Genomic DNA, 123344 nt, shown 5'->3' with positions numbered 1-123344 from the left:
CTCACGCCTTGCCCGTGAGTCTCTCTCACGCCTTGCCCGTGAGACTCTCACGCCTTGCCCGTGAGTCTCTCACGCCTTGCCCGTGAGGGTCTCACGCGCGGGCCACGTGGGAGGAGCTTCCCGCACTGCTCCCCGGCATGCGCCTCTGATCGCAGCAGTTCCCCCCTCCCCAGTCCGGAAGATCCGGGGGGGGGGGGGCAGTGGCGGCGATGGTGGCGATGGAGGCGGCGCGAGTCCGAAGGGCGGCGTGAGGCGCAGTCCTCAGGGCTCCTCGCCTCCTCCTCCTCCTCAGCAGCAGCAGCCGCGGCGGGAGAAGCAGCGGCGGCGGTGGAGCAGCAGTGAAGGCGACATCGGCAGCAGTGAAGGCGACATCGGCAGCGGGAAGCAGGGAGGGGGAGTCGAGGAGACTGCCTGCCCCGTCGAGGTGATGGCGCTCGTCCACAGAGAGCCGAGGGTGTGGACACGGCTGGCTGGGAGAGACGGGGAGAGAGAAGTGGAGATGTTGAGGGAGATGGGGGAGAGGAGATGGCGATGTGGAGGGTTGGTGGGAGACGAGGAGGAGGGAGATGGAGAGAGAGAGAGGGTATATCGTGGGGGTGCAGACAGAGAGGGATAGAGGTGTTTGTTTGGTGAGAGAGGTGTGGACAGGTGTTGTGGCCGCTGTCGTTGCCGCTGTTGTGGCCGATCGAGTGCTGCTGGGCCGGGTTATGTAACTGAGGCGCGGCGAGGCCGGGCCCATGGAGACAGCCTCAGCTCGGTGGGCGGTTGCTTGAGGCGAGGACGAGTCACCATCACCACCATCGTCATCACCACCACCATCACCACCATCGTCATTACCATCATCACCACCACCATCACCACCATCGTCACTACCACCCTCATCACCACCATCATCACCATTGTCATCACCACCACCATCGTAATCACCACCACCATCGTCATCATCACCACCATCACCATCGTCATCACCACCACCATCGTCATCACCACCACCATCATCACCACCATCATCACCATCGTCATTACCACCATCATCACCATCGTCATCATCACCACATCCACCATCGTCACTACCACCCTCATCACCACCATCGTCACCATCATCACCATCATCATCACCACCACCATCGTCATCACCACCGTCATCACCATCGTCATCACCACCATCATCACCATCGTCATTACCACCATCATCACCATCGTCATTACCACCATCATCATCACCATCGTCATCACCACCACCATCATCACCACCACCATCATCACCATCGTCACCACCATCATCACCATCGTCACCACCATCGTCACCATCGTCATTACCACCATCATCACCACCATCGTCATCATAACCACATCCACCATCGTCACTACCACCCTCATCACACCCTACCGCCATCTTCACCATCATCACCATCGTCATTATCACCATCATCACCACCATCGTCATCATTACCACCCTCATTACACCCCACCGCCATCTTCACCATCGTCATTACCATCACCACCACCACATCCACCATCGTCATTACTACCACCATCATCCTCACCACCATCATCATCACCATCATCACCACCACATCCACCATCGTCATTACCACCACCGTCATTACCACCACCACCATCATCATTACCATCATCGTCATTACCGCCATCATCATTACCATCGTCATTACCACATCCACCAGCATCACCACATCCACCAGCATCACCACATCCTTCACCGTCATTACCACCACCGTCATTACCACCACGATCATCCTCACCACAACCACCATCATCATCACCATCGGCACCACCATCATAATCACTGTCATCATCATCACCACGACCAGCAACCACTACCAGCACCACTTTCACCACCACCACCATCATCGCCACCACTGCCGCAGCTTCCCTTAATCAGGCTGTTGTCTTTTCCGAGCCTCTGTGTCTCTCTACGGCCTCGTGTGCACGGCGACTGAGAGCTGGTCCAGATTTCTAACCCCCGCACAATGTTTGTTAATTGTTTAAACAAGTGCAAGGTCGTCAATAGGTGATTCTATTTTAGACCAAGTAACACTACAGACGGACGGACGGCTCCATACATCTGTCTGTGAAAAAGAGCATTATAGCTCATCGGGTTCCTCCAGTATAAATACATATTCTGATGTCTCCGCAGAGACAAAACAAGGGTGTTTTACACGTCCCATCAGCCCCGTGGTGTTTTTGGGAGCGCACGTCCTGCTGCTGAGATTACCCACTCCCAGAGACCGCTTGGTCAGTGGGCTTTGTCAACAAACTGCCTTTGTTTTCATGTGAAATGAAGGAGACATTGCGAAATTACTTTGTTACCTATATCCTCCAGAACGCCGCGAATGATGTGTTCTGTGCTCTTTCCAGCGAGAATCTTATTCGTGGTGTGTCACATGTTGACGCCGAGTGACGTCACTCCACGTGCCGGCCGCTGTCTCGTGACGTCACAAGCGGGTAAATGTAGCCGCGATGGGTTTCCACGGCAACGCGGTCCTCGTCAATATCCAACCCCCCTCGTGCCACGCGAGCCAAGAGACGGCAACAGCGCCCGCCGCTGGCACAAGCCCGCCGATCTCTCGCCGCCGAAGTTGCCTCTCTCGCGTCGAGCGACGACGGTGACACTTTACCCAGCAGGCGTGGCGTCGATTTTACACGCAGACGCAGAGGGAGACCGGACGGGCACTTCCAACAAAGTGGGGCGCACTCCCAGTTATTTTGACGCTGGAAGGACGTTAACGTGACCCCCGGGGAGGGATGTCCGACGTTACAATTGTGAGTCGAGCACTTTCACCATCGCGCCACGCGGCCAGACACAACGAGATGACAACGCGGCAACGCATTCGTCAATAACGCTGCCCCGACTAAGGAAATGACGTGCAGCGGTGATAGAGACGGAGTTTCGGGCAATAGCCCTCCTTCACAGCAGCGAGAGAGCGAGGGAGAGATTGAATGAATGGTAGTTAGAGACTGCACTATACACCATAGGGCCCTGATAGAAATGTGACAGACGTCTGCGACTACACAATCGCGACGACAGAAACGCATGTGAAGGGGACATCCGCAATTTGAGTTGCACGGCTCATGGTTTACTAACTGGTTTATATGAAGACGTGCGCACCTTTTGGTCTTTCTATCGACACCGTGTTTAGGAGAGAGCAGTGTACCACGTGGTGTCAGAGAATGGCCTTGGAAGATGACACCACTGCACTACTTGTTGAAGTCCCTTCAGCTTCCTTTTTCCACACTCGGTCCATGCGCCGCTTTTCTCCTCCGCAAAGTGTTCTTGCGACGCGTTCTTGGCATCCCAATGCAATCAAAATGTGTAATCCTCAGCGTTGGATTATGCTGAGTCAAGTGAAAAACCACTTCATATTAGTAACTGGAAAGCAGGCAGCTTTAGTGTCACACTCCATAAAAGACTACTGACTTTGGTTCGCTGGTGATGGGGAAAATTTATTGTGAGTGTTTAGCCTGAGACGTTGAGAAATTTAGAATTCACGATAAACAAATATGGGCTCCAAATTTGATAATTTTAAATGTTTGTGTTTTTTATAATTGTAAGCTTTAGTGCAACTATGTGCCACATTTGCTCTTCATAGCTGTTCCATGATGCCATTAGAATTTACATCTGTCAGTGGCCATCAGCTATATTTTTTAGTTTTTAGGCTGTTGTGAGTGAGTGGGTTGAGACGTCAACTCGCCACCCTTGGGAACCCGATTCAATCACTGGGGGCGGCCTGGAGCCTAACCCAGCTTTTAAGTGCTCGCTGACAACACAGGGAAAGGTCCCTGAGCCACCCAGCCACGTCCTTTATAAATACATTCTGTGCAGGAGCCAAATTCGGCGCAGCCCAGAATTCCTGAGTGTGTTCATCCCTCAGTTTCGTGTCTCTCCGGTGGGAGCCGTTTGTGTTCCAACTCTAAGAATATGTAAATGAAAAACTTGATGTGGTCTCCGACGTCCGCAAACCGCAGAGCGTTTGAGTATAGCATTGCCTCACGTGTGCGATTTTCTGAGTAAACTTGTGTCCAAACAACTCCACCCAACTATTCTTGATGTCACCCTGACCCGCCGCTAACATTTCGGCATATGTCATGTCACGCGTGTCCCGCGCACGCACTGTGACGTGCCAAACGAAAATACCATCTTGCGTGTAACATCACAGGCACGGTGACTTTTATATTCTGGTGAGTCTGCAGCCATCTTCCTCTTAGATGTCCTTTTTAGTATGTGGATAACTGGAAGATTATCATGATGAGCAACCCTTATAGAGTAGCGAAAGTTGTAGATAAGAATCATCTTGTATATAAAGTAAAAAATAGTTTTTTTTATCCCTTTGTCAATCTCTTCTGTTGGATGAAGTCCTACCCACACCATGTTGGTCGTGGGATTGTTTAACCATACTTCACCACACTGGTCAGTGTAGGTTGGTAAAGAGGGAGGCCCAGAATTAGTTTCGATATCACTCGCAAGTGAAACCAGCTGTGGCCCGGAATCAAAAGTTGGACCGCCAAGTTCATTGCAAAGTACACTGAGCACTGCACCATTTATATACGCTGGCTATAAAGTGTTAGAGTTTAATAGACATGTAAATCATCAACTTGGCATGTGTTGTTCACCAGAATAAGGTACCCATCAACCCATGGTCCTCGGAAAACCTCTACTTTCCCCACAAATCTTGTTCAAATAAAGTAAACTCGGACTGGTTTTAACGTATTACCAGCAGTGCATACACTGTTAAACAGAACCTGCAGCATTCGGTGGTCGTATAGACTACAGCCATCCATATCTATGCTCATCGTTCAGCAGTGTTTTATGAATTCATGAATCTCTTAAAGATGTAGTTTTCCATGAAACAGCATGGCTCTTTTAAGCTCAATCATTCTATTGTGGAAGCAGGGCCCGTGACCAAATCATTCGGAATGTGCCTGATCTCCTTTACTCTTAGAAGCTAAGCAGGTGTGAGCCTGGCTAGTGCTCAGATGAGACCCACCGTGCTTAAAACAGGCGTTGTATTACATTGTCAGTAGAGGGCAGTGCAGAAAAAATCCATTGTACTGTGTTCGAACATATGTGTGCCCCAACTTCACCGACTAGCTCTGACTAGCCTGGTGAAGTATGGTAAAATAATCCTCATGACCCGCATGGTGGCCTTCATCGAGCAGCAGGTTCAGAATAAGAATCCGAATATTTATTTACACTGGAGGAATCCGATGAGCTATAAAGCTCTTTTTCACACATGTCCAGTCGGGGCACGGGGTAAGAATGTTATAACGACAAAGAACATTACCACAACGAATTTGGTTCACGAAAGAGCTGCACGGCACGAGACGGAGCAGCGGCAACGGCTGGTTGCTCACAAGCAACTTAGCGCTGGGCACGGCACGAGGGGGCAGGAGGAGACACCGGGCAAGCGAGGTTTGGTGCGGGAAAGTGTCTCACACGCACGTCAAGTCGTGCTCAAAAGGGCAGTGCGTCTGCAGACGTTTCAGAACGTGGGTAAGGCAAGTGGAGCAAGTGGGGCGGCACCAGCCGATGGGGCGGCATGAATGAGCTCACACGTTGGGCTTGCGGGCTGCATCCTTCGCGAGCGAGCTGTCCGATTTCTGACAGCCCTGAAATCGCTCTGACCTTGAAAAAAAGTATTTAAAAATATATTTTTGAAACGGTGAGATGACCTTGACAAAAATATACCCGCTCCTTCGATTGCTGCGTGGGGGTGTGTGGGGCAGATACAACAACAGTGGTAATACAGATTGTGGAGGTGGTCTTGATTAATGATGTAGTGGTCGGTGTCTGATTGCATAGAAATTCGCTGCTGGCCATGCATGTGTGTGCTTGTCAGGTTCACATTTTTATGAAAAAATGTTTTGCTTTTCTACAAAAATTTTTTATGGGCAGCGGTAACACTCACGCCTCACAGCAATACGTTCCTGACTCAATTGGCATTACACACAGTGGCAACATCGCCCCCATACTGTGAAAACTTGGCAGGACCGTTCTGAAAAAGAGTCTTGAGACTCAGTGAGGCTTTCCTGGGTGAACGAGCGTAATCAGAAATAACAATAAAATATAATAATCCTGACGATGCTCTGCATGTCATCATAAGATGAGGTATCCTTCGGATCTCTCACAGAGCAGTGGAGTCCATGGAAGTGGATATGACAGAGCCACCACTGAGATCGCTGCAAGTGACTTATGATGAACGCAGTAGGGGGCAGCACTTTCTCACTCACCACAAACACGTTTAACAAATTACATTCAAACCGTTATTTTCCATTCTTAGAGCTGGAATTCAGCCAAATTAAGCGCAGAACCAAGTTTACTGTGGTGGCTTTTTGTGTGCAGTCATTGGTGGCCAGGCTGAGACAATCAACTCTCTAGACATGCGAACCTAATTTAATGACAGGCAGCTGCCTGGATTCTAACTCTGGGTATCTGTGGTTGCCAGTTCAGCGCCCTGACCTCTGAGTCACCCAGCCTCGTGTGAGGTTCATATTTCAGACTGACCCTTCACATTGTTGCATGGATGCCCCTGTGCGGCAGCGATGATTTCTAGAGCAGGGCAGGGAGGGGGCTCGGGATGTGAGAGTGCGTGCAGTTTTGATGCAAATGGCACAGGTGTCGGTATGGACTCGTGTTTTGTCCATGAGGGCTGGACGTCGGTGTTGCAGGGGACGGGAAGGGGACGAAGTATGGCTCCTGATCGGGGTGTCAAACTTCATTGGAAAGCAGGCCGGTTTGGATTCAAATGCACCTCCTGTGGGTCACACAGTTTGGTCGATGAAAATGAAAAGCATAATAATATGGTATTCATTTTCCCATTCAAAACCCGAAAGCGAGGGAAAAGAAAGTTGTTGTTTTTTTGCGACAGGGCACACCAAGTCCCCCGTTTCAATGGCCGGTTTAAGTTCAGGTTGTATTTGAGTAGAAGGTTTGAAATTTGTTTTTATTAAAACACATGGCAGGCCAGAGGAAGGCTCTTGGTGAGCCGGGTGCGGCCTGCGGGCCGTGTGTTTGACACCCCTACTCGAGATGGAGCACTGGGGAAGCCAGCTACAGCAGTACAGGAAGAGGGGCCACTGGGGCAGTGTGGTGTGACGGGGCCTGGTGCCTTAATTACTCGTAAACGTTTGAGGTGCTCTTGTCTTTAAATGTCTGTTTACGTTCCGCTCTGTATCCACCGGCTCCACAGGCCAGAGAGATTGCCCTTCCCTAAAACGCCTATAAAAGAAGCTTTGACCCTTTGAACTTAGGTGCATGCCGAGAATGCTATGAAATTCCTGGGAGGACGGGGTAAACTACTTGAAAGTAAAAACTAGAATACGATAGAGAAAAATTGTGAACGTAATGCGGAAGAGGAGATCGCTGCCGATAGGGAAAAATGTGCAGGAAGGGAAATGGAAGGCTACCGAGATCGGAAACGCAGTGGGGAAAACCCAAAGGGTGGACCTAAAGCCAGATGGTGGGGTGTGGTAAGAGCAGACTTATGGGGTTGGGTGTTAACTCTGTCATAGGCTCTGCCAGATGAGAGCGATGATGAGGTACGGTGGCTCCGGTGGCTTTGGTGGCTCTAGTGGCGTTGGCCATGATGACCTCTTGACCTTTTTAAAATCTCGAGTCCCTAGTAGCATTTTACCAGAATTTGTCCCTTGAACGTCATTTTTATAATAGTAATATTACTTACTATTATACCTGGCACACTGCATCCGTCATTCTTCTCGCTATGGCTGTGGCTCTAAGTCATGAGCCATCTCCAGTCTACCAGCAAACCAGGAAATATGCGGTGAGAATTAAAGCCCTGTGTATAACCCTGTTGATGTCGTATATGGCTGGCATCTCAACACATTTATTTTAATAATTCAATATACAATGTCGAGACTCCTGGTATGCCTTAAAATAAATCCAAATGCGGATGACGAATAGCAGCTTGTCGAAATCCATCATCTGACCACCAACCCTCCCCAACCAAAACTATTCAACTCTCTCTGTAAATGACTAACATCAGTCATGCACAATGGCAAGCTCTCTCGGCAACTGTAAGAAAAATCGGCTGTTATTTTTAATCTACCTGTAATTTCATTTATATTGCCTGTTCACGGAGCAATTGGTGCTGCTGCATGAGTTTGGCAAACATTCGGACAATCAGACTTCTGAGGTGCGGCCCATCAGCCTCGAAGGGGCACAGACTCGGCCTTCTCCGGATTGTAAGATGCGCCCTCTTCTCCGTTGTTCACTCGGGGAGGTGCGTCTTGAAGACTGCGTTTCAATCGAGCTGTTTAGAGTGTATACCGTTGGGTTTAAAGCAACCATATAAAAATGTCTGCACGCAACTGTGACTCAACTACTGTATTTGTAACGCAGTTAATCATGGGCGCAACTATGGGGAATATCAGTAACAAAATAAATAAGGTGACTATTCGCCTCCTTTCCACTTCTGTCCCTTCGTGTAAAAAAAAAACTTAAGTATTGTTGAGGACCCATATGTAACAGAGAGGGTCTTTGCCTAAACATCTGGCAGTTCACCAGCATTGGTTCAAACGAGCATCACTGCTAATGAGACACTGAATGTTGGAGCCGGTTCACAGTTTACTGGTGTTGAGCTGATGCTGCTGAACAAAAACAACTCTCAGAAGGCCATGTGGCTGAGAGGGTGTTTAAAAAAATACTTAAATATTTTTTTTTCATGGAGGAATATAAGCCAACGTTGTTGGAATATAAGCCAACGTTGTTGGCTTATATTCTGCACAAGGACGTTAACGGTCATCTTGTGTTATTGTTACCGTTGTCGTTGTGGTGTTTGATTGCGTTTGTTCGCACGCGCTTCCAGGTGCCGGTGGCCATGTCTGAGGAGGACGAGGCCGCGGCTATCACGTCGTACATCACGGCGCAGGAGGTGAAGTGCGTGCTGCACTGGTACGAGAGCTGGAGCGGCCCGCAGCGCGAGCGCTTCCTGCGCGACCTCGTGCTCAAGGCGACGCCGGGGAAGCTGTGCGCGCTGCTGGACGGGCTGCAGGCGCTCGGCGTGTCGGACCGCGCGCCCAGCATCTTCGAGTGCCAGCTGCGCCTGTGGACGCAGTGGTTCGAGAGCTGGAGCGAGGACGAGCGCAACGGCTTCCTCAACCGCCTGGAGCAGGCCGACGCCGGCTTCGTGGCGCGCTTCTACCAGGAAGTCGCCGCCACCAGCTGCCAGCCGTAGCGCGGTGCCTCGCGGGGGAGAGAGGGCGGGGGGCGGGCACACCATCCCAACGCGCGTTCGCGGAGCGGGACAAATGCGGTCGGTGCAGTTAGGGAGAGAATCGGTGATTCCGCAGATCCGGTTCGTTTCTCTTGAAATGGGTGTCCCGCGTGGGGGGTTGTTTGCAAGGTGTCTGTGGGCGAGGGCCTTGCCCCAGCTGGGAAGTTCCAGGCTGACGACGGCAACAACAAGAACAGGATGTTTGTGCCATGTGTTGGTTATATTGCTGCAGGAGTGTATGCTTAGCAAACTGCGTGCACTTTACAGACCCTTACTGGCTCTCAATGTAAAATAATAGGCCTTGGCAGCATAAAATAGATTTCTTTCTGTGTCAACCAGTCCCTGGCAAATGATCTCCCCCCACGGCGATTCAAGGAATTGTTGATTGGCAATCGATATTTTTTTCACATTACGGTGAGTGGTAGCGCCTCTAGTGGCTGCAGGGGCGATGTGATCCCCTTACATTCAAAATCGATATGAACACGCGTGCTTCAATGCATGTATTGCTAGGTCAGTTGATATCAATCGATAAAGCAATCTACCGCTGCCTGTCGGTATAACATAAAAGTGGTCTATACAGGGTGCTCACCGAAGGCGTTGATCAGACTCCCTTGTACCGATGAACATGTGCGCGGAGCTGCGCCGCTTGTCTGCAGCACGTCACTCAATCGGTTGTGGCACAGAAACCCCGCACAGTGTCACCCACAGCTGCCCAGGTGCCGCAGCAGTCGTCCCTAGGGTGGCCGAAGAGAACCTGTCCATTTGAGCATGAAGCCAGGATCGCGATCGAAGGGAAAGAAGACATAGGCCACTGAGATTTTAGGCGGCTTGCTCACCATGTTATGGGGAGGGGGGGGGACGGGCGTAAACGCAAGGCTAGAACGCGGGCCAAACAAATCCAGCATGAAGGAACGGATATTGGAACGGCAACAACCCCGACAACAGCAATCCCAACAACAGCAATCCCAACTTAACGCACAGACATTGGAGGAATTGAGCCAGGCTGAGCGACGGCGAGTTGGAGTTCGGGACGTCACGGGCGTTTTGCACATTGACCCGCGTGCTGGCTGCGGAACGTCACCAGAGCGTGCCACGGAAGGTGCACGTGGCTCGGTAGACGGCGAGGTCCGGCTTGTGGCACGACTACGTATTGCTGCGTGCCCAACCGGCGTTCCTCCGTGACAGGGCCTTCACGTCGGCGTCACGGTGACAGACGTGCGTCGGTCGTGCTGGTGGTTAAAGTGGGGGAATCGGCAATACCGCGGCAAAGCTTTGCCGTCGGATCCGCGCCGGCTCGTCGTGTTGTGAATTTTTTAAAAGTTCCTGACTCTTACGAAATATCAACCCTCGTTTAACGTGAGAGTGCATTTGTTCAAGTCGGTTTACATGACTGTGACACCTTAAACTGAAGCGGCGAAAGACAACAGCCCTTACCGACTCGTGGTGTGCCCTCCCCATTATACGAAGGATTATGCACTTCACGTTTGCCATATCCACGCGCAGATTGTAGTTCACGCGGATTTCATTGAACAGTTCAGCCTTATACAGGTGCTACAAACTTTTTTTTACGTCGTGAAATTCAAAATGAATAATAATCCCGATGATATAGTTCGTGGAATTTCAGCGATGAAATCGCAAGAGCTTCGTGTGACTTAATCGCACAAACCCACTTTGCCACCGGTGCGCTGTTTCAATCACCCACAAGGGTCAGACAAGAGGCGTGACTTTGGGGGACACTGGACTTGAGAAATGTAAAGCGGGTTTGCGCAACGTTTGAGTTTTCTACGTCACCAGCAGTGCGTGCGTGCGTGTTATTGGGCAATGAGTGCGGCTCCGGTAGTGATCGTGGTATGTACGTATGTTGAACTTCTTTCGCACCATACGTAGCCAACCGTGCTAATGGGAGGTGCACCGTGTGGCTCGAGTGGACTGCGTCGTCGCTTCCCCCCCACCCCGTCGGGGCCTCTACTCGCGGGAAAAACGGTCACCTTGCTCAGCTATCGTCAATTTTGTTTTGTGACGTTAAGTTGGTAAACAGCTCCTCTTTGCGCGAACGTTCCGTTGTTAACGTGCTTGCTTGTGCGTGTGTGAGTGAAACAAAAATCACATTTCTTTTCTCAGAGTATTGTGTTATCCTACGTTTTAACGCGATAAGTTTTGTTGCGTGACTGATGTTTAAGCAAACGTAGAGTGTTTGAACTTTCCATCATAGTGCGCAATGCACAGCGCAGGATTTGTGTTCCTGAATGATGAGATACAATTTTAGGGTGCTTCCAACATAGATTTTTGATCCAAACACAAGTGTATACATTAGGGATGAGTTTAGGAAAATTTTTGTTGGGATATTTAAACACAATTTGAGAATTTTTTTGGACTTTCGGATCATTTGCACTCTGTAGTAACGTGAAATGTATTTGCACTACAATGGTGATATCACTCAATGCCGTGCGATACCTCTTATGGTGGGAAAATCGTACGAATGACACCATACCAGCGATGTAATTTTCGGTTGTCAGATCGATTTAAAATTACAAAAAAAATATACATTTAGGCCTGATTTTCTAGTTTTTTTTATTCATTGAGAGCACATCCCTGGTGGACATTCATTTGTGCGTGGAATGTGCAGGACGCTCGCACCAATGCACACAAACCAAATTATTTCCGTGAAAACACTGAGACGATGCCATGAGAGTGCACAGATGCATTTCTGTGAGCGTGTGCACCCCCCCCCCCACACATTTGTGTTGCAAATAACCCAGAATGCACCACTTACATACAATTTAAACACGCAGGATAAAAGCATCCATCCTTAAATTGCATCTGGCGCACGGCGAGGTTCGTGAAAATCCTGTGTAGTGGCACTGATGGGAAGATTAGACCCTCTGTGTTTACATATTTTTTGTTGTTATACGCTTTCCATGGTACATGTGGCAAACGTTACTTATTGGTGGGAAGTGGTTTTGTTTCAGAAATGTGGCCGTGAACCACTTTCACTGGCGGTTTTTTAGATTCATATTTCAGAGATTGCTGGATTTAAAAAAAATAAGGAATGCAAATCTCAAACCGTGACACAACAGTGGAATGGCTAAAGTGTCGACACGTAGAAAACTGAAAATTAATCTCATCAGAGTTCTGTTTAATCTGTTTCGAAAGTAATTACTGTATTAGCAGTGCACATAATGCGTTGCAGTTCACTCATACGCGCACGATTAATAAAGTAAACTTTTGACTGAATTTCCTGATGTGATACAAATGATCAGATAATACGTCCATTGCAGAGATGGAGTAATGAAATGAGTTCGTGTGTAGATGCTGGGTCAATTGTTATACCGCAGGATCTTGACAGGTGCCGGCAGCTTGGGAGGCTTTCATCCAGCAGTGACTTGACGATGGATAAAATTATGATGATACAAAAGAATGGTTGGATGTATGTTTATCATGAACATATTCTCCAAGCATGAAAAATCTATTAAATTAATTCGGTTCATCTGTTGAGAAATGAGGAGTGTAACGATTCACCCTGCAGTGGATTCGATGCATTGTCGCAATAAATGTTTTAAAGAATCGGTCCCCGGGGCCGCAGGCGTCATGTCAACCGATTCATCGAGCAGCAGTACTGTTCATAATTATCCTTTACAGCCCTTCGTCAATCTACTGGATCAATGCTTCTCTGTGCCATATCACTTATTGGGGTTGTTTTGACCATCAGAACACCGGTGAGAGAGTTGGTGAAAGGGGAGCGGCGGGCGGCAGGACCGGTTCAGATCTCACTCGCCACTCATCATCGCCGTGGCCTGAAATCGAACTGGGTCTTGCCAGGTTCATTGGGCAGTGCGCTAACCGCAGCACCACTGTTCCACCCCAACAACAGCACGTGTTCATCGAAGTACATCGATTCTGTCACATGCAACCGGACGCATGCATCATCTTAAAATGCAATGTTTGATTATTTTATCCATTATTGCTCATTTCTTAGAAAGCGTGAGCATTTTTGGGGCGGTTTAACGTGTTTTTCAAATGTTACAAAGAAAAAGTATTTGTATTTTATTTACTCTTTCCTGAAATGTGTTTCAGACGACATCTGCCTTCGTGTTATTGAGCTGGCCGATTGATGTCTACCAGTTCAGTTTGAGTTCAGTTTATTTTGGTATAGCCCTGTGAGCCATTCGGCTCTTGAATCGGGTGCAACCACAACAAACAAACAAAAAACACGAACAAGGAAATCATCTTAAAGTGGCTATGTGACTGTGCAAACAGAAAATCCATGGAAAAAAACAGCAAAAATATTCATGAAAAAAGCACCGTACACCAATGCTGTGTGTAAAAAATATCCCAGTGGGATGCAAGTCAAACAACAACCATAAAAACTTAGATTAAGGCCATCAGTCTAACTCCGTACTACAACAAAACAAACATGTCCAAACCAAAAAACGTTTTCCAAATCACCAAAAAATAAAGCCATAATTGCAACGTAACAGTGATCACAAGGATTGTGACCGAATTTTTACAATAAACTACATAAATAACATGTAACAACAAATCCTAGAGCCATAGCTGGCTGCATGAGTTACTCCACAACAACAGAAGCATCGGTCGGAGTATCAAATTTTTCAATGCACCTTTAAGACCAACACGCTAAATCAAAATACAGATAATACTTTGCAGCGTCATCCGGAGCGAAACATCTTATTTTATTTTACGCCAATGAATAGCAGTGGCAGCTAGGGGTGTACAACTCCTCTAGAGCAGTTTTGAGAGAAGATCTCATTGGTAGCGATTCAAGTTGCAGTTTATTGGCAATAGCATTCCAGACTCTGGGGGCATCAATAGCAAAGGCCCTTCCTCCAGTTTTTGTACGGCAATAGGGAATGTGAAGCTGGTAATTGAGCGAAGACCTGAGGTCGAATTTGTTCTTTGAAACAGAGAGGAGATCCAGCAGGTAGTCTGCGGATTTTTTTGTAAGTACATCGTGAATAAATAAGATCTGGTGCACAAGCCGTCGAACATTAAGAGATGTTAAGTTTGACCCAATGTAGAAATCACAGTGGTGAGTCCTACATGGGCAGTTCAATGTAAATCTTAAGGCCGAGTGATAGATGGAATCAAGCTTCTTCAGTACAGTACTTGGGGCTGATTTATACACGATGTCACAGTAGTCAAGTAGAGGCAGTATGGTAGCTTTTATCAATTCCAAACAGAACATTGGGGGGAAGCAGTGCTTGTGTCGATACAGAAAACCAATTTTTATTTTTGTGTTTTTACCAATATAATCAATGTGATCTTCCAGACTAGAGCCATGGTTCTGACTGCACGAGCAGTCGCAGAATTCCTGTTCACGGTTTGGTGTACAACTGTTTGCACAAACCAAATACTTTTTAACAACGATGCAGTATCAGTAGGTACCTTTATGAACCAAGTGGCTGCTCATGGCAAGTGTCCGAGTCCTTTTGGAGTTTTCGGTACTGGCTGATGCACATTCTCCTCATTGAGGGCCAAATATGACTTTCATATCTTTGGTGGGCAACCACACATTAACACAAACCCTCGCGTCGTTATCCAATGATAACGAAAGGAAATAACGTTACGCCAGCGACACAAGTTACTGAGCGTTATGAATTAAGAAACGCGATGTTGCTGGGTCAAAATTCGTCCCCTCTAGTACTCGATTTGTGTGGCTGAGATGCTTGCGGTGACGGATGGATATCATTTGCGCGACACGTCAAAGTAGTAGGCCTCGTGTGGCCCACAGGCCGTGGCAGTCGTGGTCATGGGCCACATGAGGCTCACGGGGGGCCTCACGGAGGGCCGTGGGTCCCGCACCCCGAGTTCAGGGTTTTGTTCCAGATGAATTACGGTGCTCGCTCTGAAACAATCTGCAATTGTTGTTTTGATAAAATGAAATGAAAGTAGACATCTAATGTATGACCACTTGTGCGAAAACGTTACGTTCACTGCCGTCCATTTGTGATGCATTAAGATTTAACATTTAAAAAATGTTGCATTAAAAATGCCGAGATGTATTCCAACGTGTTTGCTTCTAACACTCCAATTTGTAGCCTTTATCACGCTAGCCTCATGCGCATCAGTGCATTTGTCTTCACGTGACCATGACATTGAATTCAATTAAGTTAAGACTGATTCATGTATGGGCTACAAGTGTTTCCACATATAGGAAGGCGTGCATTATTGATGCCCCAGAGCCGGACATTGTAGAACATGGCTGTTGTGTGGATTCATGGTACAGACTCTCCATTGTCATCGCCTGTTACCTGTATTATACTTGCATAGATTGAGCGGTTCTGTTGAGCTAAATAAAATGTTCGGTTATATACAGATCTGCCATTGACCTCTGTGATATATTTACACACACCACCCCATGTATTAAAGTACAGACATTTTTTTCAGTTGTACGAGTAATTGTCATAATTTCTTGAATGCCTTTCCAATTTACTGGTATCTGCTTTTAAAATAACCTGCAATAATTTCCTGTAATAATTTTCTATTGGTTGCTATAATGACAATGCCCCTACCAAATCTGAGATGGTTATTACTTTCTACATTTATGTTCATGTTTCTCCATTTATCGGCAAACATCCTCTTTATTTTGCTGTGAATAACCTTGGTGGGAACATGCCACCATGCTCCACTCCTGTTTGAATACATATCTTAGTACATATACCGTACTTTCTGCATCCAATCTAAATTTGCCCGTTCCGTTTTTGTAAATGGTATTATTATATTTAAATATATATTTCACCTTGACTTGTGAGAGCTTGGATGGCTACACCAATTTTCACCGAGTTAGAATGCGTTTTCATAGTCCACAAAGGCCAGGCCCAGAGGTCATTGACATTATTTTTTTTTATCCACAATCCAATTAACAGGTGGTGCCCTGACATCCTCTCGGGCACGATCCCTCCTGAGGCTGCCACTCCGCTCCTTCTCGCGACGGGTCCTGCGCGAGCCCAACATGGAACACCTGTCGAGTCACTGCGGTCACGTGACGCACACCTGGTCGGACAGCCGTCTCGTAGAATCGCTCAACGTCGTAGCCTTTGACGTCACAAAGCACGTGAGGTTGCATTTGTGTCCCATCGTACAATGGTGGCTTTGTCATGAATACACTGGCCAACGTTGTTTCTACCGTGGCTTCCAACCTTAAATAATAATCATACAACGTGTATTTAAGGTTGGCAGCCGTGGAAGAAATATCTTAGCCCAGTGTAACATTACAGAGCCGGCTTTGTATACTGCAAAGGAGTTGGAGAGCGTTAGAGCAGCGTGGAAGAGGAGGGATGAGCAGGGGGTACGTGGTGCAGTGTCACTTGCCTTGCTCAAGTCAAGAAATGTGTTCACGTGTATCTGTTACAACGTCGAGTGCGGTTTGTTGCTGGCTACTTGATATTTCGGGCCTTTGGACCCATAAATCCTAGGCTCTCCGATTACGGTATTTAAGTACCGTAGTCAATTCCGTGAACGATAATATAATCGGTTCTGATGCGAACCGGCTCGATAGCGTCTCTACTACGACGCGGTATCGTCTGTCGGTTTGTTTATCACTTGTGCTGTGCGGCTTTCCAAGGCCGCACACGTGGAATTCCCATGTGGTTCAGATAATGTTATGGAAGGCTGATTGATAACGAGGCAAGGTCAAGGGTCGGCCCTGCTGCTCAGATAATACACGCATACCGAGCTACACGGAAGACGGAAAAAAGGAGTTTTTGCAGTTTTGACCGATGGATGGAGCTACAGTATTGACAAGGTTACAACCCTCTAATCAATCCACTGCTGGATGAAGGCCTCCTCACGCCGTGTCGGTCTTGCGGGTTGCTCGATCATGTTTGGGCGTTGGTGAAGGCAGGAAGGCGGTGGAGGGGCAATGGCTGATGGGAAAAAACTTTTGTTGAGAAGGCCTCACAGTCGATGGACTTAAATGTTGGTGAATGAACACGACTTCGTGTTTATAGCATGAAAACAGTCACACCTGCAACGGGTGCACACACACGTGACAATACATGTGCACTACTTTAGTGGACTTGCATCTCCACAGCTAATGTACTTAAACGTATGTGTGTGGGTGTGCGTGGTGTTGTTTAACTTTGAACATGTGGAACGCTCGTGAAAATGAGTCAACATTAGTCTTAGTATCCCAGGCTCAACCAAGGATTAGGCTGTGCTGGCCTTGATTCTCAGCCCAGAGCCAATGGTGGACATTACACATTCCTATGGTCTCTCCATAGAGTAACCGTTCTTGACATCTGACCTCAGAGGGCAGATGGGCCGTCACACTCCCATCTGGGATGTTAACTTTGGAAACCTCTGAGCTCTCTGCCACAACACCGTGTGGCCGTAATGTCAGACCGATGACGATTATAGATGAGAGGTGACCCTACACGAAACATACAACATCCTGCACTTTGTACGTCCGTGATTTAACTGCAGTCATAATGTTCAGATTTGATTTGTTTTTGCTTATTTGCTTCTTAATCTTTCATTGCTCATTAATGTTGTTGTATGTTAAACGTTAGAGATATGCGCTGTATCTAGTTTCGGGTTAAAATATTTAAATTAATGAATACCCAGTTCTGCTCCTATGACTTCTTACAATATCTATCGATCCCTTTTAGCTCCAGTGCTCCCCACGGCTCCGTCCTCAGCTCTCTTTTCCATCTCTCTTTTCCATCTCTCTTCTCTAAAACCCTTCTCACTGCAAAATTATCTCCAGTGGGTACTCCCCTCCCATTTCTTGCAAGACATCTGACCGACATTAAATAGGTCAAATACCCTGTAGAGGAGATCTCTAAAACTCCCTCGAGTGGAGGTAATTTGCCAGTAGTGGCATTCGCAAACAACTGCAGGGCTGCACTTTCATCTTTTTCTAAATTAAAGGATGCTTTAAACAAATTGTTCCCCATCCCGAGTCCCATTGCGATCTATAGCAAACTATTTGGTGATGCTGTTGCAAAGGCAGTGGTGCAGAAAGCACAATGAACACGAACACTCAACACGTTCATCGACAACATCGTGGCCTTAAAAGCAAAGATAAAATAGGCGACGTTTCGGGCAATGGTCCTTCTTCATACTTCAATGCAGTTTGGCTCTCTTACTACCCCATCTTCGGCGACCTTTCCCCCACAAGCGATAAAAGAATCCCCGCCCGACTCACCATCTCCCCGCTCGCGCTCTGAGATTCAGCTGTTCCGTCTGTGTGCGCGGCGACTGGGGGTCGGCTATCGTGTTGCTACTTCCCTGAAATGTGCAACGGAGACTCTCCCTCTCCCAAGCGGAGCAATAACATTTCACGGCCGGTGCACAACGTAGTGGCGTAGTCCCGCAAGCGACGACAGCGGGGAGTGCGTGGTTGGGATTGTTTCGTGTCGAGCGAGATTGGGTTTCGTACGCCGGCTGCCTTAGCCATTGCCCTAAGTCCAGCTCGTTTAAAACCATGTGCTGAATTACAACGATTTCGTTACCGGGGGGAACAACTTCAGTGGCGACGATTCTATTGGTCAATGTGGCATTACCAGGCCCATACAAATGTACGGAGATGCAGAAATGGGGCATTGTGTCATTTTCTGCAAATGTCAACTGGTGTACATCGTACGAGGTAGTTTGTGGTAGTGATTGTAAGAGGAGGCATCTGTGGAAGAGTCCCACCCCCTACTAATCAAGTGCAGTGCCGCCCCCCATCTCAATTCAGAGCCCCCACCCCCGGGTGGTAGGAGAGGTTCAAGTTTACAATGTAAATCATCGGTAATGCCATTAATGCCACCAATCATTACCACCACCTTCCCTTGACCAGATCACACAAAATATGTACAGTGTACACGGGACCTCCAAGGTGTGTTCTCAAATGGAATATCCTTTGAGAATGTGAATATTGGTGCCCCCCGTATTAATCAGAGCACCCCTTGAATTGCCGCTGCTGGGACATTTACTCTGCAGCTGGGGCAGTGCCCTCCACTTTTGGTCCCACTCTGGATACGAGGGGGTGCTGCCTGTGTGGCACATGATTTGTGTTGGTCTTTCTTCCAAATTCATTTAATTTTTGCCGTTGGCGTCACGTAATGCGGTGCATATTCCATCCGGAGAGCCCAGAGCACCGCACCCCGCGTGTTATAGAACGACTCGGACAAGGGATTTTTCAAAGGGTTTCCGAAAATCCACAAGTGGCCTTTTAACCATTTCCACAGTGGGGAGCACTTTTCCCACAGCGCCTTGCTATCAGATTGTTTGTCCCATGACAGTCAACCCAATATATAAATTCATATTAAAAATGTTTTTTTATTCTCAGAACTGGAAGTTTATATTTTTTTTATTCTCAGAGCTGGAATTGAGCCAAATAAATAAGCACAAACCCACATTTAACGATGTTATTTTGTCCAGTCATTGATCACTGTTCCGAGACCACCAATTCGCCCCACTCGAGAAGTCTGGTTTAACCATTGGCAGCTGCTGCCCGGATTTGAACCCAGGCCCTCTGCGGTGCCTGCAGCTCATGACGTGGCGATCGTGGAAGAGAGGGCATTCCCAGTCCATGATCATGGGAAAGACTGAACAGGTGAACAGTCATGTTCACCTGTTTTTGAGGCAGGAGAGCGCTCTGGTTTTTTTTTTGTTAAATCTGCATCTGCACTCATCCAGCAGTAGATTGATGGCAAGCCTGGTCACAACTCCCGATAAACAAGTCTCTGTCTTACATCCACTCGACTCACTGTCCCGTCTCCTCCCTTTGCCTTCATCCTCACCCGTCACCGCCCCCTCCCATCCCCACGAGTCTCTCCCCTCCACCCCCTATCCCACCCCTCCCTCGCTCGCAGTCTGATCCCCTTCTCGGCTTAGGGGGTAGCGATTAACCCCCCAGCGACACGGGGAGGAGTTGCCTCTCTATTCAGGAGTCGACTGTGCCGTGCGTGCCGGCGTCTGTCCGCTCTGCGGTGTTTGTCTCGCACGTCGCGATCGTCTGTGCTGTCTCTCCGTCTCTCTTGTCTCGTGTGCACTCTCTGTACTCTCCCCTGTATTGTACAACACACCTAATGTGTAACCTTGTCTCTACTGTTCCCCCTGTGTCGTCTGGCGTGGAACGTATCTCTGTTCTGTCTCTGCTGCTTGGCTTTTCCTAGCTGCCTGCCCTCTGCACCGTCCCGTCTAACGCGTCTCGCTGCTTCCCACCTCTCCACTGCTGAAGTCTCTCTCTCATTCGCGCCGTGATGCCGAACGGAGGTGGCTTGCTACTGTGTTGTGGCCTCTAATCCAGCACCGTGAGCGTCGAGATGGCAGTACAGCAAGTCGACTATTCGCCACCTGTTTCCATCTGTACGGGGATGGAGTTGCTGTTGCCACCTTCCGCGTGTGGTTTTCTCCGGGCGATCTGGGATTTCTCTCACTCGTAAAGCCATTCAAATAAATACCCAATGTAGCAGGACCCTCCTGTAAAGACTCTTACGACTCAGTGTGGGCCCTCCTGGATAAATAAGTTAATTAGTATTATAGCCTAAAGTCTCCTTCTGATTAGCACGGTTGATTACGTAGGGTGCGAAAGAAGTTCAACATAGAGGGAGCCTCAAGTCACAGCCGAGGTTCACGTGGGGCTCGCGATCCGGGGACTCGATCCGAGTCGTCGATTCTTCCTCTCCATTCATTCCCCCCTCCTCCACCTCACCCACACGGGCAGGCACGTCACGCAGCCCCGCCTTCTCAGCGCACAGGCCCCACCCCCTTCACACTGACTCCGCCTTCTCTTGCGGCAGACTCCTCCTACCCCTCTCACACAGCCCCCCCCTCTCACACCCACCCCCCTCTCACACAGCCCCCCCTCTCACACAGCCCCCCCTCTCACACCCACCCCCCCTCTCACACAGCCCCCCCCTCTCACACCCACCCCCCCCTCTCACACAGCCCCCCGCACTCACACAGCCCCCCCTCTCACACCCACCTCCTCTCTCACAAAGCCCCCTCTCTCACACAGCCCCCCCCCTCTCACACAGCCCCCCCTCTCACACAGCCCCCCCCCTCTCACACAGCCCCCCCTCTCACACAGCCCCCCCTCTCACACCCACCTCTCTCACAAAGCCCCCTCTCTCACACAGCCCCCCCCCCTCTCACACAGCCCCCCCTCTCTCACAGCCCCCCCCTCTCACACAGCCCCCTCTCTCACACAGCCCCCCCCTCTCTCACAGCCCCCCCTCTCACACAGCCCCCTCTCTCACACAGCCCCCCCTCTCACACAGCCCCCCCTCTCACACAGCCCCCCCGCACTCACACAGCCCCCCCTCTCACACAGCCCCCCCCCTCTCACACAGCCCCCCCCTCTCACACAGCCCCCCCCTCTCACACAGCCCCCACCTCCTCTCTCACACAAGCCCCACCCCTGCTCACGCTGACCCCGCCCCCTACACATACAGGCTCCGCCTACTCTTCTCACAAAGCCCCGCCCACCAACGCCCACTCCCCACCCCCCTCACCCCAGGCCGAGCCTCCAGCGACAGCGGCGATCGCGGGAGACCCCGGGGCGACCCCCGGCAGCACAGCGAGCGCGGTGGTGGCTGCGGTGTCGGGCCAGGTGAGCTCCCTGCACTCACGCTCCGGGCCCACGCGCCCACGACGCCACCCGTAGCCCGCGCTCCCCGTCCACTTGGCGGGAGACGAGGAGGAGGAGGAGAGGGACACGAAGTGCGACGCAGCGCTAGGGCTGTAGTGGGGCAGCAGTAGCAGCAGCAACAAAGATGGCAACAGCACAAGTGTCCGTGGGTAGCCCGCACGCACGCCCGCCGCGCTTTGTTCGCAGCACGCGTGGGAGCTGCTGCTCGTGACGACGATGATGGTGGTGGTGGTGGTCGTGGTGGTGGTGGTGGTCGTGGTTGCTGCGCGGTGTTCTGCTGCTTCGGATGGCGAGAGCGGTTCCCGCGCCACGAGAGGTCAACGGCGACCAGCGCCGTGGTCACCCTCCGTGTGTGCGGTGACGACTACGAGGTGTCGCGGAGTGTCTGTGTGTGTGTCGCGGTGTGTGTGTCTGTGTGTGTCGCGGTGTGTCTGTGTGTGTCTGTCGCGGTGTGTCTGTGTGTGTCTGTGTGTGTCGCGGTGTGTGTCTGTCGCGGTGTGTCTGTGTGTGTCTGTGTGTGTGTGTCACGGTGTGTCTGTCTGTGTCTGTCGCGGTGTGTCTGTGTGTGTCGCGGTGTGTATGTGTGTCTGTGTGTGTCGCGGTGTGTGTGTGTGTGTGTCTGTCGCGGTGTGTGTGTGTCTGTGTGTGTGTCACGGTGTCTGTGTGTGTCTGTGTGTGTCACGGTGTGTGTGTGTCTGTGTGTGTGTCGCGGTGTATGTGTCGCGGTGTTTGTGTGTGTGCGTGTCTCTACGCTTGCGAAACGTGGACCCCCCTAATGGAACATCTTCGCCGGTTAGAAACATTTCGGCTAGCCTGCCTACGATCCATCCTGGGTTTAACCAGGCTGGATTGTGTGATAAGCTCACAAATCCTTGAAAGATCTGGGCAAGGTCCCATCGGTGAGCTCCTCCGGCAGACAAGGCTGCGTTGGCTGGATCATGTAGCCCGCATGCCCAGCCACCGCATGCCGAAACAGCTTTTGTTCGGCCGGATCGAGGGGGCTAAACGGGCGCGGCACGGGCTAGAGAAGAGATGGAGTGATGTGGTACAGGAGGACGTGGAGCTGAGTGGACTTGCCGATGACTGGTACCAACGGTGTCAAGATCGGCCTCTGTGGAGGAGGCTCGTGAAGGACGCTACTGGGCAGTTGGAGGTAGTCGCCCTCCAACAACAACGGAGGGCGGAGGAGCGACACTCACAACAACGAGCGGAGCGCCGGGTAGCTAAAGCACAGCAGGTTGGCACAGTAGGGGGCACAGGTGGTGCACCAGCCAGTCATCTTAGTCACCTCAGTCAGTAGACCCGTGGTACCTGGGTCTGCCCCGTGACCTCCTGCCTGCGGGCGTTCGACACTTCACGTGGCCTCAAGGTGCACATGGCCTGGCACAAGCGTCGTGGTGACGTCACCGCCACTTAGTGGCGAATGACGGTTGTTGTTGTCTGTATGTGTGTCGTGGTGTTTGTCTGTGTGTGTGTCGCGGTGTTTGTCTGTGTGTGTGTCGCGGTGTTTGTCTGTGTGTGTGCGTGTGTCTGTGTGTCGCGGTGTGTGCATCCCATGGGATTGTAATTACCAACATGCTGTTCCGGCATCGGCGCATCCACACAACATCATGGATGCATGTCGGGTCCAAGCAAGAACATCTGTTGGACTACATAGTGACGGACCAGCGGATGCGAGCCCATGTCCTTGACACCAGGACCTACCGTGGAGCTGGTCTGCCCTCTAACCATCGAATAGTCATCTGTAAGATGCGCCTGCCATTCTTCCACTCCGGTGGTGGGTGTACACCCAGGATCCCATTCCAACCTAAAGTGGCCTGGTCTCAGATAGCTGATGAAAGTTTAAAAGTGTTAATTTCATCATCGTTTGCAGCTGGGGTTGGCATCGTCCCCCACTCCTCCTGATGTCGAGGGTAAATGGGCGAGGTTTAGGACTGTGACTCATGCAGCTGAAATGGCTGCTTTGGGTACGCGGTCCAGACCTCCTCAGAGACCCTGGCTGACAGAGGAGGTGTTCAGGATGGTTGAGAAAACGTGACAGGCCCACTGTCATCGGCTACAGAATTCCACGTCAGAGAATGAGGAGGCTTACCGCAGCCTTCGCTCGGAGGTTCGGAGAGCCGTGAGGCGCTGCAAGGATGGGTGGTGGTCGCGGGTTGCTGAGGAGATGGAGTCTGCCTCAGTGGCCAGCGATCACAAATCTCTATTTAACTCCATCAAAAAAGTAACCTGCAGCGCCACACCTATTACCATCATTAGGGGGAAAAACGGTGATCCAATCTCCAACCCCCAGGAACAGGTTTTCAGATTTGCTGAGCATTTCTGTGAGGTCCTGGGGGAGGGGAAATCCCTCAGCCAGGAAAACATCGTGGCACAAAGTGGGGATGACCCTGCTGAGGCTGTAGTGCCTCAAATATTGGAAGAAGTCACCCCCTGTGAGTGGCTGGCTCAGGTGCCATCTGTTGAGGAAGTACTGAGGGCGATCCAGAGTCTGAGACCAGGAAAGGCACTGGGTAGAGATGATCTCCCAAGCAAAATGCTGAGGGAGGGTGGCGTTTGTGCACAGACTGCCCTATATGACATCATAACAACAGTCTGGACCACTGGACAGGTTCCGCAGGATTGGAAGGATGCCCTGGTGGTCTCCCTCTTTAAGAAGGGGGACCGCACAGACTGTAACAACTACAGAGGCATCTCGCTCCTCAGTGTGCCGGGAAAGGTCCTGACAAGGATTATTCAACATCGCCTTGCCAGGCATGCTGAGGAGAGGCTTGCGGAGCCCCAATGCGGTTTCAGGCAAGGGCGGTCCTGCACAGATGCCATATTTTCTGTCCGTCTGCTACAGCAGAGGTGTAGGGAATTCCAACAAGACCAACATCTCTGCTTTATTGACCTGGTCAAGGTATATGATACCATCAGTAGGCCTGGGCTCTGCGTTGTTCTTAGTGCTTTTGGAGTCCCTGACCCTCTGCTCACGATCATTAAGGACCTTCATGATGGTGAGCGGGCCTGGGTAAAACTACGTGACCGGGAGTCAGAGCCATTCCCTGTACACCTTGGGGTGCGACAGGGATGTCCTCTGGCTCCCACATTATTTAACATCTATTTTGACCACGTAGTTCGTGAAGCCTTCAATAGCTGTACCGGGGGAATCTTCATTTGGTACAGATATAATGGGATGCCCAGGTGCGGTCAAGGGATGGCTCCCTATTGCTCAACCACGTTATGTATGCCGATGATTTGGTAATAGCTGCTCATTCAGAGGAGCAGTTGGAGACGCTTCTGCTGAGACTGGAGCGTGCCACTAAGAGATGGGGCCTTACCATCAGCCCCACCAAAACTAAGCACCTGCCTGGGTATTTTGTACCATCGGACACTCCACCCCCACAACTCCCAATCGGTGATGGGGCAGTTGTGGAGAGAGTGGAGAGTTTCCCATACCTGGGCAGTGTGCTTATGACCGGCTCCAGTTTAACAGCATAGGTCTCACTCCGAATCAGTCGAGCGGCAATATCTTTTCATCGGTTGCATAACGCTGTGTGGAAGCTACCTGGTCTGTCGCTCCGCACTAAGCTTCAGGTCTACTCGGCCATGGTCATTCCCTCCCTTCTCTACGCTTGCGAAACGTGGACCTCCCTAATGGAACATCTTCGCCGGTTAGAAACATTTAGGCTAGCCTGCCTACGATCCATCCTGGGTTTAACCAGGCTGGATTGTGTGAGGAGCTCACAAATCTTTGAAAGATCTGGGCAAGGTCCCATCGGTGAGCTGGGTCATGTAGCCCGCATGCCCAGCCACCGCATGCCGAAACAGCTTTTGTTCAGCCGGATCGAGTGGGCTAAACGGGCGCGGCACGGGCTAGAGAAGAGATGGAGTGATGTGGTACAGGAGGACGTGGAGCTGAGTGGACTTGCCGATGACTGGTACCAGCGGTGTCAAGATCGGCCTCTGTGGAGGAGGCTCGTGAAGGACGCTACTGGGCAGTTGGAGGCAGTCGCCCTCCAACAACAACGGAGGGCGGAGCAGCGACGCTCAACAATGAGCGGAGCGCCAGGTGGCTTTAGCACAGCAGGTTGGCACATTAGGGGGCACAGGTGGTGTATCAGCCAGTCATCTCAGTCAGTCGACCCGTGGCACCTGGGTCTGCCCCGTGACCTCCTGTCAGCGGGCGTTCGACACTTCACGTGGCCTCAAGGTGCACATGGCCTGGCACAAGCGTCGTGGTGGCGTCACCGCCACTTAGTGGCGAATGGCGGTTGTTGTCGCGGTGTCTGTCTGTGTGTGTGTCTGTGTGTGCGTGTGTCTCTGTGTGTGTCGCGGTGTGTGTCTGTTTGTGTGCGTGTGTGTGTGCGTGTGTCTGTGTGTGTCTGTGTGTGTCGCGGTGTGTGTGTGTCTGTGTGTGTCTGTGTGTGCTTGTGTCTCTGTGTGTGTCGCGGTGTGTGTGTGTCGCGGTGTGTGTGTCGCGGTGTGTGTGTCATGGTGTGTGTGTCACGGTGTGTGTGTGTCTGTGTGTCGTGGTGTTTATGTTGTTACCGTTCGCCGTGTTGCGTGGCCAGGAGAAAGTGCGAGGAGAGAGGAGCAGGAGGAGGGAGCGAGCGAGCTTGGAAATCCATCGGCCGAGGCGACCATGATGCCGGTGAGCGGTGCAGAGAGGCCAACAACCACGGAAACCTCCCCCCCCCGCCACCTCGCCCCGCGGGGCCAGCATCGCCCTCGCCCTGCGGGGTCAGCATCGCCCTCGCCCTGCGGGGTCAGCATCGCCCTCGCCCCGCGGGGTCAGCATCGCCAGCCACCGCCGTTCCTGGACCCCAACCTGAGCAGGCTAGGAGGGTAGCAGGCAACCTGAGTAGAGGTGTGCGAGGCTGTGGTGCCCTGGGCACGTCGTGATTTTTAAGCGAGCGAGCGGGCGGCCGGCCAATCAGGAAGGCAGCATGCCAGGTGAGGGGAGTGCAGGTGAGGGGAGTGCAGGTGAGGGTAGTGCAGGTGAGGGGAGTGCAGGTGAGGGGAGTGCAGGTGAGGGGAGTGCAGGTGAGGGGAGTGCAGGTGAGGGGAGTGCAGGTGAGGGGAGTGCAGGTGAGGGGAGTTCAGGTGAGGGGAGTGCAGGTGAGGGTAGTGCAGGTGAGTGGAGTGCAGGTGAGGGGAGTGCAGGTGAGTGGAGTGCAGGTGAGGGGAGTGCAGGTGAGGGGAGTGCAGGTGAGGGGAGTGCAGGTGAGGGGAGTGCAGGTGAGGGGAGTGCAGGTGAGTGCAGGTGAGTGCAGGTGAGGGGAGTGCAGGTGAGGGGAGTGCAGGTGAGGGGAGTGCAGGTGAGTGCAGGTGAGGGGAGTGCAGGTGAGTGCAGGTGAGGGGAGTGCAGGTGAGGGGAGTGCAGGTGAGTGCAGGTGAGGGGAGTGCAGGTGAGTGCAGGTGAGGGGAGTGCAGGTGAGGGGAGTGCAGGGGAGGGGAGTGCAGGTGAGGGGAGTGCAGGTGAGGGGAGTGCAGGTGAGGGGAGTGCAGGTGAGGGGAGTGCAGGTGAGGGCTGTTGGACGGTGGTGGTGATGAGATTAGGCATGGACAGACCGCGCCGGGCACGACGTGTCTGTGTGTGTCTGTCTGTGTGTCTGTCTGTCTGTGTGTGTGTGTCTGTCTGTGTGTCTGTCTGTGTGTCTATGTGTATGTGTCTGTCTGTGTGTCTGTCTGTGTGTGTGTGTCTGTCTGTCTGTGTGTGTGTGTCTGTCTGTCTGTGTGTCTATGTGTATGTGTCTGTCTGTGTGTCTGTGCAGTGGGATGGAGAGAGCCGGGTTACTGAGGCAGCCGGGGGGGTGGGAAGGGCTAACAGAGCCGACGGTGGGAGATGGTCAGGGCACGTCTTGGACGCTGCTGCTGTGTGATCTACTGCCGGCTACGGCTGGGAGGAGAAAGCGCGTTGGTGATGTGCCGTGGGTGGTGGTGGTGGTGGTTGTCGTGGCGTTCACGGATTTGGGTCACGCCATCTCGAGCCCTGAGCCCTTGCTGTGTGGGTGCGTCACTGTATCCATGCGGTGATGGTTTAAGACCCTGTCCCGTCCACTCACCTCCTGCCCTTGCTTTGGGGCTGAGACCCACAGTTGGGGGAGGGGAAATTCCCCCCAACATTAACGTTTGGCGAGTTACTAACTGAGTTATGTTGCTACCATTTTTTCTTGTAGCTTACCCACTACAGTATAGGAATGGCATAGGTTTTGAGTGGAAATCTCTGCCAACAGGCATCTCATGGTAAAACTCGCCCCTGCGATATGAATGTGGAGTTTCCAGCACTGGCTCAGGGATGATGAGTGCCACCACGCTCGTTTGATCTGTAAACACTCATTCTGCGTGGTGTCATCGCGGTATGCATTAGCCAAGATACCAAGTGACCCAGTAGTTTTTTTTTAAACCGCAACGTAAAACTTTAAATCACCTTTTTTAATAAAACATAATTATTGTAAAGCCAAGGAAAACGATAATTATAAATCGCGTCCATAATAGAGTTTTTTTTGGGTCGTTTGTAGACTGCATTGTGTTCGTGTTTTTTCATTGCGCTAGTCCTGATACAAGCGGTGTGTTGATGAACTGAGGACTGCTGCAGATTCCTCGAGTCACACCAGACCATAATTAGGGTTCTTAAGGTTCAGTGTAAATGCCAAAGGCTCCCACAGCCAAACTGAAGCAACTTCTCAAACATGCTAAGAGCAGCACGAGAAATGTCCCATGCCATGCCTCCTTGTATTATTTTGCACGCCATTATATATAAAAAAATGTTCACTGTAAGTAGAGCAACTCGACCTACGATGAACCATAACCATTGTGAGAAACGCAGATGTCGAGTGTCGGGGAGGTGACGTGAGACCTTAACACCCGCACGGTGTCATCGGGCGGAAAGACGGCAAGGGGAAATGAGTCGCAGAGTTTACAAGTTCGGAGCATGAAGGATTAAGTCATGCGCTTCGTTGCCGATGTGCGAGACGGAGAGGCGCGTGTTACAAGTGGATCAACGGGTGGAATAATGTGGCAGTGTGACAGACCTGGCAGAGGACAAGGAGGGAGGCAGTGGAGTGATGATGGGGGATGAGAGATAGGCAGGGTGGATTCATCAATACGGCTTTTGATTTAATTCTATCAGGAAATGTTTTTTTGTTGACTTTGATAAACCACTTCATGTGTGGGAGTAGTTCTTGAATGGACTCGTCATCTGTACAAAGTTGAGAAATGCCGCCGCTGAACACAGAGTTTGCGAAAAACTCACCAAAGTTTATTGTGCGCGCCCATAAGCAACGGATGATGAAGAGCCAAAGGGAGGCAATGGTCTCATTAATGAGATAAGAGACAGCCAGGATAGACTCTGCATTAAGGCAAACGGATTTAGATAGGGTTCTATCAGAGAATGAGGTGTCAATGATAATGCAGTTAAGGTCTATAGGAAGAGGAACATGAAGGCCATTGAGGATGTTGTTTGTGGCGGCATAGTGAAGATGTAGAGGGTTTTGTGTCGTGTGAATATTGTAGGTGACGAGGCTATTGTCGTCCCACTGGGGAAGAGGGAAAGGTCAGAAGTCATCGGATGTTTTGAGCACCCAACTTGTTTCCTGAATGCAGAACTGTAATAGTGTAGCGACAACTGTAGCTTTGAGCAGATTGCAAATCCACGTTGTATTTTTTTCCATGACTGATTAGATTTGCTGCCTAATGACAATTTATGCTTAACCACGCTATATTGAAAGAGCAGCAGTCCTTTTATCCTTGATCCTGTGTGGCGGAGCCCCGTGGTTTATGCTGATGTAAGCCAGGCATGCTGGCTGTAGGGATAAATGCATGCGTGCTCATGGGAGAGATTCGGAGCCGTGGGTGGTTGAAAGGGGTCTGCAGAAAGATGAGCGGCATTCTTTGTGGCCATCCAAAAGCAGCTTCGTGTTTTATTAGTCTCCTCGGGGGGTGGTTAGCCTGGCGCATTGTTAGTCAAACTCTTTGCGAGTATTGCCGTGGAGATATTCAATATCCTTTCTGAATGGCCGCGTTAAGTGAGAAGTTACTCGACATTTGCATGAGTTAATCATCAATTGGAATATTCACAGCTCTCATAGTCAAACAAAATGCGTGCACTGTCAGCCTGGTTTGAAAATTTGAATAAAAAACCGTCGTATGTTTAGACGGTCGAATCATTATCATTCTATTTTTGAGAATGTGATATAATAAGAAAGGGTGACCAAAGTGATTGTAGTTTCCTACGATCAAATAACAATGAATGCACCCAATCATTGTTAAAATCTCAAGAGCTAGGCAGGCATTTCTCTCCGTCACTGTGTGTCTGCTTCACTGCATTTCCTTGCCACGTTCCATTCTCGTCGTTCCACTTCTGTGCGTCTTTGTCTCTCTGTTGTCCTTCACTCAGCGTCTCATTCCCCGAGACCCGTCTCACATCTGCTAAATCACTTGGGCAATTCCTCGCCCAGGACTCCATCCCCCACACTCCCAGGCAGGCCTCATTGTCCTGCTGTGGATTTAGTTTTTTAACAGTTGTTAACCGATTACTTAATACGGCTTTTGTTATGAAATTAACTTCGCAAAAACTTTTCAACCTGCTCTTTTTTTCATGAATGTCAACTTTTTAAATCCAGATCCACCTTCAATAATCCATATTGATTTGCCCTAAGTATCCCTATTCGCCTGTGTTTTTCACTTTCCTCCGTCCAGCTGCTGTTTTACTTTGTTCAGCGGCTTAATGGATATTCTTGTTGAAAAGCATCTCGTTTATGGCAGTGGGCAGTAATAGAGGTTGATAGTGCGGTAGAGGGGGAGGTGATGGAGCAATGACTGCCTTGGCGCTATTTTGTGATGTCGAACGAACTCTCAAACCATCTCACCGACACGCGCGTTCTTTCTGCGCACGTAAAGTGCTATCCGCCGACTCTTCGACTAAAATCGGTTCCTGTGGTCACAGTACATGCATGAAATGGTATGTGTAGGAATTGATAATTATCAATTATAATTGTCTGTTTATATACATTGTATGCGATTGGTTCGCATGACCTCTGCAGGCATTAGATGATGATGATGATGTGCATTCTTGACGGTGGTGGAACACTCCACCCCCCTGACCACCCCGGCAATTCGGTAAATCGTCAAGATTCAGGGTGACCAGGGCTCCAGGTACTCTGCGTGGTGGGCATTTTATCCGTGCAAAAGATATGAATTATGTATGATATAAAAATGTGATGCACACTAATATGCGTAGGGATTTAGCTGTACGGTGCGAGTTCACAGGAGTGGCAATGTGACCCTTGGGTCCTTGAAGGGGCGTTGGGTGCCGTGTAACCGCCAAACCGCGCTGTGGCGTTTTGATTTCTTTTGGAATAACAAAAAATATGCGTTTATGAAAGATTACACAATTTTGAAATGTTGTCGTTGAGAAACTTTCCCAGGTCTGCCCAGATGTATTTTTCATCACATTTAAGTGCAGCGTTTGTGTAGAGGGTTACTGTAACTATATTACAGATGTTCACATATTCTACCTTTTACATATCCAACGATGCAACATTGTATTGTACTCTAAGGTTTTGTACGGTAGTTCAAAGTAACATTGCTGCATGTGCCATAAGTTACCATCAAAGATTGTACAGTATTTATCAAACTCACTTAAACCTCAAAGCAATGTTGCATTTTACCCCCTAGAAATATATTTAACTTGCATCGTGCCAAAATTGGAATCCAAATGATATATCTAAAGGGCAGAGGGCAACGATTCTAATCAAGAATCAATAAATGTTTTACATTGAATCGTAGCGCCTCTAATGGCTGCAGGGCTGACTTCGAACCATCACATCGTGCCAATCGGAAAACATCGACTGTCACGCGCGTGATTTCATGGGCTTGTCGAGAGCCTCGGGATGTATTTTGCTTGACGAATCGATGCAACATTCCGCCGCTTTTATAAAATACACCTTAATTAGATTTGTAGAAAATCTGTAAAGTCAAAGTCACTGACCATGCTGCTGCAGCAGCATCAAAACGGATTTTGGAATAACCGCATCAGCAGAAGCCCTTAAAACAGCCCTATAGACCTTGAGCAGTAGTGCCCTTGGTCATGCTAACACTGGCATAATGTTACTTTCATTGATTCTGGGACATTACACTCAACCTAGTATAGCTTTCAAATAGTGCACGTAATCTGAGCCAATCCCGATTCTAATTTATTTTATTATGCAGTTCACATTTGACAAAGTAAGAAGACATTTTTTGGGACGTGTAGTAAAATAAGCACTGTAGAACAAGGTTATTGTAGCAGTGCGTTTGAGTTGAAGGCGGGCTTGTCCGAATGGTATGCATTGTTTGTGGTCAGGCGAGTGAATTGTGTGTAGGATTTGGCTATGTTTGGACGGCAAGGACGTGCTGCATTGGTTACACTCGCGCCTCACAGTAGCAGAAGCTCCCGAGTTCGATTCCTGACTCTGACACCACCTCTCGGCGTGGGTTTTGAACGCTCTCCCCCTGTGTCTGCATGGGTTCCCTCCGGGTTCTCTGGTTTCTTCCCATAGCTGATAATACAAACCCTGATATCACGGAACTGCCATTGGTCAAACATCCCAATGCTGAACATTTACCTGCAAATTACACGTTTGGGATTACACACAGCAGTAGTAGCATTAACCATGACTGAAAAATAACGGCAGGACTCTCCTGAAATTGTGTCTTAAGACGCCGTGAGACTTTTCTGGGTAAAAGCACCAGCGGAGTAACTACAATAATAACAAGTAGTTGTTTGCCGTGTACAGTTTTGAATCCTACATCGAGCGCTGCCTGGCGGGTTGAACACGTTTTCTGTACATGTGCTCCTGGTTGTTGGTGGAGGAGCAACTGGGATACATTTTGTTATCGTGCCTTTTACTCATCCAGAAAGGCCACGCCGAGTCTCGGGAGCATTTTTCACGAGGGCCTTGCCTTGATATGTTTGACAAATTCCATTTGGTGCTTGAATGAGATTCATGTCCACTACTGATTTGAAGCGCGTGTGGGCACATTGTTCTGGGTTGTGACGTGTGGGGGTCGCCGTTCTTGTCAGTCATTCTTGAGGGAGGCGATGCCGCTGTCAAGTGCATTGGGGTTTTGTGTAACATCTACAAATTCCTTCATTTTTCCAGTATGTGCTCCTCCTTACCGCACATTTAAAGTGCCTTTGTCCACTCTCACTAAGAAAGTCAAAGTGAGTTCCTGCTTAAATGAGCGTTGAGGCGGTGCCCATCTCTTGTTTACATCCCTGAGCCAGTGGTGGAAACTCCATGTTCTTATGACGGGGTTGAGTTAATCCATAGGACAACTGTTTTCTTCCCTACAAAGTGGTACTGAATTTATTGACTCCGAACGGATGATGGGCCGAGTCAACCCTCAACCAGAATCTTTACATCGAAACCTTCCGATTGCGAGCCGCTCACTCTACCTTGCGGCCAGATAACAGCTGACTGATGAGCAGTTTATCTTCACCATGGCCATGAAGGTAGTGTACAGCACCTGGATATAAGCACACCTCTTGGAAGCAAAGCCATGTGTGCTTGTATCCAAATGGTGATTGTGTCAGTAGTTGCCCTTTGTCTTCCCCCCCCTCCCCACCAATGTAATGGAAGCACGTGTTGCTTATATCAGAACTGTGCTCAGATCCTGCTTCTGTCGTGCTATTTCACGGATGGGCATTTTAAAAGTAAGAGCCTGCAGGAGGGTGGCGCTCTACCAGTGTCCGTCGGTAACGCTCACTCGCCGTCCACGGTGTCCACTGTCTGGGCGTGTGCTGTGCACAGTATTCTATTGCATCTAAACTGTTGTGCAGCCCTATCAACACTGACAATTTTGTCTATAATGGGAATCAAGATAGCTGTGAATTGGTGTGTGGCAGTAGCCAGTGGCTGTAGTTAGTGGTTGCTTGCACCAATCATTCTTTCCGCTAGGGCCGGGTCCAGTTCCTCTTGGATGGGGTGGGGGGGGGCAGTCGAGCTGCTTGGGGGGCCACTGTAGCAGTGATTCACGGTTACAGAGGAGAGAGAATTAGGGAGGGGTGGGCAAAAGGTGGTGCAGGGCCCGTGGCAGCAGCCCCCCTAGCTCCGGCCCCATTTCTCAACCTGCAGTGCCCCACCGCTCGGTGGTCTGCTCTGTGCTGCCCAACGCGCATTGTCACGGTGTGGGGAATCCCACAATGCACCACTGCACAAAGCTCTGCAGTCCTGGTGGCGTTTTGCCAAACAGTAATTTTGGGAAAGGGGCCGTCCATAAATGACGTCATGCACCTAGTGGGGGGAGGGGGGGTCAGACATTTGTGACGATGTGTGACGAGGGGGGGAGGGGGGGTTTGAGAAATGTGACGTCACATCAAAATGCGCAACTTTAAATAAATATAAATTTAATATAATTGGTATAACCACACTTATTTTGATTATTTTTCATTATTAACTATTTGATTATTTAAATTTACTCGGTCACCTTTTATTTATTCCATGAAGGAGTATTTTGCTTCTCCATGGGAGAATGGAGAAGCATACATTTTGTTAATTTTTTGAATGATTGTTATTAAACATTTCGATTCTAATGATTCTATCAGGGCTTTTCATTCTGTGGAATGAATGTGATTGTTATAATTGTACTCTCCATTTTGCTTCGTTCTACTACAAAGTTTAAAGTATTTTTTTAATAGTTATAACTAGCTGTACTACCCGGCTTCGCCCGGGACTTGGATCCACCACGCCCGGCCGCCTTTGTCTCCCCAGTGGCGATGTTCACACACCACAGCAGTTACTCGTTTGAGGCTGAGTCGACCTAGGGGTGGCCCAGAAGCGGTTGAAATAATCGTCACCGGTGGTGGCCGTGAGCAGGAATCGAACTCGGGTCGCCGGGTTCGTAGCGCGGCGCGCTAACCGCTACACTACAATGTGTTACGCTTCCACATGCGCGGGTCACGTGACAGATTTGACGTCACAGCTCACTTGCCGTGTAAAAAATAAATGCATTATTGAGCTACCCCCCACCCCAAAAAAAAAGTGTATTTTTATAATTTTTGTATGGTGTACAGTCTGGAAAGTACCCACATGGCATATTTCCAGTTTGTGCATGTCAGGAAGTACGCTAAACATTTTGAACAGACACATTCACAACTTTGCCTTTTATATATATGGAGATTACTTTAAATATTTTATAATTATAAGAGACTTTCAATATAATATTCTGAACATCTGCAGTTTTAGTTGAATATTTTCAAGTGAATTTTATGCTAAATTTCAGCTTTCCAATGCTTTCCAATAATACATGTTTTCTCCTACAACATCAGAGTGCAGCGCCACATTAAATACGCACTTCAATGACAGTAGTTTAAAGTGATTTGAAGCATGTTTTATTTTCAAAATGGAAATATGGTTTGGGGGGGGGGGGCAGAGCTTTGTGACGTCATATTTGAGGGGGGTCTGACTTTTTGTGACGCCGTGTGACGAGGGGGGGGGTCAAAAATCGGCCAAAATCGCGTGACGTCATTTATGGACGGCCCCAAACTCGTTCCACACAGATAACAATTTCAAACTCCGCGTGCAAATGATCACTCGTGCTTTCTCTCGTAAGGATGTCATCCATGTGCTTTGCAGGAGGACCATTGCCCGAAATGTCACCTATTATATGTCTCTCCTTTTAAGGTCACGGTGTTATTGTCGAGTGCTACGTCGTGTTACTGGCGGGCACTTGTCTGACACCTAGTGGCAACAAGACACACAAGTAGAGAGTTCCTGTACCGTGTAACCTGATTACTTTGCCAACATTTCAACCGTGAAATTCAAACTGCTCTATAACCATAATTATTTAATAGGAGATGCGACCTTTATGGACACCCCACATTAACTTGTTTTTTTTTATCAACGGTAATTATTACATGGGTGCACGAAACAGCGCCTTTTGCTATTTGACTCAACACCTGAGTTGGTATCTGGCAGGAGTCTGGACCGAAGTCATTTTAATGCCGTTTGTCTTCATACGAGAGGTCGCAGTTGTTGACATGTGGGAAGAGAATCCGAGCACGGTGGGACATGGGCGTAGATTATACACTGTAGGTTAGAGATGTGGATAACAGGCGCACGTGTTGAATCAGAATCTTTAATTAGACTGCAGCAGGAGGAGATGTCCAGGAGGGCGCGGGTCAGCACGTTACATTGAGATGAGAGAATGGAGATGTAGGCGAGAGAGTTGCAAAGAGAAATATGAATGCAGTGAGATGAGAGAAACGCAGATGTAGACAAAGAGAGACGTATCTGCAGTGAGATGTGTAGAGGTACACGTTGGGGTAGATGAAGAGATGCACGCGACGCGAGATAGAATGTCCACGACCGGCGGGGAGATAGGGGTGACGCTGAATGTGCTTGCCACGAGGTGTCTGGGTGAGGTGAGTGTTACTGAGACGAGGATGTGGAGAGTCGCACAATGGGTAATGGATACACGGGAAAGTGCTGAGAGCAGAGGTGCGACGCACCCCGTGGAGAGTTGGCCACGCGTGGCGACACCCACAGCAACGCCCATCCCCGCGGGTCGTGGGGGAGGGGGGTCGTTGGGGGGGGGGGGGCACGTGACAACCTCAGCCGGCAAGAGGCTTAGTTAAGTGCCAATTTAATTAATTCACCCACTGACTTGTGAAGCAATTAAAATAATAGACCTAATTTGTCGACAAAGTATCCATTTTTGTCGTGTTTTTGTGTTTGCCTTCTAGCTGGAGGAACATTTAAAAACAAAACTGGCCACTAATCACAAATCCAGCTTTTCCGTGTGAGTGGTAATTGGGTTAATAATTAATGTGAACAGTCTGTTGGGGCTTGTGGTCTCGCGAGGGCTGTACCTCCAGACTTGACTTCTACTGCAACTCACTCCTCAGTGGCCTCCTCACAAATCCCTCGCCTGAAGATAGCCACTTGCTTGAATCTCGCGATTTCTCGTAGAAAAGTTCCCGCATCCCGTTAACGATTCGCATGTCGCGCATTGCAGGGTATGCGGCCAAGCCATACCTGGACGTACCTGGACGTACCTGGGTGAAATTCAGCCCGTTTGGGTTGCACCTTCCGTCAATGACGCTTGTCCGTGTTTGTCGTCTTTCGTTGGCAGACGATGGTGAGCGTGTTCCTGAGTGCAAGTGACCAGCAGGCGAGCGAGGTGCCCATCACGGGTGACATGACCTGCAAGGACGTGGTGGAAGCATGCCGTCCCCTAGGGGACACCGCGTGCCATCTTGTGGAAGCGTGGCACGGCCACGGTGCGCTTTTCGCCACGCCACACTCGCCGACACTCCCGCGTGCTGTGTCTGCGTGCCTGTACGTGCGTCCGTATTGTATGCTGCCAACGTGCGTGTGTACGTTGTCCGTTTGGTGCCGGTGTAAGTATACAACTCTCATGTCAATGCACGGGCTCGTGTTCGTGGGTCCACCTGCATCCAAATGTATGTTTAAAATTGTTTTGGGTGGCAGGGTGGCGCACGGGTAACGCCTCGTGCCTTGCGGCAAAAAGGGATCGGTCTGTGAGATTCTGCGCATGTGCGGCTAACCTATTTCGACCCAAAATTTGCTCTGTGTGGTTTTGAATTCACTGATATGCGGCTCCGCGATCGGACGTGGCACAACATCGATGTGTGCGTACTGTGCGCGCTACTCGGCAGGCAGCTGTCCCGTGCGGTTCCGCTTTGTGGGCCCCTTTTTCTGAGTAGCGCCTCGCCTGCGACCGTGCAGAGCAAAGGAACGCCGTATCGCTGACCGCTCATCGATGCCTTTTGTCGCCGCGCGCCACAGAGAGCGTGGTCCCCGACAACGAGCGCATGCTGGAGGTGCTGCAGCGCTGGGGGAGCAAGCAGCACGAGGTCCGCTTCTTCCTGCAGCGCGCCGCCGACACCACCACCACCGGCCCAGGTCTGTGCTCACATGGCCAGGTGTCGAATTGTCGTCATCAGCCTTGATCGGTCCATCGCGAACTCCCGCGATCCTGCAACACGATGGGTTTTCTCCGCCTACTCTGGTTTCCTTCCCACATGTATAAACGCTCATTAATGGAGTTTGCCAAACATCCCATTATAGGACAACTAGCTCGTGAAAGTGTTAGTGCCGATTCCGGCTGTTTTCTTGCTTGTCTGCGGTCTCCTGTGTCTACGTACAAAAACGGTGCTGTTACAAATTCTACAGCGTTGTGAAGTGCACATTACTTGAACGTGTCTCAGTGTAATTCCAAGCACATATCTCTTCTCATTTGCGCAATTTCAGTTTTTGTTCCATTTTCTTTGTTATTGTCCATGTTTCTGATCCGTATATCATAGCAGGTTGTAGGTGTTGATGCTTTTTCATAACAAAAAATGTTTCTTGAGGCCACTTTGGAAAGCTTTCCAGGATCCATGCATGGTTTTTTATTCCTTGTTGTGTTGCAGGTGGCTCACGATCCCAAAATGGTACGGCAAGGCGCAATGGCATGAGCAATGTCGCAAACGATCGGCGGCAAGAGAATGGGGTAAGCGCGTATTATTCTTTGCCACTTTTTAATTGACCGCGACTTTGTAAGTAGTGCTTATTGGCATTAGCGTCGGCTTTTGTGTGCATACGAACAGCTCGCGCTTGCAGCTGCACACTCATGCCCTTGCTTTTAAATGTCTTAATCTCCAAAAATGGAACTGAAATTAGCTTTTAAGAATAGTAAAATTAATTTGATATTTTTTGGCCGCCTCATAACTCTTCCTTCTGCATTGCTGCATTCCACGCCGAACCTTCTCACTGCATTATAACTATTGCTACAACTAATCTTGATTTGTTTCTTGGGAAATGAATGATAAATTACATTGGTATATATATTTTTTTACAAATGCTTCATGATAAAATGAAAAAAAGATATCACTTGTTCGATGTAAAATATCAGCAAACCCCTGTGATTTAAGTCACGTGCCTACTACAGGAAACCCATAATTTGTGCAAAACATTTAAATCCAATGCCTCTCTTATGTAGAGTCATGGTTCTGTTCTTCATTTACCACCTTTACCACCGCAAATTTCATTTTAAATTAAATCACCAATTTTAAAAGCGGAAGGCAGTGATTTAACAGCTGACCTGCAGAAACTTTCAGAGTTTCTCTAGTAAAGTTTAGGTTTTGCTTGACCTCATGGGAACTCGGTGAGTGGGAGGTCACTTATTCTCCACACGCTGGAACTGCCATGCCCCAAGGTCCGTGCTGTCGACTCCCTGCACCCTAATCAAGTCTAGACTCAAGGCCTTCCTCTTTTCCTCCATTGTGTACACACGTGTGTTTTGGCATTCCCGATTCAGGCACGTAATTTGTTATGTTGTTTGTGTAAAATAATGAAGGCTTGTGACAAATGCGTTACTCATGTTAGCCTGTGTTCAGCACTTGGCGTTGGGTCAGGACTGTTTGTTTCCTATTGGGCCAGTATTAAACAAAGCCTGCATTTAAAGCCCCCGGGAATACTTTCTGCCAGCATTTTCCATGTTAAAGGACCACTGGGTTAAATGTTTCAACTTGACGTAGCCAGAGTAATGGCGTGCTGTGATGTTGCGGAGCCTCAATGGCAGGCCCTGTTCTAAGCGGGTCAGACGCCACGGTTGTGAATGATTCTTTTGTGTGCGCTGCATCTTAATTACGTAACCGTTTCCTAAAATATTTCCGGCCGTTATTTATTCGTCACGTCTCTGACAATGCAATGCGCAGCACTTTAATCTCTTGAAAGTCACGTCAGATCGCTAACGCCACGCACACTGTGCAGCACGTGCCCCCGGGAGGGTGGTACTTTTAAAGTGGCCGCGATATCCTTCGCGCATTATTTCTGCATGTGTGCACAATAACATAACACAGTAGACGTGTTCAGGGGAGAAGTAGTTTGCAGTACAATGAAATAACTCAAGAAGTAACCGTGAAGAAGTCAAAACTTCTAGACACCTAACAATTAATCTATTCTAATGCTCACCATACGTGCATCGGATCGATTATTTACAATGTATGCGATCACACTTTTGTTCATCACGAATTGGGATGCAACATTGCACTCTCCTAAACCTTACTTTACATGAAAATTACATGCTAATGTTACATTTACGTTATATTGAGTGGACACAATTACACAAAGAAGACAGGAAACATTGAGGAACAATGCAAAATAGGTGCTAAAAACGAGACCAAAAGGAATGGATAAGCTTGGGAGTGGAGTGGTTCCCTGCCGAGTGAAACAGCGGTGGGAAGGTAGCGCCTGGGAAGTGGCACTTGGGAAGGTAGCGCCTGGGAAGGTAGCGCCTGGGAAGGTAGTGCTTGGGAAGGTAGTGCCTGGGAAGGTGGCGCCTGGGAAGGTAGCGCCTGGGAAGGTAGCGCCTGGGAAGTGGCACTTGGGAAGGTGGCGCCTGGGAAGGTAGCGCCTGGGAAGTGGCACTTGGGAAGGTAGCGCCTGGGAAGGTAGCGCCTGGGAAGTGGCACTTGGGAAGGTAGCGCCTGGGAAGGTAGCGCCTGGGAAGGGGGCGCCTGGGAAGTGGCACTTGGGAAGGTAGCGCCTGGGAAGGTGGCGCCTGAGAAGGTAGTGCCTGGGAAGGTAGTGCCTGGGAAGGTGGCGCCTGGGAAGGTAGTGCCTGGGAAGGTAGTGCCTGGGAAGGTAGTGCCTGGGAAGGTAGCGCCTGGGAAGGTAGCGCCTGGGAAGGTGGCGCCTGAGAAGGTAGTGCCTGGGAAGGTAGTGCCTGGGAAGGTGGCGCCTGGGAAGGTAGTGCCTGGGAAGGTAGCGCCTGGGAAGGTAGCGCCTGGGAAGGTGGCGCCTGGGAAGGTAGCGCCTGGGAAGGTAGCGCCTGGGAAGGTAGTGCCTGGGAAGGTAGCGCCTGGGAAGGTAGCGCCTGGGAAGGTGGCGCCTGAGAAGGTGGCGCCTGAGAAGGTGGCGCCTGGGAAGGTGGCGCCTGGGAAGGTAGCGCCTGGGAAGGTAGCGCCTGGGAAGTGGCACCTGAGAAGGTAGCGCCTGGGAAGGTAGCGCCTGGGAGGTGGCACCTGAGAAGGTAGTGCCTGGGAAGGTAGCGCCTGGGAAGGTAGCGCCTGGGAAGGTGGCGCCTGGGAAGGTAGCGCCTTGGAAGGTAGCGCCTGAGAAGGTAGCGCCTGGGAAGTGGCACCTGAGAAGGTAGCGCCTGGGAAGGTAGCGCCTGAGAAGGTAGCGCCTGGGAAGGTAGCGCCTGGGAGGTGGCACTTGGGAAGGGGGCGGCGGAGGGCGGCGCGACCTCGGAGACGTTGAGAGGTGGCGCTGAAGAAACGGCACGGAGTAGGGGGTAGGCGTTGACAAAGGAATAGAGGAGCGTGTGGTGTTTCTACAGGGATAGGTTTAGTGAGCATTCTGCTAAAGAACAAATATACAGTACAACCTCTTTTTCACTGCACAGAGTAGAGCTCCCGTCTGGTTGGCTTGTTTGGTGAGGGGTGGGGGTTGGGCCCTGTCCCGGCCCGTGACCGTGAGGCCTTCACGTCCGTTGCCAGCGTGGCCTTTCCACGTCCTGTTTCGCTTTTCGCTTTCGCTGTTCACAGCGCTGCGACAGAGCGACGCCCCGACTTGCAACCAGGAATTTGCGAGTTCACATCCCGGTCAGGGGTCGACCGGGCCCACGGTCGCCCAGGGACTATCTCTCTGCGGTGGTCGGGATGCCGTGCTGCGCCACTCTTTGTGCTGTATCAAATCCGTTGGGCTCATCACTGAGGCGTCTGTGGCATCATTTTGGATTTTGTTTCCCTTTGGTCCTGAGAAGTTTAGTGGAATTGTACGTGTGTGTTTCCAGGGCGTATTTTCGAACTTGTTCGTTCAATTATCCTGTGGCTCAATTCAGAGGCAAATCGTTCGCAATTTAGTGCCTGACAAAGTAAAATTAAATGTTTAGTCAGTGCCACATACCATTTGGTGTGTGTTTAGCGATGGATTATTTTTTTCAACTGATTGGCAAGCGAATTGGCCAGGTTCGAACTGCCTCACAATGGAAGGTTTTGAGTTAATATCCCTGGTGGTGGTCGACTCAGCCCATCATCCCTCTGGGGTCAATAAAACGAGTACCACATTATGGGAGAGTTGCTAGTGGCTGTCCTATTGAAAGACTCACCTCCGCCATAGGAATGAGGAATTTATTCCACTGGCTCAGGGCTGTAAACGGGAGATGAACGCCGATGAGCAGCAAATCCCCGCGACTTGCGTTTATATTATCACGTTGGCGTTTAACACTCAGACTCGTTGATGTAGACCTCCGGCGTTATGAACCATTGTTTGGAATTCCTGACATCCTGCAGCTCGCCACGCGTTGTTTGCAGCCAGGGCGGCGGTATCGTAAATCCCCATCACTTCCATTTTTAACTTGCTCTGGCTTTTACGTCTTGCTCGCTGACATTCAGCAACTTCAAATCCCCTTTCATTCAGCCCAAAGCCCACGGCTATTGTCCACACACAGGCTCATAGAAAAAGGGCTTTGTTGTTTATTAATAGTTGGACGCATGTTTAGCCCGTGACAGGGTTTTTGGCTGCATTAGTGAAGGGCATTGGATTTTTCTTTTAGCGCATTGTTGTGTCCCGATACATTTATCTGTCGTGCAGTGGTGGAAGCAATTACATTAACAGGATGCCACGAGTTTGGCCTTTTGTAGTCGACCTCTCTGCTCACAATATAAAAAATAATAATTTTACAATTTCTAAAGTGGGGCTATTCCCACAGGAATTTATTCGATTCCTACGATTCCACCGTCAATGATCCCTGCATGAATCACGATTCTTCTATGGTGATTCCCATGTTAAAATCTCCATACACGTGTATGAGCGAGCATCTGTGTGTGCATACACATACACATGTGGATGAGTGGTAGTTCTGGTGGTCCCCGTAGCCCGAGTAGAAACCCTCGCCGTATTGACAGTTTATGGACGCGGGAAATATTGGGAGTAGCCGCAGACTAAAACCACTTGTAACGCGCGCAACTCATTTGCGAACAACACTTCTCGCTGTGCTTCTCCCTCGCACTGCTCGACTTTGGAATTCCCCTCCCATCGTATTTTTTTCCCACTGGCTCTTATAATAACCTTGCTCAATTCAAGAAAGTGTCACACCATTATCTATGACAGCTTTGAAAGTGGCCAGCTGTTCCGTTGCTGGCCGCTTGATATTTTGTGGCTCTGCTTTGCGACGCAGTTATCACCAAATCACGTGCCCATTGTAGGAACCATTTAATGCCGCGGGACCCCCAACAGGGGGCAGTAGAGAGAGACGCGGGTCGAGCGAAAATGTCACGGTTACGACTCTTGAGTGCTTGGCCTGAGAGAGTTGATTTCCTCTTGCAGCCATCACTTTGCTGCATGCGGTAATGATCCCCAGCTGTATTGTGCACGCGTTCACGTGATGAGGTAGCTGGCTCACACGGCGAGCCAGGCTGCAGTTCCGATTAGCACGGTTGGCCACGTGCGGCGCGAAATAATTTAAACGTTCATAAATTGCATGGACGTTTTGCCTCGTGTGTGCAGTGTTGATTGACTGCTTCTCTTGCAGCCTTCCACAATATGAACGTCTCATGACAGCAACGCCCCTGTTGTCAGACTTGGATGCGGGGGGGTGCGATGAACACACCTGCTTCGCCGCGTTTAGGCGTGCATTTTTGCTCTCTCTATCCGACCAAAAAAGTGTGCATGGCCACGGATAATGAAACAGCTTTCCCGCCACAACCCCTGGGTCACTCCTGTTATCCGTGTTGAGGTGCGGCTTGCTCGGAAGAACGGCGTGCTTCTGGGAGACTACTTCCCGGTGACTCGCTTAGCAAAGGCTTCCATAATACGATAACCGGATACATTTTCTGGAATTTCCGGGTCGCTTTCTCTCTTCCGTGCAACGGCTCGGACGGTTGTAAGAAGTTGCCGTTACTTCTGGGTCACTCCGGTGGGATGAGTGCGGCACTTCTGGGAGACCACGTTTGGGTGACGAATCCGTCCGTACAGATGCTCGGATAAGAGGAGCGATGCAGCGCACAGATAATGGGAAGGTGTGCACAGTTTGAGGTGTGTAGATAATAGGAAGCTTGTAACAGGGATTTTCTGTGGTTGATCGCTGATGTGATTTACAGTGGAAGTTGTGCATGTGTACATGGTGACGTTTCCACCGAGTGAAAATCGAAACTGAATTTTTCGCGTTATTTCTCGTTCCTCAATCAATTTAGAGTCGTGGAACTAAAGTGCTTGGCACTAACGAAACACAGCCGTCACACGCGCAAACACACGTGGCAGCATTTGACAGTGCCACGCAATGTTTTTATAGGGCGTGGGAACAGCTTTGTATTACACCGAGACTCGTGTGTGTGTGTGTGAGACCTAGGACCATCGAATCAGCTGTCAGGACAGTCTTAACTTCTTTAATTATGCGTGAACATTACCAAAAATCTAATTAAATTCCACTTCGTTAACCGTGTTGTGACCCCAAGTACGGAGAACATCGGTGGCAGGTGATACGAGCGATGACAACCTCAGACATCCAAGCAACACCCTCAAGGAAAACTCGCCGGCTGACTTGAGTGCCGCGTGTGCTGCGCGTTAGGCCGGGAGTCCCGGCGTGGAGCTCACGCTGGAGGAGCTGCAGGAGATGGCAACGAGGCAGCAGCAGCAGATCGAGGCTCAGCAGCAGCTGTTGGTCGCCAAGGTAGGAGCACGGCCCGTCGTGAACCGGTTGTTGTTCTTAGTGTAAAGGAGTTCCAGCCGGGAGGGCTTTGAACCTCTGTCGTTGTTACATCGTCTTCTGCTCTGCACGTGACGCACCAGGAAATCGCTCGGTTCAGGTGCCGCCCGGAACCTCCTTCTACCCCTCCTTTTATTCTACTCGTCGTCCTTTCTGGAACTTTCCATGACTCTCCACCAATCCCATTTCCGTTTTTATTCTTAAGTGTGTGGTGTCCGTGCTGAGCCGCGTTGTATGATTGGCGCAAGAGGGTTACCACCCCTGCCCCCTCCTGCCATGGCGTTGGCGTAACATCGCCTACGGCTAGATCTCACCTGCTCTTCTTCAGTGCACGGGGAGCGGTGACACGGGGGTCGGTGCACCGCATTTAGAACCCCGAGCTAGATTCTCGGTCACGGCTAACAACGGTGGCGAGTGATATCTGTACCGGTCCTGCGTGCCCTCCCTTCACCAGCCCACACTGACCAGAGAGGTGAAGTATGGTCGGACCACCCGCGTGAGCGGAATACCGCCGGCCCGACCTTCAGCCAGCTTATGGGTTCACAAAGGCGCGTGAATGATTTCTTTAGCATGTCGCCCTCTGTGCTAAGTCATGTTGGTGTGGTTATTGGCACCGGGGTGTGGAGTGTTACCATCCCTGGCTCCTCTTGTTCACGCTGCTACAATAACATTGCTCAGAAACTGCACGTCGCGGCGCGTTTCTTCAGCACGCCGTGTCGGCTCTAATCCGCGTTTTCGTTTTCTTTGCCGCAGGAGCAGAGGCTGCTCTACCTGAAGCAACAAGAAGCGAGACAGAAGCAGCAGCAGCAGCAGCACTCGGCGGGGGGCACGGGCATTGACGGCGAGAAGCTGCGAGCCCTGCGGGAGAAGATCGAGAGCCAGGAAGCCAAACTCCGCAAGATCCGAGCGGCAAAGGGCCAGGCGGACAACGCGCGTCACACCAACAAGAACCTCGGTAATTTGCTAATAATTTGGTACTCTTTCGACTATAGCTTTGGTTCATTTGTATTACAAACTTGAAATATAATTTTCATACCATTGTGTAAATGGGTAGTTCAAGCCGGTTGGGATTGATGACGCGCTGGCCGTGAGTTTACCATGTTTGGGGGGATGGATGCCCCCGATGTACCATTTTAAAATCGTGATTATATATAAAAAAAATCTACCGCTCTTTTCATCGTCAGCATTATAGAAATACCTCAACTTCTCGAACCGTATTCATAAACTGTGCATATTAAGTTCTAAAGCCAGCTGAATCGGTTACCTGGTTTCAACCACTTGTGAACGCCCACCACTGGCAATCGGGATGTGACCGTGGCTGGGTTCAATCGGAAGACAAAGGCGGCTCGTTGTGCTCAACGCCACCGCCGCCCTCCCTTTTCTCGGCGTCGGCACTTCCTCCAACCGTCTCTTGAGGCCACGCGGGGGGGAATTCTTGTCTCCGTGTCGGCGTTGCGCAGCGGCGGAGATGGAGCAAGTGAACGCGCTGTTCTTAGAGAAGCAGCAGGAGCTGGCCGTGGCGAGCCACAAGGTGGAGAAGCTGACGCGTCAGCTCGACGAACTGCGCGCTTCCTCCGGCACGGCGGCGGGGAACCCCCAGGCCGGCTGCACGGCTGGAGGGTTCCAGGGAGCGGTCGCGGTGGCCCAGGCCGGCCACGTGCCCTCGCCGGCCGCCGTGGAGCTGGAGAGGCTGTCCAGAGAGCTGCAGGTGAGGAGACTCCCACGGGTAGGCCCCTTCGCCGGGTACTACTTCTAGGACTCGTTAAATTAACAAACGCAACCTCGTGAGCCGGTGTCAAGAAACTGTTTGTGCCTTTATCGGAGCTTGAACATGAGTCGCAGATTAAAGTAATTGATCGAGTGCACAAACGCATCGCTGAAAGTTGCCGTTTTGAGCCAGAAAAACAACACCGTCATGTACGTGAGATCGTTAATTGGAGCCACGCATGTTGATGTTTCGGTTTAAACACATCGGTTTGTACTTGGTACTTGTAAGAGTACACTGCTGGGGTTGGCACTGCGTTGTGGGTGAGCTGTTGCCAACCCCAGTGATTAAAAGAGCATTTTTTTTACGTTTTTGTCAGATGCTGCCTCTCTTTGTGTTTGTGCTCATCGGAGATGGAGATCAATGCCAATTACACTCGTACAGTTAGCGGACTAAGAGTTTGCAGTGTAAACCTTTGTTCAGATGTTGACTCGCGTAGCGTCGTTTCTCTTGGAAGCTATGGGGAGTGTCACATTTGTGTGTGTGGGGAGCAGAGGTGCAGTGCTTGACACATTGAGATACAAACTTAGTTCTATTCCCAGTCACAGATAATACCATTGGCACGTTACATCAGAACCAGTCTTGGGCCATCCTGAGGGCGACTCGGCCTTAAACAAGTACCTTGTGCAGTGTATAAGGTCAGCACTGGGAAGACAAAGGCGGCCAACGTGGTGTTGGTAACACCATGCTCTTGTGTGTCGTGCAGGTCCTCACTAACGGCACTTGCCCCAACATTGTTAACAGGCTATCGGGGGCTCCTTGTTTCTTGTCGACGATTGAACGTAACCGTTGGCCGTGCAGATGAGAAACAAACTGAACCAGGAGCAGAACTCGCGCCTGCAGCAGCAGAAGGACCTGCTCAACAAGCGCAACCAGGAGGTGGTCATGATGGACAGGCGCATCAGCGAGCTGCGCGAGCGTCTGCGGTCGAAGAAAGCTGCGGCGCAGCAAAAGGAAAACATTCCCGTAAGACGCCCGCAGGCACCACGCGGCCTCCAGCGGGGACGGCGTTCCCCACCATCGACCCGCCGCGTTGCGCTCGTGGACTCCGCCGTGGGGTCGCGGTGTCCACGCAGGACTTGCCGCGTACGCATCGAGAGCGCTCCGACGGACGTGGATTTCTTAAACATTAATTTTACAGGCGATTTTTACGGAGAAACTCCGGCGCTCCGTTCGCTTGCCAGACAACTGACGTGCGCGTCGCTCTGACGTTTCCTCTGCACAGGTGAACGTCGGAGACACGATTCAGCCGAGACACGCGAGCGCCGCCGGTGGCAGGGTGGCGGCCGTGGGCCCCATCGTGCAGTCGCAGGCGGCCGCGGCCGCAGCGCAGCACCGGGGCCCCGCCGTGCCCGCAAAACCCAACGGCGCCGTGAAGAGCACGGCCCCGCACGGTGGTGGCGGCACCCTCGCGGACGGGCCGGTCAAGCCGAGCTCCTTGCTCGTTGAGACGAGCTCCCCTCTGAGACACGCTGCTGCTGCTGCTCCAGAGGTCAGCTCGCCCCTGGGTATAGCCATGGCCCAGGCAATCAATGGTAAGTGCGCGCGAGCCTCTTGGGTTTGCTGCAATAATTCTGGTCTGGGTTGGTGTTGCTTTTTCCCGGGAATGGTCGTTAGCAGGCACGTAACGGTTTTAGCACGGTTGGCTACCTACGGTGCGAAAGAAGTTCAGCACGCGTACATACAACGGTTATTATATCAAGGCCGATTTTTACATTATTAATACGTGCATCGAGTTGTGCGTGGAGGAATTGGTTGCTTGAGTTTTGCGCAACTTATTTGGACGTTTTTTTGCATTGAGAAATGTAGAGAACCATGATGGAACAAATGAGAAATAATAGAAATGAGTAAACAGGAGACAAACTCGAAGTGACTTTTTCAATCAAGTTGCAACAAACCTGACTTGTGATCGATCAGTCATTGAATTGTGGGGGAGGGAACGAGTGTTGCATGCCTAGCATGCTTATTTCATTGTTTTATGCAAGTACAGCAGTTTCTAGTTTTTGAGAGATGTGCGTGTGTAAATCTGGAGTGGTGGTACAATAGTTAGCAGACTGAGCTATGAATTCGGTGACCTGAGTTCGATTCCCAGCAACTCTCATTGACGAGTGCGGTGAAGTATGGTCAGACGTCAGGGGATTGACTGACAGCAGTGGATTTTTAAGACTGAACTATGAATATTCTGCATGAGATCAAGTGGTTATGCACGTTTTGCTGTTTGGATTTTTTTAGTTTTGTGGCAAATAAGAAGCACATACATTTTCCCCAAAATATTATTGAGAACCAAGCATAAACGCCAAGTATTGTCTGATTTCCTTCAGCAGCATTGCACGAGAAGTAAAATATTGTTACCTTATTTTGGTGAAATTCTATGCCTGCTAATGAAGTGTTATATTTTGCTGTAGGTAATACAGCAGCCTCTGAAAAGAAAGATGTTACTGAGCAGGTAAATACCGATCACACACTGATCATTGACACACCATTAACACACCGTGCATGCACCAATCACACACCGTGTACATACCGATCACTCTCGGTACTTACACCGCAACGCGTGAGTTTCTGCTCAAACAGCCATGGGGCAGTGCTCATCTCCTCTCCACAGCGCTGAGGCAGCGCTGGAAATTCCACATTCCTCTAGCAGGAGCACGTCTATCCACAGGACAATACCACTTATCCCTTTCCGAAAAGCGGTCGCTATTTTATCTTTTGGGGGGGGGTCGCGTGCCTGCCGGGGTGAGAAGAGGTGCAGAACACGGAATGAGGTGGCATGGATAAATTGTTAAAGTGATGATTGGCAGCGAGAGGTGTTGTGGGTGTGTAACAGAGGTGGATATAGTGGAGACCAGTGAAACATCGTTTTGTCTGATGTCTGCGCTTGGGGTTCTCCTTCTAACCAAGGTTAAAGAGAAGGGAGTTTTTTTTTCATTAAGCGTTTTGTCTCTGCAGCCGACCGTCAACGGAAGAACAAATCCCATCTCGCCCGATTCCGACAATCCCAAGATGCCTTCCTGTCAGTACTCCGGCAAACAGACGCTGGACAGCCCTTGCGCGACCGCGGGCCCTGGCAGCGACGGGATGGACGCAGACAGGAGGGGGGGGGACGGAGCTCGCCCCGGCCTGCGGGAGAGCACCGGGGCCGCCGGCGCTGCCGTGGGCAGGCAGCGGTCAACGGTGGGGACTCAGGCCAAGGGTGGTGCGCCCCCGCCCCCACCGCAGCGCACCTCGCACCACATCCAGCAGCGGATCTCAGTGCCGCCCACGGTCGACGAGCTGCCCATGTCGCCCCTGTCGCCCCTGTCGCCGCTGTCCGTGCACTCGAACCCGTCGTCCCCCGTCGGGACGGACTCGCTGCTCTTCCACCACCACTGCCCGCAGTCCGCGGCCGTCAGGCCCTTCGTGTCGATGTCTGGCCAAGGGCAGTCCCACAAGCCCCAGTCCCCTCGCAAGGCTCCCACCTCGCAGACGGTCAGCTCCATCTACTCCATGTACACCCAGCAGGCGGCGCCGCCACCTCGCAACTTCCAGCAGGCGGTGCTCGACGCGCTCAGCCTGCGGCGTGGGCCCGGCCCTCGGCCCTCCGGCACTACCGGGAACGGTGAGCCGACGCGTGTGATGGGCAGCCTCTTTTTTCCACTGCACGAGCGAGCCGCGTCAGGGCCGTGCGGGACCAGCTTGGCATTTTTATTTTTTCCATTGCAGAAGCCAAAACCGTGCCGCCGACGTCACGCGCGGCGAATGGGTTGAGACGCGCGTGGACGACGCGGCGACACCGTGACCTCTCTCTGCTGACCGATGTCGCTCGCTACGAACGCGTCATTAGGCCCGCTCCTGGTCCTGCATGGCCCCAAGCCATATTTTTTTAAACTACTTTTTTTGATGTCGCATCTGCGAAATTCCCACAAAGAGTGGTGTCTTGTGATGTTGGGTGACTACAGACAGTAGTGAGATGCTGTCTAGGCCTTCTTGCGTACCACAGCCCGGAAATTTTAAAATGTTGTGAAAAGTCTAATCTGTGAGGCAGATTCTGTCGAATCCTGCTTATTGACAGCGCATAATGTACGCTAACCTATCCCTGTGATGTCGGTGCACTTCTCATTAGCACGTTTGTCTACGTATGGTGCGAAAGAAGTTCAACATACATAAATTGTGAGGCCAGCTTATCGTGGTTTTTGTTTCTGGCTCGGTATGGCAAATAGCCAGTGGAAAACCACGCTCGTTTTGTTTTATTGTTAACGATGTTATCGTGAATTTCAGGTTACAGCAGGCTTCCCCCGTCGAACTCCGGCAGCTCCTACGGTTGCCCTCAAGGCACGGAGAGGTCAGACGGAGAGGCGACGGCCGCCTTGGCAGGGGTCTCCCCGGCAGCGCGGCCGCTCAGCCCCACCAAGCTGCTGCCCTTCAACGCCCTGCCCACGTCGGCGCGCTACCAGAGCGAGGCCGACCTGGAAGCGCTGCGGCGGAAGCTGGCCAACGCGCCGCGGCCGCTTAAGAAGCGCAGCTCCATCACCGACTGCGACGACGGTCCCGCCGGCAGCGGCGGCCCCGGCGCCGTCCAGAAAATCCTCTACCAGCGCTACAACCCGCTGGCGACCACCGATGTGACGGCGTCCGCGCCGCCTGCCCACGGCTCGGCGGCCGGCGCCGGTGCCGGCGTCGCCGCCGCGCCCTTCTACAAGCCCAAGTGGCCCCCGGCGTATGCGCCCAATGGCTCGCACGGGCCGGCCCACGCCGCGGGGACGGGCCACGGGGGAGATGCGCGCTCGCCGGGCCACTTTGGGGACGAGGCTGCGAACGGAAACGTCGAGAGGGCTGGTGCCAAGGCGGACTCGAACTCGGCGCTGGCCAGAGAAGAGGCCGCCCTGCCTTCGCCAAATTCCGTCGCCGAAGACGACCAGAACAACAACGTGATGGTGTCGGCGATGCACCAAGTGGGGGGACTGTTCGTAGGGAACGTGGCGGACGACGATTTTCCCATGTCGCCGCCACCACCGTACCCTTCCTTGGCGGAGCACGAGAGGGTGCCCACCATCATTAGCTCCACAGCTCCTCTGCCACCGGTGAGTCTTTGAGCAAGGAGGCGTTGCTGTTTCGTTATCCTCCGCCCTGTCCTCTCGAGCGGTCTTAGCTAAAGGGTGCTGACGGCCGCCCAATCCCCCGGTGTGCCACATTCATGCCACATTAATCCAAAACTGATGCGCACGCTTAATAAAGACAACTTTATTGTACCATCGGTCATCATCGTAAGTGGTGTTTTTATAACGCATTCATGACATCATTAGCATGGTATGGCTTTAACGTGAGCTCGCATTTATGGCTTACGTATGACATGGCTTTATGGGTTGCTGGGAGGAGTTAATTGGAGGCGTGGTGCAGTTGTGTGTGGTGGTGTTGTTGGCCGTGTACTCCGAGTGCCCGGGGGTGGCGACGGTGACCTTCTCCGTCCCTGCCACAGGGCAAGCGCACGAACCTGAAGAAGAACGGCTCGGAGCGGATAGGCCATGGCATGCGCGTCAAGTTTGACCCGCTGGCCATCCTGCTGGACGCGGCGCTGGAGGGAGACTACGAGCTGGTGCAGCGCGTCCTGTGCGAGGTAGGGATGTCGTTCCGACTCTCATCGGTCTGAAAAATAAATCAAATATTAAATCAAACGATCGAGCTTCATACGAAATTGCAGATGATCCGGGGGAAAATTTGATTTCGGATCGATCGGAAGATGTGAAGTCACATCTGCGCTTTTCCCGTAAAGAGTGGTGTTTTAAATTTTGATTTAAAGCTTTCGTGACTGCAGTAATTCATATTCTTAGTTTTTTCGGTAAAGTCACGTTGAAGAGAAACAACAAATATATATATTTTGTTATTTTGTTGTTTCTCTTCAACGTGACTTTACCGAAAAAACTAAGAATATGAGTGGTGTTTTGTGACGTTGGGTGACTACGGGGAGTAGTGAGATGCTGTGCAAGCCTTGTTGCGTACCACAGCCCAGCAGTTGAAAAATGTTGTGGAAAGTCTGTGAGGCAGATTCTGTCGAATCGTGCCCATTGACAGTGCATCAAGATGTACGCTAACTTATCCCTGCGATGTCGGTGCACTTCTGATTAGCACTCTTGGCTACTTACGGGACGAAAGAAGTTGAACATACATACAGCCTGCGTGTTCCGGTTAAACCCCTCGGGCATGGGAGGTGCATTTGTGTTGTTCGTTTTAGAGCGTTTTCTCGTGTTGTGATTCACTTATGACCATGGATTTGGCAGGGCGGAGGGGGCTTTTAGATCTTCTCTCCCACGGTGAACAAATTCCTATTTGGGGACAGGAGTTGCGTTTCTCCTGGACCCCGGTTAGCCTTTGGGAGCCATCCCGTGCGGTAACGAAGTCCGCTGCTCCAACTGAAAGCGCCCCCCCCTGCGATTGTTCCCGTGTGCGAGCGAAGGTGCGCGACGCAAGCCAGCCCAACGACGAGGGCATCACGGCGCTGCACAACGCCGTGTGCGCCGGCCACATGGAGATCGTGCGCCTGCTCGTGCACACCGGGGTGAACGTGAACGCCGCCGACAGCGACGGGTGGTGAGCCGCGTGGTCTGCGCGCTGCCGCTGCCGCCGCTGCTGCCGCTGCCGCCGCTGCTGCTGCTGCCACCGCTGCTGCTGCCGCTGCTGCCACTGCTGCTGCTGCCACCGCTGCTGCCACCGCTGCTGCCACCGCTGCTGCTGCCACCGCTGCTGCCACCGCTGCTGCTACCACCGCATGTGCTCACCAGACTTGGGACGTGGCGAGAAACATGTCGCGGCAGTGGCGTAGTTTACCGATTTTTCGTTCGTAGTATCAGTGTCTACTGGAGGAGTAGTACCCTTTTAGAAATAAGATTCGCAAGCCGCACGATGTTATTACACTCCAGCGCTACAACACCACTCCTGATAGTGACTTTAAAGTATTTTTTTTCTCATTCACCAAGTCTCCAGCTCACATCAACACAACGACGTGAGGGCTTTCCTTTTAGGATATGAGAATTAGAAAAAAAAAATGTGATTGCCATGCAACGAACATTCTCTGCAGGCCATGTAAGCGGTGCGTCTCCTCCTGTCATGTGGATTAGGAGGCTTGCTGAAGTGCCCCTTCATCAAGTAGTTCTGCGTTGTCATCTTTTTCCCGGCCATTCTCTCACTTGTCTTCCTTCCCTTGGCGTGATGCCAGCAGCATAATCGGACGGTTATTTGGGAAAGGATAATAGATTAGAAGCGAGCGTGTAAAGGAGGCAGCCTGCCAAATCTGGACACCTCATTTCAGACCTCACTCATTCAACAAGATTTTTCCAAGTATTCAATCCTCGGCCCCGTGTTCTTTTCATTATAGAAAAATGACGGTGGTTCGCCATCCTTGTAGTTTCATTATTAAATTGACATTTGTCCAAATGTGCCGTGGAATTCAACGAACGTTTCCTTGCAGGCAGTAAAAAAGTGCCAATAGGAGTATCGATACCCTGGCTCTGTCAGCACGTGCAGTGCATTGTGGGAGCTGCTTTGTGTCCTTGTCATGAACCGAGCGAGTGGGAGAAGCTGTCATGGTGGTGGTCTGCCTCGTGGGTCACAGTTAGCTCCTCCTGATATACAGGAGGTCGTGGGTTCGATCCTGATGCTTGTATATAAGGAATATGTATGTTCTCCGCATGGATTTTTCTTCGTGTCCTCAAGTTTTTCCCTTCATATTTAGGAACATGTGTTTAGAGTATTTGGCTGATATACATTTCCACGTGATAATCTTCGTTGAGCTATCATTTGTGGCCAAGTTGCTTCTGAAAAGAGAGATGTCTCGCTCAGTGGACCTTGCCTGGTAATATAAAAAAATGATTCGTTTATAGTTTAAAAGGCAGATTTCAAAACGTTTCTGCTACAGATTTTACATTTACTCAATTTATAAGATACCCTTCAATGTTTGAGTCTACTCTTTCATGCCACAAAAGTACATAACACCCAGAGACAAAGATCCCTTGTAAATCAGACTGCTGGGGCAAGTGCCTTTAGCGAGCACATATGAAGGCCCGGACGGCGTACGAGGGCTTGATGTGGCCAACGCCACGCCACAGCTGCCTTTGTCTCCCCAGCGGTGATGTTCACACCACCGGTGATTGACAAGTTCCGGTATGTGACCTAATCGTCCTGCCTCCCACCCCGTCGCGAGCGCCGCACGCCAGTTTAACACTTAGTGGGCTGTCGCGACCAGTATCATCCATAATAGTGTTTTTTGGTTAGATCGCGTTAATATAAACGTGTCGTTAAACCCGCCACCATCGAGCCACGCACCACGTGGGTGACGCGCTGGCGCACGATAACTCGGTAACGAGCGGCGGAACGTCGGTCCCTTGCCCCCCCCTCCTGTCCACAGGACGCCGCTGCACTGCGCGGCGTCGTGCAACAACGTGCACCTGTGCAAGTTCCTGGTGGAGTCCGGGGCGGCCGTGTTCGCCGTCACCATCAGCGACAGCGAGACGGCGGCGGACAAGTGCGAGGAGATGGAGGAGGGATACCAGCAGTGCTCGCAGTTCCTCTACGGTAGGGCGGGCCGCGGCTGCATATATATATACGTGTGAATGTGTGTGCGTATACGTGTGAATGTGTGTGTGTATACGTTTAGTTTAACAGCAGAGGTCTCACTCCAAATCAGTCGAGCGGCAATATCTTTTCATCGCTTGCGTAACGCTGTGTGGAAGCTACCTGGACTGTCGCTCCGCACTAAGCTTCAGGTCTTCTCGGCCACGGTCATTCCCTCCCTTCTCTACGCTTGCGAAACGTGGACCCCCCTAATGGAACATCTTCGCCGGTTAGAAACATTTAGGCTAGCCTGCCTACGATCCATCCTGGGTTTAACCAGGCTGGATTTTGTGAGGAGCTCATAAATCTTTGAAAGATCTGGGCAAGGTCCCATCGGTGAGCTCCTCCGGCAGGCAAGGCAGCGTTGGCATGCCCAGCCACCGCATGCCGAAACAGCTTTTGTTCGGCCGGATCGAGGGGGCTAAACGGGCGCGGCACGGGCTAGAGAAGAGATGGAGTGTTGTGGTACAGGAGGACGCGGAGCTGAGTGGACTTGCCGATGACTGGTACCAGCGGTGTCAAGATCGGCCTCTGTGGAGGAGGCTCGTGAAGGACGCTATTGGGCAGTTGGAGGCAGTCGCCCTCCAACAACAACGGAGGGCGGAGGAGCGACGCTCACAACAACGAGCGGAGCGCCGGGTGACTAGAGCACAGCAGGTTGGCACAGTAGGGGGCACAGGTGGTGCATCAGCCAGTCATCTCAGTCATCTCAGTCAGTCGACCCGTGGCACTTGGGTCTGCCCCGTGACCTCCTGCCCACGGGCGTTCGACACTTCACGTGGCCTCAAGGTGCACATGGCCTGGCACAAGCGTCGTGGTGACGTCACCGCCACTTAGTGGCAAATGGCGGTTGTTGTTGTATACGTATGTGTCTATGTCTACTATGTACGTGTGTATGTTGAACTTCTTTTGCACCGTACGTAGCCAACTGTGCTAATCGGAGGTGCGGGGGAAGAACAACTAATTAATCAAAAAAATCTGGGAATGTGGGAAGGCCGTGAAACCACTCCACACCTCTGCAGCGCCGCGTCTTCACCTCTCACGGCATGCATCGCCCACCTCCACATGCATCCTCCACCTCTCCTCTCATCACCCATCTCTCACCCGATGCGTCACCCTCCTCTCGATGCGTCCCACGCCTCGCTCCACGCATCTCTGCTCTGCGCCCATCTCCACTTCACTCCGAGTTGCCCGGTGCTCGGTTGAGACCCGGTTGCCATGACGCACCGCTAATGAGTGTGGGCCCACGTGCAGTGGGAGCTGTGCGCAGTGAGGATTACATCGCTTCACTTAATGCAGGGCCACCGGCTCTTCCTGTCAAAACGAGCAGATATCCAGCTGTGAAAACACGTCATAACTACATTTCTCGTGTGCTATATATTCCAACTAAAATTTGCCCTTATTGGAAATCTATTATTCATTAATTGACGGAGAATATAACATAGCAAACGCTGCCCTTGTGGGAGTATTCTGAAGAGATGTGAATGCAAAGTGTTGACTCATCCCGTGAATAATTTGCAATCTAAATTAGAAGGAAGCCATTCTCCCACCGGTTTGCTTTGAGATTTTTGAGGTCATGGAGGTCGGCTTATAATGATGTGGATATTTTTCCTCGAATGTGAATGTATTTTGAATGTTGTGGCCATGGACTTGGTGATCCTACGCACGTTGAACAGGATTCATTTGGACCCAAATCACTTGCCTCTTTATTTAACGTTCTTTCAAAGGTGAAACTTAAATCAAACTAAGGCTGCAACTTTTAAAGATGAAATAACTAAAATGTTCCATTGTTGTGTTCAACAACCACATGGCATATCATTTCCACGTAATTAGAAAGCATCATAAATATTTAATTCTCACCAGCGTGATACGATGCACGTATTGTGGGGTTATAAGAATCAATTTCAAATGAGGGAGCATTTTTTCTTACTTTCTTAAATATTTAGCTCCTTCTAAATAAAACAAGGCCTCAGAGGAGGGGCAGCTGCAGCACGACGCACGATTTCAACACCATGAGCTCACCAAAACCCGCAGCATCTACTGCCTATTTATTCCCCCCTCACCTCCGATGAGCACGGTTGGCTACGTACGGTACGAAAGAAGTTCTACGTACATACATACACTCGCTCAACCACACACACACACACACATATATCTTTGGCGATGATGGACATTCGATGCCCCCACTTGCCGCTGCAGGCGTGCAGGAGAAGCTGGGCCTCATGAACAAGTGCGTGGTGTTTGCGCTGTGGGACTACGAGGCGACGCGGGACGACGAGCTGGCGGTGCGCGAAGGCGACTCGCTGAGCGTGCTGCGCCGGAGCTGCGGCGGCGGCGGCGCTAACGACGACGCCGACAACGACAACGGCGGCCGTGGCGGCGGCGAGGCGGAGGACGGTGGCGGCGCGGAGACGGAGTGGTGGTGGGCGCGCCTCGGGGAGCGCGAGGGCTTCGTCCCGCGCAACCTGCTCGGGGTGAGTTTGCGCTCCGCGTTCGCCTTCCCCGCCCCTCGTGCAACCCAGGGGGGGGGGCGCCGCTTCGAGTCGTTGGCCCGGCGGGTTCACACGGTGGCGCACGGTTCTTAAATCTCTCCCGCCGCCTCCGTGCGGTCGCGTGAGGCGGGGGTAATGTGTGGGTACTCGCGCATCTCCTGAGATGCCTGGCCGGCGTGGAAGAGAAGGGTGCACTCTCTAGAGGGCCTCTCCAGAGCTGCCTCTCGTAGCGTGAGCAGGCAATTGCAGGGCTGCACCTTTACCTGTTATCAATGGGGCATCCGGGTTGACCAGTCGCGTGCCGTTCTTGTGGTCCCTGACTTTGCCGGTCTCCACCCATCCTCCGTTATCTTGCAGTAATGGCAAGGCATTTCCTAACAAGCCTACCTGTTTATGCTATTGGAAAAATGCTAAGATAATAATGAAAACTAATAGTGACTGTCTTTATTGTGTAGAAGCTCTAGACGCTATATTGTATCCTCAAGAAACATTTAACTTGTGCATTTGTAAATGATAACGGTGTTACAACTATAATCATACACACATCTTGGCCTTATAATGCTAAAAACAAGATCACACTCTCATTGCTTCCACTAACACTACGTATTTAGGTATGTTAAAATAACGGTCTTAGTTTTATTGAAAGTTGTTAACCGTGAAATACACATTCCTTGCTGTTACTCAAATTAAAGTTCCGTGTGTCTCTTCTGAAACGCATTTTTGTTTGTTTGTCTGTCTCAGTTGTATCCTCGGATCAAACCGAAGAGCAGGAGTTTGGCGTGACGGCTCCGGGCCCGGCTGCGCGCTGTTGTGACGCCTGCCCCTGCGGTTTGGTTATTTTGCTGCGTCACTCTGCATAGCCAGCCTCATTCTCCTGCAACAGCAGCAGCAGCAGCAAGTGAAATATTCTCGAGTGTGCTTTGTGTCTTTCTAGCAGTGCGCACCTCATCAAAGTGGAGCGTATGCTTGTTTAACAACAGTTGCTTGGGCGTTTTTTCACAAACATTGTGGACGTCGTTGGCCTGAGTATGCGTCCCTAAAGCATGGGTTCACAGCTGCATCCCAAACACATTTTGTGTAAGTGATAGCCTACTGTGGAAAACCCCGTGGGTGTTTGCTCGCAGGACTCTGCTCTGAGTGCAGGTGACGCCAGCGCACAGGCCGAGCTGCTCAGTCACAACCGTGGTGGGGTACTCCTCTCCAGTGGCAGCAGCCAGGGGCTTGTGGGGGAAATTCCACATCCCTGTGATGGAGGGGCCAGCTTTCCATAGGACAAGCTCTGTTACAAAGTGGTACTATCTTATCGACCGCGGAGGGGATGATAGGCTGATGACCTTAAACAAGAATTTGTTGAATTAACACCTTTCAAATGATAAGGATGGGAGGCACGGCTGGTGGTACTGATCGCGCCAGTGCGGGAACTACCTAGACCTTGTCACTTTGAACGTGCATGCACGTTTTGTTGAAGGAGACAATACAGTCACCGAAAGCGTGAAGAAACAACAGTTTATGTTCAGTCCTTTGGATATAGGTCTTCCCACGCCAAGTCAGGTGTAGGGATTATTTAACCATACTTCACCACAGTGGTCAGTGTAGGTTGCTAACGATGTATTCTGATGTTTGGAGGGGTTGCCTTGGGCACGTGACGTTTGTTGTTACTCAAGAGCATGCTCCTCTTTATTGCGGTTCGTCTGCCTGTAGATATGTCTGGGTGAATCCTTTCCTCGTTACTTTTATACTGTAGCTGTCAAATAGTTTACCTTGCTTTCTGTGGCGATACACATTGTCGTGTAGATGTAAATTATAGTCAAAAGGTGATGTGTTGAGTTTTTGGTTTTGTAGAATTTTTCCGTTGACAAAATATGAATGTTTGATGAAAAAACACGACCATAGATATCCTGCAAGTCACATGTGCTGTAATGTACGCTGCGGGTTACAAGAGGGGCACGTGGGGAAGGAGTGGAGCTTGACGTGAGGGCTCAGCAAGGGTCACGCTGCCGCACCACGCACGCCGGGAGATGCCATCGAGGAGAAACGGCGCGGAAGGTTGACGCGTGTCGTGGCGTTCATTTGCGACGATGCTGCGGTTCACGCGTCCTGCTCGGCCAGGCCGCCATCGCTGAGTGCGGGGCTTGGTAGAGTTCAACAGCCTACCGCGCAGCCAAAACCCAGCCCCCAGTGACTACGTTCTCTACTGCTTTACTGTTCAGAATCACGGAGAGACGCATGATTGGTCATAGATGTTTAAATGATCGAGAAGGCTAAGTGTCTGTCCGACTGGATTCCTCATTATCATCCGCCATCAAGCCAACACCGCCACCCCTCGGGGTCCTGCGTTGCCATGGTTCCCGTAGCACCGGCACGCGGACCGAGTTCGAAGAAGGGGACTGGTCTCTTGCTGGGACTTCCTCATCCGTTTCAGAGTGGAGAGGTTGAGTAGAGTTGAGTTGGGGATTCTATTGCAACACGGTGAAGAGGTCTTGTCTCCAGCTCATCTCCTCCTCACTCGGGTGGAGCGCTGTCCCAAGTGCTCCTTGTGCCTCTAATCACGTACCACTGCAGCTCGGCGCATTGCGTCGCCGCTACGTAGAATATACTTGTGCCTAGAGGGTTGGATAGAAGACACTGTATTCCTAGATCTGCGTGCTTTCACTTGTACATATAGTAAACCAAACCTTGCAACGAGCATTGTCCTCGGTGACCCCTGCGTAGCGTGAGAGATGGGTGAAGCATCAGAGGTGTGGCAGTCGGCAAGGGTTGTGGTTGGTTTGTTTCATAAATGTAACGCGTTGTGATGGCTTGCAGTAACAAATATAATCAAGTTATGGTACTGCAGATGTTACAGGCCAGTTTCAATAGAAATGGGCGGATGAGACAAAGTGCACACTGTGCGTGTATGGAATATTAAAGTGTGCATGCCCCAGAGTCATTTAGTCTTCATGGTGTAGCAGCAGCAGTGCTGAGCCTTGCCTCTTCGGGCCACCTTTTCAATATCCACCCCTCGTGCACATCACTGCGACTTGCCCCTGGCTGTCGAGTTTCATGTTTCAGTTTATTGAAAGTCTCTGGCCGGCTTTAAGACAAACTGTTCATGGCTCGGAGGCCTCCCTTGCACTCCAAACCTTGATATTACATTTAACTACAAATAGAACTGTATTTGTAGAGTTTTATTAACTTGTGCAGCAGCAGCTCTTGCTGTGTACTTTGACCCAACGTGATTTTTCAATATTTGAGACTTAGCAGGTTCGACAGCATGATTTGAAGTGACGAATAACTATCCTCTTTGTTGAAGATTTAGCGAAGCAAGTCTTCTGTGGATTGTTTCCAATTTTATAAAATCGGACATTCGCGTCTCCGTTCTCTGTCAGGAGCAAGCAGAGCTCTCGCCATGACAAGTCTGGCGTGAGGCACTGGGATTGGCAGGTCAGTTTGTCCCAACTCGGGCGCAGACTCTAGAAGCTCTCCAGCCCAACGTAAAGTTTCTCTGTCAGGCAATTACTGCGGAAATCGCCGAAATAATCTAATTTCTTCACCTACATTACACAGTTGAACAAGCATCGTAAGAATCTCTCTGAAAAGCCAACGTCTTTTTGCACACGCAAACAATTGGGCGGCAGACCGGCAAAGGTTACTTCCTTGGTCTCATCGCCACTGTTGACTCCACAGAGCGGTATTTATTTTACCCATCGTCCGCAACGGATAAACCGCGCACGCAGGGCTCCGTTGCACCCGAGGGTTTTTCTCACGGCCGCACGACAAGCTGGCGCTTCGGCGTTGTGCGAGGCATCCCCTCGCTGGCGAGCGAGGCGTACCCACGCTGTTATTGACAATTACTTTTACGGCGTGCAGGATGCTGCCATGGGTGCAATGGGCTTGTAATTCAACCTTGAGGGCAGACCATCATCGAGGGCCTTCGGAGCACTAACCTGGTCTCCGAGATAGACTTGGGACCGGTGATTTCGCAAACAAAAGAGTTGAGCAGCCGCGTCGTGCCCCGACACCAGATCGCTCTCGGTCTTTTCATTCCCGGTCTGTGGCTGTCTTTGGGGAGTATAATGCGGAAGTTAATTGTTAGCCGCTTTAACCCTGTGAACACCACGAGAAGAAACTGCAATAATCAAAAACGGTACTCTTTAACAGTTTATTTATACACTTAGGCTTTCGCGACCAATATAATCCATTTTAGAGGTTTTTTCGGTTAGATTGTGTAAAGATATCTAAATGTGTCGTAAAAAATCTGGCTGTCGCCTGATGAAGCTAGTTGTAATTACTGGCGAAACGTCGTACTCTGATTGTAAAAGTTGTGGCTTGGCTCTCCAACACACCGGTGTGCTGGACTAGTGACGAATTGGCCACGTTCTGTTTAAGTGACAACCCTTACCAGTTGGCTGTGTCGGGTGGTGGCGAGTTTACCGACACATTTATATATTTACGCGATCTAACCCAAATAACCTCTTATGGAGTGTATTTATACGCTGCAGTACATTTCCGTATTACCCAGGTCATCTGAATAATTCAAAATATACAACGAATGACATTACTTCTGCACCATGTTTACTTTTGTCCCGATGTGTTGAGGGATTGTCGAGCATGGCAGTCTCATCCTGCGCAGTAGGCCACTGGAGCCCCCCCTCTCTCATTCTCCCCCCCCCTCTCTCATTCTCCCCCCCCTCTCTCATTCTCCCCCCCCTCTCTCATTCTCCCCCCCCTCTCTCATTCTCCCCCCCCCTCTCATTCTCCCCCCCCCTCTCTCTCTCATTCTCCCCCTCCCTCGCTCTCTCATTCTCCCCCCCCCCTCTCTCTCATTCCCCCCCCCCTTCCCTCTCTCTTTCAAATTAATGTCACGGCATTTCCCCCTTCGCATCGGCTCCGGGGCGAGATGGAAGTAACGCTCCGTGTCTCTTCAGTCGACGAGACATTACCATGCACGTACAAAGACAGCACCATTAAATATTCCTCGCAATGTGCATAGTGAAGGTATATATTATATCTTTTTTTAATGTATAACGGTAATGAGTCTGTTTTGTTGGTGGTCTGAGACGAGTGGGTCAGTTGGTAAAGAGGATGAAAGCAGTGGTCGGTGATGTTTGCTTTGTGAAATGAAAAGGATATGTCAAGTGAATGGAGGCAGGTGATGTGAGGGTGTGTAGTGCTCCTGATGTAACGTTGAAAGGACAGCCATCATTTTAATCAAATCAAGGTAAAAAACACTACACGCTTTTGTAACATTTTCCTTTTTTTACATTAAAATTATAAAACGAGATGTCTGATGTCGATGCATTGATTTGTCAAATACGCGAACCACGTTGTGCCACATAATTAACTGAATTGGGTGATGTGTGTAGTCCCAACGGAGTAATTTGCAGCTGACTTTCCAGCATTGGGGGACGATTGGCCAATACCCTTGTTCCATTGTTTGGGTGGGGGGGTTGGGGGTTAGCTTTGGGAAAAAACCAGGGAACCAGGAGGAAAGCAGAACAGGGAGAGAATATACAGATTCCACACAGTAAGGTTCCTGAGTTTGGAATAGAACCCAGGCACGTCTTGCTGTGAGGCAAGTGTCACCAATGGGGCCACCTTGAGAGATAATTCAGTTACTCGCTAAATCGACGACGAGTCGGAGAGTTCTCAGCTTGTCGACCCTCCCTTGCTTGAAGTTGAATTTGTTGATGGTTATTTTTTATTAAAGGCCCCCCCCATGACTTCCCCTTAGTAGCTGGAGTGTAACTAACCCCACATTTCAAGTCGGGGCATGCACTGAAATTAATTATTTCGTGGCAAGAGCGTCTGCTAAGACCAGACTCGAGTGGAGAAACCTGAATGTCTCCGCCCGATCACATTCGTTGACTGTGCACAAATAAAACAATAGCTTTGCACATCATTCTGCCCGGTCCAATTTTTCACGCTGACATTTAATATATTTGATTTACGTGCCGCTTACCGCTCATTACACAGTCTGTGGCGCCTTAACGGGGTAAATCTACAATTCCACGTCAAGTGCTGCTTCCAACCCAGAGCTGGCCCCAAACAGATTGTGAGTTCCCGCTGATAGACAATGCCACGGAACGGGTTTGCGTCTCCTAACACGTCTCTAATGGTGTAACCGGGCGCCCCGAATCTCGCCGCTTCATGAACCCGGCGGCGTCCCACGATGTTGCTGCCGCGTTGTGTTTCGGATGCCCCGAGTCCACCGCACAGAGACGGCGTCGAGACCCGGCGATGAACCGCGGTGGAACTTTATTGGGTGGCTCAGCAGAAGCGTGGCTCTCAGCCCCACTAGAGGCTGAGCCTCGCTCAGCCTCCTCCTCAGCACACCGCGTGGAACTGAGCTGGTAAGACCGTATTCATCACTAGCTTGAGCGAAGCGAGGATGAGCCATTGTTGGCCAACTGAATCTCTGTCTGGTGTGAGGCAGCATTCTCGACGAATGCGGTGGTCAGCTATTTATACGAATATGACAGACACACTCAGACCTCCCAGGTACATGACGCAGACGCAAGGAGGGACTGATTCGTAGACAGGTTTTACCAGACCCATGCGTGCGCACTCTCACGAGTCGCCGTTTGGCCGGGAGGAATGGGCGAGGCGCGATCCTGCAGCAAACTTGGCAGGCGGCCCTGGCTCAGGTAGGGTCCGGGCAAGGGCGCTCCTGTTCAGATCTAAAGTGGTTTAGTGGGGATAGGCAAGCGTGTGCGTCGGGCAACAAAGACAAAGATCCCCCGTGTAACACGGTTGGGGCAAGTGCTGTTAGCGATCTCCAATGAAGGCTGGAACGGTACACGAGAGGGTGGGTCGCAGCACCACGCCCGGCCGCCTTTGTCTCTCCAGTGACGATGTTTACACTGCACAATATACTCATTTGGGGTTGAGTCTACCTAGGGGAGGCCCAGAACTGATTCAGATAATCGTCACTGGTGTTGGCCGTGAGCTGGAATCGAACTCGAGCAGCCGAGTTCGAAGCGCAGCACGCTAACCGCTACACTACCGCTCCCCCACGTGTGTATGTGTCTGACACGTATGTGTGTGTGTATGTATGACGCGCGCGTTTTATCATTGTAAATAAAGAGGCGGACGAGAGCATATTGGAGGACTTTTCTCAAACGCAACCTAATACAGAAATGAACAACAGCATTGGCAACGTGTCCAATGAGTAACGTGTCATGCTTTTTGCCTGCTCGGACACGTGGAGCAGAAACACGCACACGAACAACGAGAAGGAACGTTCCCGCAGTCCACGACGATTAGGGTTGGATTTAGAAGCTGTCCCTTCGTTGGCAGAAGTAATTCGATTTTTGCCTTTCTGATTTGTGTGCTACAATTATTTCTAAGACGTCTTAAATTCTGAGTTAGGGAATTTATGTTCCGAGACAGGGCCAAGCTCTATGACGTTTTGGTCGCAGTGGGTCTGATAAAATATAATTTGCGTGATCCAAGGATGTTGATAACCCTTGGCATGTTAAGTAGATTGTGTCGGTGGAGGGTGTTCAGGAATAAGCTCTTAAAGAAGGCCAACAAGTCCGTACGTTGGAAGATTTGTTTTTGTTTACATGGGAATTATTTATCAGGGTATGTCACCTATACATTTTTGGGAAGTTGAACGTTTTAAACGATCTTGTTTGGAGTAATTGGCAAGTGGAGGGGTTGCAGGTGTTTAGATGACCAAATATAAGATGTCACGCAGTGATCAGTTGAGTTACCCAAATTACCGACTGCCAAAGTGAAGCGAGGCGTATCCGTCAGGATTGTAGACATCACGGTGGCGTTTTCTGGATCCGTGGGCGATGTTAGACTTTGAAATAAAGGGTAAATAAACTGAACTATTTACAGCAGGTGGGGGAGGGGATATAAGCCAATTCCAATTTATATCACCTGGCAGGGTTAATTATGCAGAGGCGAATGGGAGTAATTTTTCATGGATTTGATAAACTGTGGAGGCGTGTGAAGCCTGGCAAAGATAGCAAATGGTCAAAGGAAAATCACAGACATTGGGACCCTAAGCATGACTAATCCATAGAATTATGGATTGGAAATCGATGTTGCCAAGGAACAATGTAAATGTGTATAAATTATAACACATCCATCTTTTGAGGGTATATTGGCTGAACAACAACATAAAATCCGGTAAGGGTTGTCCAAGACTCAAGTATCGTAAGCTGAAGCCAGGGTTCGGATATGCAGTCCCTGCAAAGTCTGCGTTGAGCGTGAGTCTGCATGAAGCACGTTGAGATTGCCTTGCAGACTCTACATGTTGAGCTCCATTCTGCCTCACGGCTTGTGAACTCATCATTGTGAGAGATACGATTTGGTCATTTACAGTGCTTACAGGACCTGGCTGGATTAAATTTGATTACATAAATAATAAAGAAAAACTATCAAAATGAGGTTTAAAGACTAATGCATCCTATATGGTTCATGGAAGCGCCATTGAATAACTGACGGAGTGGGAGCCATGCAAGGGATGGAGCAATCGCACGATCTCGTGTGCAGGTGCTGCACGATTTGTTGCACAACAGCATTGCGTGGGATGCTAACTGTGTCCAATACAAGAGATGTCACCAGCTGGTGATGTCACCACACCTCGTCATTGCCGTCAACCTGTCGCGAGATCCCGCAGCAGTTGCACGGTCCACGTGCGACCTCCAGGATCAGCCGTGGACGTCTCCCGCCATCCGATCTCAGGTCTCCACCTCCCCTTGGTCCCGGACTCGCGGGGGACCCCTGCAATGTCCGTGTGGGCAATGGCCCCTCACCCACCCTGCACGCGTCCCACCCACCCAACGTAGCCGTCTACGCCGAATCACATCCAGAGCCCTCGCCTGCCCTCTTCTCATCCGGACTCTGCGTCGCTTCTCCTGCACTGCCGCGGAATTCCCAACATCCGTGTCGGATTCCTTTCTGAGCCGCTGGGCGTCCTGCTGCTTGCTCTCTGATCCGCACAGTAAGGCGGATAGAGCACCCTGCCTCCAATACCACACTCTCTACACTCAGACGCATCTCTCTCCTTTAACATCGTGGTTTCCGTAGCCCATCAAACACCTGCCTGTGGACCTCACTGCGTCACTACACAAAGTCCTCGACCGCCTCCGCCTTCTCTCCTCCTACCAGGATCGCAACATCAACGTTGCCTTGGGAAAGATTAACGCGAGGCAGCGATGGCCAGCCTCAGTGTCTCTGACTGCCAGCTGCCACCAGACCAGCATCTCGTGCATGCTCCAAGCCCCGCGTTGTCTCGCCTGCACTCATACCTGGGGGTCCTCCTGTGCTCGCCCTACTCGTTCGTGAATACATCCCCCAGCAGGGTCCAGGTGACAGCGTGGAGAGTCCTTCATCCAGCAGTAGATTGTTCACAGCCGATGATTATGATAATTACATTTTTGGAACAATTCTCTGGTGTGTGTATAAAAGGTATTATGCTTTGTATGTATATGTATTGTATATATTATATAGTTATTGTCATGTGTAAATGTATCATGAATGTATGTATCATGAATGTATTTCTACGCAGCGTACACGAGTTTATATATATAGATAGGTATGTGTGCATGCACCTAATGGTTTTATTTTTGCATTGCGTGTGACATAACTGTGCATTGCATTTATACGCCTTTGTACAAAACATAAAATCATCTCTCCTTATATTATTCACATATAAAGATACAGTCGCTAGGTAACCCCACAGCCGCCAGCAAGACATTGTGTGAGGCTCCCCTATTGGACTGGCTGGCCAGCGTGAGGCGTCTTCGCGCACACGCGAGGCTCATTAGGGCCGCGCCGATGATGGACGTCACGGCTCACGGCTCCCGGCAGCGCCGCAGCCCCCAGCCTCGCCCGGACAGCCGCCTCCTCCTCCTCGTCGGAAGAGGCGCATCAGCACTGTATGCTACAGTTTGTGTGTGGCTTGCCGGTCGCTGGACCCAGCGTCAGCAGCGTCAGCAGCAGCAGCAGCTGGGACGCGCGTCTCATTGTTTAGCAGCTCCTGCAGGGGCATCGCCGCGTTCTTCTCTGTCGTGAGACGCGTCTCCCCCTCCTCCCCCCTCGTCCCCCCCCCCCCTCCTCCAAGGATTTATTTCAATGCGTGATTCGTCATCGGTGTGTTCCCCACTCGCGCCAACAGACGTGACCCCCCATAAGCTGTAACCAAAGTGGCGAGGGATGATGGCTATAGACAGTAAGTAGCCCGCCTGCCTTGTGCCTGCGCGCGTTGTACCCTGCGTGTGTCTGTGCGCGCGTTGTGCTCTGCGTGTGTCTGTGCGCGCGTTGTGCCCTGCGTGTGTATGCGCGCGTTGTGCTCTGCGTGTGTCTGTGCGCGCGTTGTGCCCTGCGTGTGTATGCGCGCGTTGTGCTCTGCGTGTGTCTGTGCGCGCGCGTCAGCCTCTCTCTCGGCGTCGGTGTCCGTGTGGCCATGGCACTCCCCGGGTGCGTGCGCGCCCTGCCCGCGTGCCGAGTGCCGCCGCTGTCGCCGCGGCTGATCGGGCGTCACCGGGGCTCAGAGGGACCCCCCTCCCGCTGCCCTGCGCCATGGACTTCATCGCGGCGGGACGCTACTGCTGCCCGCTGCTTGCTTCGCTACTAGGTCCGCTTCTAGGTCGACAAGAGTGCCCGTGGAGTGGCGCAGCGTAGCAAAAACAAAGATCCCCCGTGTAGCCTTAAAATTCTGTTAGGGAAAGTGCTGTGAGCGAGCAGCACACATGAAAGCCGGCACTGCACACGAGGGGGTGGGTGACTTCATGGCTCGTCGGATTCCTCCAGGATAAATAAAACATTCTGATTCTTGTCGATGTCCGCGGGATGTGCTGGCAGCCACCTCGTCAGCACCACGGACAGCGCCTCACGCCAGGGCATGCCGCCTGCCCCTGCTGCGAACGTTGAAGCGACGTAAATCCGAACAGCGCAGGCAGCGTCGCATATCCGACTGTCACGAGCCCACCGTGATCAATTAACCGCCCCCAACCGAGTGCAGTATCTGTACATCGTGTCACCGTAATTTTCGATATATGTTCACATATCTGAGAGTTTCACATATCTGCCAATATTTATAAACACAACTTATAATAATTAAGTATTTCGATGTAAAGCTTTCGTGACTGCAATGATTAATCTTCTTTGGTTCTTTCGGTAAAGTCACGTAGAATGAGAATACAATAATAAATTGATAAAATAAAATAACACAATAATATTCTCACGACGTTTCGTCCTACCAGACAGTCTCGCCCCTTCACCTGATGAAGGCCGCTTGTGTTGTGGCCGAAACGTCGTGAGAATATTATTGTGTTATTTTATTTTATCAATTTATTATTTTATTCTCATTCTACGTGACTTTACCGAAAGAACCAAAGAAGATAATTAAGTATGTATACGTTTGTGTTCACAGTGTGTATATATGTTATGCGTTGGATGAGGCATTGCTGGTAGCTGGATAGCCAGATGGTAAAGTCTTTCTGGCGAGGTGAAAGTTTGCGATGGCTCATCATCAGTGACCATACTTCGCCTCCACTATGCAGTGTTGTGGACGGCAGAGTCCCCTGCGTCCTTGCCACAAGTCGGTAACCGTGGGGCTATGAATGGCAACAAATTGTATAGAGTACATGTAAAATACCTAACGCACGTCACTTACATTTATATCAAATAACTTTTCTTATTATTCAATATATACACATTATTCAATGTGCTCACATTGCAGCTGATGATGTGCGTAAATTTATCGTAACTGGATTGTGGCCAATGGAAATTACTTTGAAGGTATTTACTCTATTTATTTAATCATGTAGCCCAAGTTTAATGCGAAAAATGGAAATGTTTGTCGTAATATCGTAGAAAAGAATCATCTCGTAACTTACGCTGACAAGGTCTGCTGATAACATAGTCATTCTAACATCCAATTAATGTCAACTACAAGATATGATATAATAACGTAATGAAGAAGGCGGCAAAGTGTGGCTCAAGATGAGGATGAGAAAGAGCAAAAGTTGGGTAGAATACGTTTTCTCAACAATTAAAGCTATCACAGGGGCCCATACGAAAACAACATAATTGGGTGTGAACTTTGGCAGTTATTGAAGGCGCACCACGATCAAAGTGATTAAATCACGAGTTAGATGAGAGCAGGGTCGAGTGAAAAAGTTCGAAATCAGAAAGCAATATGAGGACCGTTACGTGTATATGTTACCTGACGTGGGTCAGGAACGTGGCATTTTACCGACAACACGGGACACATTCTTATTCGACAAGTTTAATCGGATATGGAAAACCATTCCATGACGTGTGTGCTCGACAGATGAGTCTGCATGTACCTCATGCAGGAGCGCGTGTTGGGAAGTATCGGTGATGTGAGTGATGGATCGCACTTCACTGCGCCATTACGCTCGGCAGCCACACGTCCCTTGTGTAGTTGTAGCACGGTTCAGTGCAGCAGGCATCTCGTGTCCCTGTTCATTCCCCAACACGATGTCCCGGCCACCGCTAGGTGAAGGTTTCCCCAAACCATGGCCATCACTCACAGGCCCTGTGCTGGCACTATCCGCCTCAATTCCGACACGCGAACCGATCCCCTTTGTCCCATTTCTGCGGCGGTGGTCATCGTCTCGGGCGCGTTGCCTCCTTGGGCTGCCATTCTATCACCGGTCTTTCCCATCGATCGTCATCGATTTCTAGTGACGCCTCCTGTAAGAGGCCACCATCGAGAGCTCTCGGGAGAACCGGCCAGGGTGTCTCTGTCTCTGTATCTCGTGAGAACCAGCGAGGGTGTCTCCGTGTCTCTGTGCCTCGGGAGAACCGGCAAAGGTGTCTCTGTGTCTCTGTCTCTGTGTCTCTGTGCTCTCGGGAGAGCCGGCCAGGGTGTCTCTGTGTATCTGTGCTCTCGGGGGAACCGGCCAAGGTGTCTCTGTGTCTCTGTCTCTGTGCCTCTGTGCTCTCGGGAGAACCGGCCAGGGTGTCTCTGTGTCTCTGTCTCTGTGCCTCTGTGCTCTCGGGAGAACCGGCAAATATGTCTCTGTGTCTCTGTCTCTGTGTCTATGTGCTCTCGGGAGAGCCGGCCAGGGTGTCTCTGTGTCTCTGTGCTCTTGGGAGAACCGGCCAAGGTGTCTCTGTGTCTCTGTCTCTGTGCCTCTGTGCTCTCGGGAGAACCGGCCAAGGTGTCTCTGTGTCTCTGTGCTCTCGGGAGAACCGGCGAAGGTGTCTCTGTCTCTGTGCCTCTGTGCTCTCGGGAGAACCGGCGAAGGTGACTGCGAGAGACGGAGCGGGGGGACAACGCCGGGGCGTGCACGTGCGTGGGAGAGCCTCGGTTGCACGCTCTGCGGGTGTGCTGCACGTGTGTGTGTGCTGCACGTGTGTGTGTGATGTGTGTGTGCTACACGTGTGTGTGATGGGTGTGTACTGCACGTGTGTGCGATGTGTGTGTGTGCTGCACATGTATACCTCCTCGCGGTGCCGGACGGGCAACTCTGTCGTGGACAGTGCTGTGGGGGGAGATCCAATTTTGATTGGCTCCTCCCCTCATGGCATATGTGTCCACCACAGGGGCTAAACGGGGGCTCTGGACGGGTGCGAGGGGCTGGTAACCCCTCCACCTTCAATTAATTACCGCGAAACCACGAATTAAACTGAAATATGTAACCAATAAGCTTGTGCCGGTGGCCCCGGGGGGCCAGGCGTCTATGACGTGTCCTGGCCAAACCCCAATTGGCGGAGCCAGGAGATTGAATACCTACCCTCGGGGCTACTCTAGAAACAACGAAAAGCCACTACGGGTGGCCACGTGGAATGTTCGAACGCTCACTGCAGAGGAGAGGCTGCCACTCCTCTGTCGGGAGCTGGACCGGTACCGCCTGGATCTATGCGGCATTCAGGAGGTCCGGTGGACCGGCTCTGGCTCCTGCCACCATGAGGGGTGGACAGTCCTCTACTCGGGGCAGCAGACTGCCAAACAACAGGGTGTGGGTCTTCTTTTGAACAAAAGAATGAAGGGGGCGTGGGAGCGTGGCGGTGAGGTGTGGGAAGCTGTAAGCCCCAGGCTACTTTGGGCTCGCCTTCCCATCAACCGGAGGCGAGGAATGGTGGTCGTGGTTACTTATGCCCCCACCGAAGATGAACATCCGTGGAGGGATGCAGGCAAAGCCGATGAGTCAGATGCCTTCTATGACCTCCTGTCACAGGTGCTGGCTAAAGTGGCCCCTCGGGATAGAGTCGTCATGTTGGGTGACTTCAATGCCCGAGTTGGTCATGATACTGGCACCTGGTCTGGAGTGATTGGAGGGCATGGGCCAGATCAGCTCAATAACAACGGTAGGAGGCTGCTAGATTTTTGTGCAGCCCATGGGCTTGTAATTACCAACACGCTGTTCCGGCATCGGCGCATCCACACAACATCATGGATGCATGCCGGGTCCAAGCAAGAACATCTGTTGGACTACATAGTGACGGACCAGCGAATGCGAGCCCATGTCCTTGACACCAGGACCTACCGTGGAGCTGATCTGCCCTCTGACCATCGACTAGTCATCTGTAAGATGCGCCTGCCATTCTTCCACTCCGGTGGTGGGTGTACACCCAGGACCCCATTCCAACATAAAGTGGCCTGGTCTCAGTTATCTGATGAAAGTTGCAAGCGAGAATTTCATCATCGCTTGCGGCTGGGATTGGCATCGTCCCCGACTCCTCCTGATGTCGAGGGTAAATGGGCGAGGTTTAGGACTGTGACTCATGCAGCTGCAATGGCTGCTTTGGGTACGCGGTCCAGATCTCCCCAGAGACCCTGGCTGACAGAGGAGGTGTTCAGGATGGTTGAGAAAAAGCGACAGGCCCACTGTCATCGGCTACAGAATCCCACGTCAGAAAATGAGGAGGCTTACCGCAGCCTTCGCTCGGAGGTTCGGAGAGCCGTGAGGCGCTGCAAGGATGGGTGGTGGTCGCGGGTTGCTGAGGAGATGGAGTCTGCCTCAGTGGCCCGTGATCACAAATCTCTATTTAACTCCATCAAAAAAGTAACCTGCAGCGCCACACCTATTACCATCATTAGGGGGAAAAACGGTGATCCAATCTCCGACCCCCAGGAACAGGTTCACAGATTTGCTGAGCATTTCCGTGAGGTCCTGGGGGAGGGAAAATCCCTCAGCCAGGAAAACATCGTGGCACAAAGTGAGGATGACCCTGCTGAGGCTGCGGTGCCTCAAATTTTGGAAGAAGTCACCCCCTGTGAGTGGCTGGCTGAGGTGCCATCTGCTGAGAAAGTATTGAGGGCGATCCGGAGTCTGAGACCAGGAAAGGCAGCGGGCAGAGATGATCTCCCAAGCGAAATGCTGAGGGAGGGTGGCGTTTGTGCACAGACTGCCCTATATGACATCATAACAACAGTCTGGACCACTGGACGGGTTCCGCAGGATTGGAAGGATGCCCTGGTGGTCCCCCTTTTTAAGAAGGGGGACCGCACAGATTGTAACAACTACAGGGGCATCTCACTCCTCAGTGTGCCGGGAAAGGTCCTGGCAAGGATTATTCAGCATCGCCTTGCCAGGCACGCTGAGGAGAGGCTTGCGGAGCCCCAATATGGTTTCAGGAAAGGGCGGTCCTGCACAGATGCCATATTTTCTGTCCGTCTGCTACAGCAGAGGTGTAGGGAATTCCAACAAGACCTACATCTCTGCTTTATTGACCTGGTCAAGGCCTATGATACCATCAGTAGGCCTGGGCTCTGGGTCGTTCTTCGTGCTTTTGGAGTACCTGACCCTCTGCTCACGATCATTAAGGACCTTCATGATGGTGAGCGGGCCCGGGTAAAACTACGTGGCCGGGAGTCAGAGCCATTCCCTGTACACCTTGTGGTGCGACAGGGATGTCCTCTGGCTCCCACATTATTTAACATCTATTTTGACCACGTAGTTCGTGAAGCCTTCAATAGCTGTACCGGGGGAATCTCCATATGGTACAGATATAATGGGAGGCTAATCGATGCCCGGGTGCCGTCAAGGGATGGCTCCCTATTGCTCAACCACGTTATGTATGCTGATGATTTGGTAATAGCTGCTCAGTCAGAGGAGGAGTTGGAGACGCTGCTGCTGAGACTGGAGCGTGCCACTAAGAGGTGGGGCCTTACCATCAGCCCCACCAAAACTAAGCACCTGCCTGGGTATTTTGTACCATCGGACACTCCACCCCCGCAACTCCCAATCGGTGATGGGGCAGTTGTGGAGACAGTGGAGAGTTTCCCATACCTGGGCAGTGTGCTTATGACTGGCTCCAGTTTAACAGCAGAGGTCTCACTCCGAATCAGTCGAGCGGCAATATCTTTTCATCGGTTGCGTAACGCTGTGTGGAAGCTACCTGGTCTGTCGCTCCGCACTAAGCTTCGGGTCTTCTCGGCCACGGTCATTCCCTCCCTTCTCTACGCTTGCGAAACGTGGACCCCCCTAATGGAACATCTTCGCCGGTTAGAAACATTTAGGCTGGCCTGCCTACGATCCATCCTGGGTTTAACCAGACTGGATTGTGTGAGGAGCTCACAAATCCTTGAAAGATCTGGGCAGGGTCCCATCGGTGAGCTCCTCCGGCAGGCAAGGCTGCGATGGCTGGGTCATGTAGCCCGCATGCCCAGCCACCGCATGCCGAAACAGCTTTTGTTTGGCCGGATTGAGGGGGCTAAGCGGGCGCGGCACGGGCTAGAGAAGAGATGGAGTGATGTGGTACAGGAGGACGTGGAGCTGAGTGGACTTGCCGATGACTGGTACCAGCGGTGTCAAGATCGGCCTCTGTGGAGGAGGCTCGTGAAGGACGCTACTGGGCAATTGGATGCAGTCGCCCTCCAACAACAACGGAGGGCGGAGGAGCGACGCTCAGAACAACGAGCGGAGCGCCGGGTGGCTAAAGCACAGCAGGTTGGCACAGTAGGGGGCACAGGTGGTGCATCAGCCAGTCATCTCAGTCAGTCGACCCGTGGCACCTGGGTCTGCCCAGTGACCTCCTGCCAGCGGGCGTTCGACACTTCACGTGGCCTCACGGTGCACATAGCCTGGCACAAGCGTCGTGGTGACGTCACCGCCACTTAGTGGCGAATGGCGGTTGTTGTTGTTGTATATCCACGTGGCAGCAGTTGTAGCGCAACGAACCTGAATTGATCACAGGCCTCTCCTAGATCGACTCGGCCTTAAAAATGTGTAGCTGGTTCGGTGTGTAAACAGCAGCACTGGGGGACAAGTGCGGCAGGGCCTGGTGCTGGCTACCCACTCCCAAGGCCGGGCCAGTGGGGCCAGTGCCTCGGGGCCTCGGCCTGCCAGGGGGCCTCCAAGCCTCAGGCCGCACGCGGTGCGTGGCCCAAGACTTCCGATGGACGTTGAACGCCAGGGCCCTCAGTGTGCACAGCGCAAGCTGACCACTTGGCCCCTGGGTGCTTATAGCGTGAGCTCACCACGAGGGCCTCCCAGACCCCTCAGCGCTTACAATGTGAGGGCCCCCGGGCCCCTTGATGTTTAAAGAGTGAGCTAACTACGAGGGCCCCTGGGGCCCTCAGTGCTTACAGTGTGAGGGCCCCTAGGCCCCTTGGTGTTTAAAACGTGAGCTGACCACTAGGGCCCCCAGGCCCCTGAGTGCTTACAGTGCGAGTTGACCACTAGGGCCTCCAGGCCCCTGGGTGCACACATCGAGCGTAACACCTGGGGCCCCTTGGCACATACAGTACATGCTTAAAACGAGAGCCTCTCGGAGAGTGCTTCTGTACAACTGAGCCACTGGTTGGCACGCTACAATACGCTGTGACATGATACAATATTTACCAACAAGTCAGTTCATTCTGCATAACAGGACAGTTTGAAGGGTGTCTATTATGGCAAGCCGTTTGTTATTTGACTTACCATAACTATCTATCCCTTTATTTTAGATGCCCATTTTCTCTAGCTAGCTGCCCATATGATTCTACTTGTTAACATAAATTAGTTAGCCAGCTGCCATTTTGCCAGCGTGCTGCCCTAACAACCAACATAAGCTGCACTAAAAAGCCAGCTAGAGAGACCGAGGGCTCGTCGTTTGGTGAGAGATTAGTTAGCCGTTGACAAATCAATTATTGAAAATACACCGCGGTTTTGTGAAACATTAAAACAATGAGCCAAAGGCTATATTTTTTCATACACTAACGCATATATAAGAGACCCAATCCATACTTAAAGATTGAGGAAAACCCCATTCGTTTTTTCTATAGACCGTCTGTTTTTAAATCCACGGAAGTAGACAATGCTGACGTTGACATGCGAATTGTCGACAGCTCTTACGAGGTCTTTTTTACCATCCTCATCGATGGGGTGTGGCCTATGGGGTGTGGCCCATCCCCAACGATGGGGTTTGGCCTATGTGCATCGTCTCCACCAAGTCACTTCACTGACTTATCAAAAACCTTTGTTGGTTGTTCAGCAAATGAAAAAAAGCTATATTGTGAACTTCAAGCAACATAATTATCTCTGTGTCAGGCAGGTATATAAGGCATTTCTTGGTAGGAAAGCCACAGACAGATGCCCGTTTTCTTGCTTGGTACACCACAGTCATATATCATCATTAGACCTCCTTTGCCAGTACCAAAATACAATAATAGGGTTTTTCCCCTTTTTTCTGGCAACAAAACTGAAACCTTTTTACAAGGATTCATGTCTGAAGGCATGAGATGCAGACATGAATCCTCGTAAAAAGGTTTCAGTTTTGTTGCATCTCATGCCTCCAGACATGAATCCTTGTAAAAAGGTTTCAGTTTTGTTGCCAGAAAAAAGGGGAAAACCCCTATTATTACACAGTCATATATTCAGAGACTTTTTCATCTTTTTCTAAAACAGCCTTTTTAAAGGCTATTTCAACAATCCCTCCTAAGGGCTATTTTCTAACAGCATTTTTAAAGGGTTAGGGTTATTTTCTTTATGTGCTTTTCTATTGTTTTCTTTTACCTACTCAAAGCTGCCTTTAGGTACAAGTAGACTATAAAATACTACCACTTGATTGTATTTTCCAACAACAGTATTTGAAGGGTGTTGTCATTATTAATATATATTAATTCAATTATTATTTAATAAGTATTGAATTATGCTATAAATATATTCAATAGCATACTAGTTCTGAAATATAGACTACAAACATTGGAATAGTGGTGCTTCCAAAAGGAAAGCCAACAAAGAAAAGGAGGCATGAGATGCAGTTTAGCTTCAAAGTGTTCCACTCATTGCCAACTTCTTTCAAAACCCTCTGATAGTAATAATGATGACAGCAGCACTATTGTCAGCTGTGAGGATGGAACTTACACTAGTTCAGTTTCCAGTAATATTGTCACTCTCCCAGAGCCATCCTTTGAAGGCGAACCCTCAACAGCTAATGGTATACAAAAACCATTATTTCCACCTCAGGAGCAGTTGGGCAGTTCACAAGAATCAAATCAGCAACCAAGCCATTCCTGGTGCTATGCGGTCACGGACCCTGCATTATGACAAAGCACTTCCAGTGACATTGTTAAGTCAGTGCTTATTGAAAGAGGAGCAGTCCCCTTCCAAAACCGCAGTGAAAAACACCCAGCTTCAGTCCGAGATAGAGCACTTGGTGGAAAGACGAGAAGTTTCAACAATGAACTTCTGAACTGTATATTGCCAAGTGGGCAGACGGTTTATAGACAGTGACTACTGTACTCACCCTCAACAAGTTGTGTGCACTTTTGCATGCAAACTGTTCTCCAGCAAGCTCGGTGGCTTTAGTCAGGAGTTTAGTGACTGGAAGCACTCTGAAATAATAGGGCAACACAAAAAGAGTGCAGAACACAGATCATGCATGCTTGCCTTGCACCAGCGGACAAAGGGCAGTGCTATGATGCAGATCTCATGCAGCAACTTGATGGGGAACGTAAATACTGGCGGGACATTTTGAAGAGAGTTGTAGCAGTGATCAAGTTATTGGGTGAAAAAGGACTTGCGTTCAGGGGAGACGATGAACGGTTTGGGACAACTCATAACGGTAATTTCCTTAGCATCCTGGAATTGCTATCACAATTTGACCCATTTTTAGCTGAACATATTAAAAAGTTTGGCAGAAAAGGAAGAGGCACAGTGTCCTATTTGTCATCGACAATATGTGAGGAACTCATTGAGCTAATGGGTCAGAAAACTCGCCAAACAACAGCAGATGAGATTCGGGATGCCAAATATTTTTCAATCATTGTTGACTCCACCCCTGACCTGTCACATGTGGACCAATTGACGTTCATATTCCGGTTTGTTAATAGCAGCAGGAATGTGGTGGAGCGATTCCTATGCTTTGAGCCAATTGAGAGCCATACTGGTAAAAGATTAGCAGACTGTGACTTTGATGGTGGAGGGCCTTGGGTTGGACCTCTCAAACTGTAGAGGTCAGTCATATGACAATTCCAGTAACATGTCAGGAAAATACAATGGGCTACAGGCCCTCCTGAAAGAAAAAAAAACCCTCTGATAGAGCATGTGCCTTGTGCAGCCCATTCAATGAACCTGGTTGGTGTTAACACCTGAGATGGCAGTAGCCCAGAGGCTGACGAGTTTTTTTTAAACATGTTGCAGTCAATGTAGACATTTTTCTCTTCCTCCACACACAGATGAGGGAAAGTCTTTCGGAAGACAGATGTCAGAATGACATTAAAATCGCTGTCCAGTACTCGGTGGAGTGCTGGGGCAGAGTTAATCAAGGCACTGTGGAGATATTACACCCACATTAGAGAGACCTTCGGTGGTATGTGCAGTGATGATAATGAGAAAAGAGATACTCGAATTGAGGCCGCTGGACTACGTGCTATATTGGACACCTTAGAGATGGTGTTCAAGGTACATTTCTGAGACGTCATACTTGACCGGTTCCACGCTACAAGCATGCACCTACAGAAAAGTGACATTGACATCTCTGTAGCAGCAAAGCTTTTTTCTTCAATCTTGATTTGAAGCTTTCGTGACTGCAGGAATCCATACTCTTTGGTTCTTTCGGTAATGTCACGTAGTTAGAAATAAAATAAAATAAAACAAACACAGCTTTTGTCTTCGTTGAGGGATTTTGTGGCGGGACAGCGAGACCAGCTTGAGGCTTTTGAAAGGGTAGCCGTAAATGTGACAGGTTACTCTCAGTCATATAAGCACGATCGTCAGCGAAAGAGGAAACGCAACACATTTGCAGATGAGAGCTCAGAGCCAGGTGTGACAGTTGAGGGGAGGGAGACGTTCAAAGTATAAACATTTTATGTCGTCATTGATAATCTAGTGGCATGCCTTGAACATCGCTTGGACGCTTACAAGCGTTTGCACAGTCTCTCTGGAGTTCTGTTTATGTCAGATCAGGTGTCTAACAGTGATGTTATAGTGGAAAAGGTAAATGCACTCTCCGCTGCATATACATCAGACCTGGACATGAACTTTGCCAACGAACTCATCCAATTCAAGTACTCTCATGTCTGACTCTGAGGGTCAGAAATGCCCAACTAAATTGCTTGAGACGCTGCAGGCGCTTAGTCTGCAGCGGTCCCCAATATGTTCGTGGCACCTGGGATGTTTCTAACTTTGCCAGTGACAGACTGCCAGGGTGAGCGGACATTTTCCCATTTAGGCAGAATAAAAAAATGAGCTGCGGAGTAGCCAAAGACGTCTCAGCTCATTGTCACTCACGTCAATAGAGTCAGACCTTGTCAGACAGCGAGATGTTGACGATCTAGTGGATGATTTTGACGATCTAGTGGATGATGTTGACGAGCTAGTGAATGATTGTGACGATCTAGTGGATGATTGTGACGATCTAGTGGATGATTGTGACGATCTAGTGTATGATTTTGACGATCTAGTGGATGATTTTGACGATCTAGTGGATGATTTTGACGATCTAGTGGATGATTTTGCGAGGAGGAAGGCAAGAAAGACACCAATATAGGAAAGCGGAGCGGGGGGGGCCTCCAAGAGACACGTGACCAGGGGCTTCACGGGACAACGATCCGGCCCTGTCCACTCCCTCGTGTCATTCCAGACTTGTTAGGTGCTCAGTTTAACACGTAGGCTGTTGGAGCAAGTGCTCGCTAACGGCACTTGCTCCAACAGCCTCTTGAGGCTGTGCAGGGTGTCTTTGTCTCCGATTACCGTAGATGTAATCCAACATTATAAATATGCGGGTACTTTTGGAATGTCATCAGTTTGGACTATGATGCCGGTACGTAATGGAACTTACTCTCGCAAAAAAAATATCACGGGATTTTGCACGTCCACTCTGAAGCAGACGGCGTGTAATATTTATTTATTTTCTAAATACACACCGCAGTATTAATCAGGGCGGCCGCTCAATTCTAACCGCGAATTTTGGCAACAAGCTGCGATTTTACATACAAAATCTGTTACAACGCATCGCCACATTAGTGTCGATTCCTACGCTCACGATATATAGCATCGTGTGTATTGGAATGTTTCGTGTTATATTCGTACGTGTATGTTGCACTTTGTGTATATTGGGCTTGCGTGACCCCTGCAGCCGCTAGAGGCCGCAATACTCTCCACAATGTTAAACGTCATGGATGCAACTGTCGCAGAGTACACTGTGATCGAACCGGCAGTGTGACCTATTGAATTGGGAATGTATCGACGTGTTTTGACGAGGTCTAATATCGTATACATCCATAGCCGCATAAGTTATGCACTTTAGATGTGTGTGCACGTTTCATTACGCGTTTGTGTGTCACTCGGCACTCTAGACAACCTTGCCAGCGAGGTGTTTCATTTCCAGGGAACAAGCAGGTGAAATGTTTTAATAAAAAAAATAGGAATAACATTTCGCGACCTCGGATCTTTGCAATTCATTGTAACGCTGGAGGCGTGGGGGGTGTGACCGCTCCTCCCGATCCCTCCGATCCACCCATCACGTCACCTCCCTCGATCTCACGCGTCCGTCTGCTCCCCACGACACGAAATTCCCCCTGGCTGAGAACCGAAGTGGTTCACTCCACACACTTTGAATCCCCCACAGCGGAGAGAGCGGAGTAGTTGCTTTGCTCCACACACACACACCTCCAAGTGGCGTAGGAGGTTTAACGAACACAGTCAGAACCCCCCTTCGTGCAGAGGGTGGAGTTGGTTTGCTCCACGAACCTGAGAATCTCCCCACCCCCCCCCCCCCTGGGGGTGAGGGCTGAGTTGGTTTGGCCCGCGCGAGTGACTCTAGGTGAGGGGCGAGGTGCTACCCGGGTAGCAGCACGAGGAGGAGGAAGTCGTGAGGGCAGCGGGCAGCGAACAACGCCGCTTGCTCGGGGTCGTCGTCGTGGGAGCCGTCTCGAGCCCACGGTGCTCTCCGTGTGCCTCTTGACCCGCCCGAGCGGTGGGCGAGCTGCTAGGAGAGCCCGGGTGGCCTCGTGTGCTGCGAGTGAAGGAGGTATGACGATGATGGCACTTGTTGACACGACACCGGTGGTGTACGTCACGAGCTCACCTGCTCACCTCGTCGCTTTGGTTGCGTCTGTTGTGAAATGTCGACTTGTGAGGAAGGTGGTAGCCAGCCGTGTGGGTGACTGTCGAAGATTGTCTTTCGTTAACCCGTGTGACCATACTTCAAAAACAAGCTGTGTTAGAAACGAGCCGTGTTAGAAACAAGCCGTGTTAGAAACAAGCCGTGTTAGAAACAAGCCGTGTTAGAAACGAGCCGTGTTAGAAACGAGGCGTGTTAACCCGTGTTAGAAACGAGCCGTGTTAGAAACGAGCCGTGTTAGAAACGAGCCGTGTTAGAAACGAGCCGTGTTAGAAACGAGCCGTGTTAGAAACGAGCCGTGTTAGAAACGAGCCGTGTTAACCCGTGTGAGAAACGAGCCGTGTTAGAAACGAGCCGTGTTAGAAACGAGCCGTGTTAGAAACGAGCCGTGTTAGAAACGAGGCGTGTTAACCCGTGTTAGAAACGAGCCGTGTTAGAAACGAGCCGTGTTAGAAACGAGCCGTGTTAGAAACGAGCCGTGTTAGAAACGAGCCGTGTTAGAAACGAGCCGTGTTAACCCGTGTTAGAAACGAGCCGTGTTAGAAACGAGCCTTGTTAGAAACGAGCCGTGTTAACCCGTGTTAGAAACGAGCCGTGTTAGAAACGAGCCGTGTTAGAAACGAGCTGTGTTAGAAACGAGCCGTGTTAGAAACGAGCCGTGTTAGAAACAAGCCGTGTTAACCCGTGTTAGAAACGAGCCGTGTTAGAAACGAGCCATGTTAGAAACGAGCCGTGTTAGAAACGAGCCGTGTTAGAAACAAGCCGTGTTAACCCGTGTTAGAAACGAGCCGTTTTAGAAGCGAGCCGTGTTAGAAACAAGCCGTGTTAGAAAAAAGCCGTGTTAGAAACGAGCCGTGTTAACCCGTGTTAGAAACGAGCCGTGTTATAAACGAGCCGTGTTAGAAACGAGCCGTGTTAGAAACGAGCCGTGTTAGAAACGAGCCGTGTTAGAAGCAAGCCGTGTTAACCCGTGTTAGAAACGAGCTGTGTTAGAAACGAGCCGTGTTCGAAACAAGCCGTGTTAACCCGTGTTAGAAACGAGCCGTGTTAGAAACGAGCCGTGTAAGAAACGAGTCGTGTTAGAAACGAGCCGTGTTAGAAACAAGCCGTGTTAACCCGTGTTAGAAACGAGCTGTGTTAGAAACGAGCCGTGTTAGAAACGAGCCGTGTTAACCCGTGTTAGAAACGAGCCGTGTTAGAAACGAGCCGTGTTCGCTCTCTAACGTCAGTGGCGAGGGGCAGGCGAGATGTGAACCGCACTCGACCAGCGCGGTGAAGTATGGACAAACAAACCCACGTGACCTTCAACGGCGTGGGGAGGCAGAGCCTTCATCCAGCAGTGGATTGTGACAGAGCGGTGTGTCATTCTGGACTGTCGACACCGCCTCGACAAGAATAACTCACGTGCGACACTGTGACCACCTCTGCCGGAATGCGCCCTGTCTCGTCAGGCGGTCGGAAGCTAAGCAGGTCTCTAGCCTGGACAGTGCTGGTGCACAACAGGTGCTATAGGCTTCGGGGCGGGGTGGCTACGTTGTATGCAGTTCAGGGCAGTCGGCGCAGCAAATATCCATTGGGTGCACTGCACTTCCATCACCAACCCGCACTGACCCAGGCAAGGGTAGTGAAGTATGGTCTTTGTGTGAACCTTGATACCCGACGACGTGGATTGACGGAGGGGCTGTGACACGCACCGCGCACGATGCGTGTCCGTGCAGCGTTTCCGTTTTCGCATGAGAACATACCCCTTGGAGACGCGCGTGTGCTTCGCGTTGTTGCTGTTGTGATGGCGATGGTGGTTGCCACAAGTGGCGGTGACGGCGGCAGCAGCAGCAGCGCTCAGGGCCGTGTCGTGGCGGGGTCGGCACTCTGCAGGGAGTGGCGGACACATTCCGCTCGCCGTCTGCCCAGCAAGCCGCGCAGGCCGTCGCTGTGAAGGGCGCACAGGTCCGTCCCACGTCAGTGCAAATCGACTGCAGTTCTGCTCTTGCGTGTGGTGGCCGCAGCAATACGTGAAGGAGATATAGATGCCAATATGTATGTGGGACTTCTTTAGCGCCGTACGTAGCAAACCGTGCTTATCGGAGGCCCTCTCGCCACGATGAGACGCCTTCAAAAGCGAGAGAGAGAGAGTGTCCGTGTCGTTTTTCTGTTCCACGTCGTCCTCCGTTGAAGGAGCGCAGACCACAGCGCTTAAGTGTGTGGCCCGGAGTGTGGCTTGCATGGCCTCGTCTTCGAGTGTGCTGTCAAGACCTGCACGTGACTTCCTCGCCACGAACCCAAAGGGAAAACAACACTGACGTCGTCACCTTTACAGGAGATTCATAGCCAGTGGACCGTTTCAGGTCATGAGACAAATAAGAGACTATTTCGTGAGGTTGTATACATGCTGCTGCTGCAAGAATATACATGGAGTATTGCGCAATTAACGTTTCTAATGTGTAGGTTGTACATGCACAGCCTTTACTCCACTGCTGTATGAGGGCACGCCCACGCCATGTGGATTGTTGTTTGACCATACTTCACCATGCTGGTCGGTGCAGGTTGAATTAAGCGCGTGGAGGGGCAGCACAGAGTGCATGTTGGTGTGCGGTCCTCCGCTACCCACCCGTAAAGCCTGGCTTATGTGCGCTGGTCATCTATCCAAGCGCTATCTCCAGGCTCAACCTGGCTTATGTGCGCTGGTCATCTATCCAAGCGCTATCTCCAGGCTCAACCTGGCTTAGCTTCCGAGATCTGATGAGATCGGATGCTTCTGGGGTGATTTCAGATTCTAACCCTTGAAAGGATGAATTATAGATTGATGTAAACCTTTTTGTTGACGACGTAATCATTGCAGTTTAAATATGGGGCCGTGGGGATAGCGTGTCAACCAATCAGTGACTCTATTTTAGGAAACTATTCGTCCAGCTTTCTGAAAGAGGGAGAAGTTCTGCTAAAACTACTCGGACAAACGGACTCCTTCATCCTCGCTGCGATGATGTCGGTGCGTTCAGCGTCGTGTTTGTATCAACCCTAAACCATCGACTTTATTGCATGAGTAAGCCATATTTTCCAAGAGTAACACCCGAAAGAGTAACACCGTATATGCATTATTAGGATGATTTAGAGTGTTTTACCACGAGGTTGCCTCATTTTTGTGGAGCTGCCCAAGTGCCATTTTTGTGTTCAACTGTTTTCATTCACCCCCCGGTACATGGTTAGGGTACGTGGTTAGGGTACATGGTTAGGGTACGTGGTTAGGGTACATGGTTAGGGTACGTGGTTAGGGGTACATGGTTAGGGTACATGGTTAGGGTACATGGTTAGGGTACGTAGTTAGGGGTACATGGTTAGGGTACGTGGTTAGGGGTACATGGTTAGGGTACGTGGTTAGGGTACGTGGTTAGGGGTACGTGGTTAGGGGTACGTGGTTAGGGTACGTGGTTAGGGTACGTGGTTAGGGTATGCGGTTAGAGTACATTGTTCGGGATACGTGGTTAGGGTACGCGGTTAGGGTACATGGTTAGGGTACATGGTTAGGGAATGCGGTTAGGGTGCATGGTTAGATTGTTAGAAGAAATTCTCGGCCGGAGGCTCTTGTCTAATCACCACGAAGGGAGTAGTAGGGAGCACCGTGAGATGCCGTGCGGTGTAGCTGGCTTCCAGCAGCAAGGCGATCGGTGGGACGTGAATCGCAGTGAGGAAACGGCAATGGCTATTACAGAAGCCCATTTGTATTATTCATGAACCGGCTACCGTATAAAATGGTGACAGGCATCATTAGGAGGAAGCACAAGATGAAAAGCAACATTCTCAGCTTGCGATTTTGGAGGTACAGGCATAGCGAGAGAGAGCGAGAGGAGAGGGCGGCTGTGGCCGAGGCAGAGAAACGATGGCGTGGCTGGAACGGTGAAGTGTCGCGTTACCGAAACGAAATCTTCTGTCGTCGAGGGTGATGGCCTGGCTGGTCATGCATCTACTGTTTTCCATTCAGAGATGTAAGGCTACACGGCAGGCCATCTGCTATGTGGTGGATGAGGACAGGTGAGCTGTGAACGAATGTGTAATGCCAATCTATGGCCATTACAATCCCATGACCGAATGTGACCGTTTTAACTTATATTGTAATAATAACCAAATGAACTATTAATATTTTATACACCTTTATCAATTCGCTATTGCATACAGACCTTCTGACGGTGTGCCAATCATGGGAATTGTTTGACCATACTTCACCACGCTGGTCAGTGTAGATCAGGGAAGCAGTGGCGTGCTCAAAACCAGTTCAGATAGCACTTGCCACTGATGTTCGCCGTGGTTGGGAGTTGAACTCGGGTGGCCCGGTTTGTAGTGCGCTCAATGCTCTGCCAAAGGCTCCTTCCCAGCACTGTCAAACAACAAGTGCCCGGAAACGACTGCTTTTTTTCTGGATCATTCTGAATATGTAGACATAATTTGTTTTTATTTTGTAAATTCACTTTGACATCAACAAATTATTTAGAGCAATTAATTTCCACAAATGTTACCTCTTCTGTATTATTTGGAATAGGACTGCACTTATTAATTTTCCACCGAGTATTGTTTGACAGGACATAGAAAATGCTCCTCTGCAATGTTAAGCCTTTAATGGTTATAAATTAAGGGCGTATATATACTTATTTGACAACAAGTTGTTGGGGGTAAAATTTAATGTAAATTTAGGGCATGCTGAAGGCTCGCTCAACATCTAAAACCATTTCAGTTTTGTCCTTTTTTCGTATTTGATGCTGAACGTCTTGCGTGGATTATCTGGTACTTTTCGAGTTTCACGGCAACCTGCGTTTTACTGACTATGGGGTCACGTTGGACTTTTCACTCGGAGCGACCACGCTCGCTATAAATTCAAATCCGTGGACAGCGGCAGCCAACGGTGGCGGATCACGTGCCACAGGTCACTCGCCCCCGTCGAGACGATCAAATATCACTCGGCAAATGCATGTTTAATATATCCTCTTGCTAAAAATAATACATACGTGAAAGTATGCTCGTGCGTGTGCGATCGTAACGTTCGTCATAACAAATGATCTTCTTTGGTTCTTTCGGTAAGGTCACGTAGAATGAGAATAAAATAACACAATAAAATTCTCACGTTTCGGCCACAACGCAAGCGGCCGTTTCGGCCACAAAGCTTGCGTTGTGGCCGAAACGTCGTGAGAATTTTATTGTGTTATTTTATTATTTTATTCTCATTCTACGTGACCTTACCGAAAGAACCAAAGAAGATGAATCCTTGCAGTCACGAAAGCTTTAAATCGAAATATAACAAATGATGTTTCTCGTTTCATTCGTAAGCTAAAGCTTGGGTGTAAAAACTCCATTGCCCTCGGCTAGCCACGGAAACAAGCTGCCCAAAGGTGTATGGCACGAAATGATAGCAAACAGCTCATGCGACCGCCCTGCACGCGCGTATGATTGTGTAAACCATGAGGAATTAACAATTTACGAGGGTTGTGATACTACAATATAATGTTTCCGTATATCGTGTGATATAAGGTCCAATGGTAATCAAATCGCACTCTATGTACTGCTACATATAGTATTATGATATCATGATTGTCATTGATCTATGTTATTTTATTTTACGTGTTATTTCCCGAGACAATATTTATGAAAGGGCCACAATAACAATTCACAATAACAATTGAGCTCATGATTGAGGGACAGTAAAAATTGTGTCTTAAACCCTCCTCCACCCGACACGGGCAATTCGTAAAGCTGTGACGTGATGAACAAACGTGACCTTTAGATGACTGCTTCAGCGCTACCACCAACACCACCATCACCGCCCGAGACGTTGTTGGACAGCGAGCCACACGCGTTCAACAAGTGGCTACGGACGTTTTGCTGACGGTTGCAATCAGCATCATCAGGCAGTTGCCAGAATGTTTTTAAAATGTCCCCCAGTCTTGGGATTGCTCTCCAGCACAGCGGTGGTGCTGCTGAAGCAGCCATAGATTGGCCACGGCGAAGCCGTCATAGATTGGCCACGTTTGGTCATTATGTGACGGCTTTATTAATTGGCTGTGTCGGGTGTAGGAGGGTGCACGACGCACAATTGACTTACGTTGTCTGACCCTACAATCAAGTGTGAATCATAATGTTGGTCGCAAAAGCCCGCACGCTTTAAATAATAATTGAAGTGTGCCATATGTTTTCTAGGTTAAAGGAACCGCATGTCAGTGATATGACGTTATGATTTTTTGATAGCATGCACGTTATTAAGCATTGTCAGTTGTCTAGTTGCCGTGATGAGAAGACGTGAAGGGCGAATGTCGAGTCAACTTGAGTCGAAGAACTGTTTGGTGATAGTTTGCTGCACTGGGAAGTACGGCAGAGCACGAAGACAGTACAATAAAAAAAGTGAAACAATTACAAAGCGATGGTAAACTGATATCGTCAAAATCTTCACGTGATAGAATTGATATCCTATCGCATCTAAAAAAATATATTTTTCTTAGAAACAGTACAATTTACCCCACCCCCGACTAAATAATCTTGTACAGAGGAAATAGCTGTAAAAAAGAGCCAGTTTATTTGTTACTTTAATCATCCGTTCTTAAAAAAGAGCAAACGACAAGTCTTTATGTTGTCAGTTTTGTGTATATTCTGCATAATTGGCTGCCACATTGCCTGAACGCCTCCGCAAACATCGTGTTCCGCGCACACTGCTGTCAAGCGTCGCGTCAGCCCGGTGCGCGTGCAGCGTGCAGCGTGCGTTCATAATGCAAATTGCATAGCGCGGGTGGCCACTCAAGGCCACTGAACCGTGCTGCGCCGCCCGGTCCGTTGGTCTCACGCTGCCGCGAGCGCTCCGCTGCGCGTGGGCGACTCCGCACTCCCCGCGCAGTGCTCCATTGTGCGGTGTGGGTGGGTGGGTGCGTGCGGGGATGATAACGGGGCAGTGCCGTTCGCTTGACGTTTGGCACCCCCAGGAGCTGCTTTGCCGGGCGCACAATGGGATGACGGCGCGTGGGTGGTTCACGTCGCGGGGGCCCCCGCGATGCACGAAGTCCACGATTGCGTTGCGCCGCGTGAGGAGGAGGGCAGCGTCGCTGTGCCAGAGCTGCCCCGGGGCCAGCACTCCGTTGTGTTCCGAGTGGCTTCTCTCTCTCTCTCTCGTCTCTCTGCTTCCTCAACATTCCACCCATCTCTCCCATCCCCACAACTTCCACCCGCTTGGGAGATGCTATAATCATCATCATCCTCATCAGCCATGGTCTGTCCACTGCTGTTGGAAGGCCCCTCCCCAAGCCGCCCGTCGCCATCTCTCACGATCGCGCGATGATGTGGTCATCCGCGCGCCACCTGTGTTGGATATGTATGCGAGATTTTTTTATACGCGGGAACCTTTTCCTATGGACTTCCAGTTTCATTTAATTTTGTTTGTTAAGATTCAGTTTTGCCTAGCCGGGCGGGTACGACGCAAGCGGTGTATAAAAGGCGCATGACCTTCGCGTGTTTTGCATGTTTTTTCAATGACGCCATTCGGCGAAGTGCGACACCTCCCACAGTTTTGCTGCCCCAGCCAAGCCTGCTCATCCGCTGAGCTCTGTAAGGGGAGCGGTGATCTCGTGCCTTTGCACAGAGTCGGCCACTCCTGTGGGTGGGGGTGGCTCTTGTTCTCATTGAGCGCGCGGTGGTTGCACCTCGCATGGACGCGTCACGCGCCGGCACAGATTCGCGTGTCGGAGAAACGCGGAGATATCATCAGCACGTTATCGCCAAAAATCCGGTGGAGGGCGACGTTCACGACCGCGTGGTTGTGACGCATGGCCCACACTGCAGGGCTGCTCTTTAAAAGGGCAACAAGCTCGTGCTTTCCATGACATGGATCGATCATCGTCAGCTGTGGTTTATCCACTGCTGGATGAAGGTCTCCTCAATCCTGCGAAACATGAATCCACCCGGCACCTGCACAGGACCTATCGCTCCACCTCCATGCTGGACGTCCTTTCGACGCGTTCCATTCCTTGGCTTCCAGTCCGTCGTCATTCTTGGCCATTGTCCAGCATCCCCTGCCCAAGATAACTTACTTTTCTTAGCACTTTGAGTGATTTAATAAACCTGCGCATGTTGCATAATCCTTGTGGTCCTCTTTCTGCTGCTCAGTATAATTTCAGGAATGCATCTCTTCGTGACTTTTCGGTTTCTGTTCATTTTTGTGTCCTAATGTCCTTGTTTCTGAATGACATCTCATCGTCTGCGTAGGTGCATGAATTGTGAGTGTGGGACTGTAAGGCTCGCGTGCCCGGAGTGCGATTAGCCGTTGGCGATGTGGCTGCGTGGTTGGGTGTGCAAGCGCGAAGTGACCCGATGTGTCCATCCGTGCAGATTGATGTCCAAAGAGGCAAGATTAGTTGCCGCGAATGTACTGCAAACTTCAGCGAGAGTGTGGCAGTGGGCGACTCCCATCAATCGTCGGTTGGCGTTCGTTACAGAACGGTCATTATCAATCTTTGCGCTTGTGTTGTTCAGAGCCGGTGGTTGTGTAATAATTGGAGAAAAAAATATTCTTTGACATGCCCAATGAAAAAAGGTTTGGCAAAAGTCGGAGACATTTTCGTTTCCATGGTGAATGTATCGACGTAATGGAAAACTGTCCATTGGAATTAAGCGCTAGGTTTTTGGGGTAAGGCTCCTCCGCGAGTGAAATGTGCGCGACCGCTGTAATAGTTTGTCGGCGCTCCGAGAGGGAAAGAGCTCCGTCGGGAGCACGCCGGCTGTCGCCGTGAGGGATCGCCCTGCAAAGACGTTGGACTTGGCCGGGCGGAGTGAGTTTGCCACTTGTCGCAAACGCTGTGTGGCTGATGGGATGTGTGAAAAATATGTTTATTTTATTTTCAATGTTGAGGAACAGATCCGTTTAGGAGGCAAATTGTCTGATGATTTATTTTGCTACTTATGTTCTCCACAATGACACGAACGATTAATTATTTGGCATTTACTGTGTGGGGTCAAGCTGCTTTGTTTTATTTTGCACCAAATATGCAATTGCATCACACAACGCGGTGTAATCCACAAAGCACAAAGCTTAAGATATTTTCAACCAATGAGTGAGTGTGCAAAGAAGTGGGAGGAAATCGAAGCACCCGGAGAAAACTCACGTGTGCGAAGGGGCAACACTATCCCATCCTGTTAGGTTAGTGTTGACCACCGTCTCTTACCGAGCCCAGGGTATGGCACCTCGACGCCCACGGGAAAGGGTGGTTCACAACGTACGTGTGATCCGCCAACCCTTGCCGCCACCTCCGCAGTGCTGGATTACAGGCGTGCGCCACCCATCGCCATTGTAAATTGACATTCCTGTGATATCATTAACGCCAACTTTATTGTTATCGTTAACCCATCGTGAATGTGAATGCATGGAGCGTTGAGTGGCATGTGCGGGTTTTGTCTGGAGTCTCAAATGTCCTCCCATTTGCCAAACACAGCTGAAGTTGGTTGTGAGCTGTGGCCCAGCGAGTGTTGCCGCCGCCTCGCTCAGTGGTGACTCTGTCTCTCTGCTCGTGGCCTCCGCTGTCTCTCCCCGTGCCACCGGCAGTCTCCCCGGAGGCGGTGGGCTTCCTGTCGGCGGTGGGGCTCTTTGTGCTGCTGTTGGTGCTGCTCTTCCTCTTCATCAACAAGAAGCTGTGCTTCGCCGACGTGGGAGGCCTGCCCTGCCTGGAGGCCCAGCTACGGCAGAGGAAGGACAAACGAAGTCTTCACGACAAGCTGGGTATGCCCCCTCATTACAGACAAATGCATTGCACTGCACGAGAGCTGGCCCCGCGGTATATCTGGGCAAGTTTTTTTCAAGGCGGATCCACGCGCGAGCGATCGGTTGTGCAACCCAAATTGCTCTCGTTATCGCACAACTCCATCATCGCCTGCAGCTGCTTTGTCCACATCTGAGCGAGTAGTTGCGTGTCAAGTGTGACGTGCGGTTTATACATCTTGATTAGTGCTGGGCGAGTTTTTAAGAGTTTTGATTTTTTCAAATCAAGGTTGGTTAAAAAGTACACACCTGCCAAAACCAACGTCATTACCACCAACTATAACGATGTCTCTCCTAACCAGCGATGAAGGTTGACTGATCTCCTCAATGTCTTCTCATTGTTGACGTAAGCATTACCGCTTCACGTCCGTTCGTTTCTTCTCTATGGGGAATCTTCATTCACACCTTTAACAGGCTGTCTGTCCTCTTTGTATTTGTGGGCTTTTGTGACCCATACGATTCAGGTCACGCGAGAGCTGAGCTTTTTGCTGGACGCTTGATCAAGCCGATTGTTATCTCCAGCGAAAGGTCATAGAGACATTGTCACTGTTGTGTTTTCCTTTAAATATTCCTCCAGTTTTGCCGATAGACCGAATCAATTGGCACATTCACCCACGTGACAACTTTAATTCGCTGGCTCTGTCGGGTGGTGGAGGGCTCCAGTTAAACATTGGCACCTACACGATCAAAACGAAGGAACCCAATTACGAACAGGCAGTCCTCTTTATTACCTGCCCCGTAGCATTTTACATACTCACTCCCTGACCTCAATAAATAAAAACCTGTTACAGAATCAAGCATATTCCCCTCCACTTGCCCAGAAATCTGCTCACTCTTATCGATGACAACTTTGATCGTGCTGTTTGTTGCTGGCCACTTGATATTCTGGGCCTCTGGGCCCGGTGTGCTCGGCTCGCAAGGACGCCGCAGGGAGACGCGATGCGTCTTGCGCCCCCGTATATTGTGACGCGTCCAGAGATGTGGTCACGGCTACGGTGACTTTTTGCGTTGCATCGTTCCGTCTCTGTGAATGTCGTTCATTCCGTTTGCGTTGAAAGGGACATTCCTTTACGCACCTTGAAATCCATACGAGGCAAATGGAATGGCACGAGCGGGAATGTTCCCGTGACATTCCATCAATAAGCACAATGAACTGCAGCCTTGGCCTAAGGCGGCGTGCTGAAGTCCATTGCCATTATCACGTTGTGTACGTTGCCAATGGCAACTGGAGGCATGGTAGGCCGTAGCTTTATAATTAGCGATAAAATGCCACTGAGGATGTTGATGGGATGTGTCAGATTAGAATGTATTTGGGATTCATCGAGTTCACCATCATCCTTAATGACCAAGTCTCACAGAGCCAGACTAAGGCACCGTTGTAATTTCTCTGGTTAATTATTAATGTCTGTGGCTTAGAAAGCCAGATGATGGCTCCCTTATCTATAATTCATCGGCTTCAGTGTTTATATCTGCGGCTCATACAGGCAGAATAAGGTCCATTATGAATGTTAGGTTCCTGTGTTAATGCCCAAGACGTACAGAACTGGGACAAGTGCTCCCTTGTGATTTCTGGTGCCTGGTGTGGATCGATGTTTGAAGCTTGGAGAGCTTTGCTCGTGTTTTTAGGGTTCACTCCACATGTCCAAGCTTCAGAGCTTGGATATTTAAGTATCTGTCTTGATACAGTAAACGCTGGCTATATGCATCTCCTATCTCTTACGAATATGTATTCCTTCTGTATCGCTTATTTTTAGAATTCACGCGTTTCCAATCTGCAACTCCCCTTTTCCCAACTCGTTTCCAATCTCGGATATATCTCTTTCTAAACATGTCTCTCTTTTATATAAATATCTCTCTTTTAAAAGCATAAACCTCCCAGCTTCCTCTTATCTCTTTTCTGAGTACATCTCTGTTCAATTCTTCATGAATTATTCCGTTTCTGACCCACGGCCCTGAGCATGTTAGTCAATCTGGCCCTCGGTGCAGGAGGTTTGGATGACCATGGCTTAAATTATTCACTTTAAACCTTCTATTGTGTATTAACTTCATTTTATTTATTCTATATAGTGGGGTGTAAAAGTTGCATGCAGTATATGTAAATAGTCATGAGTTGACCGATAACACCTTCATATATAGAGGACCACAGAGCTCGGGTAATAGTTTGTGACGGTTGGCCCAGTGGCTCCTGCTCGTCTGTGATTCCTCTTCAAGAGCGGACGGACACTGCGTTGACGTTGCTATTATTATTGTTGTTGTTAGCTAGAGAAGTAGGGGTTTGTTTGTTGTTGGCAGTTTTGCCAATTCAGAAGATGAAAATGTTTGGTTTCTCAATTACGTGTCAGACACTGTAAATTAGACTTTTGTACTCTTCTCCCCCTGCTGTAATCTGGCTGTACGCGCTGCATGCATTAGCTCATAATGTACGTAATGCTTTCATAATAAACAGGAGAGGGGTTTGTATCGTTGCCAACAAAGATCGACAAATGGGCCCTCTGGCGGCAGTGTTTTCCGGGAGCATTCTCGTCAACAAGGCAAAGCATGGACCACCTGTCACTTTTATAAAACACACTTTGCTAATATCCAGTTTAACTCAGAATCTTTATGTAGACTGGAGCTATGAAGCTCTTCATCACAGGTGTCCAGAAGGGGCTGGTCAGCGAGCTCGTCCTGGGCAAACCCAGGACCGGTCTCCCTCTCTCAGATTGCACGTGTGATTGTTTCACAATCTGCTCATGTGTACTGCGCGATGAACCCGGGCACAGCTAACATCAGCGGCGAACGATATTTAAACGGGCCCTATGGCATGGTCAAGCGACCACTTTAACCGTCATGGCATGCGGAGGCCTTCATCCATCACTGGACTGCTTGAGCGCTGTCCACTGCTTTTGTACAGACAACACAGGGCTGACAACAACAATAAGGATGCACGTCTTCTAGCGGTGCGTGCTGTGCACTGATATTTTTGCATGGTAATTTTCTTTAATATGTAAAACGAAGGCATTTATTGCTTCAACCTTGACTAGCCTGCAATTTGTATAGGATACGTATCAATAATGCAATGCATATATTGAGGAAGCATTATCTCTAGACATGTGCACAATGTTTTCTATTCAAATATGTAAAAAAAAAACATTTTGAATTCCCCCGATTCATATGAGGTATTGGCGAGGGGGTGTGTGGAGGTCGTGTAATTTTTATACTGAATAGGAACGCACAAATGGAAATTGCATAACGTATATTCACCCGCTGCATAGGGCACACTATTAAAATCGTATTTTAATGTTCCCATGAATGTTATAATACTCGGTGCTGTGATTTGATATTCACATGAGGTTATTTCACGTAAGCGCAAGGCACGGATGTATTTTCCAACATTAACACGCACAAGGCTTGTGGATATGTGGTATTTGTGGCATACGTATTTGCACAGACACACACACAAGAAGGGTACACATTTCATCAATCTACTAGTGATATATATGCACATTCAAACAAACATTTTCTAATTGTTTATATATGTAATTTCCAGGGTGGGAGATTGCTTAAATATCGCCATCCGCTTGGTCCAGCTGAATTATAATAATCATCATTTTTACACCCGATCAGTGCAATCTTTCGATTTAAAGCGTTCGTGACTGCAAGGATTCATTTTCTTTGGTTCTTTCGGTAAAGTCACGTAGAATGAGAATAAAATAATAAATTGATAAAATAACACAATAAAATTCTCACGACGTTTCGGCCACAACACAAGTGGCTTTCATCAGGTGAAGGGACGCGACTGTCTGGAGGACAGCGCTGTCTGGAGGACAGTCGCATCCCTTCACCTGATGAAGGCCACTTGTGTTGTGGCCGAAACGTCGTGAGAATTTTATTGTGTTATTTTATTAATTTATTATTTTATTCTCATTCTACGTGACTTTACCGAAAGAACCAAAGAAGACAGTGCAATCTTGTTTATTTGTGTTTTGGAGTTGAAATTGTTGATGCACTGGATGGAGGTTCTTTTCTTGTGGATGGCAATGTGTCCAGGAGCTCGATGTGGCCAGGAGCTCGATGCCAATGTCGAAGTCTGCTGCTCGCCACAACAAGAGGGCTTGAGGAGAGTTCGTGTCGTCTTACTATCCCTCCTCCTCCTCCTCCTCCATTGAAGGAGCGCAGACTACAGTGGTTTTACTATGTGGTCCAAAGCTGTTTCAAGTTATTTCAGTTTGTTGCGGTTGCCCCCGACTTAAGAGCCGCATGGCTCACAGGGCTATACCTAATAAATGAAACTTGAAAACTTGAAACTTGATTTATTAGGTATAGCCCTGTGAGCCATGCGGCTCTTAAGTCGGGTGCAACCGCAACAAACAAAATTTGAACACAGAACATCTTAAAGCGACAACGCATAACAGAAACATCCTGGAATAAACCAGCAAATATTCCACACAAAAAAAAGTATTAAAACGCTTTGTGTAAAAATCAATGTGGTGCAAGCCAACAACAACAACCATAAGTCAATTTATATTAACCATATGTTTTCGAATCACCAAAAGTAAAGCTATAAAAACAATGTAACAACAGTAATCATAGGAACTGTGATTTTAAATTTAACAATAAACGATATACATAACACGTACAATAAAAAAACTGCAGCCATAGCTGGCAGCACGACACTCTCAGTGTATGATGTGTGAGTGAGTCAGGTGAGTGCATGACCACAATCGCACAACCGTGGTTAGTCTTTAATTTTCCATTCATGAATGAGCTGTGCACTCGGCCTGTTGATGTTCTGATGTGGTTGGTGGTCACGGCAGTGTCTTCGAGGGGGAGGAATGTCGAAACAAAATACATTTGCCGAGTTGTTGGAGGTGGGCGGGTGACTTGGGAGCTCCAGAATTGTCAGTAGCCTTCTGCAGCACCACTGAAATCATGGGATTGAAGCTGGGCAAGCCACCAGTGAATGGGCTGGGTTCTCCGCTATAGAGAGTGTCAGCACCATTACCAATGATTGTAAAAAACATCACATTAAATGTGGAGTGGGGGTGACTTAGTGGTTCAAAGGTCGTTTACGGATAAAGTAGCGTCATATGTTTGCAATGTGTAGGGGTACGCAGTGATTTATTTTAATTGATGCTTGTAGATGTACCTATACTGCCCTAATTGTCAATCCACTGCTTTGATGAGGTACCTCCCAAATGCTGTGCAAGTCATTGGGGGTAATTTGGCCGTACTTCACCATGCTGGTCCGTGCGGGTTGGTGAGGATGGAGAGCATAGACGCCACATGATTGAACGGCATGCGCTGCTCTCCACTGACGATGTAGCTCCACAGCAGCCTACGGCACATGTTTTATGCACGGTGGGCGCCCATCCAAGGGCTATCCAGGCTCAAACCCCGCTTAGCATCTGAGCTCTGGTGAGATTGGGCACATCCCAGGTGATTCGGTCATAGGCAGTACGATAGACATAAAACATTTATTCGCGATTCAACTTGTCAGATGTCAGCTTGTGCTATTACATCAAATCAATCCTGATATTGACTTAGCCATTGAAACAGATCTAGAAGTTATACCCCAGTAGACACACACACACACACAACCTTTGGCAAGCCGAGAGTAAAGTGCGGTGCATTAACGTTTCGCTGCAGGCATTGCGCTCGCCAACGTACAACAGCGCGAACTTCGTGCAGAAGTAAGACGTGAAAACACCGCCCCTCCACGCCACACTTTGCCATCCATGACGGCACAATGAATTCGGCAGGACGTAAACGCGAGGGGACCGCCGCGCATCACTGAAACATCGCCATTAGTCAGAGGCCCCAGAGCCCAATTGTCCTGCCCCGCAAACACGGCAGCCCCCTACTGTTAAGTGCACGCTGAACCATTTGCTGTTTGCCATCTCACGGTCAATGCATCCATGATTGACGATGGCGATGTAAGCGTCTCCCAAATTGGTCAAAAGCCATCACACCCGTTCACAATGACAGCGATGATCCTACTTGACAGTCGACGGCCCATGGGATGGCCGTGCACGCCCACTGTGTGCTTGCGGAAGGTTGCACAGGTGGCGATTCCTCTCCGGGGCCTCAATGTGACGTGCAAACGCACGCAAGCCTTTTCCTTCTACGCTGCTTTGCCAAGAACCCCTCTCCACTTCCTCCGCTCGGCGTCCCTTTTGCCCCTCCGGGGGGACCTTGCACAGCCTTAATGGAGCCCTCCGGAGTGCGCCGCTCTAATCCGCGTGGTACACGTAAATAATACCGCTTTGTTCTATCATTGACCTGTTTTATGCAGAGAGCCGTTAACGCTGTATTCACGTCGTATTATTAATGATTTTCTTTTCTTCCTTCTGTTGTGAAGACGCTTATTTTCTTCCGCCATGAGGAGATTTTGCACCGAGTTCGGTATTTAAAATTCAAAGCGAAGGACACGGGCAGAAGAAAGTAAACGATCGCGGAGGGAGACACAGGGTGGCGATGGCCTTTTCTGGAAACTTTGGCTCGCTGTCCTCCTGGGTGGAGCAGCTGGGCTCCGCTGTGGAGCAGGCCAAGAACTCCGTAACGGAGGCTATCGGGAACCTGACTTCGGAAATCACAAGTCCCACGCCGACCAGAAGTCCGTCGACGGACGCTGCGGACGATTCGCGAAGCGGCCCCCAGCCCGACGACGATGACGGCGGCGGCGGCGGCGAGTGGGAGCACCGCAACGGGGGGCGGTCGCCCGGCTCCAGTCACGGAAGAAGCGACTCGCGTGCGCAGACGAGGGCGCAAGCGGTCGAGCGCTACAACAACGACGACAACGACGACGACGAGCGTGGCGATGGCGAGCGGGACGAGAGTCCCGCGCCCGTGCCGGAAGATCCGCGCCGATCCCGGAACTCGAGCAGAAATTCGTACGGCGATGGCCACCACGCGGACGTCTATCGTCAAGGGAGCAGCAGGAACTCAGGTGAGAGCGGCGAGTAACTTGAAAAGGCAGCCGAGGGTCGACCGTGTCCAGCGGGCGGGTGGCTGTAGGCGGTACGGGGGTCACGGCGCGTCGTCTCCAGATTATAAGACGCTCAGGAGAGTGACGCTCGCCTCGCACTTGTGCCCGGTGTCAATCGGGCTGTACAGATCTGGTCTCGCACGCCTCCCGCATTTTCACGAGACGCTCGCCTCAGACGTTTGCTTTAAAAACAAAGGGGAAAAAATCGCGTCTTGTAATTTGGAGAATTCGCCGATAACGGCGGCCTCCTGCTGAGCTGCTGCAGCGGGAACCGCGCGCGTCGATTAGCGATGCACGAGGGGAACCGGGCGCTCCGAGGAGATGGCCGCTGTGCCGTCGTGGTGCTGCTGCTCGCAGGACTTAGGCCTGGGCTTAGTCTCTGCCTTCCTGGCCGCTGGCTCTCTTTGTCCTGCCTCTTCTCCTGTTTCCACCGAGACGAGGAACGAATCTGCTCGGCTGTGTGATCTTTGTCTTCTACTTACTTCGGAGTTTTCAAGCATTTAAAAGGAAAAGATGGAATGGACCTCCAGCGCTCGCTGTCTGCTGCCCGTCTCGACTTCACGGCCTGCATCCCCTACGGCCTCTCTGCCTCTCGACGTGTCCAGATTCTTGCAACTAATGTGAAGACCTTTCTTCTACTTTTGCTTGGTGTGATCGTTTGCCTTTGATATGATTGACACTTTTGTTGTCTAACATCTGCATTTGATAAAAAAACCACACTGACCCCCCGCCAAAGGAATGTGGAGTTGTCATCCTGGCAATGGGCTGCCAAGAGAGATGAGCACCGCTCCATTCTTGTTTGAACACGGGGTCACGTCGAAGTCGAATATTCGCGTTGCAATGTGCGCGGGTAAACGCCGGCACATTCTTATTTCTCTAAAGAATAAGAGTGTGTGTTCAGTGCAATGTTTCACTCGGAGCAAGCCGGGCAGAAGAAGGTGCCGGTGATGATGGCGGGCGCCAATGGGAGCGGGGTGTTGGTGGCTTGCCGACGTCCACGGCGGTGTCGGTGGTGCCCTGGCACGACTCTTGCGGGGCAGTGCTGCACGCGGCCAGCAGATGGCGGCGTTGCGCCGCCCGAGTGGCTGTGCCCACTGCGGCGTAAACAGCGTTGCTGGTTTCGAGTTAATGTTGGCATTACATCAGCATTGCTATTGTACATTGATATTGCTGTTGGGGTAATTGATCCAACTTTCTTATGAGCCTATCGTGAACAGGTGACGGTACAGCCCTGCGATATCTCGCTCACGCCGCTGCTGGCCGAAAGGCCTCGACTCGAGTGGGCGATCTCGAGGAGCCGCTCTCGAGGGTATTTGGCCTCCTCGTTTACGCTGGTAGGGCGTTTAGGAAGAGGTGGGAGTGCCCGTACTTCACCACACTGGAGATCGCCTAGCCTCAGCGGCGTACCCAGTTACACTGCTGGGTGGAATGAGGCGGCGTGGATGTTTGAGACTTGCCCCTTTGTTTACATGTTTCGGGCCATCACCTCCTAGGTCCTGCGGGGGGCCTTTGGGATTCAAATTGAACGGCGATGGCTTCATAGGTTAGAATGAGTACAATCTAAACTGCTGAGTAAGAAATGAATATACAATAACGTCAATGATTTTTTTTAAACAACGTATTTACCATTCTTAATTTTACAACCACTGGCCGTGCCAGTGGGGGGGGGGGGGTGAGGTGGCACGTGCCCCCCAATGATCTGATCGAAATCCCTAATTTCGATCGGATCATTGGGGTTTATTCGTAATAAATCGGCATTTTGCGACCCCCACTGCCACAGTCTAGCATGTTATTACGTGCCAGGGACTCTATGAGATGATAGGACAATAGTCCGAGTCCATAATTGGCAATAAATAACGGCAAAGCAGTTATAAGTGACTCACAGAATTGTGCGCAGTCGCGTATACAGGACACGACTTCCCTGAAGGCAAACACCTCCAGCGAGCGCGATGCCGATCACACAACGTGCACGCATCGAACAAAAAGCAAGGGACAAGTCCTTACTTACTAACAACCACTCTATCATTTTTCCTCGCTCCGCCAATGGTCGCAACATGTAAGAAAAGTCCCCTAGTGTTATAAATCGATAGGCCGAGTGTTAAGTGTGTAGTTCAGTAATGAACATGACATTCTTCTTTACCGAAATTGAAACAATGCAATTTTTTTTTTTACGTTTAAAATAAATGCTTCTTGCCTTCTTGCTTTGTTTGTTTTTAAGTGATTTGACGTTTTGAAAATGAAACTCGCTGACTTGCTACTTGCTTCCACAGTAGAGACATCGCCCATCAGTCGTGCTGCTGGATGATCAACTGTTCAACTGATGGCTCGTAAATGGGTCACCGGTGACGTAAACGCGTCTCGCTAATCTGAATGTCATAAACCGCATGTAACGTTTTCCACATTTTAAATCTAAATGGTTACCGACATAAAAAATACATTAAATCAATACTTAATTGAATACAGTCACGTTTCGCACATGCTGTGCCCTAAAAAAATGCGCTTGAAAAAATGTCGGACAGAGTAGCAAACTCACACTTGCCCCATTATAGTACTGTGTGTGTGATGATGAGGATAACAAGGCGATATCACGGCAGCCCCAGCGAACTGTGGGGTCAGTAGGAGTCATGGGGGGAGGTCAGCTGCTAGGTGGTGGCAGTGGAGGCAGTAGTGACGGGGCTACGGGAGACTCACAGTGGGAGAGAGCAGTGAAGATAGTCAAAATAATTGCTTTGAGGCACGGACTTCTCCCAGTCTATCGCGTTGTCTGCTGTGGGGAGTTATGGTTATTGATTGACCTTTAGTCTAATGGCATTACTGGGGAGAGATGGGCGAGGTGAGTCACACCTGTCTCTCCCATGAGTCCCTTATCTGCCCCATGTAACGCCATTGTAGAGATACTGTGAGTCACCTTACCCAGATCACAGAGATGCTGTGACACTGCGTTGATTATGCCTAAAACATTCAACTATTATGCTCGCGTTAAAAGCATCGAATTGGGTTAGAAGCAATGTTTTCCAATTCACGCATGCTGCATGCAATAGGTGCACCCCTTCAGCCACTAGTAGACGCTACATTCACCACAATGTCGGTTCTCAAATCGATCGTGGCCTTGAATCGGAATAATTATTCAGAAGCTTTATTTCGACTGCAGGAGGAATCCGATGAGCTATGAAGCTCTTTTGTCATACGTCCAGTATAGGCCGGTCGGCAAGTTACAATCATTGAATGGGCCAGGGTGGATCGTTCCACTTGGGCCAGGTGCCACCACTCGTTCCACTTGGGTCAGGTGCCACCACTCGTTCCACTTGGGTCAGGTGCCACCCACCACTCGTTCCACTTGGGCCAGGTGCCACCACTCGTTCCACTTGGGTCAGGTGCCACCACTCGTTCCACTTGGGCCAGGTGCCACCACTCGTTCCACTTGGGCCAGGTGCCACCACTCGTTCCACTTGGGCCAGGTGCCACCACTCGCTCCACTTGGGTCAGGTGCCACCCACCACTCGTTCCACTTGGGTCAGGTGCCACCCACCACTCGTTCCACTTGGGCCAGGTGCCACCACTCGTTCCACTTGGGCCAGGTGCCACCACTCGTTCCTCGTGCGCTGTTCTGTTCGGGAGTCATTTAACGAACCAGGAACATGATTGAAGTTTTCCAAAGCTATCGTTCTTTCTTTTCAGTCTCAATGAGTTACATTTTTGTCAATAATTGTATTGTGTAGAGGAGTTTTTTTTAAATATCAAGTTATAATATTTTATGTAATGAGTGATCTTAAGACCCTTAAACCATAAATGTATATCTTCGCAACCGTGGACATTGCAACACTGTAACCATCACCCTTACGCTAACCCTAGGATTAATATATTTTATTCGTGTTTCATGTTTAAAAATGTCAGCAATGCAAACACTCGCAGTTTTATAAAATCGACTAGCTTTACTACCCGGCTTCGCCCGAGACTTGGATTCTTGTCTTGTAGTAATACACGGCCTACGCAGAGGGTGGGGGGGGGATGCGTGACGTCAGCAGGCACACTGCGTGACGCTGCCGCATGCGGGTGACATCACAGATGTGACGTCACCGCTCACTTGCCGTGCAAAATATATCCATTATTGCGCCCCCCCCCCAAAAAAAATGCAAAAGTCTATTTTAATACTTTTTGCATTGTGTACAGTCTGGAAGCTACCCACATGCCAATTTTAAAATTTGTTGCATGTTGGGAAGTATACTAAACATTTGGAACAGGCACACATTCACAAATTTCCCATATATAAACATAAATAATTCCTTGAAATATTTTTGGGGTTTGTGTTGTGACCGAAACGTCGTGTTTTTTTGTTTATATTTTTTATTAACTTTTGAACTATCTACGTGACTTTACCGAAAGACCCAAAGAATATGAATTCCTGCACTCACGAAAGCTTCAAGTCAATAATTCCTTGAAATGTTTTTTTCGCCATTAACATATGCATTACAGTTAAATTAATGCAATAAATGGATGTAAATATTAGTTTCCCTGAAAGCAATGGCCTCTGCTGCCCACGTTATATCATGGACGGCTCTCCGTTATACTGGGGGAGGGAGGGGTGGGATGGCCCAGATGAAAGGTAAACAGGCGAGGAGTACCAGAGTAGGGGTGTTCACCTACCTGTTGTGAACGTGTGGAATGGGGTCGTCTGTTTATTCTTGCCGCCTCAATGCCATCGCTCCTCTTTGCCGACGTGCTTTGCGGTCACGTGGCCACCGAGTTGCCGACCCTCGACGAGTGCGGAGCAGCCGATGGCTAAACCGGTGTGCAAACGCGTTCCGCTTCAGAGCCGGAATAATAATATAATAATTTATATTATTATATTAGATAATAATATATAATCCGCCCCGTGGATTCTCGAGAGCTGCAGATCAGTAGACGCTCCGAATTTTAAGAAACCAGGAACACGTTGCTTTCAAATACAAGGGGGGTGGTGGCGGCGGGAATCGTGCGCCTTATAATCCGGAGAATGGGGTTATTGTAATTTAAACGCGTGGACGATTTGCACGCACGTGATGCAAAATGGCTGTCACCGGGCAGAGCGTGGGCCCCACCCGTGTGTGCACAGGAAGTGATCTGGTTAAGTCAGTTATTTGTCATCGAAATTGAAAATCCTTGATGGTTCATGGAACCATTATGGACCTGCCATGGATCGCCAAGAGTCACGAGAAGGCGTCTATTTTATGACTCAAAGTTGGCAATTTACATCATAATGGAGCTGGCTATGATATTCTCCCGGGGCCAGTTTCACATCCTGATTGAAAATGCTCCCAACACGTCGAATTGGCCATTTAACTCGTGCTTGGTGATGGACAAATCGACGCATTTCCATTCAGTCTGATGACAACAAACATCCGTCAAAATAAAAAGTTGCCTCTTAACGGAAAATTAATTCCAATTTATGTAAAAATGCCACATACCAGTTGCAACATATACTTCACATACTGCAACAAAAATATTGCCATCTGGAAAAAACCAGACTGTGTCATCATACAGTGCATTTCATTGCTCACCGTGATTTCGTTTCCAGTGCATCTGCGCTTCTCTGCTGCTGCTGTCAGTGCAGTCGGTGAAACGTTATCCCTCGAATGTTACGCGGTCCCACGCGTAGGGGTCTCGCTCGTAATGAGTGCGAGCGTCTGGTTGTACTGCCCTTCAATTCTTGCACGCAAAAAAATCCACTGGCACGAGCGTCCATTAATCCACTTGCTACTTTCAAAGGTTACCCATTCACTTTCATCTCCCCTTCTGTGTTGTTTCACAGTTCCCCACTTCACAACAGCGTCCTCGCCCTTTGCCACGCTGAACTTCGTTCACCTCCAATCCTGTCTCATCAATGCCGCCTCCGCACAGATGCAAGTGTCTTTGCGTTGCCACTCTAGTCTCTGCCCATGTATCTTGATCATTTACAAGGAGCATTGATGTCACCCTGTATCGCTTTACTGCTTGCTGTCACCCTTCCTGTGTCGGTTTACTGCTTACTTGCGGGTCTTATCTGTACAGGTGACGGCACACGACCCCACATTAAATCTCGATTCACTTTAAACCATCCAGAACATCCCAACTGTGTCCCTACGCAGCGTCCGCACACCCTCTGTAGTCCGTTCGTTCTGTCTGGCAGCTCCCTATCGTTTGCTTCCTTTTAAGCGTTTCCACACCGCGCTGCCATCCTCCAAAATGCCCTTCCAATGACTTCACAGATTTAACAAATACAGCATCAGTGACAGAGACCTCCGCCCATCTGAATCGGCGTGGCTCTTGTGTCAAGGATCCATCGAACTCATTCCCAACGTATCCGTCAATAACTCTTTTATTCTGGCAGCGTGCCAAATTAATGTTACCCTTCCGTATCTTCCACACTTCCTGCATCATTATAAATTAGTACAGTTATTTTCTGCCGATCCAATGGGGTTTCGCTTTCTCTCCATAGGCCTCTCAATTCTCTGCGCCGTTGTATTCCTCCTGACCTCCTGACTTGATCATCTCAGCTGTGACTCCTGTAGATGTTACATCCTTCATCGGTATTAACGTGCTTTCTACCTCCATCTAATGACGGCCCATCTTCATCATCCTAGTCAGCCATATCTTCATCATCCTAGTCAGCCTTATCTTCATCATCCTAGTCAGCCTTATCTTCATCATCCTAGTCAGCCTTATCTTCATCATCCTAGTCAGCCTTATCTTCTCCCACAGCACTTTCGTCTCCCCTGTCACCAACCTAGAGGAGTCCTTGAAAGAGCTCCGTCCACAAGTCCTTGCCGTTCCACTCTGTGACCTGCGCTCCCCTTTCATCCATACAATCCACGTGTTCTCCTCTTTCTCTCCTCTCACGCTTAACTGTCGTCTAGGTAACGTTCCTGCTTTCATTCTGTACCTTCCCGTTTCTTAACTCCTTCGAATCTGTCTCTTGAGTGCTAAGGTTTAGCAGAACAATAACTCGCATCATTGTGGTGAATATAAATAACAAAAGAGACGCTACGTCTCCATAATTTATCTGTCTCTCCACATGAAAGTATATTTTTACACAACCTATTGGCCTGGGAGTGCATGAACTCGGCAGCATTGATTTGTGTTGCATTCTATATCATGTAGTGTCACACTATGACCCATATCTTAAAGAGAGAGCTCTTGCTTATAACATCTGCCACTTCAGCATTGATTCAAACAAGTTTGACTGCTGATGAGACAGTTTTTGTGGAAACTGGTCCAGAGTTTGCTTGTACTGCATCAAAGCTTCTGAATCTGCGCACTTTCATTTAGGCCATGGGACCCGTGGGTTCCGTAAGAAGTTCTCGGGGAGTTTGGTTACCATGACAGGAAAGATGGAAGAGAGGTGAATAGATGGATCCAGAGAAGGCCTGGGAATTCTACAGCAGTGTGAAGGGTGTAGTTGGCGAAATGGTCGAAGAATATAAAAATAACATTTTTTCTTAGCTCTTTCGGTAAAGTCACATTGAAGGGAAACAATTTACCAAAAGAGCTAAGAATATGAATTACTGCAGTCACGAAAGCTTTAAATCAAAAAGAAAACATTTTTCAGCAATCCCAAACCTGCCAACCCCTTACAAGTGCCCCCTACCTTATTACCTTATTGGTCACCTCGTACCAGTGCCCCCTACCTTATTACACACCATTTGTTACCTTATTGGTCACCTCGTGCCCTTATAAATCTCAACGTTCATCCTACAAAGTCCCATCACAAGGGAGAAACACAACCACATAGTCAAAAACATGTTGTTGCTCGTATTGAAACGGCTGTACGCCGTATGGACCTTAAAACTCAATTGCCCTGTACAAGAGCACGGGTGAACCGTGTGGGAAGACAAGGTTTGTAATCCATGCAATATGCGGTGGCAACGTGGCTCAATGGAGAGGGTCGTAACATACGGTCAGCAGGAACGGAGTTTTTTGGGAAGTGTGGTGAGAGAGACGAGAAGAGACTCAATAAAGAAGACCGTCATCCGGGAGAGGCTGTGAGTGGGGAAACTCGGCGAGTAAAACGGAAGGGACGACATTGTCATGGTGATGGACGACCTCGTGATGATGGTAATGGACGCGTGAGAAGGACGGACAGAGACGTGTTGCCAAGACGTGTTTATGAAATGGGAATGTCAGGCAAGCTGCCGGTGGCTCGGGTTGACAGGGCTGAGCCCCCTCAAATATCATGTCCAGCTTTTGCATTCGTACACACCCCCCTATTCACACAACAAGTTCCTACAGACCCCATTCACACACACCCCATTCAAACATACACATCCCATTCATGCCCTTTGGGCATGTCAGGCTGCCATGTGTTCTGCTCGGGAGAACCTTGTGATGTCTCGTGTGCAGTCATTTTTTTGTTATCAGGTATTTGAAAAAATATTCATCAAAATAGATTTCAATCTCCTAAAAATGTATTTCTGCCCACAACGAATATTGTGAATGCAGGAAATGGTGATGGATGTGACGATGACGGCGATGATGAACCTGCTTAATGGAGCGTGGGTTTATGTGTTTTTTTGTTGTGACTTGCTGACGTGACCCTGCTGGACATCTGTGAAAAAAAGCTTTCACAGCCCATTGGATTCCTCCGCTCTAAATAACGAATCTCATTCTGAAAGTTGTTCCTCTCCGCGTGCAAACTTGCAAAACAATCGGACGCTGGAACATTTCTCTTTCCGCTCTCCGTGCGCTCCACCCGGCCCCGGGCCCAGCAGTGCGCAGCTACGGAGGAGGTGGCGGAGGAGGAGGTGGTGGCGGCCGCGAGGAGGAGATCGACGGAGATGACGTGTCCTCGTCGGACAGCGACGAGGAGGTGATGGGGAAGTTCGAGGAGAGCGTGTCGCGCTCGCACAGCTTCCGCTCTGCCGCGTCGGAGAGGGCCGTGCAGGCGGGCCGCGTGCAGGCCGGCCGGGCCGGCACGCCGCGCGCCACCCGCCCGAGCCCAACCCCCACCGCCCCCTCGCCGCACGACGGCTACAGCAGCGGCGAGGCGTCCCTCAACGACGGTGGGTGCACCGCTCCCTCCTTCCCTGCCTCCATCCCTGCCGGTTTTTTTTTTCAGTTACGTAACGGCAAAAATAATCACACGCCGCTCAGGACGATGCATTTACACGCCAATTTCCCCTCTTCTGGCATTGTGAGATTGTATTCTTCCCGTGATACGTCCCATTTAGTTTATTTTGTGAATCTCAAGAGGTAGCAACCCTAATTGCTCTCTCTTCCCTCCGGTTGTCCCTCTTGCGTAAGACTTGTTGACGAGGTGTGGTTGGATTTGGACGCTGCCATGATCGGGCAGCTTTTGTGAATTTCCTCCCAAGCTGTCTGCGCATCCCCTCTCCTGCCGCCTCGCCTGCCGCTGCTGCGTTTAGACCCTCCACAGATGTGAATTCCTGCCATCGTTGTGTGCCCTCTGAACTGGGTGCGTTGTTAAATAAGCACATTTTGTTAATCGTCGCTTGTGGCAATTAACATAACAATGCTGAATAAGTGAGCGCTAATGCGATAGTTTCGTTTATTTTGACACGGGTAAAACCCATTGGGCAATAGTTTACATGGATATTACCTTGGTAGAATGTAAATCACGTTAATGATTTTGAGATGAAGTCAGAAATACCATAATGTGTTTTTGGCTTTGTTTAAAGGACAGACAAGAAAATGTCTTTACGGTTTATAGTTTTGGCGATTTGTGAATGTTAACGGTGTGATAACTTTGGTGCGTTTTCACGACAGACCTAGGTTATTATGATACCAAATCTAAACCCATTAAAAGGTACATTATACATTGTTCAATGTAAAACACAAAGAATGAATTCCCATGTCAATGTACGGGATGTTACATAACGACCACATCGATGGGCGCATATGTAATGCACTGACACTTTCTGCATACGTAATGACATCCCAGGCACCTTGAACCATGCTGGCGTCTCTCCTGCTGACTGTGCTTGGCTTTAAGCAGGTTATAAAGCATCGGCCTGTCACATCTGGACTCGTGACTTCATTTCGGCCGGAGCAGTCTGGCGCTGAGCTCCAGAAATGCTTCTCCTCCCGATCCCCAGGGGTTCTGGGTCCCAGGTGGTTTGGGGACTCAAGAAAATCAGTACAGTAGATGCTCCTTACTCTATTTTAACTCTCTGCATTAAAAAAAGTGTTGCTTACACGTCCCATTGGCCGCACGTTTCTCCTGCGAGCGCATCCATTCAGCAGCATTGGTTTCGACATTGAGTTGCTCATGAGCAGAGTCCAGCTTGTTTAAAGCAGTGCTGGTGAAATGCCCAATGTTTAAAGGCAAATACTCAGTCTGTTAGCTGTGGGTCCTAGTTTGGAGCAAAACCAATGCAGGTGAGGTTGGGTTGTGGGTGATGTCAGATATTTATTTAATCTTCCACAGGGTGCAATGAGTTGTCAGCGTCCGCATTGCGAAAGTGAATGTCTGGATTGTGTGACTGAGATATCATGAGTTTTTGCATTGTTTGGGCATCCCGTGCAAAAAATCTAGCAGTTTTCCAAACATGACTGATTTGGGCCAGGTGTGATGCATAGGACTTTGACTATGCCTGTTTGAATACGTCTGAGCCAGAATTGGGAATTAATTTGCCTCCTTATTTGGTGTTGCTACGATTGCCCTTGCCCCCTCTGCCCTGTTTCTAATTACCCTCGGATGGCATTCTGAAATCGAATTCATCTTCGGTAACAAATACAGCCAAGCAGTAGCATGGCCCGAGATCACAATTCCCCTTTAGCCAGCACGGTCGTACGACTCTCGCGGTGACGAAGTGCACTCGCTTGATTTTAGTTGCGTCATTGCCAATATGTGTCGGTTCATGATCGGTAGTTTAGCGATGTTATCGGCATAATGAAATTTGACGGAGGTGGTATGGATGGTATCTGCAGTGGAGATGCAATTTCATTGTGCATACAGCAGGCTTCACGTGAGATGACTGCTTTGAGATGGTTCGTGCAGTGGCGCTGGGAACACAACAGAGGCTCTCTTGCCATGTCTCGTATTGTGGTGATATTCCCGTGGGTTGAGAAGCTTGTTACGAGGAGTAGTGTATCGGCTGTTGGATTTGCATCTCTTGAGCAGAGGGATGCTGCCTTTGTGTAATAGAGCATTGGACTCGCGAATCCAGAGGTCATCGGTCCGATTTCATCTCTCCCGGCGTGGCAGTCGGTACAAGTTTCTTGAATGCCCCAGGCCTCAGTCTTACCCAGCGGTATAAACGTGTACTCCACAGCTGATGGACAGGTCGTGTGCGGTGGGATAAAGTGTGGGTGCTCCCCACATCGTTAAAGATGTCTGGCCAGCGTTGAAGAGTTGTCCAAACACCCTCGCGAATGGTTCTCTTAAGCTCCCTCGAGCGGAGGCTCTTTTGCCAGTAGTGACGTGAACTTGACATTTCATCGCTGCGCCAATGTTACATTTTCTTGTCAATGACAAATGAAACAAAGGACATAGCAGATATAAATATCATAGCAATGAACACAATAATTACAATTGTGAATACAAACTAATGCACAGCGGAAAACTCAATCAGCTGTAATGTTCACTGGAGTGTGTGTTAGTGTGCAGTGGGATCTTATGCTCATGAAGCGTTTGTTCCATAAGCTCGTGGTCATTTATAAGCGAAATCGCTACCCTGAAGAAGAACCAGCTGTGTTGTGCAAAGGGTTTGAGAGTGGGGTCATGACTTACAGTCGTAATACTTCACTGCATAGTCTGCATGACATTTGTAGAGCATTTCTCAGATCTATCAAATACATTTTCCTTTTGTAAGGAAGTCGATGAGTTGCAATTGCTATGGTCTGTAAAACACATCCCATTCATTGGGCCATTTGTCCACGGACACTTTACACACATTCACGAAAACCACACGGCCGCTAAACGAATTAACTCCTACGCAACCTATCGCGCAGCTTACTACCTTGCAAATGCCCAGATTCGTGTCGTTTGTTTGGCAAGATCGGCAACGAGACGTTTTATTTGAGCGTTTTTATCGCGTAAAATGTGCGCTGTAGCGCACTTTGTCCGTGAACGTTTGTGAGCGCGCGTGTGTGGGGAGCGGTAGTGTAGCGATTAGCGCGCTGCGCTACGAACCTGGCAACCCGGGTTCGCTTCCCGCTCACGGCCAACACCAGTGACGATTATCTGAACCGGTCCTGGGCCTCCCCTAGGTCGACTCAGCTTCATAAGAGTACCTGGTGCGGTGTGTAAACATCGCCACTAGGGAGACAAAGGCGGTCGGACGTGGTGCTGGCCACCCACCCCCTCGTGTACCGTTTCGGCCTTCATAGGTGCTCGCTAACAGCACTTGCCCCTACAGTCTGTTAAGGCTATACGGGGGATCTTTGTGTGTGTGTGTGCATATGCGTGCCTCTATGGGGAGCGGTAGTGTAGTGGTTAGCGCGCTGCGCTACGAACCCGGCGACACGGGTTCGATGCCCGCTCACGGCCAACACCCAGTGAGGATTATCTGAACTGGTCATGGGCCTCCCCAGGGTTGACGCAGCCTCAAATGAGTACCTGGTGCGGTGTGTAAACTTCGCCACTGGGGAGACAAAGGCGGCCGGGCGTGGTGGTGGCCACCCACCCCGTCCCTCGTGTGCCATGCTGGCCTTCAGGTGTTCTCTAACGGCACTTGCCCTAATAGTCTTTTCAGGCTATGCGGGGATCCTTGTCTTTGTTGTGGGTGTGCAGGAGCGTGCCGGTGTGCAGGAGCGTGAGCGTGCGAGCGCGCGCGTCAGTGTTTGCGTGTGCGTGAGGGCACGTGCCTCCGCGTGCGTGCGCGTGCCTTCATGGGTGTGAACTCTCACAGACGCCGTGCGAGACGTCTACCACCCAGGGTGCTGTGCCTGACCCGTCGCTCGCTCGTACTGCGCTGAGAGCGGGTTTGTGTGTGCGCTGAGTGCGGGTTTGTGTGTGTATTACGGTTCTGAATGCCTCCCCTTACCACGCTTGCGGAGGTTACTTGACCATACTTCACCACGCTCGTCAGTGCGGGTTGATGAAGTTGGTGAGCATAGACACGCGAGCGTAGGAGTACAGTGCAACGGTGGATTTGTTTGCACTGCCTTTTGCTACCCACGATTTCGTCCCGCTACAAGTCCTGTTTAGCGGATGCGCCGTGACCCTAACCGTGACCCGAATGAAGTGCGTGGTAAAAGTGATGTCATTGGACAAAGCAGACTTTAATGTTGTTTTCTGCTGACATTCCCTAGACCTGTTCAAATGTCTTCGGACATCACCGTGTGCGTCTTGTTGTAAGCCAGCGTCTATGTCCGTGAAAGCATTACGCAACCGTCTCAACAAAACCCTGCAGCCGTGTACAGTATTTGAATACCAAACCTGCCTTTGAGAATGTTACGACTCTAAATTAAAATGTACGCTCTATGCTTTCTTAAGCGATATACCGGCATCAAATTTTAGCCGTAAGTCAATTGTCCAACAGGTCATTGTCAGAGTGAATGGCGCTGTGAATCTAAAATGATTGAAATGCGCCTTCCAGCATACAAACGCACACATCGCAGAAGACCGTTACAGCACGTGACGTATGTTGATTTAGACTGACAGTTATATGAGTGGGACAAGAGAAAGGGTTAAAGAGCGAGGCAAGGCTTTGGAGGTGCAGCAACAGCATGAATCATATGTAGACTGTTAAACAGCCCGGTAATTGTAAGATACCAATTGCATTTTTTTTTTACAAAACTTCAGGAAGCTCAACATTTCAAGAGAGTACAAAATCCGCAGATTGTCAATCATCGGGGCCAGACGAAACAATTCGCTTATGCGCGGAGAATGACTAACGCCGATTCCCTGTTGTGCCCTTGCTCGCTGGCGCGCTGGAGATGCTGCGATGCAGACGAGCGAGTGTGGAGAATGTTGCCGTCTGATGTTTATTCTCTGCGCATTGCCGTCAGTCTCCACTGCCGCAGTAAAAACGGGCCGGAGAATGAAAGCGTAAAAGGGAAGACTGTCCCCTACGCATCGTTCCTGCCGAATTGCAATTGCGACGTAGAGGGTTAGCCATTTATGAACACCCCACCGATTTATAATGGCCCTCGTTCTTCTCAACAGGTGATTGAGTACCGTGCGAGATACATCTACACATCTCAGTGTTCAGATATTAGGCGAGCGTTGAGGTGTGTCGACGCTTCGGAATGATGCGTCATTTTATTCGTAAAATGATGTCATATTTTAGCGGGGCGTTATCTATGAATGGATGAACGTGCAGAGTCGGTGCCATCTCTGAAAGCTCCACATTTCTCCAGAGTTTCTCGACGTCACCGATTTCTCGGAGCTTTTGAAAAGAACCCAGAGAACCCAGCGGAGAAGCGGCATCTTTTTGGGGAGAAGCGATAAACGTGGAGGTTTCATCTGGAGCCGAGCTCGAATTGAACGTCGCCGCATTTGCTTTTGCCACTTTGCGGCTGGCTGGCGGAGTGGGGCGCTGGCAACAGCTGTGGCATTAGTATGCAGGGTGCCGCCACAGACACGAGCCGGAGCCGCCGTGGCGGTGGCAGCGGCGTGCTCACGTGCAGGGGAGCGTGTCGCATTTCTAATGAGGGAGAGGCCTGATGAGCGCCGTATGATAAATACACATTAGCAGCGTGCACATTTAAATGGAGGGGGTGAGGGGGGACAATGCTGTCGAGTGATGATGTTATGGATTGTAAATACCCGGTAATATTCGCTGTTTTATACTCTTAATGTTGTGGGGGTTGTTTTTTCTGAATAATTTGAATGTGTTATTGATATGAGATTTATTACACCGTACAGTGCGCGCCTGTGACCAACATCGCGAGGGAACGTGCCCGGTCGTGTAGGCACTCGCAAGCTAAGCGGGGTTGAGCCTGGATAGTGCTTGGCTGGGCTTCCCCTCCGATTGCGTAACAGGTGCTGTAGGCTGCGTGGCTACATGGTGCGTATCGGAGGGGGATGCAGCACAATCCATCGTTGCACGTCACTACTTTTAATCCACATCTATGCAGCTGGCCTTCATCGACCCACACTGCCCAGCTTGGCATAGTATGGTCAAATAACCCCCATGGCTTTAAGAGGCCCTCGTCCACGCAAGGGCTGTGCATTAACGTGTCCAGCGTGCGTGTAAAACTAGAATAAACGCGCCTGCACGAATATCTTCGCATGGTAATAGCGATGAGTCTCCAGAAGCATTTACCGGTGTGTTTTGGCGTGCGGTGTTTATCCCCGCACTGTATTTGTATGGCCGTCGCAGTTCTTGTCGGCTGCACACAAATACGAGTGAGCCAATCGCGTGACGGTAACAAGGCTGTTGGTTTATTATTCTTAGGTTGTGCATCGTTGCCGTCATCATTCTCAACCAGCCTGTATCCAGGCACGGCCCGGTTTGGTAGCCAACATCTCTCGAGAGGAGCCCTCTTCTGTCTCCATCGCTCTCTGGTCCTCTCCCCTCCCTTCCAAGTCCTGCGTGACACCAGATTGACACCTCGTCCTCGCCCCATTCTCTCAATCTCCGACTCAACGGACCACCTCGCAAAGTGGCTTCCCTCCGTCCGCCGCGTGTGATCGCACCGCGTCAGCCCTGCCCTATCTTTCAGAGCAGTTTTCCTTCTGCCGTGTCCCTAGTGTGCTTGCTTCTCATGCTGTTTCAGCTGCTTGTTGTTCTACTCGCTTCCCTCCTGCCTCGTATCCACATCCCCGCAGCGTGTGTGTGCGTGTGATATGTTTTGTACAGGACCTCTTTGAATCTCCCGGGCTCCTCTCCATTCCGTGCCAGTCCCTAAAAGAAGCTGTTTGCTCTCTGAAATCCTGGTGCTGAATTACAATTATTGCTGATTTACATCACCAATTTACATTGCTGTTTGAGCATCCATGCGTTGACTTTAGGTGTATAGTTGTAAAGGTGCAGCCCTGTAATTCCCTGCTCACACCACTGCTGGCTGAAGGGCCTTCGAGAGAGCCCCTGCAGTGAGTAGTTTGGCCTTCTCGTTCCTGCTGGCCATACGTCTTGGAATGATGAGGAGTTCCCACACTCCCACACTTCCACCCTCCACACGTGACCTGCCAATCGATTAACTGTGGCCTAACCATTTATACTGGCATGTGGATAGAGGTGTGGGGATTTCATAAACTCTTACATTGTGCGGCATGCTGACCGTAATTCCATGGCGGGAGTGGCGGTGGCATCGACAGCTTTTGATGCGTCCCTCTGCCTCGCTTCTGCACGCACTCACCGACATCGGAGTCGTCGCGTGGACGCCGCCATCAATTGACCCGGGTCACGTGTTGCGCAGGGCAATGGAGGCAGAGTCCCACAAGTCGCTCCCGAACACCGGCGACGTTGGCTCCGAGAGGCGCGGGACACCCCCCCCGCCGGCGCTACGAGGACGAGCGGGCGGGCACCCCCGCGGACGACTACGAGGACGACGACCGCGAGGAAGAGGACTACGACGAGGACTCGGAGGCGCGGCGATACCGCTACTCCCCGGGCTCCCGCTCGGCCACGGACTGGGACGAGGACACGCGCGGCGCGTGCTCCGACACGCCCTCGCGCTCCGCGTCGCCCTCGCGCTCCGCGTCGCCCGGGTCGCGCAGCGGGGCCACGTCCGGGAGCTGCGGCGGAGCGACGGGGGAGCGGCGAGGGGGGGGAGCGGCGAGCGAGGCGAGGTCGGCGAGGTCGGCGAGGTCGGCGAGGTCCGCGAGGTCCGCGAGGTCGGCGAGCCGCGCGGGAACGCCGAGCGCCAGCGACGAGCGCTGCGGAGGTCGCGCCAGCCGGACGAGCTCCGCGAGCCGGGACGGCGACACGCGACGGGAGAGCCACGTGTACGAAGAGGGGGTGATGAGCGACAGCACGGCCGTCCTCGGCACGGAGGTCAGCGCGAGTCGGCGTCGCCGTCGGGCATCGACCGATCGGGGTTCGAAGTCGGCGAGTGTCGTTTTCTCGAACGCCGCTCGTTTCTCCACGTGCGCACGCAGGAGGAATCCATGCACGGTTTGGAGCAAGGCCTCTCCGCCGTGGCCGCGAAACAAAACGAGCCGATCTCCAAGTGCGGAAATCTGGACGTGAAGGTGGCCTACAGCACCGGCGCGCAGAAGCTGGAGGTCACCGTGCTGTCGGCGCACGACATTCCGGCCAAGCAGCGCAGTGGCGCCAACACCTGGCAGGTGCGGGCCGCAGCGACGCCAGAAACGTGAAAGCGATACAAAGTTTTGTAATTGCGGCAAAAGCTGGAGCGCTATTGTGTTTGCAACCGAGATGGCCACAGCGGTGTTCATAATAGTTTTCGTTTGCCGAATACCAACGACCGATTTGGGAGCCACGCAGCGAGTTTAGTGATGTTTAGTGTTCAACGTCATTAGAGGCTCATTCAGGGACAAGCGATTTGTCTTGCTGGCATATCACGAAAGTGTGAAGCACACGATTGCTGTAGTTTGTGGACTTCAGGTACAGGTGAAGCAGGCGTGTTTAGTATCCCGTCACCAGCATACGAATGAAATGAGCTCGCGCGCGCTTGCGTGGTGCGTGTCATTCCGTCGGTGCGTGACGTTAAATTTGTGCAATATTTTACGACGAACGGCACACGTTTTGAAACGTAAATGCCTTGCGAAGAGATGAAGTGGCCACGCATGCCACGCGCACCGTTACCCCCCCCCCACCCACCCCGCTCTCTCTCCCTCCCCTTCTCGCCTCACGCAGGTGCACCTGGTGCTGCTCCCCACCAAGCGACAGCGCTTCAAGACGAGCGTGCAGAACGGCGAGACCCCCGTCTTCCAGGAGTCCTTCCGCTTCTCGGCGTTGGAGCCGGGCGAGCTGTCGACCTACGCGCTACGCTTCCGCCTGTATGCCGTGCGCTCGATGAACCGCGAGCGCATGATGGGCGAGAAGCTGCTCTACCTGAGCAAGCTGTCTCCCGACCTGAGCACCGAGCTGTCCCTGCTGCTCGAGCCGCGCTGCAATATCAGTGTAAGCCGCCGCCGCCGCCGCCGCCACCGCCACCCTTGTGATTTTTAACTTTGATCCTGACCCGTGTATCGAAAGTTAAATTTTAATGTGTCATGTTATTGACAGACTGTGTGTTCTTTTGTGGTGTGGTCTGAGACTGTTTTTCTTTTTTGTTGTTTTGCTGCCTTGCCAAAGCTTGCTTGTGGTGTGGAGAAAAATCGACAGGAATTTGTGTACTTGTCCAATTTGTACTTGGACAATTTATTTATTTTAATTTACTTTAGTGACTCGCTTACCTCTTCTCTATTTTGCACTCCTACCGTTTACGAACCGGCGACGTTGACGCCGCGCGCCCGGTGCCCGCTGTCGCTCCCCCATCAGACGGGCGAGTCCCAGCAGAGCCTGTCGGCGATCTCGCGCAGCGACAGCGCCTCCTCCAACCAGTCGCTGTCGCACGGCGGCTCCCCCGAGCTTCTCGCGGGCCTCTCCTACAACCCCACCACAGGCCGCCTGGCCGTGGAGGTCGTCAAGGGCAGCCACTTCCGCAACCTCGCCGTCAACCGGCCCCCGGGTAGGCGCGGCGTGCGGCACCGCGAGTTTGCGGCGAGCGCGGCCAAGCGATTCCCTCGCCCCCCCCCGCTCCACCTCCCCTCCCCCACATGGAGACTTCCCGGGTTTTATAATCGGGACCAGTAATTTGCAGTGTAATTTGCCGGCAGTGTGATGTTGGCCAATGCCAGTTACTACACTCGGTGTATTTTATCTATGGGAAAAAACTGGAAAACCTGGCAGAAACCCATGCAGAACAGGGGGATGATTCAGAAGCCGGTGCCCTGTTTAGCCAAGCTTCACGAGTGTTACCACTGTGCTGCCCGTTTGACCGCGCGCGTGCGCGCCTCTGTCGTCCTCGTGCCCAGATACGTACGTGAAGCTCTCGCTGCTCAACTCGGTGGGGCAGGAGATGTCCAAGAGCAAGACGTCAGTGAGACGGGGGCAACCCAATCCCGTCTACAAGGAGACCTTCATCTTCCAGGTGGCCCTCTTCCAGCTCTCCGACGTGACGCTCATGCTGTCCGTGTACAACAAGCGCAGCATGAAGCGGAAGGAGATGATCGGCTGGGTCTCGTTGGGTGCAAACCACAGCGGGGAAGAGGAGCTAAGCCATTGGACGGAAATGAAAGACTCCAAGGGGCAGCAGGTGTGCCGCTGGCACTCGCTGCTTGAGTCTTAGCAGGGCACGAGAGCGCTGGCCGGTCGCGCAAGGCGCGGGTCGACCCGCGCTCTCCGGCTCGTTTGAGTCGCCGTTACGCGACACGCCCCCCAGCGCCGTCTCGAGGAGAAGAGGCGCTCGCTGCATGGTTGTCGGGGAACACGTTTAACGGATAGAGAAGCGCTCCTCCGATACGCAAGGACCCTTTTCGCCGAACGTCGTCTCGCCGGGGTTACTCGTCACCGCCGTCGGGTTTGGTCGGTCCGCCCCTCCACTGGGGTGGACGTAGCACGGGAAGCTTTCGCGAAGACATCCTCACGTGGTGGGAAACGCGGACGATTTGGTGGGACAATATCCCAGAAATCTCTTGCAAGCCTTATTATGAGCACATATACAGCACACATTTGTGTGTGATGCTACGGTAAGACGTAAGAACGGTGTAATTTGGGGTTGGCATGTTTTCTGACTTTAAATGGAGGGAGATGAAGCATTTATATGAATGACTGTAATTTGCCACTGATTATTGGTATTGCAAACAAGTTATATGCTGCAGCAGTTTGTCATTTGAAATTGTATCACAACTGTTAAATAGCAGCCCGGCTCCAGTGTCCCTCCGTTTTGGCGCAGTGCTTTGTGCAAGCATCAATAAACGAGACACTGTCACAATGTATTTGCCATCACATGTTGTTAGCTCGCTCGCTTTGGTTGCATTGTTGGCTTGGGACGCTAATTCTTCTTCATGTTGGTCGAACGTTTGGAATGTGATGGAACTGCCAGGGTTCTTGTTTGACCTTGCTCTTGTTAAATGGCGTGTTTAATGAGTAATTTATGACACATGGACTATTTATTCTGTATTATTATCTTTGGTTTTGAAATTGGGATGTAATGATTCAGACACTGGAAGGTATGTGACAGGAACCTCTGTTTAACCTTCCCATAGTTTAATTTTCATTGTTGAAGCACCCATGCATGACTAAGAGTTTCACTTGCGGCATTATTGCCAAGTCACGTATTCCCATTGCTTGTGTTCCGTGTCTGGCGCCTCCTTTACCCATCTCCAATACGTGCAACACTTTATAATCGTAGTGACTGTAGCTATAGTTGTATGCAATAAACCTTTCACGTAAATTACTTCATTAAAACTTGCTTGAAAAATGCAGCGTTTATAGATGATGACTCAATGTGTGGTTGCTCCGTGTCTGCTGTTATGGGCATTTTAGATCACCGCTTCTGTCGTCGTGTGTGGCACAGAATATTCGAACTAATGGGGACACACAAAACTAGCTGGGTGTGAATGTTGAAGATTGTTTATTGGTGTTCAAATCCAAATTCTACTTTTGAGAACAAACCCACAACACATTTGCAAAAATCGTTGGACCCTTCAGCCGATATTCTTTTTCATCTCGCACCTTGCGAAGGAGTAACTCCTGGCAGGCTCCTCATTGTCTAAATAAGTGGTATTCGGTGCAGTTCTCAAAGCATTTGAGACATTCACTAAATATTCGATATGGGGCCCATGGTTTTACAACGCATCGATGAGACAATAACAGGGAGGTTGCAGCAGTGGCACGGTGGTTCGTGCCGCTGTGCTGCGAACCACCGTGCCACTGCTCTGCGAACCACCGTGCCACTGTGCTGCGAACCACCGTGCCGCTGTGCTGCGAACCCAACTCCCAGAGTTCGATTCCCAGCCAAGGCGAACATCGGTGGCCAGTGATACCTGAACCCGTTCTGGACCTCCTGCTTCACTAAGCCGATGAAGTATGGTCCCGCACCGCAGGTTAGCACGGTTGGCTACGTACGGTGCGAAAGAAGTTCTACATACAACAATGAGTGGGGATTGGGTGGGGGGGGGGCTTTGTGTTCACCAATAGATTGACAAAGGGATGTGAATCACTTACTATTATTCTTAATAGGAGTCATTGGTGCTTGGCGTTCATCTGAGATTTACTACACAGCCAAAATACACATAACGCTGGAACGTGATGCAAACGCAGCCGACGCGACGATGTCAGAGCCGACCGCGCCCGTGACTCCACGCCAGCAACTCCGGGCTGGACATGACGAGGTCGCAGCCAGCTGCGCTCCAGCCAACAGCGACGCGTTCTGCGTGCGCTACTTCCCCAGGGCGCGCCTCGTTGAGGGCGCCACCCACTCATGTTCTATCGCGCTACAAGCAGAGCAGAGGGGGGCCGCTGTGGGAGTCGGAGTCGTGTCGCGTTTAGGGTGGGGGTCGGGGGGGGTGCTGTGCTTGTGGCCAAGTGGGGGGCGCACAAGCGGGGCCACGCAGCAGGAGCAGCAGCAGGAGCAGCAGCAGCTGCGGCAGCGGCGTTTCGCTTTGCAGCAACTCGCCAGAGAGGCCCCGTGGCTGTGATGGGGCGCTCGCCCAGTCGAGCAGCGCCTGCGAAGCGAAATTGAGCCTGGGTAGCGGACGGGTGGGTGACCGCCATGCATAACAGGTGTTATAGGTTGCAGGGCTCTAACGCCTGTTAGGTATGGTGATCACGGGTGTTGTAGGCTGCAGGGCGGCGTTGTGAGCAGGTGAGGGCAGTGCAGCAAAAACCCATAGTTGTACCGTACTCCTATGTCACCGCGTATATATTCTCCTCCCCGACTGCAGCAACCCACTGACCAGCGCTGGTGTGGTGAAGCAGGGTGTGGGTGATCCACACAACCCGTGTCCGACGGCAGTGGGTAAAGAATGGGCCGTGCCCGTCCCACGAGAGGGACACACACACATTCACTCCCACGAGAGGGACACACACACATTCACTCCCACGAGAGGGACACACATTCACTCCAACGAGAGGGACACACACATTCACTCCCACGAGAGGGACACACACACATTCACTCCCACGAGAGGGACACACACACGCACACATTCACTTCCACGAGAGGGACACACACACATTCACTCCAACGAGAGGGACACACACATTCACTCCCACGAGAGGGACACACACGCACACATTCACTCCCACGAGAGGGACACACATTCACTCCAACGAGAGGGACACACACATTCACTCCCACGAGAGGGACACACACACATTCACTCCCACGAGAGGGACACACACACGCACACATTCACTTCCACGAGAGGGACACACACACATTCACTCCAACGAGAGGGACACACACATTCACTCCCACGAGAGGGACACACACACATTCACTCCCACGAGAGGGACACACACACATTCACTCCCACGAGAGGGACACACACATTCACTTCCACGAGAGGGACACACACATTCACTCCCACGAGAGGGACACACACACATTCACTCCAACGAGAGGGACACACACATTCACTCCCACGAGAGGGACACACACACATTCACTCCCACGAGAGGGACACACACATTCACTCCCACGAGAGAGACACACACACATTCACTCCAACGAGAGGGACACACACATTCACTCCCACGAGAGGGACACACACACATTCACTCCCACGAGAGGGACACACACACATTCACTCCCACGAGAGGGACACACACATTCACTCCCACGAGAGGGACACACACACATTCACTCCCACGAGAGGAGGTACGCACACACTCCCACGAGAGTGACACACACACATTCACTCCCACGAGAGGGACACACACACATTCACTCCCACGAGAGGGACACACACACATTCACTCCCACGAGAGGGACACACACACATTCACTCCCACGAGAGGGACACACACACATTCACTCCCACGAGAGGGACACACACACATTCACTCCAACGAGAGGGACACACACATTCACTCCCACGAGAGGAACACACACATTCACTCCCACGAGAGGGACACACACACATTCACTCCCACGAGAGGGACACACACACATTCACTCCCACGAGAGGAGGTACGCACACACTCCCACGAGAGTGACACACACACATTCACTCCCACGAGAGGGACACACACACATTCACTCCCACGAGAGGGACACACACACATTCACTCCCACGAGAGGGACACACACACATTCACTCCCACGAGAGGGACACACACACATTCACTCCCACGAGAGGGACACACACACATTCACTCCCACGAGAGGGACACACACACATTCACTCCCACGAGAGGGACACACACACATTCACTCCCACGAGAGGGACACACACACATTCACTCCCACGAGAGAGACACACACACATTCACTCCCTCGAGAAAGACACACACACATTCACTCCCACGAGAGGGACACACACACATTCACTCTCACGAGAGGGACACACACACATTCACTCCCACGAGAGTGACACACACACATTCACTCCCACGAGAGGGACACACACACATTCACTCCCACGAGAGGGACACACACACATTCACTCCCACGAGAGGGACACACACACACATTCACTCCCACGAGAGGGACACACACACATTCACTCCCACGAGAAGGACACACACACATTCACTCCCACGAGAAGGACACACACACATTCACTCCCACGAGAGGGACACACACACATTCACTCCCACGAGATAGACACACACATTCACTCCCACGAGAGAGACACACACACATTCACTCCCACGAGAGGGACACACACATTCACTCCCACGAGAGGGACACACACACATTCACTCCTACGAGAGGGACACACACACATTCACTCCCACGAGAGAGACACACACACATTCACTCCCACGAGAGAGACACACACACACATTCACTCCCACCGCCGGTGGCTCCCACTCTGCGGGGGTGCGCATGAAACCTGCCCCGGGTTGGCGGCTCTGCGCAAGAGCGAGGGGCTCGCAATGGGAAGTTGCGAAGTTCACACCCTGCTGGGGGTTGACTCAAGACGATCAATCCCGCTGGGCTCGATTCAATTATTACAGGTCTCTTCCCTTTATTCGGATTCGATTTGTGCGATTTGGCGTATTTGCGGCTAACCTAATTCTACCAAACAATCGCTTTATGCTGTTTGAATTAACTCATATGCGGCCGGACCTGGGTCAACATTGTATGTAGAACTTTTTTGCACCGTACGTAGCCAATCGTGCTTATCGGAGGTGCGGGGGAAGGACATCAGACTAAACACTTTACTGTGTGGGCTCCTCGGCAGGCAGCTGTTTCCGAGCACGGCTTCGCTTTGTGCGCCATTCTCTTGGAACGCATCGACTACTCTCGCGTAGCGGGAGGGGGTAGACCTGCACGGTACCACTTTGTGGGCAAAGTGAATAGAGGTCATGTGGATCACCTCGTCCCCACCGTGGAAATGGGGAATTCCCACCACTGGTTCAGGGACAGGAGTTGAGCATCTCCAATGCTCAGTAGAGCAGGACATCACTGCCCGCACAGCATCAGCTGATGATGACCAATCCCCATGAAAAATTGTGGCTTCTGTTTTGGCATCGATGCCTGACAAACCCCTGCATATGTCGCTTCTAGTTGGGTCGCCGTGTCTCTCCCTCTCTCTTCTGCTGTGCTCCCTCCCCTCTCCCCATCCCTTACACCCGAAGCAAGTTTTTATTTAATTTCATTTTTTGTAAAGCGTCTCGAGATCTAATTGCATCAGATGCGGTATACATTTTTAGTAGAGTTCTAGTTACAACACAATCCCTTCTCGCGGATTTTTTGTTAAAATCTGGCCAATCAATTAATTTCCGCAATCATAGCTCAAAATTATTATAATTAATAGTTTGTTTTTGGCCGCTTGATGTGCCTTGTCCGCGTTCATGATGCTATCCCACAAACGCATGAGCATAACATACTTATTACGTTATTTGTATAATCATCACGTGATTCGTTGTGTGCACCATGAGCGTGAGAATGTACGACGCTTGATGAATGAATGATTGAATGCGCACCTAATCAAGAGTGGGTAAACACTTAATTTAGTACTTCCACAATTGCCCTCTGATTTCCCAAAGGGGGGCGGGGTTATTTATTTGAAACGAGAGGGAAAAAAATCTGCTCTTTGTTCAATCGCTCTGAAACCGTCTCGCCAGCGTCTGTCCATGCAGGCGCCTCGCTCCTTCCAGTCTCTTATTTTGTCCCAAACATTGGCACGCAATGATCCCACTGATAATTCCCGTACAGGGTAGTGCTGTGACAGAGGGATTTCAAAGACTGAACATTACTACTATACTGCTATCTAAGACATCAGGCGATGCTTTAAATGTGTCTACACACTATATAGCTGTAATTGGTTATACATACACAAAGCGCGTAGCCATGAATGGATGATTGCCACGCAAGTCAATGTGATTCGTCGCCTGATTTCGAGCGGTGAGAGAACAATATTTGTTCTGTGTGAGTTGGTAAAGAGGCAGCGCTGCAATGTCGAGCTTGGCGCCGTTGCTGGCAGAGAGCCTCCACTCGGGGGGGGGGCGGGGGGGATACGAGAGAGCCCGAGGCGGTTGTGGCAAACTGGCGATGCAAATGTCACTTTATTCACAATCCTGCCAGGTGGATGAGCGACGGGAATTTTGGAATTTCCACCTCTGGCTCAGGGCTCTACATTCTAAGATAAGCGCCGCCTCAAGGCTCATTGGATCAAAGAAATAACCCCGACCTTTGATTAATTATTATTATTTTTGCGGGTCAGTCTGCGGCCTCTCTTGCGAGTTAATCCTTGCTTGCGGACAAGTAGAT

At 50.5% G+C, this 123344-nt stretch overlaps 3 protein-coding genes across 9 annotated transcripts in view; all 3 read left to right on the top strand.

Moving 5' to 3' along the window:
- The window catches only part of C31H14orf119 (chromosome 31 C14orf119 homolog), a 21461-nt gene extending 5806 nt beyond the window's left edge, over positions 1-15655 (top strand). Inside the window, exons 1-2 of one of the 3 annotated variants that reach the window (XM_032964205.2) lie at positions 318-424; positions 8844-15655. In XM_032964205.2, coding sequence (XP_032820096.1) covers positions 8856-9212 — 357 coding nt within the window. In that variant the 5' untranslated portion in view covers positions 318-424; positions 8844-8855 and the 3' untranslated portion in view covers positions 9213-15655. Of the gene's footprint in view, positions 1-317; positions 425-1345; positions 2785-8843 lie in introns of those variants that run through there. The other 2 variants (XM_032964204.2, XM_076071158.1) reach the window with 2 other exon arrangements.
- Positions 15656-21690: 6035 nt separating this feature from the next.
- PPP1R13B (protein phosphatase 1 regulatory subunit 13B) lies at positions 21691-62641 on the top strand. 3 transcript variants are annotated; one of them, XM_032964198.2, is made up of 18 exons: positions 21691-21813; positions 26409-26488; positions 36955-37102; positions 37632-37748; positions 38258-38337; positions 44401-44502; positions 45292-45493; positions 45999-46246; positions 47105-47269; positions 47529-47838; positions 48709-48749; positions 49253-49901; positions 50561-51363; positions 51759-51896; positions 52734-52867; positions 54681-54847; positions 57086-57360; positions 58120-62641. In XM_032964198.2, exons 2-18 carry the CDS (start codon positions 26480-26482, stop codon positions 58159-58161), a joined length of 3630 nt encoding a protein of 1209 aa, XP_032820089.1. In that variant the 5' UTR covers positions 21691-21813; positions 26409-26479; the 3' UTR covers positions 58162-62641. The 3 variants fall into 3 exon arrangements, with proteins under 3 accessions (XP_032820089.1, XP_075927271.1, XP_075927272.1); XM_076071156.1 differs by lacking the exon at positions 21691-21813 and adding an exon at positions 21856-22223; XM_076071157.1 differs by lacking the exons at positions 21691-21813; positions 26409-26488 and adding an exon at positions 27671-30993.
- Positions 62642-66817: 4176 nt separating this feature from the next.
- Positions 66818-117880, top strand: SYT16 (synaptotagmin 16). Of its 3 annotated transcripts, XM_032964195.2 has the most exons (9): positions 66818-67253; positions 90404-90577; positions 96957-97544; positions 106307-106597; positions 113865-114442; positions 114547-114735; positions 115268-115534; positions 115895-116084; positions 116431-117880. In XM_032964195.2, the coding sequence occupies exons 3-9, from the start codon at positions 97073-97075 to the stop codon at positions 116742-116744; spliced, it is 2301 nt and encodes a 766-aa protein (XP_032820086.1). In that variant the 5' UTR covers positions 66818-67253; positions 90404-90577; positions 96957-97072; the 3' UTR covers positions 116745-117880. The 3 variants fall into 3 exon arrangements, with proteins under 3 accessions (XP_032820086.1, XP_032820088.1, XP_032820087.1); XM_032964197.2 differs by lacking the exons at positions 66818-67253; positions 96957-97544 and adding an exon at positions 67279-67546; XM_032964196.2 differs by lacking the exons at positions 66818-67253; positions 96957-97544 and adding an exon at positions 67279-67546 and having other exon boundaries at positions 106304-106597.
- Positions 117881-123344: the final 5464 nt, after the last annotated feature.

Source organism: Petromyzon marinus, chromosome 31 (genome assembly GCF_048934315.1).
Source record: "Petromyzon marinus isolate PM22_M1 ecotype Great Lakes invasive population chromosome 31, UKy_Petmar_22M1.pri1.0, whole genome shotgun sequence".
Lineage (NCBI taxonomy): Eukaryota > Metazoa > Chordata > Hyperoartia > Petromyzontiformes > Petromyzontidae > Petromyzon > Petromyzon marinus.
Note: the sequence above shows the minus strand (reverse complement) of the source record. Positions and strands in the feature narration are given on the sequence as shown.

What these genes read in the sequence shown, in the direction of transcription:
- PPP1R13B (XM_032964198.2), top strand. An exon ending in CACCACCACCACCGGCCCAG is followed by an intron (nt 37,749 to 38,257) that starts GTCTGTGCTCAC and finishes GTTGTGTTGCAG; the next exon opens with GTGGCTCACGATCCCAAAAT. An exon ending in AGCAAAAGGAAAACATTCCC is followed by an intron (nt 47,270 to 47,528) that starts GTAAGACGCCCG and finishes TCCTCTGCACAG; the next exon opens with GTGAACGTCGGAGACACGAT.
- SYT16 (XM_032964195.2), top strand. Translation starts at nt 97,073, where the DNA reads ATGGCCTTTTCTGGAAACTTTGGCTCGCTGTCCTCCTGGGTGGAGCAG. An exon ending in AGGGAGCAGCAGGAACTCAG is followed by an intron (nt 97,545 to 106,306) that starts GTGAGAGCGGCG and finishes CGGGCCCAGCAG; the next exon opens with TGCGCAGCTACGGAGGAGGT. An exon ending in CGGCCGTCCTCGGCACGGAG is followed by an intron (nt 114,443 to 114,546) that starts GTCAGCGCGAGT and finishes GTGCGCACGCAG; the next exon opens with GAGGAATCCATGCACGGTTT.